General features: G+C 44.7%; 1 protein-coding gene across 4 annotated transcripts; it reads right to left on the reverse strand.

Annotated features, from left to right (window-relative positions):
- Positions 1-26,502: 26,502 nt before the first annotated feature.
- ERG (ETS transcription factor ERG) lies at positions 26,503-90,114 on the reverse strand. Of its 4 annotated transcripts, none has more exons than XM_084226011.1 (10): positions 89,990-90,114; positions 58,872-59,089; positions 46,211-46,362; positions 43,232-43,435; positions 42,261-42,341; positions 40,311-40,382; positions 34,306-34,374; positions 33,913-33,969; positions 32,283-32,330; positions 26,503-26,643 (listed from the first exon to the last, which is right to left on the reverse strand). In XM_084226011.1, the coding sequence occupies exons 1-10, from the start codon at positions 90,005-90,007 to the stop codon at positions 26,546-26,548; spliced, it is 1,017 nt and encodes a 338-aa protein (XP_084082137.1). In that variant the 5' UTR covers positions 90,008-90,114; the 3' UTR covers positions 26,503-26,545. The 4 variants fall into 4 exon arrangements, with proteins under 4 accessions (XP_084082137.1, XP_084082135.1, XP_084082134.1 ...); XM_084226009.1 differs by lacking the exon at positions 26,503-26,643 and adding an exon at positions 27,316-28,877 and having other exon boundaries at positions 40,311-40,379; XM_084226008.1 differs by lacking the exon at positions 26,503-26,643 and adding an exon at positions 27,316-28,877.
- Between the last annotated feature and the right edge of the window lie 54,065 nt (positions 90,115-144,179).

A 144,179-nucleotide genomic window follows, 5' to 3' on the forward strand; every position in this document is an offset into this window, starting at 1 on the left:
AGCTGCAGACACCCCTCTGAAATGGGTCTGTCTTGAGGTATTTATAACGTGTCTGTCACCAGGGGAGCTGAGCTCCACATGGAAAAGCAGCAGCCAGGTTTGCAGCTGATGCAGCTCGTCATCCTTTCGTGTCTCTCCCAGGTTCTGCACCCTTCTAACAACAAAAGGCTTGGTACAAAGGTTTGCCCCTCCAAAAGTTCCTCTGTGGGAACAGTGGGCGAGCCTGGTGTCTGCCTCCCTGCAGAGCAGCATCCCCTCCACAGAGTAAAGGGTTTTACAGCTTTGATTTTTCAGTTCAGGAGCTGGGGTGGCTTTGGATGCCACAGTGAGCAGGGACATTTAGCTCTCCAGACCCTTTCCAAATTAACTTTCAGGGTCTGAATCTACCAATCTTGGCAGGTGAGCACTTTGAAAGGCTCACAGGCCAGTGCAGAGCATTGCCCTTGGTCCTGCAAAGCCACGAACTGCTTTCCCCTCTCATCTCCTTTCTGACCAATTCCAAAGGTACTTCAACCTGAACTAACTCTCTAACAGCCTGATCAGCCATTTCCTTTCCATTTTGTCTGCAGTTTTCATCCCTTCCTTGTGTTCTGCCCAATATTTACTTGGAGGAGAGTAATCTTATCTGAAAGATGGAGTTTCTGCTCCTCAGAGTAAATATGCAGCTTGGACTGCTGGTAAATTACCTGTAAAGGAGCTGATAAAGGAAAATCACTCCCAAGCAGTTCTGGTCTGATCCAGATCTGAGGGCAGGTAAAGACCTGGGACTCCAGAAAGCAGCCAAGGAATTTGAACATTGGTGCTGTTTAATTGGAATATATGTCTGGGCAAAGTCACCCAGGGCTTCCCAAACCAACCCCACCACTGGGCTTTGTATGTGCTTGCACGTCTGAAGTCTGACAGTTTTGCAAAATATGTTCAGAAAAAAAAAAAACACTCCAAGGGGCATTTAGGTTACAAATAAAAAAAAAATTTTAAAAGGTGAGAAGTCATGGTAAAAGAGGCATTTCTGGTCACTCAGCCCACCTGGAAGGGCTCAGCCACAGGGATTTGCTGAGCTCCAGTAGCTGGGGGAAGCCTTTAGTGTGAGCTCTGAGCAGGGCTGAGTTTTCACACACTGGGGACACTTTGCTCCACTTAAAATGTCCACGGGGCAAACTCCCCCAGGAGGCAGACAATCCAAAGGATGGAAACATAGGCAGAAATTGCTGACTTTCCCTTTTCTTTTTCCTCCCTAAAGGTTTCCAACCTGCAGAAAACAGAACCTTCAGGGGGGTCTCAGCGCAGCCCCTCCGGTGCTCCCTTCCAGCTCTGCCTCACTTGCTGAACCCTGCCCTTGGAGAATGTTACAGACACAGATTCCACCACTGATTTCCCATCTTTTCCCTGGAGAGCAGCCTCGTGGACTTCCAAGGTATTACCCACAAAGCAAAACTATTGCTTCCACTCCCCTGGCCCTCCAGAGCCCCCGTTCTGTGCCTGCTCTGCCCACACTGCTGCTCCACAGAGACTCCCACAGACCATGGAAAATTCCAAAATTTGCCTGTAGAATTCCTGCGTGTTCCGAGCAGGGGAAGGGGCTGGGGCTGCATCCAGATTGAGTTTAGATTTGGTTTGTGGCTCAAAGCTGACCTGGGACTGGAGTTCATGGTCATAACTGAGGAGTGGAAAACTCAGGGATTTGCCTGATGGGGGATCTTAGTGGAAGAGCTGCCCTCATCAGATTTGGGGTATGTGGGAAGCAGGGCAGGACATGGAGTATCCCCTCAACAGCCATTAGTTCCCATGGGATCACCAGAAGAGTTTGCATTGAGCCCTAAAAACTGTCTGTGTGAGGCTTCTGATTTTCTAATTATGCTGAACAGGATCCACTGAGTGGTTTGCTTGTGGGGAGCAAAGCCCTGGATATTTAACACTTATTGTGACTTTTTGCCTCTTTGAGTTCCCTAAACTATGTCCTGGGCTGGGTTTTGTCCCTAAACTATGCCCTGGGCTGGGATTTGTCCCAGCCTAGCTGGGGGACAGTGATCTTCCACTGCTACACACTCTAAAAGAAGAGGAGGTCTTCAAAACTGGTGAGGGTGGCATCTCTTAGTTTAGGGAAGAAACACTTTTTGGCAAGGACAGCACAACCTGTCCCCAGGCCAGCAGGGTGAGATGAAATCTGCCTCAGGTCCTCCTGGCTGATGTTCTCCAGCACTGCAAGAAACAAATCTGTTTGCTCTTTTTATCAGTGCAGCACACAGCACCAGTTTTCCATTCATGCCATTGGTAATCCAAAAGGAAGAGAAGCCAAACCTTTCACTTTTCCACTGTTGTTAAAGCACAACCATTTTATTTGGAGACTCAGAACATAATTGTTTAGAGTCTTAAGTAAGATTCCTGTGCTGCCAAAGATATCCATTCAGAAACCACGGATCAGCCCACTGAAGTTCCTAGGGCTGGCATAAACATCATGAGACCTTAAACAAAACAAAAACAATTCTTTTCTTTCTTTCTTTCTTTCTTTCTTTCTTTCTTTCTTTCTTTCTTTCTTTCTTTCTTTCTTTCTTTCTTTCTTTCTTTCTTTCTTTCTTTCTTTCTTTCTTTCTTTCTTTCTCTCTTTCTCTCTTTCTCTCTTTCTCTCTTTCTCTCTTTCTCTCTTTCTCTCTCTCTTTCTCTCTTTCTCTCTTTCTCTCTTTCCTTCCTTCCTTCTTTCCTTCTTTCTTTCCTTCCTTCTTTCTTTCCTTCTTTCTTTCCTCTCTTTCTCTTCTCTCTCTCTCTTCCTCTCTCTCTTTCTTTCTTCCTCTTTTCCTCTCTCTTGCTCTGCCTTTCTCCTCTTTCCCTCTCAATCTCCACCTCTCTCCCTTCCTCCAGGAATAATATTCTCAAGCTTTTCTCTGGACCATTAAAAGCAGAAAAACTTGGTTTTCAATGGGAAGTGAGACTCAGCTATAACCACCTGACCCTGGGACATGAAGTTTTCCAAAAAACCCAAATATTAGTGAGACTTTTAGCACCATTACAAGAACCTGCCACACTTACCTACCATAAGAGCTCCACTAAACCTAGAGAACTAACAAAATTCAGCTTTATGCCATTTATTTCATTTCTTTTTGAGTCCTATCTGGTGATAGCAATTTCATGGCTACTTTCATTACTATTCATTGTCTATTTTAAAGTAAAATCAGGATACTCCTACACTGAGAGGCAACCATTAAGTCTTAAAGGATGAGATGAACAAAGGGAGGAAGAAATGAGAGATTCCCTCTCCCTCCCCATCCCAGCACGAGGGGATGGAGTGGCTTTCCCACGCTGTCTCAGGAAGTCTGTGGCAGAGCTCAGAACTGTTGGTGCCTATTTCCAGGCAGGTTTGCCTTATTTGCAAATCCTTCCTATCAGCCCAAAGCCTAAGACAGGAGATCAGCAACCTGAGGTGACCCAACACCACATGAGCCCTGCCAGGCCATGCCCTGCTCCCCGATGCCTCAGGTTTGAGCTTTTCTATGTTTCAGGTTCTGTGCTGCTTTAGTGTGTGGGTCTGGGTTCATATTATGGGATGGTGAGCTCTGTGCACAGAGCAGGGAGACAAAACAATTCCTGCTCCAGCTGGGCACCAAGGACAAATGAGCCAAATCTCAGGCCAGGAGCACAAACCCCGTGGGCTGGAGAGAGAAAAACAAGCAGGGTGGGACTGCAGGGGCTAAAGCTGGGATGGGACAATGAACTGCAAGGTGCAAATGGAGCAGAGCTGATCCCAGGGAGAGACCCCGTGCCCGGCCAGGCATTTTGGGGCCATTTTGGGTCATCTTGGGTGCAGCCCTGGCTGGGCTCTGGTGCTGCCCCAGGTGGGTCCATGGAGGAGATCCTTTGGATAAATCCCTGCTTTGTTCTGGAACTCTGCCCAGCCCCTGCTCTGGGTCAGCCTGCACAAGGCACCACCCCAGCCTGTGCAGGGGTGCTCAGGATGCCAGCTGGGACAAGGACAAGGTCAGGGTCCCTTTGGGTGTCCCTGGGTGCTGGAGGGCAGCACAGCCCCTGGCACATCACCTGAGACCTGAGGGTGACTTCTGGACTTGTGCTGAGCCCTTGGGACAGCACAACCAGCGCTGGTGTGACTGAGCTCAGTCACCCCCAGCCTCCCAAGGGCTCCCTCTGAGACCATGGCCAGGCTCAGGTGGCTCCTTCTGGCCCAAGGGGAAAGGAAACACGAAGGGCTTTGCTCACTGTGGCATGAAGGGAACAAAGGAACAAAGTACACTGCTCTTGGAAGTCAGCAAAGCACAGAGAAACATCCCAGACCTGGCAGGAATAGCACTTCATTAAACAAAATAAAAATTGGTGTGCCGATCAACTTCCTGAATCTGAAAGGATTTGTTTGATTATCAGCACTGAGCTGCTTTCCACATACCTGGAAAACTATCTAATGTAAATAAACTTTATGACTCCCAACTATATATTATTAGGCAATGATTTTGAAGGATATTTGGAGTAACTGTACAAACTGTATCTGGGTCCTGGGATAGGTATTGCATGTTTTAATTTAAATTATTCTGGGGAAAACAAAAAGAAGGGAAGTAACCCTCCAGTTTTCTGTTGATTTAAGGTTATATAATAAGATGTGCTCATGGGTTCAGAGGTCTTGCCTCCAATGCCTTGAAAATTGGACATCAGTGGAGTTGGGGAACAAAAAAATGATGGAACCAAAACTCATTTCAGGTGGGAGGTGAGGATGGGGAAGCACAAGCTGGAGATGGGTTTGCTTTTGCCAAGAGGATGGGATGGGCAGGGAAGGGCCAGGCCTGAAGAAAGGACCAGAATTAGGGTTTCTGCTGTTCCTTTCCCTGGCAGTGGGCTTGATTTCAGGAAAGGTTGGTGTCTCTGAGGACTCTGCCTGCTGGTGATGAGCTGGGACTGAAATCAGAGCACAGCTGGGCCCAGGGATGGGGGCAATGCAGAACGAGCCTGGGGCTGCAGCTGGAACTGCCTGGGAACTGGGGGGACTGGGGGGGACTGGGGGGGACTGGGGGACATGGGGGACATGGGTGGGAATGGGGGACATGGGGGGAATTGGGAGATGTAGGGGGACCTGGAGGGACCTGGGGGGAATTGGGGGGATCAGGGTGACATGGGGAGGACCTGGGGGGGACCTGGGGGGGACTGGGGGACATGGGGGGAACTGGGGGGGACTGGGGGACATGGGGGACATGGGTGGGAATGGGGGACATGGGGGGAATTGGGGGGAACTGGAAAGAATTGGGGACCTGGGGAGAATTGGGGGGAACTGGGGGACCTGGACAGAGCTGGAGGGACCTGGGGGGACCTGGGGGACCTAGGGGCACCTGGAGTACCTGGAGGGACCTGGGGGGAATTGGGGAGACCTGGGGGACCTGGGAGACCTGGGAGAACCTGGGGGGACCTGGAGGAACTTGGAGGGATCTGGAGGACCTGGGAGAACCTGGGGGTCCTGGAGGGATTTGGAGGGACCTGGAGGGACCTGGGGGGACCTGGAGGGACTTGGAGGCACTTGGGAACCTGTGAGATGCCTCCTCCCAGCACAGAGAGTGATGGAGACCAGAATAAAAGAGGTGTCCAGACAGGTTTTATATCTCCCTGGGCCAGAGAGGCTGTTCATTTGCCACTCTTCTGGAAAATATTCCTCTTCTGGGTGCTTCTCACGGGCCAAAGCATTGTCCCTGTCCCCCTGTGACCCAACAGGGCACTCTGGGGCTGTGCTGCTCCCAGCTGTGGCAGTCCCACCGCTTCCCCAGCGCCCCTCTCCTCACCAGGAGCTGCCTCTGAAAAAAAACACGAGATTTGTTGTTTATTTTGGATGTTGTTTATACCCCTTTTCAGTTATTTTGCATACACAGAGGACGGCCTTTGTCAGTTTTATTCTGGTCCCTGCTCATTTCCAGGGACAATGCCAATCTGGCTGGCTGCAAATGCAGGTGCCCTTTCCTTCCTGCTCTCCTTTCTGGTGGTTACACAAGTGAAATAAATTATTTACAACAGATTTTGCCACTCCAGCATCATTCAATTTACTGAGAGTGTTCCTGTTTAAAGGCCAAATCGTGCTGCTCTGTGGATGTGTTCCCTGGACTCTGAGAGCAGCTACAATTATGTAATTTGGTTTGATGTGTAAATGGGCAGATGCTTTGAAAGCCTGTTCAGTTCTCCTAGAAAGGCTCTGTAGGAGCTGGCAGAGCTGACAGAGGGCACAGCCCCTTGTGTGCACACACTTCTAGTCCAGGGTAGAGTCACAGCATCCCAGGATGGTTTGGGTGGGAAGGGGCCTTACAGACCATCCCATCCCACCCCCTGCCATGGGCAGGGTCCCCTTCCCTTGGACCAGGTTGTTCCAGGCCCCACGTGGGGCTGAACCCCTCCAGGTGCAGTCTGTGGGATTTGTGGGCATTTCAGACAAAGCTCCAGGTATTTGGAGGGACAGGACAAGGGGGAATGGCTTCAGACTGACCAAGGGCCAGGTTAGATCAGATCTAAGGTGAGAATTCTTCCTTGTGATGGCAGTGAGAGCCTGGCACAGGTGCCCAGAGCAGCTGTGGCTGCCCCTGGATCCCTGGCAGTGCCCAAAGCCAGGCTGGACACTGGGGCTGGAGCAGCCTGGGACAGTGGGAGGTGTCCCTGCCATGGCAGGGGTGGCTCTGGGTGGGCTCTGAGGTCCCTTCCAGCCCAAACCATTCTGGATGGGATCCTGTGAAAACCACCCAGCCCATGGGGACACCAGCTGCAAGGGAAAGCTGTGGCAGCTCTGCTTTGCAGTATTGGGGACCACTGGCTTGGCACAGGTCTTAGCCCAGCGTTTCTGAATTCTGCCTCAAGTTTTGAGGTGGAGAATGACCTCGCTGTTGCCAATGACTTCCCTTATAAATTTAATATTCTTCCATTCAGGAGAAAATGGAACTTTGTGAGCTGGCCCTGTACCATGAAATCATCTGGCCAAGGAGCTGTGAGCCCTTGTCACCCTCTAATATACACACCAAGAGAAATGAGGATATTAAAAAAAAACCCAAAGTGAATCCTGAAAACCCTGAAAGCACTAAATCAACGCACAGGAATGCCAAAGCACATGCCCCATATATGCACATATTATATATGATATAATACACTTCTGGAGTATGTTCTGGAGCCACAAAGGGCTCCTGAGGAGATAAAAGCAGGATAATAAGATTAAACCCCAAACTATGGATAATAGAGAAGACTGAACAGAACTGTTGACTAAATTAACCTGAAGTAGGAATGGGTGAGATACACAGGGAGCTGTTTCTGGGTTGGTGTTTTGGTTTGGTTGGGTTTTTGGTTTTTTTCATCCAGAGAGAAATCAAACCTTTGGTCGACAGGAAAAGCCGAATGAGGGGTCAGTGGAGGGCACGGCTGAGAAGCAAGTCACACACACAAACTCACAGTCAAACACATGGGCTTTGAAGCAGGGGTTAAAATAAAAGATCCCACGGGGTTTTTGACCTCCCAGAGGCTCGGTGCACCGTGGGCACCAGCAGGAGAGAGGACTCAGGGATGGAAGCTTCCTGCTCCTCCGAGGCAACAGGATGAGAGTCCCAGCACGGCCCCAGGCATGGCCCTCGCTGAGATAATGTCACTGTGCAGCCCCTGAGCCCTCCCACTTCCTCCAGAGGATAAACACCTCTGCTTCCTCTTGATTCTCCCAACAGACATTTGGCAATGGAGCTTCTCAGTTTCCTCAGGAGAGATGAAGGAAAGTCGAGGTTCTTCCCAGTTGCGCAAATCCTCCCCCCCGATTATAACCTTGGCGTGCAGCGGGAAATTATTTCCTCTTTCATCAGTGAAACCTTTGCACAAGCATCCCCTGGCTCCTCAGCAGGCAGGAAAGGCACAGGAGAGGGCACAGCATGCTCTGGGTCGGAGCAGCCTTATCAGTAACTAAATATAAGCAGCAGGAGATATTTCCTGGCGTTTACGCCATCCGCGCTCCCGATGACTCCGCAGCAATTTGTTGCAGCCCACCACCTCTGCCCCCTTCTCCAAAAGGGCTGGACACAGAGCCATTTCCAAGGCCTTTGCCACACCAAACCCCAAGCAGGATGCCAGTAGAGCCTGCACAGTGAAGAACAGGGTGACTGTGTTTTTTGGACGGTTGGCGGGGCTGGGAGGAGGCGCCATAAATCACCAGCATCTCTCTTCCCTTCAGCTCAGCAGGCGTTCTGCAAGGAGATCGCTCAACACCCCATCTCCCTCTTTTTCTGGGCAGGGAGGGAGGGACATTCCAGCCCAGTGAGCTGCTCTGCTTTCCAGGTGCTCCTCTCTGGTGCAGGATCATCCTCGGGGATGTGACTGCCGGCCGGCCCCGGCGCACCTCGCGGAGCGAGAGAAGGGCTCTGCTGCAGGAACAGCCAGGACAGGATGCTGTGCAGTTTTTAGCCTTTTGTGTATTGAATCCCTGCTCTGCACAATGGCCTGTCTGGGAGCTCACAGTCCCCCAGGAGGAAGTCACACCGGAGGAAGCATTTCCTGCCGCGGGCAGTTGACAGCTGGCATTGTCCCCAGCGGTGGCAGGAGGCTATTTTGGGGCGGTTTTGGGGACATTATTTTGCTCCTCTTGTCAACAGGGCTGGTGGTTGCCATGACACAAGTGCAGTGGCAGATCAAAGGGGGAAGGTGACAGCGGTGGAGGGCCTGGGGTCGGTGTGTGTGTCCCAGGCAAACAGAGTTATCCCCACTCAGCTCCTGGCATTGGGTTCTCCCGCACCTGGCAGTCATACCTGCTGAGCAAGGGTGGAGGTGACGAGCACAGAGGTGCCACAAATCCTCAGGTACAGAACACCATGCATGGATTGTGTCTCTGAAGAGCTGTGGTTGCTTGAGGGGGCTCACAGTGGCGATGCAGAAGAGCCTGGGGTGAATTCGAGGCATTTACACGGCCCTGGAAGGTCCCAGAGCAGGTGGGACAAGACCTTGAGCAGCCTGGTCTGGTGGGAGGTTGGGACTGGATGATCTCTAAGATCCCTTCCATTCCCTTCCAAAACTTTCTATGATTCTGTTTCTGTGGTTCAGTCAGCTCTTAGCAGAGAAGAGATTTCATGGGCCTTATTTTCTGCAACGAGACGAGGACAGGTTGGAACATGCGGGTCAGGATTGGGGTGATTTTGCTGAAGTCCTGAAAAAACATCACCATTTCAGTTGGTAGTGGGAGTATGAGAGGAAGAAACAAATGAGTGGGCAAAAAACCTTATCCTCTGAGCTCTGAGGGCAACAGGATTGCAGCAGCCAGAGCTGGGGGAGCTGGTCGGCTGGGAAACCTGAGAGATGTGAAAAGTAATGATAATTTCTATTAACTGGCAACAAAATGTTTTATGAGCAAACCAAGATTGCACATCTAGCACAATCACATATTTCTAGCCAGTAACAGCCTCCACAAAACCCATGGCACAGCTCAGCCGGGCAGTAACATCATTTATTTTTGGGAGAAGGAATTTGAAATAAAGATGATATAAATAAGGAAAAAAAAAATTGCTTTGGACTGTCATAGTTTCCATGAGTGGAAGAGCCTGAAACAATTTCTAACAAAAGGGTATAACTAAGAAAAATAGTTATTTTAATTGACCAAATATTTTGTTGAATTCCTATCAAATTCATTAAACTACTTGAACCAGAAAGGGCTGAGAAGACAAAATGTTAACCAACAAAATATTTAACTTCAAGATTCTCAAACAAAAATATTTGGTTTTCCACTTTGAATGTGAGGGTAGCTTTCCAAAATAAATCTTTGTATAAATATATCTCTAAGATTAAGGCAGGTGGGCGAGTGTTTGTCTCTGAAGTCATTTATTTGCAGTTTGGGGCAGCTTTACTGGAGATACAAAGGGACATGGCTCAAAAGGGCTCCTGCTCCAACCTCCTGGCATGTCACACACCACATTTTCCAGGACAGCTGCACAATCCTCTTTTGTCCATCCATCCCCTGGCATCGTGACTGTCATCACTTCTGGTGGCTTCAGCTGACAAAAGGAACTTCACAACACAGATGGGCTCGTCCTTCGTGCTGCTGATGGCCTCACCCACAGCCACCCCAGCGTGTCCCTTGTGTCCCCACCCCTGGAGGTGGCACTCACTGCTCTGGGCTGGGGACAAGGTGGGGATGGGTCACAGGTTGGACTTGATGACCTTGGAGGACTTTTCCAGCCTCAGTGATTCTGGGATTTGGGGATTCTGTCACCCCATGGCCACGTATCTCCTTTCCCTGCAGCCCTGTCAAAGCAAGGCTGGTTGCCTTTACTCCTTTTCTTCGTAACACTTCCTTTATTATTAAAAGAAATTTAAAATAATAGGCAGCAAGCTGAATGTTTACTTAATTATTGGTCAGGAGTTGGCTCCTGTGGAAATGTTGGCCAAAGGCACTGCTGTACAACACAGTCCCTTCCAGGAGAGTGCCAGAAAACCCAGGGGCAGGTGGCAGTTCTTGAACAATGGTTAATTAGACTTTTTAGGCAAATATTTGCTCATGTGTCCAGACAATAATGTCTTGTGGAAATGTGTTTGCACAATGTCCTTGACAAAGGCTCTTCTATTAACCTGCACACAATCAGCTGCAGCCCTGGAACAGCGTTTTAACACATGAACCTCTCAGCTCAAGCAACAACAAAACGTCATGGGTCCAGCCCTGGACAAAATAATCAGCCCCAATTGCCTTCATATAGGGGGAAAAAAAAGTCTTTTAAGGACTATTTACTTTTAACCTGTAAAAAAAAGCATCCAGTGTGTGCTGGGATCTGTGACTCAGTTCCCATAATTTCATGTGCTTCCAGTACAGCCTTGGCCAGGCTGCTCATGAATTGAGTTTCCAGAGGCTCTGCAGGGTACCTGTGTTGTGTTGTGCTGTCACAAAGGGATTTTTGGGTGGTCTGTGGGGTTTTACAGAATAATCCCTTATGGTCAGTGCTCACAGGATTAAACAAACAATATTCCAGCCCAGTAGTGCCCAGATTTGGAGTATGGACTGCTCAGGGGGGTCTCTGAACTAGAGCTAGACAAAGCCAAGCTGACTTTTCTACATTTCTCTGGGTTTGGGGGCACACAATATGAGCAGCCTCTTAGAGGGGTGACAGCCAGAAGCATTTGGGAATTGTTAGCTTAGCCCTTTGGGCTACAAATAATCCCTCACCAGCTGCTGCTCTTTGTGGGTTCCCTAATTTGTAGCAGCGCTTTCTGAGTGTTTTGGCTGAAAGCATTCCAGCCTCTGCTTTGCACACCACATGTTCACCTCGTCCCATGGTGATTCAGTACCCACGAGGTGTGTGAGTCACCTCAGGGATGTGGGATTGTTTCTTATTCCCTGACTGACGTGTGGGCACTTTCACAGGGCAGAGCACACCCGTTTGTGATAGACAGAAAACAAACAAACCAGCCAAACACCAACAAACACAGCAGGGCTGGGCTGAAGCTGATGAAAGTGACAGAATTCCTGTAGGGTTGGTTTTTTGGGATATTAATGAAGAAGTATGAACCTGTTCCCTTAGCTCATTGCAGGAATAACTGGATGAAATGGGGAGGTTTGTGTTGTTGAAGGAGGTCAGGCAAGGTGAGCAACTGGGCCCTGATGACCTCCAAGCTGAATGCAGGAGTCACAGCAAAATCAGCTTGCCTTGTTTGTTCCCAAAAAAATATTCCTGACCTGATTGTTTAGGCTTTGTCCCTCTTGATGGATGACAAAAACATCTCAAATTCCTACTGCAGCGTTCCTGATGGTGAAATCACACTCACAACCATTTTATTGTGATCATTATCTTATCCCTCTTTCCCTCCACAAGGTTGTTGTTTTCCTGTATTTTTTCTAAGCTTATTTTTCCATAGGCTTTAAAAGCTCAAGCTTTTAAAAACTCCTTCATGTGCTAAAAAGTAACTTTGTTCTTCTGGGAAGGTAAGCTCAGGTTTACATTGTGGACACCACAGGAGGAGGCACTTCATGAACAACAGTTATGATGGATTCAGTTCCTATAATGCATCACTTTTTCTTTCTTTTCATCTTTTCTTTTTCATCTTTTCTTTCTTTTCTTGGGAGTTATAAAGCAATGCCTCAACTGGAGGCACATTTGGGTCTCCTGTGGTGCCCCAGTTTTGGCCACTAATGCATATAATTGAAGAGGATCTAAGCAGATAAGTATCAAACACCAGGACTGGTTTCAGTTGCACTCAGAATATTTCTTGGGGTTTGTGGGAGAGTGGCCAAAACTGCTGAAGTGGCACAAAAACTGGAGTCAGGAGTGGTACAGGCTGGTAGGATTTCATGTGCCTTAATCCGTGGTGGCACAAAGGAAATCCTGCCAGGAGTTCTTGCTCTGCCTCCCAGTCTGCTGAGGGCACGTCATGAAAAGCAAATCATCTCTTCAGAAGAGGGAAAAATGCTTTGAACAACCACAGTTCATGGCTTATCACAGAATCCCAGGATCCCTGAGGCTGGCAAAGCCCTCCCAGCCCAGGCAGTGCCAGCTGTGCCCAGTGCCCACCGTGTCCCCAGCCCAGAGCACTCAGTGCCACCTCCAGGGCACACCTGCAGGGATGGGCACTGCAGAGCTCCCTGGGCAGTTCCAAGGCCTGAGCCCCCTTTCCATGGGCAAATTCCTGCTGCTGTCCCAGCTGAGCTTGTCTTTGGTGCTCCTTGTCCTGTCCCTGTTCCCTGGGAGCAGAGCCCGACCCCCACCTGGCTGCATTCTCCTGCCAGAGCGCTGTAGAGAGTGAGAATATCTTTCCTGAGCCCCCTTTTCTCCAGGCTGAGCCCCTTTCCCAGCCCCCCCAGCCCCTCCCTACATCATTTACTCTCTAGACCCTTCCCCAGCTCTGCTGTCCTCCTCTGCACCCACCCCAGCCCCTCAATGTCTTCCTTGAATTGAAATCCCCCCAGCCCTCGAGCTGGGACAATCACTTCCCTGCTCAGGCTGGCCACACTATTTCCAACACAGCTTTCCAAAGAAGCAGCTAAAACAGATCCTAAAATATTCCCTAAAACTCTCTGAAGCTAAAATAGATCCCCTGTTAATTCTAAAAAATTCCCGAAACTGAAATAATTTCCGCTCCCCAGAAGAGGAGTTTCACACCACCATGACAAAACACAGGGCACACACAAAGGCAGAAAACATCCATCCCCCTGGGCCAAAAGCTGCTTTCAGTTACACCCAAAACCCACATGAAAGGCTCCTGTTAGTGAGGTGCCAAGCCAGCACTGAGCCCCATTTGCTGCCGTTGACATCAGCGAGCGTGGCAGGCGCCCACAGCTCCCGGTGGCACCTCAGCCCTGGCCAGATGTGGCTCCAGCGCCCAGGAATGGCCACAGATGTGGAATTCGGGATTCCACAGATGTGGAATTCTGCTCCCCTGGCTGGTGGCAGAATGTGAGAGACAGATGCTCACTTTGAAAATGTAAAGAGGTTTATTAAAGCTTGACAGAAATACAACAAAGGACTAGAGAAGGAAAAAGCTGCAGTGCTGGGAGCTGCCCCTCGTGCACACCTCATGGCCAGTTCATCTTGAGGATGGAGGCTCAGGCTTTTATACCTTGGGGGCTGCATCAGCCAGCCCTGGCCTTCCCAGAGTCTGTCAGTCAGCTCTGCTGTGCCATTTATCAGTGCAAACTGCTCTCTTGGGGCTGGATTGGAGGGCAGGTGTTGCCATGCTCACCCCTAAGCACCCCCAAGCTTTTCCATGCCCAACTGCCCCAGGTAAGGGACACAGGTGCAGCTTCTTTGTACCTGTGCTAGGCAGCCCAGGCTGTCTGATGGTCACAGTGCAGGGGGGAAAGGGAACCATGGTCAGAACAGAGGGCATCCAAACCACAATAACACAACTGTACAGCACTAAAGCTTTTCTTAATATTCACACAATAGTTATCTTTTAATTGTGAGAGCCAATCATCTCATTACCCATCTGTAACACAGAACGAGCTGGACTTGGAGGCTGCAGGAAAACAGCCCCCACAGCAGAGCCAGACTCACCCAGGGCCTGTTTTGGCACTGGAGGTTGGCTGCTGTCCTCTGGGGATGATTAATTTTGGTAATTAGCACGGCTTTTCCGGGCAGTGATGCTGTTAATGGAAGCGGAGGAGCGGAGCTGGGGTGGGACCGGGCTGAGCACCTCCCTGAGCCCTGACCCGGGGCCACACGGCTCCTCCAGAGCCCGGTGCCCCTGGAGAGGAGCCTGACAAACCTGCTCCATCCTGCCAAAGCCCGGGCCGAGCCTGGGATGCGCTTCCAGCAGGATGCGCGGCGAGGAGGGATCGCGCTGACCCATCGCTCCATCTAGTGCCAGCGCCTCTCACAGCATCCCCTGCCCGCCGCTCCAGAACATCCCGGGCTGAGGCTCCTTCCACCCCCGGGGGCTGCCTGGGGTGGATTTCCTTGTTCTTGTCGGCTGGAGGGTTTTTTGGGGTTGGTTTTGTTTTGCCAGGGGTCCCTGAGTTTATAAAAGGCAGCAAACTGCTGCCCTGAGGAAGGGTCATGGGTGAATCCAGCCTTCCTGGAGGGATCTGGATGAATCCTGTCCTCTGGAAAGGGATGGATCCTGCCCCTAGGAAGGGTTATGGGTGAATCCAGCCTTCCTGGAGGGATCTGGATGAATCCTGTCCTCTGGAAGGGGTGAATCCTACCCTAAAGAAGGGCCATGGGTGAATCCAGACTTCCTGGAGGGATCTGGATGAATCCTGCCCTCTGGAAGGGGTGAATCCTGCTCTAAGAAAGGGTTATGGGTGAATCTGCTCTCCAGAAGGGGTGAATCCTGCCCTAAAGAAGGGCCATGGGTGAATCCAGACTTCCTGAAGGGCTCTGGATGAATCCTGTTCTCTGGAAGGGGTGAATCCTGCTCTGAGGAAGGGCCATGGGTGAATCCAGTCTTCCTGGAAGGATTTGGGTGAATCCTGCCCTCTAGAAGAGGTGAATCCTGCTCTGAGGAAGGGTTATGGGTGAATCCAGCCTTCCTGGAGGGATGTGGATGAATCCTGCCCTCTGGAAGGAGTGAATCCTGCCCTAAAGAAGGGTTATGGGTGAACCCAGCCTTTCTGGAGGAATCTGGATGAATCCTGCCCTCTGGAAGGGCCATGGGCAAATCCTGCCCCTCCAGAAGGGGTGAATCCTACCCTAAGGAAGGGTTATAGGTGAATCCAGCCTTCCTGAAAGGATCTGGATGAATCCTGTCACCCAGAAGGGGTGGATCCTGCTCTGAGGAAGGGTTATGAGTGAATCCAGCCTTCCTGGAAGGATTTGGGTGCATCCTGCCCTCCGGAAGCACCATGGGTGAATCCTGCCCTAAAGAAGAGTTCTGGGTGAATCCTGGCCTCCAAAATGTCCTGGGCTATCCAGAAATCCTGCCATCCAGAATGTCCATGTGTAAATCCAGCCCTCCAGAATGCCCTGTGTGAATCCAGAACATCCATGGGTGTCCAGAACATCCTTGGGTGAATCCAGCCCTCCAGAGTATCCTGGGTGAATCCAGCCCTCCAGAAGGGACAGGAGTGAATCCATCCTGGAGCAGTCCTCTCCCCCAAGCGTGTGCTACCACTCTACTGCTTAATTAGCAGCTGTGCTGCAATGCTGAGTGGCAATTTGTAAATCACTGGACAGCCCCCAAAGGCATGAGCAGCAAAAATGGGCTGCAAAGCACAAAAAATGCAAGAGTGGGATGTGCTAAAATGGGGAAATGGACAGTGCTGGACAGACAGCTCCAAGTTCAGGCGCTTGGAAGGAGCCAGAACATCACCTCCCCCAGCTCTGCCACGAGAGCTTTCACACCAGGGCTCAGCAGAGTCTTCAGCTGCCTCTCACACTCGTGTTTTTAATCCCTCTTCAGTGCTGGTAGCACACAGAGGAGAAAAAAGAACTTTTCTGGCTGCATGCTAAACTTTGGTCCCACTAAACATTGGAATCAGGCACCTGTCTTTCAGGAGGCACCAACATCTGCAAAAAAAAGAGCAAAAAAAGTGTCACTGCTGCAATTTTTATTGCTAATGAGCACAATTTCAGAGCAATTTTAGGATTCAGTGGTCCTTGGGTGCTGCTGAGCTGCCCAGGCAGGTGAATTGCTGGGACATGGTGCTCCCTTCATTATTAAATGCACTGAGACAGCACTTTCAGCCACGGAATTCTGCTGTCTTTGGAAATCCTTCATCTGCAGGCTTTAATTCTTTTCATTCATAGAGCTGTGATCCTGTCATTCTCTTTAATGAAAACTTCCACCTCTTCAGGTGATAGCTCCATCAGAGATGTTAATGAATAGAAAAAGTCCCTTATCTTGGAATGGGGGTTGTTTTTCAGGAAAAGAAATGATTGCTTCACTGACAGTTAAAAGTCTCTCTTCGATGGGTTATAGAGATTGTAAGGAAAAATAATCTCACCAAAAGTTACTTTCATTAGTTGTATCCTTTTAATCACGGAAATATTTCTATAATTATCTTTACATAGAAACATTCACATTTTAAAAAAACCCTTTAAAACGTGGTCTAAATTACCAGGCAGATTTTCTATTCATAATTTTATGGGCTATGTTGCTCATATGAAAAAAATAATGAACTTCTGAGTGAAACCCTTAATGTTGTCAATTTTGCTACGGCAGATAATGTCAGCGTGCAAGAATATTAATCCCAACATTCCATATTTGCTTTTCCCATTGCCTCAGAAATAAAAGTCAGGATGTAAAGGGAGGGAGTGGGGGGAGGAATATTTGCATCCTAGGAAAAGACAGCCCCTCCTGCTGCACACTCTGAGCAGGTGATAATTTGATTTTCCCCCTGCTGTTGTTGCCCTTAACCTTGAGGCCAGGTAGGGTCTGCCCAGGGAAGGATGCTCCAGAGGGTTGTGGGAGTGAGGGATGGGCACTGCCCCGAGGGTCCTGGGGGGAATTCTCACAAATATGAAATATCCAGGGCTGAGAGTTCAGTTTTGGTGAATCCTAGTGCCATCTTTTGGGAGAAATGGGAATATGCCTTGGGCAGCAAATGTGACCTGACACATCCGAGGAGAGGGAGCTCTGGCTCTGGGGTGGGTGAGCACACTGCCACCCTCCCCACAGGGAGCTGCTGAGGGGACAGGGAAAGGACAGGATCCTCACAAGGAGCTGAGGTTGTGCCTGCAGTGACCATAGCAGCAGCATAAAACCAGCCCAGGGCACTGACTGTGGCATTTCCAGCCCTTGCTGCCCTCCTGTCCCGCTCTCAGGCACCTCTGTCCCTCCTCCAGGTGCCCTGGGGGACCAGGCTGAGCACCACAGCCCAGCTGGGCACAGGGCACAGCCCAGACCTTCCCACAGAGAGTGCAGGGAGCATCCTGAAAAGTGCTGCACAGCCAGCTCTCACCAGCCCTGGCACTGCAGGGGGAGGGAGGTGAGGGGAGAGGGGATGAATGTGGGGTGCCAGTTGTTGGGGTACCAGTTGTGGGTGTCTCTGGGTCTGCATTGAAGGCACTCCAGATGGTGTTTCATGTTCACACTCAGGTGTTTATTATTTCTTATCAGTGAAACAGTCTCACTGCTGTGAGTTCTGCAGCTTTTCATTAGAAGGCACAAAATGCTCAACAATCTCTTGTTCCAAGGACTTTTAAGACTGAACTATCCAATGAAGAACTGACACCTGGATTATTTTCCCTTTTAACCCAATAACTGATCCCACAGAGCTGCAATGGGGACTTTTCTGCCCAGTTACAAAATGCCACCCAAACCCATGGAGAAGGAGGAAGAAGAAGGTGAAGAAGAAACCCAGGACCACACCCTGTGCCCTCCATCTTGCTTCCATCCACAACAGACTAAAAACCCCAAACCCTCAATTTCCCACCCAGTGACACACCCACACTGCTCTCTATAATCTATTTCACACCTTTGTGGATTCCAGTCTATTCTGGAGTTTAAGAAACTTTCTCCATGAATGAGGGTCAGAGTCAGTGCTGTCCTGGGGGTCAGGGCACCCCAGAGCAGACAGAGAAATAAATATTCCCAGTGTTATGGGTTTCCACAGCTGAATGAGGCCTGTGCAGCAAAACATGGCCCCAAAACACCTCTTAAAAACCACTTGGTGAAACCCTGCAGAGTGCTGGGAATGAGGAGATGATGGGGAGACTTCACCAAGGAGCACTGGGGGCATGGCAGCTCCACACGTGTGTGACTTGTGGGGGTTTTCCAGACCCTTCCCCAGCTCCATCCCCTCCTCTGGACATGCTGCAGCCTCTCAATCTCCTTTGGGAAGTGAGGAGTCCAAAACTGGACGGGGAGGTTGTGGTGTGGCCTCAGCAGCGCCCGGCACGGAGGGATCATCCCTGCCCTCTCCTGATGGCCACACAATTCCTGGATGCCACTGGGCTCCTTGGCCACCCAGGCACACACACTGGCTCCCATCCAGCCAGCTGCCAGCCCACCTTTACAATTCCACTCCTCTGCTTTTAAAACTGATTTTTTTTTTCCTTGTTGTTGTTGTTCTTGCTGAAGAGAGAAGCTCCTGGTGCCTTGCACAGCCACAGCTCCGTGAGAAACAGGGACTGATGAATCAGGAGCTGAGTGATCCCACCAACAGCACCAGAGGAGAGAGGCTCAAGCTGTTCCAGGGGAAGTTTAGGTTGGACATTAGGTGCCTGTCTGAGTTCAAGGAGGGTTTGGACAATACTCTCAGGCACATGGTGGGATTTCTGGGGTGTTCTGTGCAGGGCCAGGAGCTGGACTGGATGTTCCTGGTGGGTCCCTTCCAACTCAGCCAATTCTGTGACTTTTTACAGTGGCATTTTCCCCCCAGCCCCATGGCTGCCTTTGCTGGAGGGAGGGTCACCCCAGGGCTGTGCACTCAGCTTCAAGGCCTTCCAAAGGAATGTGACTTTGTTAAATGACAAAGCACCAGGGAGGGAATTCTGGAATGTCCCAGGAACATAAATCCCATCAGCCTATCACATTTGAGACCCTAAATTGCTTTTGGTCTTTTGGCAACTCAATCATCAGCAAGCTCACATTCCCTTCAGCACATTCTGCCAGGTATTCTGACTAAATACAGCTGCTTTGCTTCTTCCAATTTCTCTCCTTTTACATTGTGCCAAAACAGGGAGGAAATGCAAGGTACACTCAATGACTTTGTGTAACATAACTCTGTCCCTGTGCCCTGCTCAGGTGAGAGCCCACCTGCAGACCTGCCCCAGCCCTGGAGGAGCTGGAGCTGCTGCAGAGCCCAGAGGAGGCTCCAGGATGAGCAGAGGGCTGGAGCAGCTCTGCTGGCAGGAAAGGCTGGCACAGCTGGCATTGCTCACCTGCACAGGAGAAGCTTTGGGCTGAGCTCAGGGTGGCCTTGCAGGGCCTGCAGGAGCCCCAGGAAACCTGGAGAGAGACAATTTCCAGGGGATGCAGGGACAGCACCCAGGGAATGGCTGCCAGTGCCAGAGGGCAGGGCTGGGTGGGATCTTGGCAATGAGGAATTGTTCCCTGGCAGGGTGGGCAGGGCTGGGATGGAATTCCCAGAGAATCCCCTGGATCCCTGGCAGTGCCCAAGGCCAGGCTGGACACTGGGGCTGGAGCAGCCTGGGACAGTGGGAGGTGTCCCTGCCATGGCAGGGGGTGGAACAAGATGAACTTTAGGGTCCCTTCCGACCCAAACCATTCCATGGTTCTATTCTGAGTAAACCCCACCAGGTATTTTTGAGAAATAGATGACTGAGTCATAAACCAAACACCTCAGCTTTTGCCCAAGATAGAGAAACAGAAATCCAGCAGTGACTGGGAGCACCAACCTTGTCTCAGCTCAGGAGCTGTTCCAGTAGTGACAGTGGAACATCAAAAACATTAAAGCAGTGACTGGTTTCCCACCTCAAAGCCTGATGTGCTAAAACCTTCCTCTGTGATCTGCACTGAGTAGGAGAAGGAGAGAATATTGGATTTGGCACAGAGCAGGAGACACAGACACAGAGTATGAATGAAACTTTCCTTTTTTTTGGTGTACAATTAAAGTAACAAGAGCGAACAAAGCCGTTTGCAGAGTGCTAAGCCAGCGCTTCGTACAGCTCACGACAAAACAAGAGAGATGTATGGTCTGATGCTTTTACACAGTGACTGATTATACACTCCCCACTTAGCATTGCAATACATTTAATTGTTGAGGTAAGTGCTTAAAGAAATGAAAAATGCCAGTTAGCTCGTTCTGCACAGCACTCGTCAGCGACTGGAGCTGGATGTTACATTCCCAGTGCAAATTACCAGCATTGGCAGGGCTATTTTACAGCTGTTCCATCTGCAGCCTGCATTGTAATGCCGTCGTGACATGAAATGTTTGTGGAAATTGTAGTGAAATGTTAGCTGAAAATATATTAAGGTGGTGAGTGTAGAAAGAGAAATGAAGTACAACATTTACCCGCTCCGACGTCTCCTTGCTCAGGCTGCTGCTTCAGCCCAGATGTGCTGACCTCCCTCCTCCTACTGAACTGCACACCACAGCTGCTCTGCAGCCCATCCTTTGGGCTCAGTTTTTGAGCTAAACCTGACCTTATTTTATTTTTAAGCCTCCTTTTTCCTCCCCTGTGTCTCGGTTTGGAAAGCCAGGTGTCTGCTAAGGAAGGCAGGAGCCTCCCCTGAAATGGAGAATGTAAACCCTCCCCATCCCTCTGAATTGCTAACAATTTTAAATTTAGGGGCTCTCAGGCAAAAAATATGGGAGCAGGAATAACAGTTCTTAATTAGGGAAGAAAGTAAAAGGATAAAATAAACCATGCAGTGAACTAAACCAACACTGCCAGAGTCAGAGCACACCCTGACACCCTGTGGGTCAGGGTGTTGGCAGCAGGGCCATTGGAATTGTGGCTGCAGCCCTCCTGCAGTGCCAGGGGTGGTTCTGTTGGAGCAGGGATCCTGGAGAAAGGTGCATTCTGCCTCTGAAGGTGCAGTGGGAGAGGCAGCTGCTGTTCCTCTGGAAATCCAGTGGAGAAGCCGTGCTGGTGTATCAGAATCTCCAGATTATATCCAGGTAGGAATGCTTGGCTCCTCCCCCTGGGCTCACATCTCCCAATGGGATGCTGTAGTTCCTATCAGCCATGCAGGGACATTCAATAGCTGTTATCAGCAGATGCCTCCCCAGAGGGAGGAGTGGGTGTGGAAGAGATAAGGAAAACTGCCCACTGAACAAAAGACAACTGCCACACAGGTGATAATAGAATACATCTTGCTTTGCAGTCTGGAACACCCTGAACCCCTACATTCCCTCGGGCTCACAGCCATCATTCCTTCTGCTTTCCTCTCTCTTTCTGCAAACCTCCTGACATCCAGTTGCTGTTTCCTTCCCCACATCCCTCAGATCCATCTCACTTTCCATGGTTAGACAGGAAAATGAGCTGTTTGGTTTCCCTGGTGATTGGAGCCTCCCTGGCATCCCCTGTCCTGTGCAATTCCCCTTCTTCAAGGGGTGAAGGAATTTGAGCTAAGCCAACCCCTTTGTTTGCTGCCCTCATGTTCTCAGCCCATGTTTTGATGCTCTGGTTGTTTCCCTGTTTGCTGACAGCTCCAAGCTGACCTTGTGTCACCACCATCAAATCAGGCCCAACAGCACCAAGTAACCCCTGCAAGGATGTCTTAAACTCTACATCCATCCCCTTCCATAAATTGTCAATAAGGGTGTCAGTGTCACAGCATTTTGCTACTCCTCTGACAGCACTTCAGAACTAATTTTCTTCTTCTCTACATCTCCATTTTTGCCTCTTTCTCCTATTTTTCCTTCCTCTTCCCACGGCCTGCTGATAAAAGCTCTTTAATTTCTCTGCATCCTTGGCTGTGTGTCCCCTCCCCTGTCACCTCCTGGAACAGCCAAGGTAACTCTCACACCTGTTTTGAGACTCAAACCCTCCTCCAAAGGCTGTGTGCCACTTGCTGTAGTCTTAATTTTCTGTCTTTTCCTTGGAAACCTGTGGTGGGAGGTTTATAGCTTGCTTGCAGCCATGCAAAGGCACTTGGAATTTTTCCATAGTTGTAACCAGCAGCCATTCAGACACTCCAGTCCCTTGGGGAGCCAGGCTATGAGCTGTGCCTCTGTGCCAGGATATGAGCCCATCACAATGTCCAAGGACCTTGCACATATTTCCTGGATTTATCCTCAGCATATGCTGGAAGAAATAAAAAAAAAAAAAAAATTCCATCCCTCCCCCCCTCTTTGAAGAAAGAGTGGAAAATGTTCAGCCTAGTCTTGGTAGAAAATACAGAATTTTCCAGCATTTATTAGCCTTGTGTATTTAAAGATAGGAGCACTTCAAAGCAACATCTGTTAGTCATGATCTGTATTTACCCTCTCCAGCACAATGGGATCCGACTCATGGCTGGGTCATCATTCCCATCCCAGAAAAATGAAATGTGTGGATGTACCAGACCAGTTTCTGGGAACTAGACAGCATGAGGGCATTTTTCAACCATGAAACAATGAATATTTTGATTTTCCCCATTTTTTCACCTTGTATTTTGAGTACACTAATGCACACATACCCATCCCCAGCCCCGAGGGGAAAAGGGACATTATTTCTCAAATTGACCATTTCAGTGTCAGTGTGGTTGCAGAAATACTGAAGAACTTCACAAGTCCTCCAGCTCTTCTCCATGGGGTGAAGAAAGGTGGTCTTTGAAGCCCTCTCTCATCCCTGGCAGTCCTGTGCTCATGTGTCAGGTGGCCAAGGGATCTACAAGGCTGTTTTGTGACACAAACAGGGAATTTTGCAAAAATATATGAATGAATTGAGTAAAAGGTGTGCCTAAAACTTAAAACTTGCCTTTCACATCCTCTTAGAACTGCTTGCAAGCCTAAAAGTCTCATGGCAATCACTTAGTCCAAGTTCTTGTGCCTGTTTTAGAAGCCTGTTTGCTATCTGGATATGGAATTTGGGGACAAGGTTTTGGAGTGTAGCTGGTGGTGCTGGGTGTCAGTGGGACTGGATGAGCTTGAAGGTTTCTTCCAACCTTGATGATTCTGCAATCCTGTGATTCTCTGCAGAGCAGATTTCAAGTTTTCTGTGGAGAAAAATGACAGCTTCAGCACAAAGAAAATTGGAAAGGAAGAGGCACTTTTTTGGGGCAGGATGAGCTGGTGGAACCACTGCAGCAATTTCACTCCAAGAGTTTGGGAAAAGCTTCCCAGTGGTCTGCTGGTGGAGACACCTGAGAAAAAGAAGCTTTTCATCTCATGAGAAGGGAACTGCAAAGAAAGAACATGGAAATCCATCTCTCAGCTGCTCACCTTTCATCCAGGTGGGACTAAAAGTGCATCAGCTGCTTGATGGGAAGAATAGACCCCAGTGGGATGGAGGTGCAGTCAAAAAACTCCTGGATGGGAATGGTTTAGACAGGAGCAGTCATCAGGCCTGGCAATGTGCAGGGGAGGCAGGGGGAAAAAAGAAAAAAAAAAAAAAAAAAAAGAAAAAGAAGAAGGGCACATTAGCAATTGTCAGAGAAGAAGAGGAATAGGTTTGTGAAGTGGAATATGTCAAAGCTTGGCAAACACCCAGTCAAAGGGAGCGTGATAACAAACCACAAATATTTGGAAAGCTGTAAACACTGCGGCAGGCAAAGAACTCTGGAGGGTGATGCATGGGGAGTGCAATCACAAGGAATTGCAAAATACAGAAATGGCAGGAAAGCAAAAAAAAAAAAACCAGCCACCCACCTCCTTTTGACAATGAGATGTGTTGGGATCTGTGTAATGGGAATGGGTGGAAATACCCTGGAATTGAGACCATTTCAAAGGAGAAGGTTAAGGAAACATCAGTAAATGTACAGTAGAAAATAGTTTTGTTGTAATGAGTTTTGTTATAATAATATCATAATAATAATAGTTTTGTTATAATGTTGTAATGGAGGGATTTGGTTTCCCAAGCAGAATTCTTCACTGCTTCTAGGACTGGGCACAGAAAATTATTCTGCCCCTTAGGTTTTTACAAAATACATATGGACCAACATTCTGGCACACAACGCCAACATTTTCTGAGCCTGGTTTTGAGAAGTCCTCAATCCAGTGATTTAAAAGGACATCTCATCAATTCCAAGCCTAAGAACCCTGGATGTTTTGTTAGTTTTCTTGAAAATATGTGCCCTTTTAAAAAAAAAATGCTGGGGAGGGAGCTGACAAGAAAGATGGAGAGGGACTTTTTACAAGAGCCTGGAGTGCCAGGACAAGAAGAATGGCTTCAAACTGACAGAAAGGAGGGTTAAACGGGATATTAGGAAGAAATTCTTCCTTGTGAGGGTGGGGAGGCCCTGGCACAGGGTGCCCATGGATCCCTGGAAGTGTCCAAGGCCAGGCTGGACACTGGGGCTTGGAGCAACCTGGGATAGTTGAAGGGACCCTGTTCGAACCTTTATCTCCCTTCCAACCCAAACCACTCTGCGGTGCTATAAAATTAAATTTGGAAATAGTTTTCCGCATTCCATTTGGCCCAAATATCCTCATTAATCAGCTCAAAATATTCTCATTATCCTTTCTTCAAGCAGAGCTCGTGCTGGGTCATGCTCTGATGTCCCTGCAGCTGCCAGTGCCTCCAAGGAGAGGTCACAGCACCCAGGGGACAGCAGCAGAGCCACGACACTTTGCAGGATGCAGGCAGGACCTGCTGTGAAGATATCCAAGCTCTCCCACCACTGCCCAGAGAGGGAATGAAGGATTTGTGTTGCATCAGGAGGGAAAATTCAGGAATTAACCAAACCCTTTGGATGGATGAGGTGCCCTTCTGACTGACCAGCAAATTAGATCATCAGAGACCATTTTCCTAATGTGACCAAAACTTGAGAAGATGGCACAGAAAAATATAATGAGATGACTAATCATATGACATAGGTAAAATGGTTTCTTCTACCTTTAATGCACATGTAACGAGAAATTTATTTTAAAATTATATTTTAGCTGGGACAAGAAACAGTCTGAAGTAGAAAAACTTGCAGAAGGAAAGTCTGAATCCCTGATGATTTGTGGGCAATTTAAAAGGTTTGTGGAATTTGGGGTACCAAGTGCAGACTCTTTGGAATCTGGGTAAGGTTTGCAGCTCGGCTGACAATTGACTTTGAAAGAAACTTAAATAAATTTAAAGAAATTTAAATAAAGGGCTAAAGTTATGAATATTACCAGTTTCTGCAAATGTGGGCACATCAGGGCCATGCTGTCCAGGTGCTAAACGGCAAAGAGAAGATCCAGCCAAGGTTTTGGGGTCTGTCTGAGCCTCACTGAACGTCTCTCGTGGTGTGGACGTGGAGCTCCTCAGCTCTGCCTACCCTGGGCTCATCCCTTGCCATGGCCTCAGGGAGACCCTAAAATAACCTCAAGGCAGCAGTAGCAGGGTCTCTCCATCCTTCACCCCCCTCTTGCAAAATCTGTGTTTTCCAAGGCTTCTGGAAGGCAGGGAGCAGGTCCTGAAGGAAGGTGGTGCCCTGCAGTGGGTGACCAGTGAGCTTCCCATGGCCAGCTCGAGGATTTTGCTCTTCACACCACGGGGCTCCGTCTGCTCTGGCTCCATCCCTGTCCCAGCATCTGGATCCCAACGCCAGGATGTTGTTCCCATTGCCCAGGACAGCAGCCAGGCACCACAGTCTGGAAATCCTGCAGGCAGCCCCGTGAGCACTGGGGGTGTTTTGGAGGCCACCAGGCATGTCCTTGTCCATCTAAACAAAGACCTGCTTTAAATCTGGATTTTTAGTGTTTAATTAAAAGCTGGTTCAAAAACACACTTACCATTTCGGGTTGGAAGTACACATGAAGCAGATAGTGAGGATCTATGGATTTATTTCCATTGAGAGGCAAATTATTATCTTTATAGTCACACATAGGTGTGCTTGACTCCATAACTTTCTAAAATAGTGACTGACCTTTTCAAATAGTTCATGTTTTTCTTTTTTTTTTTTTTCAGAAATACAGCCTTACAGTGCTTATTTCCCTGCTCAGGTCTCACACATTGGTAACACAATCCTGTGCTTATAAACTGCCACCAAGACACTCCTAACACAAAGCCTGGTGAGTTGGCTCCCATTGCTCCCCAAAAAATGGATATGCAGAACATCTATAAAACCTGAAACCACACCCATTTTGTCTGAGAAAAAGGACACAGAAGAAGAGCAAAAAGGAGGGATACAGAGGGCTGAGCTGTCTGGGATTTCTGCAGCAAGTACTGTGGAGAGCCACTCATAAATGTCAGGGATGATTTTCCAGACCAGTTTTTCAGATGGTGTTGGGAAAGAATGGATTTATGCCAGTAGGCACCAGATGCAGTTTTGGGGCCCAGGGTACAGAGTGGGAAGCCTCTAAAGCTAGAAGAGAAAAATAAAAAACCCTGCCCATTGTAAACAGCCAGAACAAGGCTGCCATACACTCCATTCTAAAGTGGGGAGTAATGGAAATTACTCATTATTCACTTTATTTACTAATAATGATACAGAATGTATTAAGGGCAACGGGCAAAGCAATTCAACACACGGTTCAGGAGGAAGATACATCTCAGGCTGAGATTTTGCAGCATAACTTCATGACAACAAAAGATAATTTCTGAGCATGAATACTCTTCCTTAGAGGCCTCCCTTAGGCTTCATTTCCAGCCTTGGGCGTGGAGCTGTCAGTGAATTAATTGGGGATGGTTGCAATCTCTGGGCCAGAGAAGCTCAGCACAGGGATAGGAAGGCACTGTTGAAGAAGGGCTGGAAATCTTTCAGCAGAAGTGTCTGGAAAAGAAGATACACAGCATGTGTGTCCTTTAAATGCAGGCTGTTTGCTCCTACATTTTCACAGCCCAAAAAGCCTGGCCTATTTTAACCTGGTGAGTAGCAGATCTGGCATGGGTGTCACACACAAAAAATGCAAACACAAATGCAAAACCACAGTGTCAATCTGAAATTGCCATGCTAGGCCAAGCTTATTTTATTACATACATTCTGCAATCTAAGGACTAATATGTTCATAATGTAAACATTAAGCATACAGAGTTAAAATTCAAGGCCACAATAGTTTTTTTTTGGATTGTCCCTTTTTTTTTGTTTGTTCGTTTGGTTTTTTTTTTGTGTGTGTGTGTGTCTTTGGTTGGCCGAGATCAACTCGTAGTGTATAAATGCATAAGTTATATAATAATTATATAAAAAGGAAAAAAAAAACACAAACATTGAACTTGTATACTTCATTCTGACAAACGCACAGCGTTCGCGACTCGGTAAGAAAAACTGGCGCCCGCCTAACAAAAATACTCAGGTGATTTCTGATTCTGGCAGTCAGGGGTTGTCTCTTGCTCTAGCCAATAGATAACAAACTCCCTTAGTAATGATGAGGTTCCAACTGGTAATTTTTAAATATCAGACACAATTCCAGTTTTGCTTTTGTTTTTTTTTCCTAAAAAAAAAAAAAAAAAAAAAAAAAAAAAAAAAAAGAGAGAGATGCATATTCTGATTTCTCGCTCCTTCTGCCTTTTCCCTTTTCCCACTTTTTATTGCTACTAAATCAAGTCTGTTCCTCCTGAAATACTGGGAATGGTACAATACTGAGCAATATGTTTCACAAGTCCAAACAAGTGTTTCTTCATAGTCCCAACACTACAAAGTTTTCAGTCTTTTCAGTCTCTACTGGTCAAGAAGTTTCTTTCCTCCCCTTCTCACCACCTTCATCCTCCTCCTTCTCCTTCCTGCTTCCTCTGTCAGGTGCAGGCCTCTGGTCTACAATCATACACTTGCCCTCCAGCACATTCTCATTTCCCGCGTTTGGCTCAGGGTTCCTGTAAAACTGTCAAGGAATCTGAAAGTTTGGGTTGTCTTCACAGTTTGAGTAGCTGATTCGCTCTGATGAATGGATCTCGTTTGACTTTAACCACAACACTGCTGTTCTATTCCAAATCAGCTTCCACACTAACCAGTCTCTTCTGCTGATATGTTTCTATTTCTTAAATACAGATAGGCTTTTTTTTTTTCCTTTTTTTTTTTCCCTTTTCCCTCTCTTTTGTAATGATCCATATACTGTATGTTAGGTCACTATAGACTTATCCTTATATTGCTGTAGTATAGTCCCAGTTTTGCACTAGCATGATATCAAACTTTACACACAAGCTTATCAACTTTTTAAGACCACCAGCTTCCGTAGGTTTTCCTTATCATTTCATGCTTCTACCTACAATAGTCTATTGTTGTTTGGTCCACAGAGTCGATGCCCATATACATTACATTTTAGTATCTTAATACTTCTCGGATATTTCCTTTAAATCCCTACTACAAAAAGAAGTCTTTTTGACATCTATTTTTAACGTGGTTTAAGGGTTGTTTTTTTTTTTTTTCCCCAGCCAAACCCTCACTTGTCTCTTTAGGCACTTTTAATTCGAGTACTCCAACAGAGTTCACTGCGACTCCTCGGGGGCCAAACCCCTTTGCTTTGCCTGGCGTTCATCTCCCCCACCCCACTTAGTAGTAGGTGCCAAGATGAGAAGGCATATGAGCAGCCGGCAGCCTGGTGTTGGGGTAGATCCCTCCAGTCGGCGAATTCCAGTACGGATTGGGGGCAGCAAAAAAGCTGGAGGACGTCACGGGCAGGGCAGGGGGGTGGGGAGCCACAAAGTTCATCTTCTGCGGGTGCGCGTGGTACGAGCTCATGTAGGGCAGCTCCGAGGGGTACTTGTACATGGACGACTCCGGGGGGTGAGGCTGCAGGGCCTGGGCGATGCCGTGGAAGTCGAATTTGTAGGCGTAGCGCTTGCCGTGCACCTTGGTCATGATGTTCTTGTCGTAGTAGTAGCGCAGGGCGCGGCTGAGCTTGTCGTAGTTCATGTTGGGCTTGCTCTTGCGCTCGCCCCAGCGCCGCGCCACCTCGTCGGGGTCCGTCATCTTGAACTCGCCGTTGGTGCCCTCCCAGGTGATGCAGTTGGAGTTGGAGCTGTCGGACAGCAGCTCCAGCAGGAACTGCCACAGCTGGATCTGCCCGCTGCCTGCGGGGAGGAACAGAGCGGGAATGTCAGGGCTGGCGTGAGTAACGTCAGGGAATCGGCTGTGCGGGCTCTCCCTGACTGGCGGAAACAAACAAAACTTTTGGGAAAGTTGTAAAGCTGGTATGTTTATGACAGAGCTGGGCGCATGTGGGAATTGCTCTTCTAAAATGACATGTGTACCTCTGGGAACTCTGGATCTCTTTTTATCTTTTTCTTAAATATATATGCATGCAATTTCACAATAGGTTCGTACATATTTATTCCACTGGTTTCGCGTGACACTTGCTACAAATTCTTTTTTATCAGAAAGAACTCTTGGGTCAGGTTTCTACTTTGCTTCATCCCCAAGGACCCCATTAGGAAATGTTGTGATGTTGGCTCCTAATTCTTTCTATTAGCCAGTCCCCTATAGGAATGTGACAAAACTATGCAGTGACAAAACTCTCCTTTGTCCCCTCAAAAAGGAAAGAAGCCCAGAAGTTTCTCTCCTCGATTAGGTGAAAAAGACACCTCATAGGACCTTGGGGACTTCACCTCAAATTTAAGGATGGCCAATTGGACAGGAGCCAAAAAGTCCTGCCTGGGCAATTGACTAGAAAAAGAAGAGAACAAAGAAACCAATGGCTTTTGTGAAGTGTTTTACCAGGGCAAGAACCTCTTGCACTTGGATGGGTTTTTCTCTGTTTGTTATTTTGCCTTTTATTAAACCTTTTTGTTTCCAACAGAAGCCATCCTGCTGATTTTATGCCTCCAAAGGTAGCTGATCTATCTTGGGTGAGTAATAGACTTCCAAGAGATTATGAGACCTGGCTCAAGGAGGCAACTATTACTGTCCTCTTCTCCAAGGACTGTCTCACGAAACCCTAAAGAACAGGGATAATTGTAATGTGTCGTGTTTTCCCTCATGTGAGTGGCAGAATGCCATCCCATGGAGATTTAATTGTTACCTAATGTCATTCAGCGCAGACAATTGATGGGGAAATAATACAGCGCTCATTTAGGAAACTAATCTCCAAAGTTCAGCACAAACAGCTTTCACTTGCGTAACACTCGGCTTGTTCTCACAGCATTATGTTGCAACTAAATGTTCCCTGCTATGGAATGAGCCCACACAAAATGGAGAAGTTTAGAGCAAGCTGGGCCAGTGCCAAACCATATCATCCCTTTGCAGCATTTGGGGAAATGCACAACGGAAACTTATTAGCTTGCTGTTACACTGCATACAACCAGAGGGCAAAACAACTGCAAGAACAGTGAAAAGGTCCATAAAATACATCCTTGTCATCATTCTGCTTCAAATGAGTTAAAATGATTATTTTGTGTTAAGGCATAAAATGTTGCTGTCGTATTTTTCTCACTCTCTGCCAATTCCACCGCAAAAAGAAAACAGTCTGCTGTGAACTTTGCAAAAGTGAGGTAGGGCAACACAATTTGGGCATTTTAGACAAGTGAAAGTAGATTTCAAAGGGCCTTGCCACTGATAGCCATGTTAGAAGCTTAGCATTTCTTAACAAAGCAATGCTGAAATGATGCAAAATGCAGCTGAAGCAGCTTGCGATGCAATCTGTTTCACAAGCACGGTGTCAGCAGAATTTGCCAACCAGCCTGGATGTGCTAACTCTGAACTACGTCTCTGACCAGGAATAGGTTGGGTTTCTTTCTCTTTTTCTTATCCAAACCAGCTATGTGGGTATAATAAACAAGCTTTTCTTTAGAAAGCTTATAGTAGCAATTACAATATCAAGCTAGAGCAGCATCTGAAACCCATTAGCAGTTTATACTTCAGTGCAACTGAAACCCATATTCATTTAAATTGTATTTATCCAAACTGGCCTTAATGAATTTCTTCTGTTCCATTAACATGCATTAAATAAACAAACAAACAAAAGAATCCATGGTATGAGCAAGGCATGCAAGTTTTAATACACGAAACATAACAAGAGGATTAGGCTTTGAAAATCAATAAACAGTTCAGCACTGGACAAAACACAAATTTTTGAATAAGCAATCCAACATATGTTCTAACATAAACACTTGCCTTCCAAATGTAATATATAGTCCTATGAAAATAAATGGTTGCTGTCAATTTCCTTTTAATGAGAGAGTAATTCCACCGATTTATAAACACACAAAACATGTTAAAGCACAGGAATGATGGCGTGGAAGAATTCCATACCCAAATGTTAAAAAAGCATCCCAATCCAGATCGTGTTAATGTCATTCACAGTAATGAAATCAACCAAATGGACACTTGATAAAATTTGGCAAGCCACGATTTATGAGCAAATTAAAGAGATGTAGGCCCCCACTTCCAGTCAAGACCAGTGTTGCCTGGAAACCTCCACCACCTCAGGCCATTTGGAAAATCCTATTCTTAACACTTACTTAATTACTTTCCTCTGCCACACAAAACTGTTTAGAGAGCCAGCTAATCTAGAACTGTGCTTGATGTCACTTGGGAGAAAGTGAAAGGAAACTGATCAGCATTTTGGCAATTTCAGGCCTTGAAAAGCCACAAGATTGTTGTAAAAAGAGCCATTGTCACTGGGGGCTGAGGAAATCTGTGTGGAATGAGGAATGTTGTGCCCTAGGACAGTCCAGGCAAGGGACACAAGGGAACACACAGTGCCAGTCCATTGTGGTGGCTGTGCTGTTGATCATGGTGCTGGACAGCCACAGCGTGTCCTGCAGACTTGGAGCAGGGAAATCTGCACAATTCCCAAAACCAGCTACTAAATCACCCAGAAGATCCCTTGTCTTCAGCAAAAACATGCTGGTCCAAGGTTTCACTCAACAATCCTTGAGATGTTTTCCAACCTGAGTGATTCTGTGAGTCTGTGATTGTGTCCTAAGCTACACATCCCTATTCACAATGCACCCCACTGCCTTCTTGAGGTGGGAGAATACTTTTGAAGTATTTAACCCAGTTATTATGTGCAAATAGATTATACTTTCCTGTTTTTTGTTTTCTTTTTCCAATATATTTCATCCCAAAATTTTGTATTCATCAAGGCCAGTATGATACTGTGTTGTGGATTAACAGAATCTGGGACACAGCTGATGAAGAGTGGTTAAGAGATTTGTACCCTTCTGGAGGGGTAACTGGAGACCAGATGGGGTCTCTTACACCCCTTAACCAAATCCTGATATTCAGGAAACTGAAGTGAACTCCAGCTTCAAAGGTTGGACTCTTTAGAGGTCCTTTCCAGCCTTAATGATTCTAAATTCCCCAGGCCCACCCTGGTGTAATTGAGAAATTCTGCAACACACTGGGCATCATCAGCTCCCCCTGAGGAGTGGGAAAATCAGGGACATCCCCTTCCAGGTCTGGTCTTACAGCTGAAGTGGGGACACTCAGCAGTGAAAGAAAGGAAAGCCTCCTAAATCAGCAAAATCCCTTCTCACCTGGATTTGCAAGTCGGCTGCTGGTCGGTCCCAGAATCTGATATGGATCTGCAAAATTGTGAAAGAAAGATTTAAAATCACGCAACAGCATTGTCAAATATTTTAGGTACCATTTCTGAACCTTGTAAGGGGCGGTGTGCACTGCCTGATGGGACAGCAGGTCCAACACCTGAGCAATTCTCCCTTTCTCCCTCTGCATGGCAATATTTGCATGTTTTCCTTTCAAACTCGGTGTGCAAGGACATACATTTGCTTTTGGCACTGTAATAACGTGCAGATGTGTATATTCAGAATGTAAACTTTGATATGAAGCATTCTGGTGGTGGAATCCCCATCCCTGGAGGTGTCCAAGGAAGGCCTGGAGGTGGCACTCAGCTCTGGGCTGGGAACAAGGTGGGGATGGGTCACAGGTTGGACTCAATGACCCTGGAGGTCTTTTCCAGCCTCAGTGATTCTGTGATTCTCTTTTATCACTGGACTCCAGTGAAGGAACCCATGGATTAACCCTGCAACTGGTGTTTTCAGAAGAGCCTCTGTCAGCCTTACCATGACTGTAGCATCTCAGTATTTCCCTCTGGAAATGAAAACTTAGTTTGGCCTGAAGTCCAACAGTGAAAAAGGGAGGGCTGTGACAACAGGACCAAAGCCAAAGTGAGGGGCTGCAAGCACTGAGTGACCCTGTGGTTTTTACAGCCAACAGTCAGGTTACATTCCTTACACACTTAAATAATCTGTGCAGCTCACACACAGCCATTTAAAGGTCCTCAGGACTTACATAAATCACTAATATATTTCTAGGAAGATTCTCGTGGTTGGAAGGCAAGATTAGATAAAACACTGTTTTGGGCAAAATTCAGTGTAATACTTCCCAGGCAGTCTGTGCATGAGTTAATGAGACCTAGTCATGCACAGTCTTGTTTAGCTCTAACAAAAACCAGAATAATGATCTAAAATCCATGTGATAAAAACTGGCTCAGAGTCTTCTGAGCTAAGAATATCCTCTAAATCTCTTTTATTTCCTCCTTCTAACCTTTTGCTGTTAACAAAAGCCACGACTGACTCAGGACCTTTGGAGTGCTCTCCAGCTACCTGTCCAAAATACAGCTGAATTTGCAATAAGGGATTAGGCCCCACCCCATGGATTTGCTGCTCTAAAACCACAAAAGGCACCCATTTTGCTAAACCATGACTCTACAAACCCATAAACTTCTGCTCTCTCCTCAGTTTTCCAACAGACTGAGAATCCCTCTAATATTCCTGTTGTGTTTCAGGAGCCAAATTCAGATGGGTTTCTGTAGGCTGTAATCCATTCTTTTTTTTTTTTTTTTTTTGGCTCATGCACCTTTTCCAGCTGCTGGCATCTCAACCACTGGGGTCTTTTGACATCTCCACCTTCCACCTTTGTACCCATATTGTAGATGGATTGTTTTCAGAGCATTTTTGTTCTGGAAGGTTGTCACTGCCTTTAAACATTACACTCATCCCAAATCCGGCTGCAGAGCAAACCCCATTCACATCTGGGGTTTTGGTGGTCTCCAGCTGGAGTGGTCTGAATCAGACTGTTCAGTTTGGGTGCCCTTCTCATCATATCCAACAAACCCAGGCAGAATTCAAACCAAGTGACACCCACCTAACTGAGGACGCTGGTCTTCTGTTTTGGGAACTGTTGAGGATGATGGCTGAGTAGCTGAAAATAGAAAAAAAAAACCTCCATGTAGTTATTTTTCCAGTTAGTAAACTGCTCACCAAACCTATGAAAGGTACCCAGGCCTGGAGCTCCTGCTGCCCTCTGCTCCAGGATGGACACAACAGGATTGAAAGCTCATAAAAAGCTTTTTAAGGCTCTGTGGTGACGGACTTGATGAATTCTGAGTTTAAGGAAGGATGTGGCTGCCCAGTGACACCTCCCAGCATTGCCTATGAAATTGGCTTTCCAAAAAAGCACAGATAAAACCCCTCCAGAGCTCCTGTAATTCCTTTTGGAGTCTAATCCACGTTTCCCCAGCTGTGCAGATGCTCTTACCTTTTGACTGAGGGCTGGGGTGGCTGTGACTCGTCCATGCTGATCTCCTGGCTTGCTCATAAGGCAAATCTGTGAAAGAAAAAGACATTTATTCATGCAGATATAGCCTAAAGTGCTTATGTCCAAAAAGGGGAGTCAGGATTTGGAAAATTACTGAAATAGGCAGGGAATTCTTTGGTAAAACCTTTATAATCTTCATTGTCTCTATAAGCAACAGTAGAAACAACAGCTGTGCTCTGCAGAGGTGCCTGTTGTTGTCAGAAGTCTGAGCTGCACTGGAATAGGTGGTGCAAAGAATCTTTAGAGACAATAAAGAGTTCATCACTTCCAAAAGTTCAGGGTACCCCCTTGAGTCCCATTCCTCATCCCAGCACACCAAGGAATGGCACACACTGGCATCATTGATAATCTGGGCTAGAATCTTGCAGGAAAAGTCCCCCAAGAGCTCATTTTATGCACAAACCCTCCAAATTCAGCATCTAACAGTGTTTCCTTTCAAAAAGACAGGCCTTAGTTGATTTATTTCTTTCTGCTTCTTGGGACAAGCTCCTTAAATTTACACATCTAAATTTTCATTTCCCTTTCTTTCATTTACTCGTTACTTCTATTTTATTTCAGTGCTTTAGCATATTAAAAAAAGTGAAAAAACGAAACCATAAAAGCTTTCTTCATAAAGCAAATGTAGTAAATTCAAATGTTTGGTTTACCCTTAGAAATCTTTGGCAGTTTCCTGTGCTTTTCCATGGCTGACTTTAACACATTAGCTAAAATTCCTGCCAAAATCAGAGACTTCTGTAACTTCCAGGGCCTCAGGAAGGTAGCAGTGCCCACCTGGTGGAACTAAGTTGGTGCAGATGTCTTGACTCTCAACACTACTTGTGCTTTATTTCAGAATTCATGTTTGGAAATGAAACCAGAAAGCAAAGAAACAGCCCCAGCCTGGCTCTGAGCAAGGCAGATGTATCTGCCCACTTCCAAGCATTGCATGGAAATAAAGTGTAATTTAAAATGCACAACCAAATTGCCTTTAATTTATTTAGTCTGTTAGCTCTGCCACCTCCCAGAATCCTACACTTCAAAACCTTTGCTTTTACTGAGATTTGCAACTGATTTTTGTACTGCATTTTCATCATGAATAACCTTATATCCCTGATTTCTTGAGGACTATTCCATAGCTTCAGAGAAAATAATGTGAATTTTACAGGTGCTCATATCTGAGCACAAGATGAATCAGTGTGACCTGCAGATGTCCTGCCCAGGCTGAGACCAGCACTCCTGTTTATTAGAGACTTTACCATCTGCAAAAACAATCCAGAATTACTCTGGTTGTAATTCCAGTGGGTTCTGAGTTCTGTCTGTACAGAGGGGTTCAGCTGTTGGGGGCTGCAGGATATTTTGTGCCTTGCCTGCTCCATGGCAGCTTCTCTACCTCCTCTCCAGATTCCCTTGCCAGATTCTGGTGACATAAGGAACCTGTTTTTTTCCCTCCACTTTTTCCTCCCTGCCCAGAAAGATGTTGTCCCAACCACAATTCCACCATTCCACCTCTTTTCTTTTCTTTTCTTTTCTTTTCTTTTCTTTTCTTTTCTTTTCTTTTCTTTTCTTTTCTTTTCTTTTCTTTTCTTTTCTTTTCTTTTCTTTTCTTTTCTTTTCTTTTCTTTTCTTTTCTTTTCTTTTCTTTTCTTTTCTTTTTTTCTTTTCTTTTCTTTCTTTTTCTTTTCTTTTCTTCTTCTCTCTCTCTTCTCTCTCTTCTCTTCTCTTCTCTTCTCTTCTCTTCTCTTCACTTCTCTCTCTTCTCTTCTCTTCTCTTCTCTTCTCTTTCTCTTCTCTTTCTCTCTTCTCTCTTCTCTTCTTCTTCTTCTCTTCTTCTTCCTTCTTTCTTTCTTTCTTTCTTTCTTTCTTTCTTTCTTTCTTTCTTTCTTTCTATCTTCTTTCTTTCTTTCTTTCTTTCTTTCTTTCTTTCTTTCTTTCTTTCTTTCTTTCTTTCTTTCTTTCTTTCTTTCTTTCTTCTTTTCTTTCTTTCTTTCTTTCTTTCTTTCTTTCTTTCTTTCTTTCTTTCTTTCTTTCCTTCCTTCATCTTCCTTCCTTCCTTCCTCCTTCCTTCACTTCCTTCCTTCCTTCCTTCCTTCCTTCCTTCCTTCCTTCCTTCCTTCCTTCTTCCTTCCTTCCTTCCTTCCTTCCTTCCTTCCCTTCCTTCCTTCTTCCTTCCTTCCTTCCTTCCTTCCTCCTTCCTTCTTTCCTTCTTTCCTTTTTCTTTCTTTTCTTTCTCTCCTCTCTCTTTCTCTCTCTTTTCTCTCTTTTTTCCCTTCCTCCTTTCTCCCTTCTCCCCTTTCCTTTCCTTCTCCCTCTCCCTCTCCCTCTCCCTCTCCCCTCCTCTCCTCTGTCCTATTTTGGATTTCCAAACCATCAGACACCTGTGCCCTGAGAGCTCTGGCAGACGCTGGGTGTGCTTGTACTTGGTGGCACTTGAACCACACTTGGTACAAATTCAGCACTGTGAGAAAACTGTCTTGCCTTTTAACTCCTCACATCACAAGATGATCTTTTGACTACACCCTCTCCATGAAAAGAAAAATCACGTATCAGCTTTTTCCTGAAATAGAGCAAAGCTCCAGCTTCATGCTTGGTTCAGCCTTGATAAACACTGTTGTTATTGCAGATAAGCAGATCTGTTCTTGTCCATCAGATATCAGCACAACATGTCCTTATCTGGACAGCTCCCTGATGGAATGCTCCTGTTTGTGAGACAAACCCAGCCAGGTGTCCCAGAGCTCTGAGAGCCTCATTGTCACTGAAACCTCACGTTCTGCTGTAAAGGTGACTGCAGAAATCCTCCCTTGCACTGAAGCCCTGCTCATTTCCCATTTTCTATTGTAGTGCCTTAACAATGGCAGTGCTTAATTACTCTCTGCAGAACTGCACCCCAGGATTTGGCTGATTCCCACTGAACGTATTTATTCCCCCTGCTCCTCATTTTGACCTTTTTCATGCCAGCAAGTGGCTGTCCCCAGGGTCTGCTTTTGCTCTCACATGAACAGCGCTTTGTTATGGAAAGCTTCTTGCAGTCTGGTTGAAATGTGACATTTAACTCAAAGGAAAACCACAGAATAAGCCAAACAAAACAGTTTCCTGAAAGAAAACTGAATTTCTGCAAAAACCCCTTTTCTCTGAATAAAAATTCTGACTTTGAAGATGTCCATCAACTTGCAATTGTAAAAGATAATTTAAAACAATACTTCCAAAATCACTCCAGTTCTTTGTAGAAAATGTTTAGTTCTGCACAGAAGAACAGAGACACCCTAAAACTAAACTGCAATTCCACAAGTAATTGTGTCAATGCAGAAAGATGCTGACACAAAGCATTTTGTTAAGTGTCATTTTAAATGTGAGTTAGATTAAAATGATGAAATGAAGGAGCTCGCCATGTCTGATAGGTGGTTTAGAACCTTTTCCTCTAGAGAAAATTAACTTTTTTCTTTTTTTTTTCCATCACATATAGGATGAAACAAATATGGAAATCATAGACCTTGTGAGGAAACAAAAAAAAATCTCAATTTTTATTCAAGTCCAGTGGAAAACAGACTCATTCCAGCATTTGCCTGAAATCCTCTCTATTGGAACAGCTTTTCCTGCAGGACACCAGGTCCCTCTGGTCTTATGTTACGTGTTCATTTCTGATGGGAATTACTGAGAGTTTGTGGCCTCTGGATTTCTGTTTGCTGATTGTTTCCATAGTTCTGCTTTGTTTTCTCACCCCTATTTGTGCTGACATTCCCCAGTGTCCCTGAGAGCTCCTGGGTACCCCAGTCTGCTTTAATGCTCCATGAAAACGTTTAATTTATTTGGAATATCACTTCTTCTTATACTGACACTAAGCAGGTGCTCTGTCACTCTCTTTATTTTGATAATTACATCAAGTTTCCTCAACCCCAGACTGTGATTTGAACAATTTCAAACCTCTGTATCTCTCAACATGCTCCAAAGATTTTTTTTCCATACTCCCATGGCTTTCCCAGGCGTTTCTAAGCACCTCCAAACTCTGCAAAGAGCCTTTTTGATAAGGGATGATTGACACAGCTTTCCATGCAAGGCCACGCTGCTGGGGTGTTCAGTGGCACAGCCACATTTCCCACGGGATTCTCCACCATGGTTCTTCATTTGTTCACATCTTTCACTTTGGCTGCCACTGTGCCATAAATAAAGATGACTGTGTTAAGTTGTTCATGAGTGAAGGGGGCTAATTTGGAATCAGTCAGATATGTAAATCACTTGTGCCTTGGGCTGCATTTATCAGCTTGTGTTTTCAGTTGTTAATTGATTGCCAAGTTGTTTCTCCCTAATGAACTTCCTGGGTACCTGGACAGGAATCCTGCATAGGAATCTCTGGGTTTAAGTAACAACAAAATCATAGAATCATGGAATGTTTGGGTTGGAAGGGAGATTGAAGATCACCCAGTGCCACCCCTGCCATGGCAGGGACACCTCCCACTGCCCCAGGCTGCTCCAGCCCCAGTGTCCAGCCTGGCCTTGGGCACTGCCAGGGATCCAGGGATGGAATTCCATCCAGCCAGGGAACAATTCCTCATTCCCAATATGCCATCTAATCCCACTTTCTGTCAGTTGGAAGCCATTCCCTGTGTCCTGTCCCTTCTGCCCTTGGAAATTGTCTCTCTCCCTGTTTCCTGGGGCTCCTTCAGGCCACAATTCCATCACCCCAAAGCTTTTAATCCCCAGGCTGAACAATCCCAACCTAACTTAAGATGTCCATTAGTGATGACAGGATAATTAGCCAGTTCTTAATTTGTTTCTTATGATACACTGATTTAATTTCTATTGTAAATAGTTGTGGGGTGTTTTGGTGAATGCCTTATGAAAGCCAAATGTATGCATTGGATTAACAGTTCCCTTTCTAGCCATTAATATAAACAAACCTAGCAGAGTTTGATTTCCAAGGATCCAAACAAGTTAAATTTGTTGATGTAATGGCCTGGTAGTTTCCTTTTTTCTCTTTTCTAATTATCAATTACCAAATCTACAGACATGCATATATACATGTATACAAGGGTATATAAAATAATATCTGTATGAACCCTCCTGCACTCTACCCTAGAGCACAAATAAAATAATTCCTGCTCAAACTCCCTTTTTTTTAATGTGCCAATATCTCTTTTCACCAGAGCTCAGCCAATTCCAGTGCATGTCCCTTCTGAGCACTTGGATTTTTGCCTCTGGCTCAGTAATGGATTTCCTTTAAATTCAGTATTTGCTGCAACTCCTCTTCACGTCCCTTAGTACTCTGCTGTCATTACTGGAAAAGCAAATGTCCAGATTAGGCATTTTTCCAGCATTTTTTGTGGTGAAGGGTGATAAAAAGAAAATCTTTGGATTCATAGCCATGTCCTCACCTTCTTTAATTATTCCCATCAGCCTTTCACAAATCAGCACATCCACAAAACTTCCAGGTTTCAAAATTTTGAGCATTAAGAACTTCCTTATGTTTTGATTTTACTTAAGACTCCTAAACTCATAATCAGATTGTTGTGGGCTCTGCTTGCCTCAAACATAAACAGACAGCAGGAGCAGCATATATCCTGCATTTTTAGAGTATTTTTCCACAATAGACTTCAAATAAAAGGAAATTTTAAGCCTCATTTTAAAAACAGAGAGCTGAAGGGCATTGACAGGTGACTGTGCTGGGACAGTGCAACAGAACCAGTGAACAGAGCTCAGGTTTCTGATTCCCTGGTGCTTTAAAAAGTTGATACAATTTTTTTGCTTCAAAGTCAGAGATTTGTGGAAGAAATGGGCTTATTAAACTCTGCTTAATTATTTCACTTTAATTATTTCACTCTATACAATTATATAGACACATATATGTGTGATATAAGTATATAATATATGTTCAAAATAGAGCCCCATATTTATGAAAAGGGAAAAAGAATGAGATATTTCAGGAGATGAAATGAATAAAATCACAGCACACAAAAAGTGGTCACTGTTCATACCTGGCCTGGTTGCAATTCTTTGTGTTGCTTCTGGATAAACTGATGTGTTTGGGAATATAAAAGTGGCACCTCCTGAAGAGAAAGAAGAGGACATAACACCTAAAGATTCATTCCCACAGTCCCTAAATCCACCAATATTTTCCCCTCCTGTAGAATGAGTGAGTGAGGAATCTGAACAACTAATTTCTGCCTTTGGACTGTTAGATACAAAAGTTAATTCAAATAATCTTTACATCTATGTGAATCCATTCAAATTACTGGATAAAAGTCTGTGCAAAATCTGTTTTAAGAAGGAGACAATCAAGCCCAGGAAATCCCTTCTCCCACAACCACCTCCATCTGGGAAGGAGGCTTTGTATGCCCTGAAATAAAACCTCTTTGCCTTCATTACTGCATTCCCAGAAAAGTCCATATTTTCAACAGAGACTTTTGGGTCAGACCCTCAGATATCTCATTAATCTTCCCCAGAGTGAAAAAAATGAGAAATATTGAACTTGATGTAGGAAATGAAATCTCCTTTTTCTCAGGCATTGAAATTGCTCTGACTACACCAATGGACTTCTCATGACCCTCTCCAGGAACATCAAAAAAGTCAATTACTGCTGATTTCAAGAACTTTTTTTCTAACTCTTTTGTGGCCCACTGAAAATTGGACAACTGATTTCCCATATTCTGATGGTCAGCATGACATTATCCACACTCTCCAATGACAGATAATCTCATTTTGGTGAAATGAAGTTCAGAGTATCATTGTCAGTGCACACAGAGAGAAAAAGATAACACACAGAACTGCTGAACAACACTTGGATATCCACAAGTGGAAGCTGCTTGGCAAATGAGAATCTCTAAAGCCAGAGATGGAAAAGACCATCAAGTCCATTTATTTTTAAAAAGGATTTAAATTTTATCCAAACCACATCAAGGTGAATGGAATTTTATTTTTTTTGTTGCTTTTGGTGGGATTTGCAGCCTTGAGCCCACAGCAGGACTTGCCACTATGACCAGAGAGAGAAATTCTAATCCAGTGAATTTTGCTATGAAACTCACTCAAGAGTGAAAACAAAATAAAATATGAAAGAAACAGTGCTATCCAAGTTTTGTTTTCTTTTTCTTCTGCATTATCCTTTGTATTATCTTTTTCCTTTCTCATACAGAATTGTTATTTCTGGTCACTGTAGGTAACTAACACCCTCAGGCATGATCATGCAATATTCCAAACATCTTTTGTAGGGATATAAGCCACATTATTATTTGTACAATTCCATGCCATCCTCTGCTGCACAAATGTTACAGCGAGTTATAATAGGTTCTGAATTATTTTCATAAATACTTTAAGTTGCATCCTGAAAGACAGATGAGGCATGTGCCATTCTCCTGCCTACACTCAACACTTTTCTGGGCCAAATTAACAGAAGGGCGAATATCTACAAAAATAATTTTAAATTCAGAGCAGACTTAGTGGAATTCCCAGCTCAAGTCCCACAGCAGCTAGAAAATGAGAGGAGCTAACTCCCTAAAGAGGAATTTTATTGATTCCCACAACATTTAGCTCATGGGAGGGGGGACATCCCCATTTCCCAGAGCCCAAAGCACTTCTGAGCTCCAAGAAGCTTCTAGGGATCCATGGAGTAGATCTGACAGTAGAATGGACAGAGGGACCATAAAAATCCTCAGATAAAAGGCCCCAAACCTGCAGTTTTATGCTGTGTCAGGGACCCCATCCTCTTGCAGGACACCAAAAATTTTTGCACCATTTTTGCACCACCTGGCCCTGCGTGATCTCACCTTTTCTCTGTGTGCCTGTGCAGAAAACACACAGACAGCAGGGAGGGCATTCTCTTGCCTCCCTCCTGATTTACCACTTCCATTTTTTTAGCAAGCAGCCCATGGAAAGGAATCCTGTGCTTTTAGAAGATGACCTACAGCAGTGGGAGCAGTGCCAGCATTTACCTGTGTTTCTAGCATGCATTAACCGTGGAGAGTTTTGTAAGGCCTTATCAACATCATCTGAAGTCAAATGTGGAAGAGGAGCTACAAAACAAAACAAAAAGCAACACCAAAATGTAAAAAAAATCGTGAATTATCTTTTTAAACCATATTTTCCCCTGACAGGATTGCCTGAATGTGAATCTATCAACAGCCTGCAGTTTGGAGGGAGGTGTGTGGGGTAAATTAGGGCATTCATTTATCCAATATCATAATTTATTGTTATGAATGCACAAAATTTCTGGCTGGTTATTGACAGTGTGCGTGTGGAGGAGACTGCACCGCACTGGTGTTGCAATGCTTGGTGGTTTTTTCTCTAAAAACCATGTTCATTTTAACTTCTTTAAACTGAGGCAAATTTTCCTCAAGCTTAGGTAAAAGCCCTCAATCTAGGTAATCCCTAGTCCCTTTTTTCCCCTTGAAATTCTAGCCATGCACTACAGTTAATTTGCATTTGGACTTCAGAGACTGTTCCTTTTTTTCCATGAATTCAGAGAATTTTTTTTATTTGATTCAGTTGAATCTTACCGATCCTACCCAGAGTACAGCAAACTCCTGCCATTCCTTAGAATCATGCCTGGAATTCACTTTATGAATCAATGTTTGCACTCTTGTTTAGTTAAAACGGAAAGAAATGAGTATGTGACCAGAAAAAACATCAGCACTGAACCCCATGTGATTTTTTTCTTCCTGCTAAATATGCTTCAACTCAATTTTTCTCTGAGATGGATACCTAGAAAGAGTCCCTAATTCTTCTCTCTGATAAACATGAGTGAAATTAATGGGAATATTTCCATCAAACTCGACAGGACTTGGGCTGGCCTCCCTGTTATGCTCTTGGGAACAGCAACATTCGCAACAGACATTTGGAAAACCCAATTATTCACAGCGGTAAATCTGGGACCGACTGCAGGCACGACGCAGGGCTGGCTTACTCTCTCTGAGGTAGTGTAGGTGTGACAGGAGGATGTCTGCATTGTAGCTGGGGGTGAGCCTCTGGAAGTCGTCCTTGGTCATTTTGCAGAGCTCCTTGCCATCGATGTTCTGGAAGAGCAGGATGTCCACGTCCGGCAGCCCGTACTCCTTCACCGCCCACTCCAGCCACTGGCGCACGTGGTCAGTGCTCCACAGCGTGGGGTCTGCAGGGCCACACAGCAGAAAGTCAGGCAGGGAAGGGCAATTCTGAGGCACTGGACATGTGCACAATAATCCCCTCTTCACTGACTGCTGGAGGAGTTAATTTGGTGTGCTGAGTGCAAGGGAGAACAACTGGGGAGGGCTGAAAGCTCTGAGTGCTGACAACAAAGCCTGGGCTGTGTCAAGGGAAATACAGGTTGGATAGAAGGAAAAAGTTTATTCCAGAGAGGGTGAGAAAGTTCTGGAATGTTCTACCCGGGGAGGTGGTGGAGTGCCCATCCCTGGGTGTGTTTAACAAAGCCTGGATGTGGCACTGGGGGCCAGGGCTCAGCTGAGCTGGTGGGGCTGGGCTGGACTCGATGGTCCTGAAGGTCTCTTCCAACCCAGGGATTCTGGGATTCTGTGAGCGAGTTCCTTCTCTCACTCAATTCTTCTGCCTCACTGTTTTCAGGCCTTTTTAGCCATTGTTTTTAGCTCTTTCTAACAGAGTTTCTGGCCCACTGACACCACTGCGAGCTGGAGCTGAACAAGTTCCAAAACTCTCTGTTCAATCCTTATCTTTATTCAAGCGAGATTTCCACTCATGTCTAGAAGAATCTTTCTCAGGTACAGGCTAAATAAGCACTCACAGATTCAGGCATTTATTTCACAAACTAGAGTGGGTCTCTAGTTAATAATATTAGAATATTAAAATATTCTGCTTTTTTTTTTTCCAGACTGCTGTGTTGTACATAGCTACACCTGCATGGGTTTGTACTCAATACCTGAAGTATTGACAAAACCATCTGAGGAAAAAGAGCCCCAATCAGTTGAGATTTCAAGCAAAATGCTTTGAAGTGCATTCTTAATTTTAACTTAAGCTTTTTTTAATTTTCCCTCTAAACTCCTCATTTTCTATTTCCCTGCCATTCTATTTTTCCTTGTTCTTGAGTAAGGAACCAACACAATAGGCCTTCAACTCATACCACAAAGAATTTATACTTTTTGCTGAGAAAATATTAAATCCAAGGGGAAAAAATTCTTCAAGACTTTATGCCTTATCATCTTAATGACTCTGTGATTTTGTGATATCCTCACAGCTGAGAATGGAGCACGTGGAGGTCAACTGGCTCCAAGGATTCATCCCATGAAAATCTGGGATGTGAATGGCAGCCTAAATAGCTTTTCTATGGCTTAACTTCAGTGACATTCCCTCTATTTTCACTGCTGTTCAGGCTGGTCTGAAAGAGCTGGAGACCTCCTGAATTCCAAGAAAAAGCCACTTAAAATAATGCCTCCATCTGGTATGAAATAAGCAGGAATCTAAAGAGATGCAAGTCTGGTGGTAAATCTTAGATCTGGATAAGATTGTCTATACCTGCAGCAAAGAACTTTGAGAACTTCAGTTTGCTATGAAGTAAACGACCAAACACCAGCAAATTTACCGAAATATTTTCATTATGTCTGTAATTTTTAAATGTCCCTTAATTATGACAAATAGAAAGTTACCACAGCTGGAAATGTGAATTTTACTTCTAACTTTACCACATGAACTGCACACTGCCTATGCAATAACCAAAACCAACTGATTTTTGCCCATTAATTTCTTCAAATGACTTCAAAATGGCAAGGCTGTGACTGTGACCATCTTAGACCTTGATAGTCATTCAAACCCACCTCAAACACATCTCCAGGAACACACTAAATAAAAAAATCCCTTGCTGAGCTAACCATGCTAAGAATTACTAAATATCTTTTTTAAAAAAGCACCAAACACCAGGGAGAGAAATGTTTTGGAACATTCAAAAGCTCTGTGTTTCAGTGTTGGCAGGACATTTATTATTCAGAGCATCACCCTCCTGTCTCCAGAACAGAATTGACAATACCATTGCAGAGGACACTGCAACAGATTTGTCCACACCTTTCTTGACAAATAACTGAAATAATCACAGCTTGCAAAATTGGCCACAGTCAGTACTCTTGCACGCCTAAGCAACTGAAAAACTGTAATAATATTAAGCAACATGGCAGAGGCAGAAATATTTCACACAAGCACCTCTCTGCTGGAGAAGAACCAGCAGCAAAACATTCCCTCCTGGCTGCAGGTGTTGAGTTTACCCTGTGCACATCCTGTGGTTTAGGAACACCCACAGATGCCATGATGCTGTGACTTGGAGACAGGCATGTTAATTATTCTGCAAAATATTCCAGGCTTGTTTGGAGGACAAGGCAGCCAGAAGTGACAAGAAGGCAGCAGACTTCTTGTCCCATCAACTGCTGAATCCCACAGCCAAGGCTGACCAAGAATTTCTCAATTGTGCTCTTACATTGCAGTGGGAGTTGTCAGTTTGCTTATTAAAATGTTTTATGCTGCCCAGACTCAGGGGATAACCCACATAAAGGCTCTTCATGCCCTCTTTGATCCCACAGAAGCGACTTTTTGGTATTTTCAAAGATAACCTGTGCTACAGAGGGATCCTTTCTCTCTCTCTCCCACACACCCTGCAAAGGATAAGAAATGGAGGTGCTTCTTCCTTTTGCTCACTTTAGGGTGAAATCCTCCAAGAAGGAGCTACAAGAGTCAGATAAGATCTGAGTGCCTCTTATCAGCCCATTCTGCTGCTGAAATGAGAAGAACAGATTGAGGAGGTGTCTTAATGTTCTCTCAATAACCCCTACAAACTACTGCTCCTCTCCTCCTGATCAGTACTTTTCTCCAAACCCTCTCAAATAATCTTATTGGGCTTGAGGGAAATGCAGGCTTTTTCAGCTTGCACTTTTGGTGTAGAGGGTCTGACCTGCTGGCACAATGACTCTTCGTTCGTTGGTCGTCATGTTTGGGGGTGGAACGTGCTTCTCCTCCATGTAGCTTCCATAGTTCATCCCAACACTGTCTGAGCTGCTGACCATCTTCCCTCCCTTTGCCACGCTGCAGTCATCCGGAGAATTCCTAGGCAGACAAGAAAGGTGTGCTTCCATTATTATTCCAGTCCTTATTAATAGCACCAGAAGAGAATGAAAAGGAAAACTGGGAGTGGAGCACCTGGAAAACCCAGTACCCTCCACCCAGTGACTCTGCAGATTCCTTCAGTTGTCTAAAAACATCTACCACAGATTCAATGGACAATAGATTTATTTCTATTACCAAAGGATCAGGCTCTCATATCTCTCCAGAAATTATAAATATGATTAATTTAATTCCAGATGTGGAATGGAGGCTTGGTCATGAGCTTCTTCAGCCTGGTGACTGCAAGGAGCTGCATTTCCCTCTCCAAACATCTCACAGACAACTGAGAAACACAGAAATGCACTTATTGCATATTTTCTGGGGGGAAAACTATTCTTAGTTGCCATTGTCCAAGCAGTCCAAGGCTTGGAGAGCTGCCCACCTCCACTGCCACTGCTGTTCCACACTCAGTTGCACTTCATGTCATGCAATGTATTCACATTTCTATGTAAGGCTCATGAAAAAAGGGAACATTTGCCAAAGCCATGATCCAAAATACCACACGCATGACTGGAAAAACCTTTCAGCTCCTGACTAGCTCAGTCTCCATGGTACTGTAGTCAAGACAGGGAAATCTGCAGAGGATCTGCAACCAGACACCTCTTTAATTTTGGCTTTGCTTTCTGAATAGAGTCTTTAGGTTTAACATCCCACAGGGGGTTCCCTAATGGCATTTTAATTGCATCACAGTTTTCTTTCTGGCAGACACAGACATATTTGTCCCTTAATTTAATGTCTACAACGTGTTTCATCAGAGGGAGAAAAATTGTTACAAAAATCAAAATAAAGAACTCAGCCATGGGGAATACCTTTAAATGTAAAGAGTTTGTTTGGCAAGGGAAGAAGGGCGTTAGCTGGGGATTGCTTTCTTCAGCAATACCTCATTACTAACAAGCTTTCCTTTAGTCCTGCCATTTAACTCCTGAAATTGTGCTGTGGTCTCGCTAAACAAGAGGCAAGTCATAGATTCATGGAATCATGGAATTTCAGAATGGGTTGAGTGGGAAGGGAATTTAAAGATCACCCAGAGCCACCCCTGCCATGGCAGGGACACTTCCCACTGTCCCAGGCTGCTCCAGCCCCAGTGTCCAGCCTGGCCTTGGGCACTGCCAGGGATCCAGGGATGGAATTCCATCCCAGCCCTGCCCACCCTGCCAGGGAACAATTCTTCATTCCCAAGATCCATCTAACTCTGCCCTCCCTCAGTTTAAGGCCTTTCCCCCTTGTCCAGTCACTCCAGGCCCTTTCCAAAGTCCCTCTCCAGCTCTCTTGGAGCCCCTTCAAAGCCCTGTGACTCAGTTGTGTTGACTGCTCAGCACTGTCATGGTTCAGGAACTAATCCAGTTGTAATTCTCACATATTGTTTTAAAAAAGAACCAGCACTTGGAAAGCTGAAAAATTAGTGTACATCTTAAATACTAAAAGAAAATATAAAGTATAGCATTATTTTTTCTATGCAATGTTGCTACTAATTTTACCCTTCTGTGTTAAGGTAGATATTAAGGGAAAAAATCAACTGCTGCTGACTTCCAGTTAAAAATTAAAATATATCATAGAGACCATTCAATGGTTGGCAACATCATCTTTAGGAGAAGGAAGAGGGTCTCCAGTATTGCCTGGAAAATGTTGGCTTCACACACTTTTTCCAGGATGCCTCTAAAGACACCCCCTATGAAATGTGCCCTGTGTAAAAGCCCTGCAACTGCTGTCAGCCCCAGGACTGAAAAACAACCACGAGGGAAAGCACAGTCAGCACCTGCCACTGCATGGTGGTGAATTCAGCCCTTCCTCTCACAACCAGAGCACTTGGGCAATATTTTCTCAGGTTTAGTTTTGCTCTCCTACCACACACCACTAAATACAACCCTGGGATGCAGCCCATTTCTGTCCAAACAGAGCAAAACAAAGCTGCTTTTTGTTTCAGACAAATGAAGGAGAGCTTTTGTGATGATCCTTGTGAGTGAAATGTTGCCTTTTTCTCCTTCCCTTCCACAAATACAAATGGCATAAACGCACAAGTGAGCCTGCACTTTAAATTATGGACATTTGGAAACATCCTCCACCACCTGCCCTTATACCTGTGCAGATGTGGACCCCAACTCCCAAAAGAAATTATGTTACAAAGAACTATTTGGCTCATTTACTGAATTTTTAGGAAACAGAGAACTAGCAACATCCTTTAGTTTAACTGGCAGTTATTTAATTTTGGCTCTTTTTTTTCTGGGGGAAGAAACTTGGGATGAAGGGACTCCAAAGTGAAATATCCCATCAGTAGCAGCCTACAGCACTTCTTCAAGCAATGGTGCATTAAAAAACACTCTTGTAAACACTGAGCAGTAAATGATGTGGAAGATCCAGTAGCACAGAGCTTTTGGCAATCTGACAGGGCTTCTGAGATGGTTTTCTTGATCTGAATATAAACACACAGGGGTGGGGAAGAAGATCATAAATTAGTCATAACTTTTCATTAAAATCCAGAAGCAGATGGTCAAGAGTTTTGTCCCTTTAGCTCACTGGGTGGACAAGCAAATCCCCCATCCATCAAATCTCCTAAGGCCACGCTTAATTTCAGGCATGGAATCAACTCCATGGGATTTAACAGGACTACTCTGGTACTTCAAATTGAGTGTGTGCCCTAAACCACTGAGCCAGGGCTGAACTCAACTGCCTGGAACAAACTTCTACAGCCCAGAAAGCAAAACTGAAAATGCAAGCAGACGCTAGAAAATGGTGTTTCTAGTGCCCAGAACAACAAGAGAGTGACTGGCTACAAAGGGGGTTTTTTAGGACTTTCTGTGAGTCTGCTTTATTTCTGTACCACCAGGGTGGAAAAGCAGATTTTGGAAAGTGTGCCCAGAATGAAGGGTGCAGCTCTGCAGTGATTCATCCCCAGCTCCTGGTCTGAAATGAAACCAGAGATGTTTTTTCTTCACGGCTGCCTGTTATTTTTTGCCCTTTGTAAATATACTGTGCTACACCTGGAATTTACAAAAAAGAAAAAAAAAAAAAATTAAAAAGAGGTAAGGCTACACACAGTCCTGGTACCCAAGAACACTTTGTCCAGTCTTGAGATGATAAATGTCTGCTGAGAAAGTATTTTCTCCTTAGACCTGAAAGCCTCACCTTAAAGCAGGGTTACTTAAAATCAAGCTGATTTGATAGTTAAATTTATCACCCATTCCTACCAAAGCTGACTGGAGTTTTGCCAGTCATTGACTCTGATGAAAGCAGATGTAAGTTCATAAATAAGTGTATGAAGCACATTTTTTCCTTTTCACTATGCTACTATTTTCCCCAGGTGACATAAAACACCTGAGCTGGGCCAAAGTGCAAGGTGTCAGAGAAATTCAGATTAGGAATCAGCAAAACCCTACGTGTGTCATTCCCTTGATATGAACTCCTCTGTTCGATATTTCTGAGTTTCAGAGTGAAATAAATGAGAAAAAATGTATTCTGCAAATATCTACATGTCTTCACAAGTTTAATAAGCACAGCTTGGATTACAGAGGTTGCTCCAAGGTCAGCTCACAATGAGGGCAGTGCAGAGCTTCCTCAGCCTCATCCTCATTCACTGCAGCCACTCAGGTCGTGGTGAATTTGGTCAGTGCTTCCTCCCCAAGGAGTTTGTCACTGAAAAAGTGGCCCATGAAGAAAAAACCTGAAACTTTCCCAAAATTTATTACTTTGAAGCACAGTGGGGACAGCCAGATGCTCCTAGGTGAGAAGGAGCCTGTGCTGAGACTCTGAAAAGCATTTCCAGGGTGGTTTTGGACCTGGAAAGAGAATCTGTCAGAGAATCACAGAATCCCAGGATGGGTTAGAAGGGAATTAAAGATCACCAAGTGCCACCCCTGCCATGGCAGGGACACCTCCCACTGTCCCAGGCTGCTCCAGCCCCAGTGTCCAGCCTGGCCTTGGGCACTGCCAGGGATCCAGGGATGGAATTCCATCCCAGCCCTGCCCACCCTGCCAGGGAACAATTCCTCATTGCCAAGATCCCATCTAATCCTACTCCCTGTTAGTTTGAAGCCATTCCCTGTTGTCCTCTCACTCCAGGCCCTGGTGAATATTCTGTTTCCATCTTTCTTCCCAGCTCCTGCAGGCCCTGCAAGGCCACCCTGAGCTCAGCCCAAAGCTTCTCCTGTGCAGGTGAGCAATGCCAGCTGTGCCAGCCTTTCCTGCCAGCAGAGCTGCTCCAGCCCTCTGCTCATCCTGGAGCCTCCTCTGGATTCCCTTCCAAGGCTTCTTGTGAGAGCAAAATTTCCCACAGAGAACTCCAGCCCAACAGAAACATGAAAATGCCAGAAAAATCACACTGGTCAAAATATCTGCTCCCACAGGCTCTTGCCCAGCTGCTCAGTGACCTGAGCTGGGGAGCTGTGCATAAAAAAGTAAAAAAATGGGTGAGTAAGTAACTGGAAAAGGGATGGCCCGGGTGGGAACAAGCTGCCAGGTCTGTGGAAGGCAGGCAGCTCCCTCAGAAACACAGCACTGGCTAAAGCTGCTCAAACTGGTGCTGAGACCATGCTGACACTGCTAATCTTTGCTGTAAGGTGTCAAAAGCAGTCCTAAGATGACAGAAAAAAGAAGAAGAGCGCAGTCCCTCCACGGCCCCTGAGTCACGGCCCGGCCCTGCTCCATGGAGGGCTCTGCATGGCCCAGCAGCCCCGGCCGGCCATGGGAATGGAATGGGGCATCCCCTGCAAACAGAGCCCCCAAACCTGGGGCAAACCCCCCTGTAGGGGCTGCCCTGGGCTCAGGGTATGCTCAGGGCTACGTGGGGCTGGCCCAGGGTCACTCTGTCCCCTGGAGCCACCTCTGGCTCCACTCTCCAGTGACAGAGCTGCTGCCTTTCTGTGAACACCACAGAAGGTGCTTTTCGCTGGGCTGTACACACAGCAACCCTTCAGCAATCAAACAACAACTCTGGCCAACCCAATCTCTCCATTTTCTTTTTTATTTTCTTCCCCTCAGCTTTTCCCCAGCCATCCTGCAGCCCACAGCTGCTTCCAGCCTCAAGGCCATGGTGGCAAACAGAGGCAGGCAGGCAGAGTCTGGCTCGCTAGAGGCCAGTCAAGCTATAAATATTCCCAGCTTTGCTCTTTGTGCTCCCAGCGTGGGGAAACAGCTGGTTTAAGTTTGACTGCACGTTGTCATTTCTCCATTAGCGCAAACACTTCGATATTTCTTACGTGTCAGGTTGGAGTGAAGAAAGGGAAAGCGGGGAAGGGGGTCACGAAAAGCCAAAGCTAAGGAATGATGTTCTGTATATACATAATTTACAATTAGATTGCTGCCTGGGACAAGGCTGAGGTTTGACATGGTGATAGCTAGGCCAAAGCCACAACGACTTCCCAGTTGGCCTATAACTTTCAGGACCTATTTTCTCTTGTTTTTCTTTTATTATTTTTATAGAAATTCTATTATGATGGTAATGGATTACATTTCTCAAATTGTATTTCATTTCAAGAGCTTTTAAGGCCGTTGTATTTGTGGTTTTGTGAAATATGAAATACCAGGAGATGGGGCCCTTCCCAAACCACACGTGCCTTCTTTTGTGGGCAGGGATCATATAGAAAGTTAGGAAAATAGAGCATGCCAGGCATAAACAGAAGTGACATCTTGTATGGAAACCATAATCCCCCACGTCTGTGGAATGTCTGCTGATTTTCATGATTACCACTAAGGGGCTGTGAGGGTGCAAAATTATTTCTTTATTTCTTTTTAAGGACTTTTCCTTACCTTCTGTTTTGTCCTAAAGAGCTATTCCTCAACTTTAAATACTCAACAGCCCCACTGATGCTGCCCTGATCAAAATGAAACACCCACTAATGACAGGGCAGAGGAGAAAACTCACCACCAGCTCTAAGTGCTCTGGACACAGTAACCAGGAAAATAAAAAAAGCAAGGATGGCAATAGTCTTAAATAATGACAGTGATCACAACTCTTGTGGGGTCCTATGTCATTATTTGAAGATTATTTTTCTATTTCACTGCCCATCTGAAAAACCTTTGGTTGCTGGGAATTCAGTGGTCAATCCCAAATGTAGCAGTGATAATTATGAATGAGCCCATTATCCCAGACTGGAAAGCTTCTTATTTAGCACCTGCCAGCCCAACACCCCCCAAAAAGCTTCCAAAAAAACAAAATAGTTGTAGTATTAGTGAGCTGAGTTTGTTTTTCCCCTTGGCAACATGTTTGCCTCACGAACAGAGCCAAACCATGCCCACACACACACGCAAGTGCTTGTGTTAAGCTGGTGGATTTTCAGAGCAAAGAGGAGCTTCTTGAAGCAGTCACACATCCTGACTTTGCCATTTTTCCAGCTTGGTAGGCAGCCAGTCCACCAACCACCCAGTCAGTGGGAAAAAGGATTATCAACCTGAGATAATCAGTGTCTTCTTACCCAAAATTAATAATATTTTACACAGGCAGCTCCAACAAGGAGAATCATCCTCTTAGGATCCAGTAGGGCTGACTCTGCTGGTGATGCCTTTTCTTTGGTTTTAGTATTAAGAGTTAGATATGGTTAAGGGATAAAGGGTTTTTATTTTGGTATTTATCAAGGATTTTTATGGTGTAATAATTCGTTAAGATGGACTATGCTGAAATGTATATATATCGTAGATTGCACATACAATTTTATAGGTTTTGTAAATTAGCATATTTAATGAAGATGTTTTAATGGGAGGCTTAAATGGATATCATGACATTTTTCTATTTTAAAGTATTTTTTAAGATAGGCTGAATTTTCCTTTATATGATGTGTTTTAGAGGAGGCTTTGGTTTTTTAAGACAATGTAAGGTTTTTTGGTTTTTAATTGTGACGTTTTTAGGATGTTTGGTTTTTTGGCTTAGAATATTAGGATTATGTTAAGATGCTAGCTTTAAAGAATTACAAGGATGTATATTAAGGGTATCGAGAATATATAAAAGGTAGATAAAAAGAAAAGGTAACAAAAATCATCATGGCATCACTGGGGACAGAATCCCATGGCCTGCTGGGGGCTTTGGGCCAGGCTGATTGTTTGGTCTGAGCTGGGGTTCCCCAGGGATGCCAGGCTGGATGCCAGCGGTGTGCCACCAGATGTGGAGGGGACGTGGCACCGTGCCCCCACCGTGGGGTTGTGCTCCAGGGCTGGAAAAAGCCTTGGGCAGACAAGTGATGCCAGGGGGTGGATGCACATCAGCCCTGCCCCTCCACAGGCTGGATGCTCACCAGGTGGGGGTCAGGTAGATGGGGTCAGAATTTTCAGTGGGAGGATGAAGAGCAGTGGCCGTAAACGGAACCACAAGAAGTTCCACCTCCACAGGAGGAAGAATTTCTTTACTTTGTGGTGGCAGAGCACTGGAACTGCTGCACAGGGAAAACAAGGAGTCTCCCTCTCTGGGGAGGACACTCACCAGGTGGGGGCCAGGGGATGGGGACAGAATTTTCAGTGGGAGGATGAAGAGTGATGGCCACAAACGGAACCACAAGAAGTTCCACCCCAACAGGGGGAAGAATTTCTTTACTTTGTGGTGGCAGAACACTGGAACTGCTGTACAGAGAGAACAAGGAGTCTCCTTCTCTGGGGACATTCCAAACCCACCTGGATGTGTTCCTGAATGTCCTGATCCAGGTGACCTAGCCTTGTCAGCAAGAATGATCTCCAGAGGTGCCTTCCAAACCCCGCAATTCCACAATTCAGTGATTCTGTGGAGCTGCTTAAATGCTCTAATTAAATCCACCAGCATCACACCATGATGCAGAGGTGCTTCCTACAGCTTAAAGCCTGCCAGCTTGGATCCTGGGACAGGCTGGATCTGTTGGAATACAGAGCTGCACAAGGATGAATTCTCCCTCCCCAGTGCCTGGGCACAGCAGTTGTCACACATCCTGATGGTACAAGGTACCTCAAGGGCTCCCCTTTCCAATTTGCTGGCTCGTATAGCACAAAGAATCTACTCCTTAGGAGACTTTACATCAAGGGAAAAAGAAAAAAATTCACAGCAAAGAAACTCAAGTTCACCCTGGACTCTGAAAAGTCCTCCAGTGTGTCAGACATTCTGAACCTGGAGAGTACAGAGGCTCTTTGATGAAAATTCAGGCAGTTACACGCAAAGAAAAATGGTATTTCCCAAAAGAGCCAGCACAAAAGATGTATTAAGTGATAATTTCATTCTCAAATGGTTTTCAAGCAACAACTGGTAGCACTTAAATCAACATTTTGCACATGATTAAATCCTAAGGACAACTAATTATTTCTGGCATTTCTTTACAACTTCTCTATCAGCCAAGCTGATGTTGGAAAGCTTCTGCTGTGCTTTCACAGTGCAGTTAACTTTCAAAATTCTTCTTCAGTGAAATCATCACGCTGCTCGTGGCAAGAGAAATTTATCTGTGGCCTGAATAAGACTCTGTGTTCCACTTCAGCCTGCCTGAAAAAGATGGATTGCCTACAGTAAATGTCATTATTCCAAGCTACCTTTGTGCAGTCCCACCCATGGGCACGGCAAAGCCCCGTGGGTGAGTGTGTTCCAAGCCCACTGGGAAATCCATGGATTTATAAATGTTGTTTAAGCAGCACCTAGAGCCTCATGAGAGCATTTCCACACAGTGAATTTATCCCTGAATGCATGACATGAATTGCACTCATTGTGGTGGAATTGCTCATGCCTAATTTGGTGGAATACATGAAGAACAATAAACAGCAAAGTACCAGTGTGGCATATGCAACCTCCAGATTTATACTACAGGGTGAATCTTTTTGGCCTGACCCAGGAGCAATAAATAGCAGGAAACAGGATTGTTACATTCAGGTGAAAGATTGACTGTAGTGTAGCTCAAAAGGTCTCATTAGATTTATGTACCTGGAAGGAACAGAATTAATGGACTTGGAGAAACTCAATTTGATACCACCTGTATTATATATGCAACAACAGCCAGGTAAATGATAGCTTTAATTTAAACTTTTCTTGCTTTATTTAATTTAAGGTAAGCCCCCAGGCTGTATTTTGTGGTGCTGGGCTGCAGGGTTTATCTTGAAAAATACTGTTATTGTTAAAGAAAAGTGGGTAGCTAATCCCTGTGCAGCACACTGAAAATAACCCTTTAATTTCATCTAATGGCATTTCTCTGGCATTCACAGGAATGCCAGCTCTGAGACTGTTAACTTTTGGAATTTAATGCAGGGCAATTACAGCCAAAGTATGTCTGGGGAAAGTCCTAGCAGAGGGGGCACATTCCTTCTCTGAGTGAGTGCTTCACTGGGGATGTCTGAGGGGTTCAATATGCTGCCAAAATTTTATACCCCCTTCCAAAGAAAAGAATATATGGTCAGGAAGCTCTGACACAGGGAGAGCTGGACAGCAAAAAATGGCAAAGTGAACTTCTCCCTGTCCACCACTTTGTGGGATCTCATTCCCTGCTTTGCACCCTGAATTATTCAGATCCAGGTGCCCACATGAGAGGACAGAGGATACCCTGGAGATCCTCAGGGCAGCACTTGCACGGCTCTGCAGTGTGGGGTTGTATTTTAGACTCCTCTGGGATAACTCAGATTTTAAAATGGGTCTAAACTGAGCAGGTACAGTTTTAATAAAAAATGAAACGCAGCTCCAAGCACTCCAGGTACTGCTTGTGGTAATATTGAACATACAAAGCATTTTAAGAAGTGAGGAAATGCTATCATTTAATATTATCATTTAAGGAAATAAGTTTATGGATTGCAAAAGGAGAGAGTGGGGAAGGCTTCTGCAGAAAAGAAAATGCAAAGTAACTTACAGAAAGGCAGGGTAGCACAATCTGATTCACACTTTGTTTTCTCTAAAACTGGCAGGAAAACCACATTTCAATACCCAGAATGTACTAACACGACATATTACATACATGTATATGAGATGTAGAAATGCCTCAACATATTTATTTTTGTTGACTGGCAGTGTTAGTTCTCCATTAAAAGTGTATTATTAAGATCTATTTTTTTCAGGCCTGAGTTAGGCCCTATAAAATAAAACTTCTCTGACGAAATAAAGTGTTTTTTAATTACAATAATTTAAAAAAAAATTTTTGTGTATAGTATGAGCATGCAATTTTTTTTGTCCTTCTGCTAATCGTTTTTTTTTTTTTTTTTGGTAGCTTGTAAGCTATTTTTTTCTTTTTTTTTTTCTTTGGTAGCTTTTAAATTACTTTTTTTTCTTTTTTTTTTTTCTTTTTCAGCAAGTCATGCCTTAGGGAAATGTATAGAAGTACGAATTTTCCTTGCTGTCTCCATTTAGGAACACTGCACTGAACTTTCAACAGGGAAGGCTGTAAAAAAACTCAAGATTATTAAAGAAACACCTTCCACTGTCCCAGGCTGCTCCAGCCCCAGTGTCCAACCTGGCCTTGGGCACTGCCAGGGATCCAGGGATGGAATTCCATCCCAGCCCTGCCCACCCTGCCAGGGAACAATTCCTCATTCCTAAGATCCCATCTAATCCTACTCCCTGTTAGTTTGAAGCCATTCCCTGTGTGCTGTCCCTCCAGTTCCTGATGAAGGGTCCCTCCCCACAAGCACAAGCATTTCCTGAGGATAGTGCAGACAGCTCTGGAGGAAATGCAGGCACCTCTCTCCACAAAGGGGAATTTTGGCAGCTGAAACTGCAGCCACCTCCTGTGCAGGGAGCCACAGCATCACCCTGAGTGCTTCAGTCTTTGCACATGCTGATAGAAAACAGCAAAAAAGAAGGAGAAAATATAGAATCATGGAATGTCCTGAGTTGGAAGGGACCCACAGGGATCATCCAGTCCCAGCCCTGGCCCTGCCCAGACCCCCCAACCCCACCCTGGGCATCCCTGGCAGTGCCAAAGGAGCTCTGGCAGCCTCGGGGCCGTGCCCATTGCCTGGTCAGTGCCAGCACCCTCTGGGGGAAGAGCCTTTCCCCAAAATCCAACCTAAACCTCTCAGCAACAATTAACTCTGATTATCTACTCTAGTGCACTTTATGGAATTTACACTGAGGGAAACTGTGATCAGTTCTCTTACAGAAATGCCAGCACAAATATTTCAGAGGCCATTTTAGGAAGCAGGTAAGAGTGATTTTGAATCAATACAGCATTTATGATTATACCTGTGCATTTGCTTAGCACAAAAAAAAAAAAATAAAAAGACACTGGCATAGATTAAAGACACCTGAACTTGTGAATAAGCAGCCTTACAAGAAAACTTCCTCTAATTCTTGGTAACTTCAGCTCACCATTTATTTCTACGTATCTCAAATCTTTGACTGCTAACTGGAAATCCTGATTTGACTTCAGCACAATTCCCATCCTCACCACAGAACAGGGAAGGTGTGATAAGCTGGCAGACCACTTTGCCCTGCTTGTGGTGCTCATCACATCAGCAGAGCAAGTGTGAACAGCAACCACAGAGCCCAGGGCTGAGGTTTTCCTGAACAACTGACCCTGGGAGATGAGATTAAAACACAAAACAGGTGTTTGTGACAGGGAGATGTGAAGCACAGGCTCCACTGGTACATCACCAACAATTGTCAGCAGCTGATTCTTCTGGACCTTTGCCCTCCAGCAACACCAAAGGAAAACTGTTTTGACAGTCAGGCATTTTAAACAGGAAAGCACTTGTTTGGATAGCTTCCTTAAAAAAAATAAAAATAAAAAAATCTTCACTGTGCTTCTTCAGATGTCCCACAGGGTGCTCCTAAGCTTGGGAAAGCCACCAGTCAATATGCAAAAATCCACTGTAATATCTTTGCAGCCTGATTGACACAAGTCTTCTTTATAGTGACATCCCCCAAAAAATGTCCTGAGACAACAGTCAATACACAGACACTCTGTGGCTACTGCCTGTTGAGTTATTTATTTTTCTGTTCCTTTCTACTCCCCTGCCTGCCTCCATATTTATGTTGTTTTTTCAGCATGAGTTCTTAAATCCAGCTCCACTTTTTGGCATCATGTTTACAGTGACTACAAAAGGAAAGATCAGCAGTTCACCGTCTCTGCCATTACAAGATTTTACTTCCAGTGTTTCCCTGTTTGGTTATCTTTGGAGCAAAGAAAACTGCCCAAATTTCTGGATTTGACAGCTTCCATGGAGTGTTGGATCACAAACACCACACCCTTTGATGGATCAGTGGTGCTACAGCAAATCCCTGCTTTATTAACTTCAATGTGTGCTCTTTCACCTGGTGTGCAAAGCGAATTCACATCCAAAATTTATCAGCAGTCAGAGGAAAGGCATTGCACAAGCTCAGGAGAAGTCTGTGCCTGTAGCACCATTTCAGACCCTCTGTAACACCTGAACATGGCTGGCAGGTCAAGGTAGGGCAACCTGGAGCCTTCTGGGATGGCAGCAGCGGCCAGGTGGGATATCCTGAGGCACCTAAAATGGTGCTAAATACACAGATTTAGACAACTGAGCCACACCCATCACAAAAATCCCCATTCCTGAGCCTCCCCCAGCCTCCTTACCTTGACCCGTTGACCTGGTTGGGGTTACACTCCATCTTGATGGTGACTCTGGCCGGGGGCTGTGACAGCCAGTCCTGCTGTGGGACACGTGGGCTCATCTTGGAGGTCTGCCCATATTCACTGGAGGAGGAGGCTGTCATCTCTGTCTTGGTGAGGTGGGGTGATCCGTAGGCACACTCGAACAGGGACTGGTCTTCGCTCACCACCGATAACGCTTCCTGCAAAACAGAGACGGGTCAGGGCAGCCAGCACAGGGCTCCCCAGGGAAAAAGGGCCTGTCCATCTCACAGGGAGGGGAACAGTCTCATGAATCAAAGAAAAATACAGGTTGGATGTTAGGAAAAAGCTTCTTACAGAAAGGGTGAGAAAGTTCTGGAATGGAGGGGGTGGAGTCCCCATCCCTGGGTGTGTTTAACAAAGCCTGGATGTGGCACTGGGGGCCAGGGTTTAGTTGAGCTGTTGGGACATGGGCTAGACTTGATCTTAAAGGTCTCTTCCAACCTAATGGTTCTGTTCTATTAGTGTTTAGGCACAGCACTGTTGTCACTGAAGTGAGGACCCATGGGGACAGAGGTTGTCAGCAAATGACAGGAGGACAGGGGAACCTCTCCCTGGGGACACCCTCCCAGTGCAGCTGGGCAGAAGCACAAACACTACCAAACAGTGGGAACAGAAGCACAAACACGCTCCACCAAACATTGGGAACAGAGGAGAGGGCAGGGTGGGCAGCACAGCCCAGGTCTGCGGGGTCTCAGTAGAGATACAGAGGGTGAGATCTGCTGAATGCAGCAAAAATTGCTCCCCCTGTGAGGAGCAACCAAAAGCCACCAAAACCCTGCTGACCCCCTGGGATCCTCCTTTCCTTCCTCAGGGACCCAGCCAAGTCCTTTCTGGACCAGGAGCCAAGAGATCTGGGCACAACCTCTAATCCACAGGCACCATGCCCACCAGCCACTTCCCTCCCTCTCATGACAACTCTTCCTGGTGGAAACCCCACTCTGGAGCTGTGGGAAGGGCTTCCCACCTTCCTCATGGCAGCACAGGGGTTATGGTTGAGGGCAGCAGGGCCCAGCAGGTCCCTCAGTGCCATCACACCAGAGGGAGGGACAGTGACCCTCTATCCCCGCTGCCAAGCATTCCTGCTGGCACCAGTTCCTTCCCTGAGTTATCTGGAGCGTTGAGTCTTGTGAGTGAGGCAGTGCCTGTGGCTACCACATCCATCAGGAAGTGTGGGAAGAGCTGAAACTCCTGAAGGGACACATCCCACCCGAGATGAGGCTCCCCAGGCACAAGGGCAGGTCTAGGCTGCCACACTCCTGCTGTCCTCCAGCAGCGCCCAGGCTGAGGGGGCACCCTCCAAAAGCAGAATTCTGAGGAAATCCGCCTTCTCCAGGGCTAAAAGGTGCACAAGGGTGCAAATTCAAGCACTGGAAGGGGCTGCCCAGGGAGGTGCTGGAGTCCCCATCCCTGGAGGTGTCTCAGGAACACCTGGATGTGGCACTCAGGGATAGGGAGGGCACTGGGCACAGCTTGGGCTCGATGGGCTGGGAGGGCTTTTCCAGTCTTGGTGACTCTGAAAGGACAATCCCCACTCTGTGACTCCATGCTGGCATGGCATGGAGCAGGGGTGCAGCCCAGCACCTCCTCCCTGCCACTGTGGGGACAATCCCCACTGTGTGACTCCATCCTGGCCATGGAATGGAGCAGGGGTGCAGCCCAACACCTCCTCCCTGCCACTGTGGGGACAGTCCCCACTGTGTGACTCCATCCTGGCCATGTGGAATGGAGCAGGGGTGCAGCCCAGCACCTCCTCCCTGCCACTCTGGGGACAATCCCCAATGTGTGACTCCATCCTGGCCATGGAATGGAGCAGGGGTGCAGCCAACCCAGCACCTCCTCCCTGCCACTGTGGGGACAATCCCCACTGTGTGACTCCATCCTGCCATCCTGGCCATGTGGAATGGAGCAGGGGTGCAGCCCAGCACCTCCTCCCTGAAATGTGGGGACAATCCCCACTGTGTGACTCCATCCTGGGATGGAATGGAGCAGGGATGCAGCCCAGCACCTCCTCCCTGCCACTGTGGGGACAATCCCCATGTGTGACTCCATCCTGGCATGGAATGGAGCAGGGGTGCAGCCCAGCACCTCCTCCCTGCCACTGTGGGGACAGTCCCCATGTGTGACTCCATTCTTCCATGGAATGGAGCAGGGGTGCAGCCCAGCACCTCCTCCCTGGTTTGTGGGGACAGTCCCCACTGTGTGACTCCATCCTGGCCATGGCATGGAGCAGGGGTGCAGCCCAGCACCTCCTCCCTGGATTGTGGGGACAATCCCCATGTGTGACTCCATCCTGGGATGGAATGGAGCAGGGGTGCAGCCCAGCACCTCCTCCCTGGGTTGTGGGGACAATCCCCATGTGTGACTCCATCCTGCCATCCTGGCCATGTGGAATGGAGCAGAGGTGCAGCCCAGCACCTCCTTCCTGCCACTGTGGGGACAGTCCCCATGTGTGACTCCATCCTGCCATGGAATGGAGCAGAGGTGCAGCCCAGCACCTCCTTCCTGCCACTGTGGGGACAGTCCCCATGTGTGACTCCATCCTGCCATGGAATGGAGCAGGGGTGCAGCCCAGCACCTCCTCCCTGGATTGTGGGGACAATCCCCACTGTGTGACTCCATCCTGCCATCCTGGCCATGTGGAATGGAGCAGGGGTGCAGCCCAGCACCTCCTCCCTGCCACTCTGGGGACAATCCCCAGCCCTGGGCCAGCAAGGAGGCTCCGTGTGAGCCCGGGGCTGATGGAAGCTGAGGGGGAGGCTGGGCCAGCTGGACATGGCTGCGAGTTTGGGGGCCAAGGCTCAGGGAATGAGGGGAATGCTGAGCCAGACTCGGGGCAGGGAGCTCTGTGAGGCAGTGTGGGTGGGCTGTGCTCCTGCCAGATCTGCTGCTGACGGCCAGAAACGTGGTCCTGCCGGCAGAGGAGAAGGGAGAGGGAAAAGGGATGGGAGTTCCCCAGCTCTGGGAGGGTGGGTGGTTGTCTGCAGGCTCCCACCCTCCCTGGCTGCTGGAAGAGAGCTCCGCCGAGCTCCAGCAGTCACATGCTGCCCTAAAAATCAGTGTTTGCTCATTTGAAGGCCCATGCTGTGACCCTTGCAGATGTTCTATGCAGGGGGAAGAGCTGGACTTCATCCTTGTGGGTTTCTGTTCTGTGATTCTACATTCCTCCTTTCATCCCCCTGGTTTGTGAGCCCTTGGGGTGCACTCTGCTAATATTCATAGCTTGCTCTGCAGTTGCAAAGGTGAGGAGATCACTTCCAGCCTCTTCCTGCCTGTGAAAACTGAGACCACCCCTTAATCCCAGGGCCTGGGGAGTGGGATCTCAGGTCCCTCAAGTGCCTTGAGACTCATGACTGAATTCCTAACACTGAGTTCAGGCAGCGATCTGCACCTTTTACTGCTGATTTTCAGATGTCACCTGAGTGCAAAGGACACCACTAGGCTGCCACCAGTGACTTCTCAGTTACCATCCCTGCTCCCCTCCCACCAATTTGCAACCAGCTACCTCTGCCTCTCTGGTTCTGTGAGACAAAAAGGATGCCAGGATAACACCTCCCCTTTCTGTCACCTCAGAAATCTTTGCTGGTAGTGGGCTGAAGCTTTCTGAGGAGTCTTTTCTGAGACCAAGGAGGTATGGGGGGAGATGGCCATTGGTCCCTTGCTCCCCAAGGATTCTTCTTCCCTGGCTCTACTGAGAGACATCAGGGAAATTGATGTGCTTGGATAATGAAATAGCAGGGATTGCCTAGCAAGAACTAAAGGAAGAAGATGTTACACTGGAAGGAAAATAAAGAGTTCTTTCTCAGCAGGCCATGAGATTTTTTCATGAAATAACTCCCCAAAATTAAATATATGTGTGCACAAACAGAACCTGGCCAGATGATCACAGTGCATCCCATGCCTGACAGTACTGAATGCACAGCTCCCTCTCTTCTGCCCCAATCCATGAGACAAAAAACACAAAACAAGATGTTAATTTTGAAAGAGTTAGCTCCAGTAAATACACTAGAATATGAATTATTCAGGAGAAAGCTGATACAAATAAATTTGCAATTTATTTGTATCAGATTGCAAATAAAGCATAATTTAACTCTGTAAACCATTTACTAATGGACCTTTTCAAAACAGGTATCAAGCACTATATAATCAATTTACTTTTCATCCTCCCCCACAGAAGTGACACAAAGCAATTTTTTCTGGTTCCTATTAAAAATTACTCCACCTAATGTAAGTTAATTTATGGATATTTAGGGTAAGTATAAATATAAAGAACAACAAGAAAAAAAGGGGTTTCTATTTATTGGCATTACTAATGACAACAAACACTGCTTGTACTATGGGTGTCCATTATGTTGCCTGAAGAGGGAAAATGCAAACATTTAAACTTCCTGATGAGCATTGTAAAAGCTGGAAATGCAAACCAAATTACCTAGGGCTGTGTGAATATCTACAACTATGGACACAAAACAAGACAAACATGAATGAGCCCAAGAGACAGACTTCAACTTCACGTTTCAGAGGAAAATTCCTGGAGAAAGCAAGCTGAGCCTGAGTTTAGCTGTGGTTTAACAGCACCCATCTATATCCATCCTGCTGGTTATCAGTTTGTGCTTGCTGACAGGTCTGGGGAGGCTCTGCAGGAACCACTGAGCTCCTGCCAGCTTTGTGTGCTGTGGGTCAGGCCCTCTGTGGAGGCTCAGTGATGTGCACTCCACAACATCCCCTGACATTCACCCTGCCTGGTCTTGGTGGCCTGTCTGGAAGGACAGCAGGACGGGGATCTCCCCTCCCTGGGTGACAAAAGCTGCGCTGGCCATCAAAGCCTGTGCAAGATGTGAGGAGTCAGCACAACTAAGGGATGTGGCCTCAGGTCCTCTTCAGCCTCTTCTTCCTCTCACTGCTCTTAAATCAGAGAATCAAATAATGGTTTGGGTAGGAAGAACACTTCATTCCTGCCCTGCCATGGCAGGGACACCTCCCGCTGCCCCAGGCTGCTCCAGCCCCAGTGTCCAACCTGGCCTTGGGCACTGCCAGGGATCCAGGGATGGAATTCCATCCCAGCCCTGCCCACCCTGCCAGGGAACAATTCCTCATTGCCAAGATCCCACCCAGCCCTGCCCTCTGGCACTGGCAGCCATTCCCTGTGTCCTGTCCCTCCATCCTTGTCCCCAGTCTCTCTGCAGCTCTCCTGGATCCCTTCAGGCCCTGCCAGGGGCTCTGAGCTCTCCCTGGAGCTTCTCCTCTCCAGGTGAGCACCCCCAGCTCTCCCAGCCTGGCTCCAGCCCTGGCATCAACTTAAACCACTTAAAAGGTGAGGATTTCTGGCCCAGGCTTTTCAGAATCCACCAACCCTGCAAGACCCAGGGATGCTGAACAACCAGAACCCAACCTGACAGAACCAGTCCTGAATCTCATCCTGGGGAAAAGCACAGGAATAGCAGCTAACAATAGGAAGCATTTCTCAGTTCTACAGGAATTTCTGATCATGGGCATGAGTTGGTGTCCCCAAAGTGTGAGCTGTGAAAGGAAGGCTCCAACAGCAAGCTGCTGTCCTGGAACAGCCGACTGACAGAAAGCAGTGTGGGTTATTTCTTTCCTAAATACAGGGACTTCAAAATCTGTTTTGTGTTATAATTGCAAATGCAAGCTCCTGGACCAAATCTAATATAAAAATTGTCAGAACTCACCATCATGAAAAAAAAATAGCAGCATGGTCTGGCCACGTAGAAATGTAAACAAAGCTATTAATACTGACAATGTTTGGCAAGGTTTTATTACATATGGATGCCAGTTCTATTCCTAGTAAATGCTTTTCATTACTCATTTACATGTTAATCTCTTTTTCTCATCCATATTAATGCTGTCTCTGGAGAAGTTTGGCAACATCAAGCCATAAGTGGGATTAAGAAATGTAAACATTAATAATTATTACAAAATAGATGCATTACAGGCTTCTTTCAGTTTTGCAAAGGTTTGTAACTTTTTGACAATCATTTTAGCAATGAATGGGTCATCTTCCTGAATTTCACATGCAACATATTCTCATGACATCTCAGAAATGAAGCCTTCAATTTCTAGTAATTAATGTCTGGAGTAAAGGGAAATGAAGAAAAGAACACATGGAGCTTAAAGGAGAAGGTGGGAAGGGTCCTTCATGCAAATCTGTGAAGCAGAGCTGTTGGTATTTGAGGTCAATATTGAATACGAATATTCTTTATTTCATCTTCCTTTCTCCACACATTTCCTGTCATGACATCACAGAAAAAAAAAAAAAACAACCACAAAACCTAAACAAACTCGTGTTCCTTCATTATATTCTTTTTATATTTTAATTGCTTGTACTATGCCAAACCTGGCTTCTCCCTTGGACTTTCTGTACTGATGATTAAAGAACAAAATGATTTCTCTATTTGGTTTTGACTTACACTTCGCTGATAAGTTTAAAAAAAGAAAAAGAATAACAGACTGACAAATCTGTAGAACAATAGGTACAGCAACGCCTTTAAAGCAGGCATAAAGTCATTAGGACAAAGGTGTTTACTTAATCAAATGCAAGATTACTTGGCCTAGAAACATGAAGTTACAGGAAATGTGACTGAAGTAGTTCCCATCATGAGAAGCACATGCAAGCTGCCCCCTCCTTTAAATGCAATGTCAGGAACTAAGGACAAAGCCTTTTTTTTTTCCTCTAAAGTTTGATCAGACTTAAGGAATGGCTGCACAAGACAATAAGGTGTGTGGTTGTGCAGCAGAATTTGCTTGGGATGAGGGATATTGAGGAATAAACACAGCAGCAGGATTTTAAAGTGTTTTGGAGGCCACTCCAACCCAGGGGTTAGAATGGACAATGGTTTTAAACTGTGAACTGTTTGGGGTTTGGTTTTTGTTTTATTTTTTTTTAATGAGCGATGGTTTTAAACTGAAAGAGGGCAGGTGTGCACTATATTTTAGTAACCTGGTTCTATTTTGTAACCTGGCTGGGGTTACACTCTATTTGATGGTGACTCTGGCCGGGGGCTGTGACAGCCAGTCCTGCTGGGGGACACAGGCTCATCTTGGAGATCTGCCCATATTCCCTGGAGGAGGAGGCTGTCATTTTAGGGAGAAACCCCTGGCTGTGAGGGTGGTGAGGCCCTGGGACAGGCTGCCCAGATAAATTGTGCATTCTCCATCCCTGGAGTGTCCAAGGCCAGGCTGGATGGGGTCGAGCAAGAACGGCACCAAAGGGGGAGGATGAATGACACAAACACAGCAAAACCCCTCACTGTACACTGAGATGCTAGAGAAATAAAATGCATTTTTGCTTCTTCAGACAGCACTCCCAGACTCCTAAAAGGACCTGTTACCCTTGGCTTACAACAACACTGCAATAAAGAACTTTTAATTAACTTTGCCATATGCATTGCATTTATACAATCTATTTTTTGACACCAGTTTTATAGTGATTCTCCTCATCGATGTAAACACATTTTGCTATTCTAATCTGACTTCATGACAATACATAAGTAAGCACAAGCTTTGACCTCCCCACAGCCACAATCCATTCAGACACAGGCTGTTTCTTATCACTTCTCAGATATCTACAGTTGGGCAGAAAAAAAACCTCTCCATTCTAAAAAGAATTCTGACATACTGCAACTTATTTTCATTCTAAATTAGACCAAAAGCTGTTGTACGAAAACTTTCACCAAACTGTTTATTATGAGGATTAATTGTAACACACCAGTGTGTGTTTTGCAGATGTTAAAACTTTCTAATAAACAGCCACATTTGGAGAGGACCTGCGTTTTCTGAGGGAAGGTTGTTCACATCAAGGCCGTGCAATTAGCTCCTTAAGTGTTTCCACTTTCCTCAAGTTTCCTTAAGTGTTTCCATGCTTTAGTGCTCTTGGTATCCCTTGTATACCTGATAACATTGGTTGTTGAAGGTTTGTAAATTGAATTACTGAAAGAAAGGATGGGTGAGAGTGTGAAGAGTACACAGGGGACAAGATTGGAGCAAGTCATTCTTCTTGCTCGCTGCTCTCCTACCCTATCCTCCCTCAGACTGCATCTCCTGATGCTCTAGGAAGCTGCTCATCTGGAGTGAAAACCTAATTTCAAACAGGCCAGGAATGTCACTTCCAGGCTGGAGCAGGGAGCACAGGGAGGCTGGACAGCAGAACCTCCCCGAGCAGTGGGAACTCTTCCAGCCTGAGACTCTGCTCACGTCTGCAGCAGGCACCGCTGCACGAGGAAACGCTGAACTGCTTCAAGAGCCAAAATCTGCAGCCCTGCTCCAAAGCCAAGCCTTTGAGCCTTGGATTCATTGCATCCAGCAGCAGCAGGGTGAAACAAAAGGCGAATGATTGATGTTTTAGCCTTGCTGTAGCTTATTAATCACGATGCTGGTACAAGCCTCTCCTGACCGTTTGCAGGAGGAGGATATTCAATATGGTGTGGGGAACGTACTGGAAAAGGTTACTGCTTAAAATGCAGCCACCTGAGTCAGGAATCGCCACGCACATCTGGAATATGTTTTCCTTCTAAATCTCCGAGTCTTGGATTCATTAGATCAGACAAAAAACCCACATATTATATTCATGAGGAGAGTTCAGGAACAACAAAAAGCCTTGGCAAGTACAAGATAGGAAAGACAGATGTTGTCCTCACCTCCACCCATGAGAATCTGATTGCCAGCTCGGCCAACATCCTCCAGCTCCTTTCAGGGAGCACTTGGAGGCTCCGTGTTAATCCAAACACAAGCCCGGTGCTGCCACTTATCAGCTCTCCTCACCTCTTGCTGAGAAAAATACAAGGATGTTTGGAGGCCCACTTGAACATAGGAATAATCAAGCATCCATCAAAGTGATGTTATGGAATTGCAGGCTAGATTCATTTCTGGGAAACGGCAGCAGATGTTTGAGCCCTGATCCTGCAGCCCTCCCTGCGTAACTCTGACTTCACCGCCAATGTGGGCAGAGGCCTCGTGGCTAAGCCCAAAGGCTCAATATTTTTGTGTCTTAATGAACAAACTCTGAAATACTATAAATTCAAATGCAGGCCCTGGTGCCTTATCACAATTTCTAATAGACTGTCATTCCTGAAATGTCAGCAAAGCATAAGGTAATATTTGCAGCATGAGCCATTCAACTGCGAGGACTTCAGAAAATAAAAAAAAAAATCACCATTCCGTTACTGCAGATGGTGAAACTTTGATCAAAAATACTAAAAATCAGGGTCAGAAAACATATCTCCCTCATGCCAAGCTGTGTGCTGCATTTCACACATTGAAATTATCACACTGAGTAGAGCCCTTTCCAGAGAGCACGAGCACCTGAATTAAAGAGCTGCCGTTTCACAATCAATTATTTCACCTGCAGTTTTTCTCCATCAGCAAAGTGCAAATAAATAGCTTAACACCAAGCCAGTACTTAATATATAGAATAGAAAAGTCTTTTCTAGATGCCACAGAGATGAAAACTTCCACCCTGCACCTATTCAAGTCCATCTCAACACCTGAGTGGGCTTCAAGCTGCTTGGAAAGCTGCTCTGCCCATTCACAATGACCAGAGAAATGCAGCAGGCTCCTGAGTGAAAGTGGACGTCAAAAAGCTCCTCCTGCACGAGCAAAGTGCTGGAAAATTATTTAAAACACTGAGGCAGCAGCAGGTTTTATCAGCTGCACCATGAGCTGAAGGAAGAGGGTGCAGGGTTGCAGCAGCACAATGATCAGAATACATATTCCTGAATGGTTATGTCAACCTTAAATCACCAGGGCTGGAAACAATACAAATATATCCTGCAGATTGTATATTGCATACAATATATTGCATTTTTAAAGAAACTGCAGCTTTGTATGCTTATTTTAGCACTTCCATCCATGGAAAGAGCTCGAGCAGTGAAGTTTGAATGACTTTTTTTTCAGTCAATACAATAGACTTTTCTTTCTTTTCATCTTGAGAGAGTATTGTCAATTTTAAACTTTGAAAGCTGAAAGTTTTTTGCTCCTTCATGCTTGGCTGTTAATTTCTAGGCCTGCAAAATGCCTAGAAAACTGGGAAAACTTTGATGTAGAACCCTTTAATTTCTATCTCGGCCCAGGGTTAGCCTGTTGCTGCTGCTTTGCTTTTCAGATACAAGACTATATCAATCTGAAGGAGCTGCCAATATTCTACTTTGTTCAAAAATACAAATATCTTGAGCATTTTTTCAGCAACCTTTCCAGCAAAAATTTGTTTTGCAAAGGTGATTGCAGGTTTGTGAAGTGGCCTAGAGCCTGACAGGAAGGGAACTGAGGCTGCACACACCTGCTAGGAGCTAACAGATCAAAATGATACTGGGAAAAAACCTTGGGAGGGAGTCTTGGGACCAACCAGTGCCCAAAACAAGGCACTGATCCCATTCTAGACCATCATTTTCATCCATGTTTTATTCCTCTTAAAATCCTTTGCATCTTGGCCAGCCCCAGCAGTTCAGCTGGGCTTTCTTCAAGAATTACTGTGTGTTAATCAGTTATTCTCTGTCCAGAATGAAAGCTTTTCCTTGTGCACAGTAACTACCCTCAGTAAAGTTTGGAAACTTCACTAAGAAAATTTTTAACATGATTTTTATTCAAAAGACCTGCCCAGTGTTATGGCAACACTCACAACTCTTCTCTTCCCATCTAAAGAAAAATATGAGGTTATACATTACATTTATAACTTATTCTGCTACATTTAATATTTGTTCACTGTGGTGGGTTGACCCACCATAGATAAATTTTATGGATAATTACACACTCCTGTTTTATATATATATATATATATATATATATATATATATATATATATATATATATATACATACACACACACACACACACATGTATGAGTATATATATATGTTATATATCTATTACATACATATGTAATATATACATATATTATATACATATGTACACATGTACATATGTTATATACATATGTACATATTATATATATACATATGTAATATATACATATATACATATATGTAAGATATATATTACACATATCTACATGTGTTTATTTATTTATTTATTTGTTTGTTTACATACACACACTCAAGTATATGGACACATGAACATTTTTAGAGGATCCCACCCTCAATCTCTAAGGAAATTTTAAAGCAAAAATAACTCAGGCATTAAAATACATTTCCCTAAAGTAGAGCACGTAGCAAGGGCAAGCTCACCAGCAAAGTGATTAAAAATGTATGGGAAGGATTGAAGAGATCTTTACAGCAACTGCACTGAGGAAACCTGAAAAAAAAAAAGCATCCAAACGAGTTTCCTTTCCAGTGAAGCCTCGTTTTTTAGGAATGCCTGAGAGCATTTGGGAAATAACACTTGGATGGAGGCCAGGAGCTGAGCTCCTTGTGACCCATCACTTCCCTGCGGGGTCTGTGCGTGGTGTTTGTGCACGTGCACAGGCGAGGGTGAGCGTGGCTGTGTCACCAGGGGGGTCACTCATCTTCCTGCTGGAAAACCTGCCCTGACAGGGCAGCCCCAGCTTCAAGCATCCCCTACCCCAAGGAAGTCACAGGAAAACAAAAGGGTGTCTGCTGGCTGGGTGAGCAAGTCCAGCCAGCTGGAGAATCTCACAGGGCTCACAGAATTCACAGAATTCACAGAATGGCTGGGTTGGAAGGGACCTTAAAGATCATCGAGTCCAACCCAGCCCTAACACTTCAACTAAACCTGAGTTCACCTTCACATGTGTTTAAAACTTTTCACTTTGCTATTTAGAGAGCACTGACCACGTTCAACTCTTGTGAATCTCCTCGCTTGAAAGCTTCTGGAAATGCTGCTCAAGCCATCTTTTTTTTTCTATGGATGCTTTTATTCACTTCCAAGTGTATTTTGTCTTGATGTAATTCTTCCCTGGGAGGGTGGGGAGGCCTTGGTGTAGTTTCCCAGAGCAGTTGTGGCTGTCTCTGGATCCCTGGCAGTGTCCCAGTCCAAGTTGGACACTGGGGCTTGGAGCAGCCTGGCACAGTGGAAGGTGTCCCTGCCCATGGCAGAGGGTGGGAAAAAATTATTTTTAAGGTCCCTTCTAACTCAAACCATTCCATGATTCTATAATTCTGTATATTTTACCGACTTCTCCACATTACACAACTGGAACTAAACCAAAATCTATATTGCTTTTTAAAAATTTACTCTGTTAACAGTGCTCTCCATTTTTGCACCACATTGGAGCAGAAAATCTTTTGTCTATGTTTTTCTCCCTTCCTTTTCCTCAGACACCTTTTACTCTGGAGCTCCCATGTATACACTGGATAATTACATATGTACTACTGCATTCCTCTCCTAGTATTCCCCATTTCAAGAGCATATGGAATATTGCTCAGATGGGTAATCCTTCTAAATTCAGAATGAACTTTCCAAATATGCCCACTGTGTATGTAAAATATGACTTCCTGTCACGATAACCTTTGCAGTGTATAGCCCAGCATACCTTCCTATAATTGTTTATAATGAATATCTTGATTCATACTCCTGCACGCATTATTTTAGTCATCTGCCACAAAACATGACTAATGAAATGAAGACAGGGTTGAATGTCACAGCATTAAGTCGTTTCTTTGGGTGCAAACACAGGAGAGGGTTTAGTGAAACAGCCATAAAGTTAAGTGCCTGCTTTTCTTTGAGGATATTTAATTTACTCTGCTGAACCAGGACAAAGAAAGGATATTGTTGGTTTAGCTCAAACATTAGCTAAAATCAGTCCAAGAGACTGATATTGGTTTTGATATATGGCATTTAGAGAAGCAGTCAAACCAATGGATCAGAAGAAAATGTTGTTTCATACCTATGGCGGACAAAGTGAACATTCTTGGTTTGTCCCCAAATAAATCAAAACAGAACCATCCCCAAAAGAAACTCTCACACACACAAAAACCAAATTGCTTTGGGACAGTATAAAAAAATCTAATCCCATTTACACCTGTTCTTTTGCTTCTAAGCAAACTACTAAGTTCTTACAACTTTATTCAAGCAATGCCTTTCTAAATAAAATCTTCAAAATCACAAAATACAAACAATTACTTCAGAAAATCTTCAACTATTTCATTCTTTCCCCCCTTATTTTTTAGGGATCTGCCTCACAAATTTAACCTTTACCTTCCAACTCAAGCAGTTTTATGACTGTAGGAGCTTGTGCTCTCTGGTGAATCTTATATGCAGCAGGTTGTGGCTCATTTTTAATTTTACATGTGAAGAAGAAAAGGAAAAGGCACGTGGCAATATCTTTGATGTGGTGGCAAGAAAAATCCTGCAGCTTTTCCCTGTGCCAATATTTCTTCCAAACTAGTGATTACCAAAGTTATCAGTCAAAATCCATACCCTGCAGCTCTGACATTGGCTGGTTTTTGCACCAACAGCAGCTCCAGAAAGACAAAATTATCAGCTGCTGCCATTGGTGGAAAAGTGAGCTGAGAACATCAATGCAAATGAAGAGAATCTCCTGTCCAGAACTGTGAGATTGCATTTATCACAGCTATAGAAACCTTTAAAATGTTTTTTTAAGATGTTTTTTTCCCCCACACCTCACTAACAAGTGTTTAATACACATTGCTACAAGAAATGAAGCTGGGTGGATGTAAAGCTTAAGACACACTAAAAATATTTTTTTTATTTGCTTTTCTTTGGGCTGTATTAAAAAATGACCCCAAAAACGTCTTTACATACTGTAATCCAGGCCTTCCAACATCCAGGAGAAGTAGAGAGGTATGCAGGCTGTTTCTCTTTTATTGTTTCCCCAAACAAACCCATTTCCTACAAGCTGTTCCCATATCTTTCGTGCCACGTCTAGCTTCCCAGAAAAACAGCAGGAAAACAAAGTGTGAACTCCAAACAAGCCATTTCCCCAGAACAATGTGCCACACTAAGGAGAGAGAGAGAGAGAGAGAGAGAAAGGGGAGGAGGGCTGGGGGAAGAGCTGGAGGGAGGCAGAGGAGCTGCTGTGATGCTGCCAGGGGACCTAGAGAAAAAAAGGAAGGAGAAACTTTTAGAAGTCACAGAGGGGAAGAGTTGTGAGTTGTGTAACTGTAAATACGCAAGAGGCAGGCTGCCAAGTATTTCAAAGGATTTGAGGTTTCAAAATCGTCGAGGAGGCTTAACTGATTTGCACTCTGGGTCTGGAGCTTCCAGGAACACCTTTACATGTCTGAGAGGCAGAAACTAACCCATCTTTTTATAGACTCCTCAAGCCATACTTGGTCAGCATTTCAAGCTGAATCAGTGAGGAATGTAAACAGACACCATTGATGCTTCTCTGCAATCTAATAAAACAAAAGCATGGACTAAATAAAGAGAAATGATAGATATTGTTCAGTAAAAGGGGAAAACCAGATGAGCTTGTTTATTTAGTTCCTGGCTGACCTGAGCAATCTTCAATGCTCCTGCTGTTCAGAACACCAAGAAAACCTATGGGCTGAGCTCCCACAGGAATAAAAACCATTCATTGAGACACGTGTGATAAAAGAAAATGATAAATGCTACCATGACATTTTAAAATCCAGTTTCTGTATTTGAAGGAATAAAAGTAAGGAAGAAACAAATCATTTCAGCCTTCCTGGCTGTGAGGATTATTCAAGTAAGGTAAAAAAACTAGTTAGAATCAACACAATTGGAATGATCTTCCCCAGACTGTGGCGTGGGCTGATCTCACAGCCTGGGCAGCAGGAAAGGGGGAATTCTGTCCCTGTGCCCTGCTCAGGTGAGAGCCCACCTGCAGAGCTGCCCCAGAGGAATTCATGGAGTTGATCCCAGGGCTGGAGCCCATCTGCTCTGGAGCCAGGCTGGGAGAGCTGGGTGTTCAGCTGGAAAAGAGACGGCTCCAGGGAGAGCTCAGTAGTGATAGGACAAGGGGGAATGGCTTCAAAAAGCAGGAATGGCTTCTTTACCCTGAAAGAGGGTAAAGTTAGGTTAGATTGGGAGGGAATTGTTCCCTTTGAGGGTGGGCAGGCCCTGGCACAGGCTGCCCCTGGATCCCTGGCAGTGCCCAAGGCCCGGTTGGACACTGGGGCTTGGAGCAGCCATGGGGAGGTGTCCCTGCCCATGGCAGGGAGCTGGAACTGGGAGATCTTTAAGGTTCCTTCCATCCCAAACTATTCTATGAATCTGTGACATCAAGAATCTGACCAGCTTTGAAATCTTTGGGTAGGAGTGACCCAAAGGTTTCATCTTCTGTAATGAAAGAGAAAAGTGTGATTCCTTTCTTTTCTTCTGCTGATAAAAGATGCAAACCCAGAGATGCTGCAGTCAGTGGAATGACAACCCAAACACAAGCATTTGTCAGAGGGACCTGGCATGACCATGAAAGGTGCACTCTGCAGAGAGGGAGATGTGGGGCAACACCCATGTCACAATGTGCTGACTTCCTACTGTGCACTTTTACTTAAACCTGCTGTAATTCTGCAGCAAAAACGACATTTCCAGGGCCTCAAAAGTATTTACTAACCATGAATTTTATGCAGTGCTAAATGCAAGAAATAAATGGATTCTGCTGTCTTGGGCACAGAAACAGGGCAAAGGATTAGACAGACCTTGTCACAAAATGCTTACAGCTAACACAGAAGAGACACAAGTTGAGGGAAATAGATAGAAAGCAGAAGTTAAAGTGTGAGCAGTGTGACTGTCACAGCTGTGCCAGAGGTTATTTTTTCAATTTGAATGAGCAGAAAATAATAAATAATGAAAGGCTACTACACGTGCAGGCGAGATGTGGAATGAAGGTAAAGAGAAAAGCTGATAAAAGAGGAAAGAAAAGCAAAGTTTCAGGTTGGAAAGGATCTTAAAGAACATCTAATTCCAACTCCCTGATGTGGGCTGGGACACCTACCACTGCCCCAGGCTGTTCCAGCCCCAGTGTCCAGCCTGGCTTTGGGCACTGCCAGGGATCCAGGGGCAGCCCCAGCTGCTCTGGGCACCTTTGACATGACAGCAGGAAGGGGGGCTTTTTGTGTTTTATTTTCCTTCTGAGAGCTTGGCAGCCTAAAGATTGGACTTTGACCAAGAAAAGACTTATTCTTTCATCAATGCATCATTCAGCTCACCTGGAACACGTGCAGGTAATGAGGCTCATTGGGTGTGACTGATACACTGGCAAGGCAAGGAGTTAATGGTGATGCACATGGAGATGTCCAGCCTTGGGTATCAGAGAATCCCAGAATGGTTTGGGTTGAAAAGGACCTTAAAGTTCATCTCATTCCAACCCCCTGTCATGGCAGGGACACCTCCCACTGTCCCAGGCTGCTCCAGCCCCAGTGTCCAGCCTGGCCTTGGGCACTGCCAGGGATCCAGGGGCAGCCCCAGCTGCTCTGGGAACAATTCCTCCCCAAAATCTCATCCATCCCTGCCCTCTGGCAGTTTGAAGCCATTCCCTGTCACTCCAGGCCTTACCAGAGTCCCTCTCCCTCCTTCTTGTTGGTATCTGTGTCTGAACTGAGCATCTGTTCAAAGCATCCATTTCTCAAGGCCATAATTTTTTCAGCCAGCCAAACACAGATTGTTGAGGATTTCACACACCAATTTTACCTAAACAATTAGCAAATTCATTTTGCTCCATCAGAGTTAACAGAAACACTTCACTGCTGTAATCAGGGGAACTCTGACTCTTCAGAACATCTTTGAAGTATACAAAAGCTTTCTTGTAAGGTACTTCCAGTGAGACTTAAATCTAAAACAGATCTTTAGAAACCAACTCTTTTGTAAGAATATGGAAAACAGATCTAAAGCTTCAGTAAAATTTTTTGTTTCCTCATGTGGAGTATTTCATCACTGACCACGCGTGTTTTAAAGCTGTTTATGACCCTCTGAAGCTTCAGGCTTCAGACACAACTGTGGAGAAAACATTTTCTAGAAACATTTAAAATTCCTGCCACATCTTATATTCTACTTTTTGCACAGATAGGTTTTGTATGCTGAGTACCTTAAATATTATATTGGTGACTGTGCCAATATATAACAAAAAACCACTACAGTAACATGTACAAAGAATATTTTTAAGTCAGTTATTTGAAAAATTAGTTCTTATTTATATCAAAGTCCAGAGTTCCTGATTCTGTATTTCTAGGAAGTACTCTCAGGATATTTTTCTAATTCTTACAGAATTTTTGGAGTGTCAGTGTAATCATTATTCCTTGCAACAAAAACCACACTGCTCATTTTAAAACTTGGTAGCTAAAAAATCTGCATTCAAAATTTATCTTTTATATGAGCCATAAATAGAACTATTTGCAAATAAGAGCTAAGAACACCTAATTAATAGATATTTCTCAGAGCACTAGAACAACTTCAGCATTAACTGAGCTTGGTGGCAGCCCATGCAATTTTAGCAGCTGAGCAGAATAAAGTCCCATTTCAAGTCAGATGAAAAGCTCTTGAAGGCTATTACTGAAAATTCTGTGGGAAACAGAAAAGCTCTGAATAATCACAATTAAAGTGTCCCAGGTGGAGACATGAAAATACACCAGCTGTTTCTTAAAATACAGAGTGATTTTTTTAACGTCATGGTGAGGATCTGTGGATTTAACTGAAAATTCTCTCTCCCAGTGCTCTGCCAGAGCCAGCACCCATCACATGGAATTCAAAAAGCCAAAATGTCCCATCCAGCAACAACAGGATTGAACAAGAGGCTGCTGATGATACATTTGAGACTCTCTCCCTCCCTTATTTTCATTTCTCAGAGGGAAAGGTTTTCCCACATGAGCAAACTGCTGTTAGAATATTTCAACAAGACCTGGATTTGATGAGTTGGGTGAACTGTGTTTCTGCTGGAAAGGGGTGTAAGATGGTTGTGTGAAGATCACAGAATTATGGAATGGTTTGGGTAGGAAGGGATCTTAAAGATCACCCAGTGCCACCCCTACCATGGCAGGGACACCTCCCACTGTGCCAGGCTGCTCCAGCCCCAGTGTCCAGCCTGGCCTTGGGCACTGCCAGGGATCCAGGGATGGAATTCCATCCCAGCCCTGCCCACCCTGCCAGGGAACAATTCCTCATTCCCAATGTCCCATCCAGCCCTGCCCTGTGTCAGTCTGAAGCCATTCCCTGTGTCCTGTCCCTCCATCCCTCCAAGAGAGACAAACAGCGTCAAACCAGCTCTGTCCTTCAGAAATGTGTGTTTAGAAGTTGAGGGCAACTGAGGATTCAACAAAGCAAAATAATTGCAATCTGAGTGAAAAAGAACACAGAGGAAGAGGCAAAGTAGTGCAAAATGAGACTGAAAAACCTGGTGAAGGAAAGACCATGAATGATGAACACCAGGCTGAAGTCTGTGATGCCAGAGGGTCCTGCTGGTGGCTGGAGCACAGGGAAGGTGTGGAACACCTGGGAATGGGACTTGGGAATCTGGGAAAGCCAGGGCTAACTGAGGCTGTATTTTGCATAGCACTCCTCTGTTTGCAAATCCAGACTTTTTTGGAAGTTTGCGCCTTTGTTCTCCTTTTCTTGGCCAACTTCTCATTCATTTAAACAAACCTGGTGATTGTAAATGGTCTCTGGAACACTGGGGATTACAGATTTATACTCACTGCCATGAAAATTCACAGTATAATGACTTTGTTTTCTCTCTCCAATACAAAGCTGACATCTTCAAAAAAAAAACCATTGAAAACTTTGTCCTCCTTAGGACACTTCATGACTCAAAGAACTTCCTCAACAGATTTTGTTTTCCCACCTTCCACTTTGGTTTGGTTTTTTTTTAGCAGCACTGACTGGCACTGATAATTATTGCTTCAATTGTTCATGGAGTAGTGGGAAAATTATTTAAAACAAAATTTAAATCACGTTTCTCCTTCTGAGAGTCCAGTTTTAGTGTCCTTGCAAAGCTTAGAAATTTTATTTTCAGCATCATCCCAATCCTATTTAAGTAGGATTTCAAAAGAGTTAATGCTGAGGATTTATCAAGCTTCCTTTTTAACAATGGTGGCTGCCAACTTTTATGATCTTACTGAACCTTAGGTTCCTCTGAACCTAAATTCTGGAGTCAGCTAAAAACACTGTTGGTTTTTATTTTCAGTAAAATATTTGTGAATTAGAAGGCAGATAAGCAATAAACATATTTTTCCATTATTTTAAAATTCCATTATTTTTAAGGTCATGTCATGGTGAATTCAGAGTATTTTTAGTGACAGAAAATTTAACTTTTTTTTCCTGTCACCTTAATTTCAATATCACATCCCCCTGCTTTCTACCTCTACCATGAGATTTACATGTAAAACTTTTTGTAACATTTTAACTCAGCTTCTCATTCAACCTTCTGAATTTCTCTTCACTAAGGAAAGAGAGAATTAGGAGGGCAACAAAGCAAAGCAATTCCTTGAGGCTCACAGACACCCCACACAATGCTGACCTTTCTCAAGCAACCTAGAGCATCTTTAGTTGATCCTCTGCAGTGTACTAAAAGCCTTGAAGCCCCCTAAATTGCAATATTTGGAGAGAACATTTCTATGAATATATAAATAGAAATGCATTTTCTTTACTTGTGATTATATAATCACAATTTTGTGATGTGACATTTGAGTATTTTCAGGTTTTTTTAAAAATATAAGCAGAAGCTTTTGGCAGTTACTACACAGCAAACACATTTCTCCAAGAGGCTGAACTGCCAGCTTTATTTCTTGACACCTTCAGGAATAAGATTTAACCTGATGACAAGAAAATATCTGAATCCCAGCTTACAAACCAGAAACATGACCAGAGTTTTGGATCAGGCCTTGGAAAAAAAAAAGTACTTAAACCCAGTGTGGTTTGGGTCTGTATCTTGGCTTTAAAGGTAACATTTTTAGAACTAGAGCCTTTAGTCAGTGAACACTGAAGGTTTCAAATGTTCACATAATTCAAGAAAGTGACCCTTGGTTGCTAAATATCACAAGATTCCCAATAAAAATGCTGAGAGCTGGTGAGAATTGCATCTTCCAGGAAGCACACAAGATGGACAGAGGCCGAATAAAAATTCTACAGAAGAGGAAAACAGTTTTATGAAGACCAAAGCTCAGAAGATAAACATATTTGAAACAGAATTTGGTCTGGTCTGAGTCCTAAAAGGTTACATTAAGGATGTGATGAAGGTGTGGAGAAAAAGAAGTCAATTTGAAGAGAGCAAATGAGGGGGCCCTTGTGGCTCTGCACAAGTCCCTGCCAGGAGGGGACAGCCGGGGGGGTCGGGCTCTGCTCCCAGGGAACAGGGACAGGAGCAGAGGGAACGGCCTCAGGCTGGGCCAGGGCAGGCTCAGCTGGGACAGCAGCAGGAATTTGCCCATGGAAAGGGGGCTCAGGCCTTGGCAGGGGCTGCCCAGGGAGCTCTGCAGTGCCCATCCCCGAGTTTAAAGTCAGTAATTTACTTAATGCTCGTTTCACAGATTGTGCTTGTTCATCAAAGTATTTCCAACATCTGTTTAAATGAATTTTTTTTTTTTAAGATGTTGCAGTTGTCAAATCTGCAACCTGCTTGCCCGACAAACAGCTTTGGAATTCATAGTTCATTCCAAATGCCAGGATCTGAAGCTTCCCATTCTAAGTGAGAAAACCAAATAATCTCAGAATCATGGAATGGTTGGGACTGGTTAAAGATCATCTCATCCCATCCCTGCCATGGGCAGGGACACCTCCCACTGTCCCAGGCTGCTCCAGCCCCAGTGTCCAACCTGGCCTTGGGATCCAGGGGCAGCCCCAGCTGCTCTGGGCACCTGTGCCAGAGTCTGCCCACCCTCACAGTAAAGATTCCATTATTTTGCTAAAAAAACACCTTGGAAAATCCACTTTCCATTTCCTTTTTCTAGACAGGTGGTATTGAGAAGGAGGGATTTCCTCACATCAGGTAAGTGGCATAACCACAATTCCTAAGTGTGTAAGCTTCCCTCTTCAAAACCATCCCAATTCCCACTGAGCACAGGCAGCAGGAACACTCAGCTCCATCAGCATCTTGAAAAACAAGATCCTCATCCAGGGCTCTAAGCAGAGATTTAACAACCTCTTGGGACTCTCTTCTTTTAAAAATAATTCAACCTGGCCCATTAAAAAACTTTCTACTAAACTTGCCTCCTTTGGCATAAAGCACCAGTGATTTAGTTGGCATTGTAAAGATTTACTATGCACTTTTCCTATCTTATTAGAACCAGTAATGGAATTCACTCTCTTGAATTGCTTTGGCTCTGATTGCACAGTGCTGAAGAGGATGACATCCAGAGGTTACATTCCTGTCTACCTTTCATTTCAGCTTTATAACTGGAGCAAGTAAATTTCCCTAAACCCTGTGGATTCTAAATCATAGGAAAATGCATTTTTAATCTTGCTAGCATGAGAAACCCTAAGAATTCAGCAGTAACGTTATTAAACTACTTGATGATCAACAGAAAACTTAAAAAATAAAGATTAAGAAACTGTCAGAAACTTGCAGATTGATTTTTTTTAAAAAAAACTTATTTTTTAATAAAATTTATTAGTTTTGTTGCACGTTTATAAAACAAACTGAAAATAAATCATCCAGTGAATGCCAGGCAGCCCAGGACCCTCCACAGAGCTGGATTTCTTGGCTGGGACAACCCAGCCTGACTCAAAGTTCACAGAAGTCAATGAAGAGACTCAGCACCATCGACAGGATGGAGCTGATCCCAAGCCAGGACAGGAAACTCGAAGGAAACATCAGAGCCGCCCTGTTTGTTGCCTTGAATATTTGTTTAGCGTTTTGGAATTTACTGACTAAAGCTGCGTGGCAGAAAGCTGGCAAGCCAGAGCCTTCTGCCAAGTTGTTTTATTTTGGTTCTATCAGATCTCCTGAAATAAACCCAAAAACTCCAGCCTGACTTTTGCGTTCGTGCCGCAGCCTCCTTGAACTCGGTCCATCCAACAGCTCAGGATGAGCCTGGACTGGCAGAGCTGCTGCAGCCTTGGCTGGAAAGGCAATACTCTGCTAAGAACATGATGTGCCTGGTCCTCCTCACACTTTACATCCATCTGGTACCTCTGCAGCCCAGTGGACCCATCTCTGAATGACTCCAGCTTGGAAAAAGAGGCAAATTCAACAGGCTTAATGGTTTAATTGATGGACCCAGCTTAGGTTCATTAATTAATAGCCTCTATTTCCCAATGTTACATCTATGGAGAAAAATAAATGCCTCCAGAGAGCATCTGAAAAAGGCTGGTAAAACCTTGACATGCAGGAGTCCTGAGTCATCCTACAGACACCCTTTTCCTCTCCACTGAACACGACTCAAGCAAGGCTCCTAAGTTACATAGCTAAGTATAGACAGATTCTAATGAAGGTTGTACTCTCTTTCCTCCCCCTTTCAACTCCCAAAATTTGAGTCTTTTTGAGGGGCCACCATGGTTTATTGCCTCTCATTTAAGCCCAAACTGAAGACCTTGTCCATCAATCGACTGCATGGAAGCATCTTGGGCTCCACATCTCACCAGGGGTGCTTTGCTGGCTAAAATTTTCACCAAAAACACACCCTGGGACCTAAAAAAAAACAAGTCCAACGAGATGAGGAGGGACACAAAAAAAGGAGCCTAGGAGATTGTGTCCACGAGGAGGGTTAACACAAACACTCCTGATTGTTTCTGTTGTTTATGAATCTCGACCTTCAGAAGAGCTCTGAAATGTGCTGTCTCCCAAAGATGTTCCCCGCCGATATGACACACGCTCTGCATTGTTTGGCTGCTCGCAGGCATTAATATCCCAGAGGTAACCCACCCTTCTCCTAACGGCTGCTGACAGGTCCAATGGCTGAGCAAAAATCAGTTGGAGGAAAGGGAAGTCTTGTCGGAAACGAGATTAATCTTGTAACGAGTGTTCAGCCCTGATAACCCATCTGCGCAGAGAACTGCTTTAACTGGAGAGCAATTAACCTTCACCTGACAAGCTCTGTCCAACCGTTATAAACAACATTAAAGGCACAGGACCCCCCTCGTTTTCCCCCCCTTTACGTAGACTAAACAATCGGATTCTGAATTCCATGAAAACAGCAGAGGGAACGATGCCTCGATGACAAATCGCAGGGAAATATTTAAAAAGGTAATGCCTGCCTGGAAATAATGTGAAAAATGTCTCTGGCCACCACTTTAGTGAGTTGATGTGATTAGTTAAAAGCAACAGTTTTGAGCACTTCCAAGGGAATACCTGACGCATGAGGAAAGCTGCTGTGAGTACGCCAAAGATTAACAATAATAAAAATTTATGAGAGCAGATAAGAGTTGACTAAACCACATCTGAGGAACATTGCTTTCAGGACAAAGTGTGCATTTCTCCAGCGAGCCCAAAGCAAAGGGGCAACTTCCTAAAGCTTCTTCACCCACGGCCTTGGGAAAGCCACTTGTCATAATTAACCTCCAGCTTGCAGAACCCTCTGTAGTATCTGGGGTTTTGGGTCAGGGGACCACAGGAGCAGCTCCCCTGTCCCACAGCCAAGAAATCTGCAAGGGATGTGTTCACCATGGTGTCTGGAAAAGCTGTGAATCCAGCCTCAGATTCCCAGCCTCAGCAAACCCAACCAGAGTCTCAGATGCCAGGTATAGGAACACAACACGAATGTAGCAACCTGAGGAGATGACTGAATGTGGGACTGCTCGTCCCAGATGAAAAGGTGGGATATAAATGAGGCCACAGCAGCAAAGGACTTCTCAATTCTGCAGAGAAAGGCCAAAATACCCATCTCAGTCACAGTGGCAGAAACCTGGAATGACTCCAGCAGAATCACTGGCAAAACAACACAGAAATTTTGGGCTGAACTCCTGAATAACTTGAGTGAAAGCCTGGCTCCAGTCAAATCATACTGTTGACTTCATTTTGGCCAATTTCACTCCAGGTTTCATAAATCCTCATTCATCCTGCTGTTCATGGGCCTGAAACAAATTACCCTGAAGTTATGATTAGCAATGGAGGTTTTCTGTCTTTATTTCCTTTCCCTCTGCTTTTTTCTCTTTTCCTTAGCAGAGGTTCAAACACACAGGTTAGTCGTGGTCTTACTTCCCAGCACAGTGAGGCAAAATTAGTGTTTCAGTCATTTGGGTTGAATATGCAGAGCACTGTAGATTGCAAAAAAAAAAAAAAAATCTCCACAATCTCCAGAACATGTTCCTAACTATTTGTTGGAGATGTCCACCTCAAGTGCTACTGAAAGGTGTATTTTACTTGGAGATCTACAGAAATGAGCAAAGGATTCAGGCAACAAAGAGTTTGAGGGAGGATTGTTTTTCAGCTGACAGAATGACAGTGGATTTTGAAGCATCCTGATTCCCAATTATTATAAAATGCAGGGGCACTTTTCCTACCCCTGCAGAGAAAAATGCTGATATTTCACAGTCCAGGATAACTGCATTGGTTTGAAATTTATTACAGCAACAGATGCATTGTACTGGGGCTTGAGTGTTTAAAAAGCATCAGGTAGAGCATTACCTTTATATGAAACAAGAAGGACTCAGATCTTTTCAGTGAATTAGATATTAACAGATAGGAAGTTCCTATTGAAAGCATTTCCTGTATTGGTAGTCCCTGATTTTGGCAGCTTATCTGGGTAGGAAATGAATGCAGGAAGTATCTGTCTACAGACCCTTTATCATCAAGGTAATTGCTGTGGCAGCATTTTGCTGTTTATCAAGGTAATAAACAGAGAGTCTAAAAAAAGATGTTTTTCAGCTCTGAAGAATGAGGTTTAAAAAAACCTCCTGCAGTTATGCAAAACCTTCCACGTAGAATTGCTCCTTGCTGCAATGAGGGATTTGTCAAACAAAGCATTTCCAGTCTCCTGGGGGGTTTTTCTCCCCTTGTGGCCCCGTGTCTGGGTCTGCCACTCTGTCAAATCAGGCAGGTAGCTTTAAAGAGTCCTGCCACTTCCCGAAAACTGGGACCCACCCCTTCCTGCAGGTATTTGCATAAAGCCAGTCCCTGTCATCTGTTGGCAGCACACACCTTTGACTAAGCAAGTCAGCTCCTCTCTCAGGGTGACAGGGTCACGCCAGCCTGGTGACACCACTTCCCACCCGCGGCTGGAGATCCACACCGCAAACAGACAGCCCTGCAAGGGGAACACATCACATCCTAGGCATTCCTTCCACTCACTTCTCCCAAAACACCATTTCCCTTGTCCACTCTGAGTCCCTCAGCCCAGCCCTTAAAAAAATTAATTATTACTCATAATTCTTTTTTAACTTTTCATGTTCGATGACATTCTTGTGACGAATAATTGTCAATTCATTCATTTTACTTTGAAACAAGTTTGATAATGATAATTACCAGAAGAGGTAATTGCTGGTTCATACACAGCAGTTATTAAAAACCATAGTGAATTTTATTTATTAACCACCAATAACCCTTTCCTGAAAGAAAGGTCCAATCTTCCTCTGTGCATAGTAAAAATTGGTAACCCGGTGCCTACAGATGCATTTCAAGAGAAAGGTAATATTTGCAAGCCAAATCTCATCAGATTTCCTAAAATCCCTCTGTTCATAGTTATAAATTATTTATAGGATTGTACAGTCCTTCTAAGGGAGCAGGAATAAATTGAGGGACACAGCATTCTCCAGCCTCAGGCAGGCTTGGTTACAACATTTAAAACAACCCCTCCAACCACAAAGGCACATCCATTCCTTAAGCAAAGGACTGATGCCTTTTTCACTTCAGTGCTTCAAAGTTCTCCTATTTTTGTTGATATTTTCAATGCAAAAATTTCTTCTGTAATACACAAATATATATCTCATATATATATATGTGTGTGTGTGTGTGTGTCTGTGTATATGTGTATATATGTATGTATGTATGCATGTATGCATGCATGTCAAGGACAGCAGGGTGGCTCTATAATTACCTATCCAAAGAAATTAATTTTTCAAAGATAGGTATGATAAAAATCACATTGCAGTCAATGAATTAGTTACCCTGACAAAGTTTGGCACTATGATATTTTCTACTGTATCACCCTTGTTTTGTTAAAATTTATAATACAAGTGATACAAACCAAATTTTTTTTTCTTTTTTTTTTTCCCAATTTTCCAAGTAATTCTCTTGGCTTGATTTAGAAACTTGCATTACAAAGGCTACTTCTTCCTGGGTAAACAGCATTATATATTTTTATTGAATTATAAAGCATTGCTTGGAAAATAAATATCTTTTTTTTGGCATTCATATTTTGCAAAACTGCTTCTGTGTTTATCTTCCAGCAAGTCATTCTCTAAGAGCACTTGTTTCTTTGAACATTATTTCTGAAAGGCCTTTTGTAACACGGGGAAACTTGCTGAAAAACATTTTGTTAAGGGATAATGTAGTTCTTGTTCAGGAAAAACAAACAAACCAACAAGCTCAGACAGTCAAACATATGCATTTTCCAGCTGTTGTTCCTTGCCCGGGGACTTAATTCTAGAAAGCAAAATCCTTATATTTCACTTGGTTTTGGCATATGAAGACACAAACCAAATTGAGTTAAATGACTGCTGATTAAAAGCAAAAGAAAACAACACAAAAATCCCCCCAGAATAACTTCTGTTCATTTCTGCCTTGAAATTGCACATTTGTATTTGAGTCAGAAATAGTGCTTTACCTGGAAATGATTATAGCTCTGATTCTGCTGCCTTTATTGGGATAAAACCTTCATGAAATTGGTGGAAGTTTGGATTGAGGAGTGGAGGATCAGGGTAAGTGCTTTAAGGCTCTGTTGTTGCCTCTGGTTCACCAGAGCACTCAGGTGTGTGCTCAGCAAAATTTAAATGTTTAAATGTTCAACATCACCAAAGCCAACAGAAGGATTTACAGGCTTTGATAAAGTTAACAAAGTTAAATATGTTAAAAAGTTAAACAAGTTAAATATGCCATTGGATCAGCTCCTAACTGAGATGAGGGGGGGGAAATAAAAAGATAATAATCTTTATAATTGTTGTAATGCAAGGAACAAAAGTACAAATTACTGTGTCAGCTCTGCTGGACTCAGTGCAGATGCAATCCTCCAAACAAAGCCTTAAACATTTCCAGACGCCAAGAACAGATTTATTTCTTAACTGTCTCCAGCTTTTCAGAAGCATATAGAAACTTGGAGTTTCTATAAGAAAGTGAGAGAAAACTAATGCTATAGAGACAAGCACAGAATAAGATTCCTCAAAAAAAAATTAATCTTGCCTCCTATATTCTGCTTTAATCAGTGCATCCACACCCTCAAGCCTCAGAAACCACAAAGATTCTCCTGTCCTTTATCAAACACACAGACTTTTTCTCCCTGAAATCACGGATTCCATACCAACATCACTTCAGCAAATAATAATGAACAGTGCATGCCAACATATTTAGGTGTAAGTTAAAGAAATATCCACAATTATAACCAATAAATTATTATAAAGGCAACTTACTGAAGAGCTTTTCTAAGAATAAGAATAATGGCACTGGCAGGCAAAGAGGGAAACAGGGCAAGGCTTGAACATGACAAGGAATTAGAATTCTAGTTGTGCTTTTCTATCTAATGGGAAAAACCACCAAAATGACCTCCAGGATAACTATTTTTACTGCACCCCAAGGTAACTCTTAAATAATTTTTGCTCTGTTCTATTAAAAAAAGGCAAAACGTAAACAAAAGACTGATGCCCAATTCAGATATGTTCTAAAATTGTATTTACAGTAATTAGTGTGACTAATAAATATAAATAATTGCATTTATTTGATAATGTTCAGCATCAGTGCTCTGCACTGTTGTGCCACCGCAGAGCTGTCAGACACCACCTGAGCCAGAGGGAAACCTGTCAGCACTGAAATCTTCACTCTAAGGAGACTTTTTCCACTTGAAAAACCACATTTCATCCTTCAAAATGCCAAAGAAACATAACAGAGAGCTCAGCTGAGTGTGCTCAAGGCATTGGGATATGAAATATCAACCCAAAATCCTGGCTGGACAGGCACCTTCCTGCACCACCTTCCTCTCTACAGCTTCTTGCACTGACCTCTCCCCATCCACGGGAGAGATCCCTGGCCTGGGCAAGGATGGTCCAGTGGGGAAGTCAGGATTAATATCATTTATCCATGTCAGAGCTTGGGGGAAAGCTGCTGCTTCATCCTCCTCCTCCTCCTCCTCTTCAGAACAAACCTCCCACCACGGCGCTTTCCCCTTCCTTCCCAGGGAAAAAGGAGGAGGGCACGGGGTGAGGAGAGAGTGATCCCCTGGGAAAACCGTGCTCAGGATGTCAAACCCAGCACCCAAACACTCACTGACAGCACCCAAACACTCACTGACAGCACCCAAAATCTCACTGACAGCACCCAAAAACTCACTGACAGTACCCAAAATCTCACAGCCCCCAAAATCTCACAGCCTCCAACAACTCACAGCCCCCAAAATCTCACAGCACCCAAAATCTCACAGCCCCCAACAACTCACAGCCCCCAAAATCTCACAGCCCCCAAAATCTCACAACACCCAATAACTCACAGCCCCCAAAATCTCACAGCACCCAAAATCTCACAGCCCCCAAAATGTCACAGCCCCCAATAACTCACAGCCCCCAAAATGTCACAGCCCCCAACAACTCACAGCCCCCAAAATCTCACAGCCCCCAATAACTCACAGCCCCCAAAATCTCACAGCCCCCAAAATCTCACAGTCCCCAAAATCTCACAGCCCCTAACAACTCAGAGCCCCCAGGATCTCACAGCCCCCAATAACTCACAGCCCCCAATAACTCACAGCCCCCAAAATCTCACAGCACCCAAAATCTCACAGCCCCCAAAATCTCACAGCCCCCCAAATCTCACAGCCCCCAAGATCTCCCAGCAGGGTTTGCCTGCCCAGAGCCCAGTGAGCCCCAGTGAAACCAGCAGGGTCTGTCTGCAGGGTGGTGAGAGGGAAAGGATGAATCAGACACCCTGACTGGAAGGTCACCTTTGCAGGTTCCGAGAAGTCTCTGCCCCGTTGTGAACAAACACAGAACCATTCACGTCCTAATTCTGAAATTTAGGGACTCCACAGCTTCCCCAAAGAAGTCAGAGAATTCCCAGATGAGGCTCTCCACCTTCCTCAAGCACACTGGGAGAGCTGGGCAACCTGCTGCCAGCAGACAACACAAGCCATTATATTCAATATTTATATGATTAAATATATATATGTGTGTAACAGTTTAGCAAAAGCTAAACACCTGCCTGGCCTTCAAAGGGAATGTCTTTATTTCAGAAACCCTTCAGTTAAAAGGCTTCTTTATCCACTCCCCATAGAAGAGGAATTGAAAATCTTTGGACCGTCTCAGCCTCATGTCAGAGCACATTTCCTGCACCTCGAATACAAAGCACCTGTCATTTCTTTCCAGTCATTTCACATTTTGCACTTGCATAAATGAAATTTTAATTCTTGCTACAGCATGTAAGGCCTTCCCAGCAGCCTGGGCAGCAAAATCCTCCACATTTTGGGTTGTCTGCAACCTCCTGCAAGATTCACTCTCCGGACGAGGAGAGAGAATTGTACATTTTTCCATTTTGCTGAGTACATTGCAGTACAAGGTTGCATAAAACAGTTCTCTAAGCGTAAGGTGAAAGTCAAATAATAACAATTAGGTATCACTTAACAATCTTCTAGCCTATTAAAATTCAGTCAATATGAAACATAAAAGAAATAAATAATAGGAGTTACCTAAAATGCGAACGGCATCCGATCTCGTGGGTGCCATTATTTTTTAAAATAAATTTTGCATCGATATTCTGATTCATAGAAGCAAACCATCATTAAAACCTCAGTACACAGCCCTTCTTTCAGCCAAAACTTGACTCCCTGAAACTCAGGATTTTCATTAAGTGCCTGTCATGTCCTGCATGCTCTGAAATGCACGGCAAAACCAAAGGGAATTCAGTTTCAGGAGCTACTTAGCATTTAACAGATGCTGGCCAGCAGTGCAGAGGAGAGTCAGATCTATGTCTCTGTTGATAGCCCCATGAAAACATCAGTGATTACAAACACAAAAGGTTCATCGACTTTTTAATCACACTGCCCTCGGGCACTACTCTCAGCTTCCCAAAACCGTAACAAAAAGCATCAAATGATCTCTGAAATATAAACACTGGAAATATAAATACTGAAAAATGCAACTGCAGCCCTACTTATCCAACAGCCAGGCTTGTCCATACCCCTCATTAAATCTCTGACATAATTAGAAAAGTACAGAAACAGACAATGCCACGAAGAAAACAAATACCTCAGTCCTGAATCTGACAATACCTTGATCCCAAACCGGATAAAACAACACAGCAGAGTCCTCCCTGTCCGTGCTCTTTATGTAAAATTAGTTTCACTATCACAAATTGCTTAATTACCGTTACATTCTGCAATTAATTACAGCTATTGCCCTATTGGCAACTGCTGTCCAGAGAAACAAAAACTAGATAGACAGACAGATTTATTCAACTTTCTAAGTGACACAGCCCAAAAAACTCAGCAAAGCCATTCTTATAAAAAAAACCCCAAAGCCAACAAACCATGCACCGAGATCAAGATATGCACCAAGAGGAGATTTTTATTGTCCAAAAAATTAAAACAATAAAAAAAGAACACGCCCGTGAGATCTGCCCACCACCATTAAAATAACATTCAGAAAGGTGCCCAGTTTAAAGAGTTTCTAGAAAAGCACATAATTACACCTGCATGAGAGAGAGAAAGAAGAGCTGGTGCCTCTCCTTCCCATTTGTGTCCCCATCCGCAAGAGAAACATTTCAAAGTATCCAGAAGTTTAGTGCCCTTAGGAGCCCGGTTTTTCCTTCCCTCTCCCCTCATGGCAGTCCACAAACACATCCAAGTTGTCCGAGGGATACCTACAAGAAATTTCAGAAGCTCTCACAAAAGGGCTTCGTCTATGCAATCCACACCACTGAACAGTGAATTTAAAAAACCCAATTTTTTTTCCGAGTTTGAAGTTTTTAAGCCTTGCGGATGGTTGGAGTAGGAAAAAGGAAATTTACTAGGCAGTACAAAGGAAATCTTGTTGTCCTCTATTGTGGCAGTGGGGGTGTTGCCCAATTCTAACTTATCTAGGTTGATAAAGGAAACCAAAGAACACGCCAGTGAGAAAAAAATTCCAACCAAAAAAAGGTACCCCCTCCTTACCTTAATAGTGCTTGCCATAATGTGATCAAGATTATTGATCGCTAATAATTGCTAATAATAATTATTGCTTCGCTCTGACCAGAAAGAAGTTTTGATGAGGTTGTTTAGAGCGGATGAGATTGTGCTAACTCTGGGAAATGAAGTCAGCCAATGGCAGGAAGAGGTTTCTATTGGTCCTGGCCACCGCAGCTCGAAGAAACAGGATATTTGGGAGTGAAGAGATAAGAGTCCTAAAACAATGTTGTTTTTCTTGATGATATGTGACTGAATTTTTTAAAAAAAAATTTTGTTGTGTTTTTTTTTTTTTTTTTGGTTGTTTTTTTAAACAAAAAAGTCAATTGCCCGTGGCCGCCCGGGCAGGTGTGATGTGATGTGCAGTAAGTGTGACAGGCCACTTCGAGGCAGGATGCAGATGTCAGATGAAATGGGCCAAATTCAGCAGTGGTTTGATGCAGGCTGGTCACCGGGGAATTGCTGATCCAGGGCCAAAGCCAGGCTGGGTATAAATGGGTGTAACTCCAAATATGTTAATGAGGTCTGGCCCTGCTTACACCACGTCTATATTTGTCCATAACCTCATTCCTGCATTCCTGAGCTATTGACACTTTCCAGCCTATCTGATTGAGCACTTTTTTTTTTCCTTAGAGAAGAAGCAGATAGGTTGGGGACAATGATTTCTTTTTGATGTCTCTTTCTTACTGAGGAGAGGAAGTCACAAAATGACATAAAACTTCAAAAGCAGATGCCTGAATGCCATAAACAATCTTAAATCCTCCATGTTCTTCCCTTAATTCACAGCTCTATCCATGAATGGAAATGAGATGGTTTCACTGGCAGGTCCCTTCCTGGTTAGAGTGTGATGGCCATTTTTTATTCAGTGTTATATTTTTATTTGTCCTTTTGGAGCACTTGGCAGTCATGGGGCACCCCAGAATTCCCAGCTGTGCAAACAAAACACTGTCCCCATCCCAGGCCTTTGTATAAGAGACCTGAACTTTAAGAAAAAAATATGCAAGAAAGGCAAAGTGCTTCCACAGTACCAGCCAGGGTATTCCAATCAGGATCCACAACCCTTTCACACTTAGGACCCTCACAGTTTTCTGTATTTTCATAAAAGATACAATTCCTGGTGTCAAGAGATTCTGAGCTTTCAGCCTGAAGAGAAAAGCTTGAAAATGCAACCCATAAAAATGGAAGGAAAAATTAGAACGAGTCAGAATTCATTCATTAAAAAAAACCCCTAAAAAAACAAAACAAAAAAAATTTTAAAAAGCTGGTCCTGCTCTAACAGGTTTATAATTTCTCATTGCTCCCTATGACAACACCCAACCATGCACAGGTTGCCTGGAAGATAATTCCAGCTGTAGTAAGGTCCTGCCCTCTGACCAGGCACTCTGGTACAATAAAAAGAACAAGAAATAGTGAATGGCTCATTGCAGCATTATTTAGTGGAAGCAGATGACCTCATCCTCTTTCAATGCCACCTTCTCCCAGCCTTAGGAAAAAAAAAAAAAAGGAAATGGGAGGTTTGTTCTGTAGCTGGTGATGACTGCTGGCATTCAACACACAGTTTTTCCACACAAAGCCAGCAGAAAGTCCCAGTTTACTTCTCCCCTCCTATCCCAACCCAAGAATGGTGAAATGCATTTTTCCAGAGGTGCATACAGAGTCCCTCACTGGTTTGTCCTGCAGGTGCTGCTCCAGCTCCCCCAAAGCAGGACAGAGCAAAGGCTCCTCCACCCTCCCCTGCTCGTGGGAATGGCCCTGCCACATCCAGGAAATTCTCATTTCCAGGTGTCCCTCAGAGCTGGGAATCCCTGGGTGCAGCAGTGACAAACAGAGGCGGGAAAGAGCTCCAAGATGGTCAAATCCAATCTTTGGGACTCAGGATCAACTCCCTGCACAAGATCAGCTCCGCTTTAGAGCTCACTTTAAGGAGCTCTGGATTCTTCCACGGTAAAGATTATTTTTTGTGGCTTCAGAGCAATCTGGAATCAGCACTGCTATACAATATTTTATATTCTCCATTGGTTGGTTCAGGTAGAAATGCAGTGTTGCACTGCTGAATGTGCTCTTGCAGTCTACATCCACCAAATTACAGTGCTCCTGCAGAGTAGGTAACTTTCCTATTTTCATTATGAACAGTATGAAAAGAAAGCAATTTATAGTAATTGTATTTCATGGGGATGTTGATTTCCTCCCTTTTCATCTCCAAACAATGAGCAAGACAGCCAAAAGATTAGAACCTTTCTCTTGAAATTTCAAAGCATTGTATAATGTTTCAGTTGGGTGACTTCCACTCCAGTTAAGCCCCTGATATTTTGGTTTTTCCTCCAGTATATCAAGAGGTTGCAAGTATCAGTTCCAGCTCCCCAGTGGAGAGGATCTAACAAATTCATTCACAAGCAGTTTTTAGGAATGATTCTTCTCCATCCCGCCTCCATATACACAAACCTCCTCTTGGTTTACACAAGGATTTTGGAAGCATAAGGAGCACTGCTGAGCTCTATTATTATTGTATAAGTTTTACAGAGCCCACAGCCCAGTAAGGATTTTGCCATTTTAAGCTGGCACACATCCTGTGCCAAAGAATCCAGTGAAGTTTATTTGACTTTCAAACTAATACCCACGGGCAGATTTCTGAGTGCTTACGCTGAGGCCGATCCAATTGCAAGCAGAGCTTTGGTACTGTGAGGCAAGGAAAATATTGGGTTATCAAATCACCATCATCCAGTTGCAAAAGAAAAAGAGCACAAACACTTCTGTAATTTTTCTCTTTTCTGATTTTTTTTTAAAGGTTAAATAGAAAGAAAAAATGCTTTTGTTATGTTAGGCAACTCTGTGTTATTGTCTGAAACAACAGTCGGTGAGTTTGAAAAACTTGGTCAACAAACAGAATAAAAACAGGAAAAACAATCCACACAAGTCACCTAATGCTCCCCTCTAATTTCTCTCTGAAGCTTGTCAGCCTAATTTGTCCTGGCTCCTTTCAGCTGGAATATTCTCCTACCTTCAGCCTGCATCTGGGAACTACAGAGCAGCAAAACTCCCCAGCATGTGTTAACACTGAACATGTGCTGAAGTGTCTTGATCAAAGCAGGGCACTTGCACATGCTTTAGAGTTACAGCTGGGCTTAAACTCTTTCCTGAACACCCTTAAAATGTGCTTGAAGTGCTTTCTACCTTTAGGACTCAAGAGTTCCCTCTTTAGAGAAGATCTTTCCAAACTGGAGATGGAGGTGGAGGATCCGATTTATGCTGATCTAAGCCTGCTTAAAACAACAGGGCCCTGGACAGACCTGAAGATTTGGTTTGATCATGCAAAAAAAGATGAAATTCCAAATAGAAAAGTTGTTTTGCACGTTGCATCCTTTCTAGAATGCACTAGAAATATGCTCAGAATGTGTGGACTTACCTGAACACCCAAAATGCATTTTACATGGGTTCAGCTGAGAGTGACTTGTCACACGGGCATGGAGTGACAGGACAAGGGGGAATGGCTTCAAACTGAGAGCAGGTTTAGATAGGATATTGGGAATTAGGAACTGAGGTATTAGGAATTAGATACTGGGGATTAGGAATTGTTCCCTGGCAGTGTGGGCAGGCCCTGGCACAGGTGCCCAGAGCAGCTGTGGCTGCCCCTGCATCCCTGGCAGTGCCCAAGGCCAGGCTGGACACTGGGGCTGGAGCAGCCTGGGACAGTGGGAGGTGTCCCTGCCCACAGCAGGGGTTTGGAATTAGAAGATCTTTAAGATCCCTTCCAATCCAAACCATTCCACGATTCTATGAAATATGAAGGAAATACACTGCAGTACTCCCTGTGTAAATAGAACTGCAATCCTTCTTGCTGTGTGGGAGGTAAAGCAAGAACTCTGCCCTGGGCTGACCAAGAGATTAGAGACACACTCTGCTGTGGTAATAAGGTGACCTTCATCCTTTGAACTGTACAAAAATCTCTGGGTCAATCACTGGAAAACTGGAGATCCATTCACCTTTCTGTTGTGCTCAGTATGGGTAGATACAGTGCCTGCAGATGTGGGTATTAAAAGAAAAGGCAGCAGAGAAAATAAATTCGTTTTGTTCTTCTCACAACCTTCCAGGTAAAAAGGAGACTCTCCTCTAGGCAGAACCAGGCTACAAATCAAAAAAACTGGAGCACAACAAAAGAATCTGCACTGCAGTTTTTGGAAGCAGGTTTTAAGAAGTCCAAGAAAATCAGTGCTACTTCATGGCCCATGAAGACACATTTGTAAAGGTCTCAATCCTGTCAAAAGAATTCAGCATTTTGCCAAAATGCAGCTCCCAACATCAGTTTGGCCATGCCCAGTTTGGTGTGTGAGGATCAAGTACACTCTTACCAAGCCCTTCAGCTGGATTGTCTCCCCTTAATTCCCAGTTTTCCATGAGCTCTGATGAAAAAAAAAAAAAATCAGTGAATCTGTTTACAGAGGGCTAAAATCTCCCCTCACCACAAAGAAAGGTCTCACAATCAGGGTTTTAACAGTGAAACAAACAAGTGCCCAGGAGAGAAAGGAATTCCAGGATGGGGCTGCAGGAGCAGCAGCTATGGGGTGATGGGCTGTGCTCCCCAGACCCCTGGTGCCCTGACCCTGGGAATGTTGTGCCCTTGGGGCTGCTGCAGGGACCTCTTCCTTCCATGCCTGAGTGGCTCTGATGCAGCACCAGGTCTGAGGGACCAGGACAAACTCCATCCTGGGAAAGATGGGATCCAGCTCTGTGGTGGTGTTCACAGGGGTCCAAGGATGAGGGAAGAGATGAGAGCCTTGACTCCGTGTTTCAAAAGGCTGATTTATTATTTTATGATATATATTAAATTAAAAGAAAATTATATACTAAAATTATACCAAAAGAATTGAAGAAAGGATTTCATCAGAAGGATGAAGAAAGGAATGGAATGGTAATAAAATCTTGTGAGTGACCAGACAGTCTGAGACAGCCAGAGTGTGATTGGTGATCAAGTAGAAACAACCTACATGAGACCAGTCAAAGATGCCCCTGTTGCACTCCACAGCAGCAGATAATTATTGTTTACATTTCATTTCTGAGGCCTCTCAGCTTCTCAGGAGAAAAATCCCAGCAAAAGCATTTCTCAGAAAAGATGTCTGTGCCCCAGCTCTGGGATGGGCTCACACCCACTGACCCACGGTGGGAAACATGGAAGGCAGCTCCAGAATCCAAACACCACGTGCACACCAGCAGCCCATAAAGGCATGTAATCAAAATAATTATCACTACCTGATCACAGGGGTGACACAACTTGCATCCCACAAAAAGCATCCTCTCCTCCAGCACTGCTTCCAAGCTTTTGTGCCTCTCCATTCCCTCCCTGCCAGCACAGAGGAGGAGCAGGGAATGTCCCCGTGCCTTTCCCTGTTCCCTGCCCTGTGGGCAGCCCTGTGGTCACTAGATGGTGCTCCCTGCCCCTGGAAAGGAACTTCCTCCTCTCCAGGCACCGAACAGCTCTTTCCCAAGCCAGCACTGATGCCTTTCAGTAAAGGGAATACTTTCAAAAAGGATTTTTCCTGCTGCCCTGGCACCCCCTATCACTCTGCACCCTGCACTCAGGGCTGGTTGTCCTTAGTGCATTCCCACTTTTGCTTCCCTTCAGCTGCTCCAGACCATCAATTCCTTCATAACTTTTCCCCCATCCCCACCTTCCTTCCCCTCACAATGAATTCACTCACTGGAAAAACTGAAAACATGAGAGAGACCCTGATTTGGGGACACCTTTTTTATTTAACATGACTTCATGAACTAACAGCAGTCAAGAATTGGTTGTTTTCCCATGGAAAAAAAACTTTACAGAAAAGAAACCCTGGAAGCTTTCAGAGTGAAAATCAAAGTACTTCATTTACCAACTCTTTATCTGTGACCCAAGCTACCTAAGATTTTACAAAATAATTTTGGGGGCTACAGCACTTCTTGCCCACCTTTTTGGGAGACCAGCTTTAGTGGCTACATGAAACAAACACCATGGACCTGGGAAATAATAAATAATTAATAAATAACATTTTAATAATAAAAGAGCCATATAAAATAATATTTTATAATAAATAAATAATAAATAAAATTTAAATAAATAAAAATAAAAAATAAACAGAAGTTCTATTTAGATGACACTGGAATTATTTTCACCAATCAATTCATGTCCTTCATAACAGGGAAGTGCTGACACTCATTGCAGACAGGGAACTGAACTCATCTCCTCAAGTTGGATTCACTTCATCAGACTTGAAGGATTTTAAGTGCAGGTGTCAGAACTATCCTAGTTCTCCAAGATTTCTGCAATTCCCAACACAACCACCTTCATCATTTTATTCAAGCTCACCTACAACTGCTACTTGAAAAAGATGAGAAGAATTGTACCTTTAAAGTATTTCTCTTCTCTTCTCTAGAAAGGGAGCATCTGCTATTCCCACCTTTTGGATAACTCTTCTTATAGGGAATGAATCTCACTTAAACTTTCCTTCCTTTCTTCCTTAATTTCCCACCTCTGAAATATCAAGCTGTACCACCAAATGCCAAAGGGGTGCTTGTGTGGATTGATTAATTAATTGAGAAATTAGAGTGTACTGAAATTTTCAGCTCAAAGTTGCCACTGATATGAAAACCTTTCTATTTGATTAAAAACCTTTATGAAATATATTTGAAAACCTTTATGTTTGATGCTAATTTAAAGCTGGTTAAGTGACAATGCTAACGTAGGGCACACAAAAAAATCCCCAAAACAAGACAAAGCACCAAAATATTTTTTAAAAAAAGCAACTTCTCTGCATGGAAAAAAGAAGCAACCTCTAGGGCAAAGGCCAACATTTTTCCTCACTTTCTTCCAAATGTTTTAGGTAATTTTAACTGAACTACACAATGGTTTGAAGTGGTTATTTGTCAGTGTCCTTCAAAGTCCTCCCATCCCTGGATTGATGGCCACTTCACACAGCAAGTATGTCTGAAATATTGGATTTCTACCCTGTATTAGTGAGGCTGCTCCAAGATTTTCATCAAGAATGGAACCTATTAAAGTGTCTCTCACACTCTGCTGTTTGGGTCTCTCTTGATATTGTACTTCTTTGTTAGTGGCTGTGAACAAGAAACAGATGTGGAATATCTGTGTTTGAAACTCAGTGACCCCGAAAGACCAGGGCTAATCCAGATCATTCTTAAAAACTGAAATCTGCCACTCTTGGAGCACCTTGAGGTCCATGCGCACACTCAGGGATGGGCCCATCCCCACTCCAGCAGGCACAAGCAGAAACCCTCAGGACTGTGAAATACTAATTATTAATTCAGGTGTAGTTTAAATATTTGAAAAACAGAAAAAAAAAATTGATTTCCCATCAATCTTTTTCCTTTGTGTCAATCAGCCTTTTTCCACTTACCTAGCCTCCAAGAAAGTGAAATTCTCTATTTTGCCATAAGATTCAATAAACTCATTAGAAATTAAGCATTTGGGAAGTGTGATGTTACATCTTCTAGGAATATTCCCAAGACCAGGCTGTGTGATTTAAAAAGGATAAAATTCACACATTTCTGTAATTGTCTGATATTTCTGTCTCTTGCTAAGACCCACTAATACCATATGCCTGTGAGGTAAAAAAAAAGTTTAAAATCCACTTTTAACTAACACTGCTTAGCTACATGGTTTTATAGCAGTTGCAAAATTAAATTAAAAATACTGATCACATTGGATCTGTAAGGCCTGGTGTCAAATACCAACTATTCCAAACACACAAGAAATTCCACTTTAAGTCCTACCTGATCTGATTTCTGTATTCTCAAACCTCAGTACGTCTAAAGAAAGACATTTCCAACAGCATATAAGAAAATGAGATTATTATCTTTCAAGTACTACAGTGAAATCAAAGGACTTGGCAATGATAAACCAAAATATTTTCTCCTGGGGACTATTCATTTACTTTAATGGATAAAAATTGTGGGCATTTAGAAGAAGAACACTGAATATAGCTCATTACCAAGAGAAATCTAACTCAGAGCTTTTACAGACCTGGGATTTGTCATGATCATCACAACCTTTTTACCCATATCTAAAGCACTTTGCAGGTCACACAGTGTTTAAAGAAATAAAAATAGAATAAGAACATAGTATCAGGAAATAAATACATATAAATGAAAATAAAGACAATGTCCTGCTTCCACCAATATGAATGGCAAACCTCCTTTTGAGATAAAGTGGGAGTAAAGTTTCAACCCACTGGGAATTCAACCAAATGACACAATATGACAGTTTTCTGCAAACTGGAAATTCTGATTTTCAGAGGGCTCTAAGTTAATCGTGTTACAAGGCACAAAAAGTGCTGCCCAATTACAAAAAATGAGCAGAAGGACAAACAGGGAGGGAACCAATAATTGATAGGATTTAATGCACGATTTAAGGCTGGGGAAAGAATCCCTAAAGCCTTCTCCTACTGTGAGAGGCTTGCCAGACATGTCTGAAAAGCTTGCTATAACACGTGGGCTGAATTACCCTGGTAGCCTGTGACTCTCCCAACAACCACTGACAATTAGCTGGGATCCAGCAGAAAAGAAATTAAATTCTGTATGCAGCATCACTCCATGGAATGGGGCACTTACTCTGACAGGATCTGTGTTTTAGGCCTGGCCCCAGAAAATGCCAAACTTTTCATGGCAGTGGCCTGCATGCTGTGTCTGCATCTCTAGTTTCAACTGAAAGGCGGATGTTCAAATGATCCTGTTTGGATCTGACTGTGAATCCCTTCTGAATTCCCACAACTTCTCACACTGCAGGATGGTGACAGGTCTACAGAAGAGACTAGTGAAAACATTTGGATTTAAATTCCTACTGCAATTCCCCAAGAGGAGCAGTGGAAATCTGGACAGGATGTCCTTGAGGAAGGTCTGTCCCAGACTGTCCCTCCAGCAAGATCTGAGGATCTTGATGGAGGGGTGATCCTCTTTTGCCCCATCAAATTGTAACCAGAATCCTACACAATTCCATTTTAACAACCAAGACATGAGGAAAAGCTGGGAGAATTTGGATTGCTCAGCCTGAAGAGGAGAAGCTTTGGGCTGAGCTCAGGGTGGCCTTGCAGGTCCTGAAGGAGCCCCAGGAAACCTGGAGAGAGACAATTTCCAGGGGATGGAGGGACAGCAGACAGGGAATGGTGGGGATAGATGGGATATTGGGAAGGAATTCTTGGCTGTGATGTTGGTGAAACACTGGCAGAGGTTTCCCAAAGCAGCTGTGGCTGTCTCTGGATCCCTGGAAGTGCCCAAAGCCAGGCTGGACATTGGGGCTTGGAGCAGTCTGAGACAGTGTAAGGTGTCCCTGCCATGGCTACGTGGTTTTATAGCAGTTACAAAATTAAATTAAAAATACTGATCACACTGGATGGGCTTTAAGGTCCCTTCCAACCCAACCCATTTTGGTTTGTAAGTGGCAAATAGGTTATGGTAGGAAGGCTGAAATAATGTTATTCATGCCATCATAATTTTATTTTTATGATCTGGCATTTAAAAAAAAGGAAAAAGAGAACAGGAGAGAAAAAGTAGAAAAATTTTCCTTAGACTTTAAAGCAACTAAGATTTATGTTTTAGTTGAGTGGTAATATTTCATAGCTTTTCAGTTCCTAGGTTCAACAAAGGACACTGCTGGTACCTGTGATGTGTCACTTGGTGACTGTAACTGCTGGATTTCTTCTTAATGATCTCATTTTGGGTTTGAAAATAACACCACAGACATGAACTCCAGTCCTGCAAAGACTCACAGCTGGCTTATCTTTACACAACGCTACGTTCTCACTGAGTTCAGTGCAGACTACATAAAATGTAAGGAACAAATTTATGGATGTGGTTTCACAGGTTTGGGGTGTTATTTTTTTTAAATTTTCACTTTTCATGAGATGTTTCATTGTAGCTGTTATTAAGCCTGGTTAGGTTCCTTCACACCCCACATGCACAAATGATTGAAGCCACTGGTTTGTATGTCCAGTGTCAGTCAGTCACCTGTGGGATTTATCACTGTCATAACAGCTTCAGGTGATTTAAACAGCAGGTGAAAAAAATGCAGAAAAATTCCAGAAAACCTGGACTTTCCTTCCTGCTGTGGAATATCCTTCCACCCTGAGCTGCTGACAGTACTGACAGAGCCAGGGCAGCCTCAGGAGATTCTCAGCAGGTCAGTCTATTTTGCCAAATAAACACAGGTATTTGTGGGGGGCAGGTGGTTTAACACCTGAACACTCCAACACAGAGCTCCTTCCCCTCCAAGGTTCCAGACTTTCCAGGACCTCTCACCACTCTGCATCTCTTCCATCACAGCTCACTGAAATCATATTTATTTATGGACAATGAAGTTATTTGCCAGAGAATGTGGTTTTGGGGACAGCTGAAGACATTTCTTAGCTCAGGACTTGCTGGATCTGGAAAAAAATAACACAGGCTTCAAAAACACCAACATTCCCTTGAGCTGGTATTTTTAAGTGGTTTCCACACTTGGTTTTCAGGACACTTGTGAAAGCAAAGGAAGGGAAGAGGATGATTCTCAAAGAGATAAGGAGATAACTTCCCATCCTTTGCCCACAGTAGCCCAGGACCAGCTCAGCTCAGCACTGGGATCATCTGCATCCCCAAACTCCCAACCCAGCAGTGCCAGGAGAAGGTTCACCACTCAGTACCTCCCTCCAGAGCTCAATCTCTCACTCACTCCTCAATTCTCCTGTGGGAGGTGGGACAGAAGGAACTGCAAACACCAGAAGGACAATTTGACACTTTCTCAGACACTTTCCTGAGTCAGAACCCTCAATCCCAAACTTCCCCCAGGTCCTGCACACTGGCAGCCCCAGGGAAGCTTTGTCTCCACTGGAATATCAACAGCACACGGGGATAAAGTGATGGAGGAGTGCATTTCTCTGCAAGCTGAGCTTGTGCAGGCTTTGCTCAAGCCAAGCATGTGCAGAACCAAAGCATCTCTCAACATCACAGGCAGGATCCAAGCAAGTCCATGGAGACACTGCCAGCCACACAGCTCTCTCCACGAGGAAAGAATTTGGAATGCCTTACTTGACACAGAACCATAGAATTGCAGAGTCAAAAATCAGAGTCAGTGGTTCTAATCAACTGCCAAAATCTGGGGTATTTTTTCTGGCTTGAGCATCTAATAGGAATATTAAAAAATGCAAAAAAGTTACAGCAAGGCTGATGTTACTCAGCTGTCATTCCAGAAATTGTCCTTTAAAAAAAGCATTGCAGGGGATAACAAATAAGATGATACGAGTTAGTTCAAGTAAGGTACTGGTAAACATTGCTTTTTTCAAGCTTCCTATACCAAACCACAGAACTTTGTGCACCATGAATATCCAAAATCATATCTGGTGATTTATGCTATTAATCTAAATACTGTCCAAAAGAACTCAAAACAATGGACTCTTCAATTCCAAAGATGATTTTCGTGTGTTCAGCTCTTAATAAAATGTTCAGCTTCTACAGGTGAAGGTTCATTTGGAGGGATTTTCTCCCTCAGGTTAATTTTTTTATTAAGTGGGGTGCCTTTTTCCCTACACTTAAAAAAAAAAAATTATTTATTTATTTATTTATTTAGTTACTCAACCATTTATAAATTGGATCACCACAGAACTATGTGAACCATGAATATCCAAAAATTTATGCGTTGATTTATGTTGTTAATATAAATGCTGCACAAAAGAACTGAAAACAATTGATTCTTCAATTACAAATGTGTGTTCAGCTCTTAAGAAAATGTTCAGCTGCTACAGGTGAAGGTTCATTTGGAGGGATTTTCTCCCTCAGGTTAATTTTTTCATTTGGTGGGGAGCATTTTTTCCTACACTTAAAAAATTTCTTTATTTATTTAAGTTACTCAACCATTTTTAAATTTGAACACCACCGAACTTTGTGCACCATGAATATCCAAAATTTTATGTGTTGATTTATGTTATTAATATAAATGCTGCACAAAAGAACTCAAAACAATTGACTCTTCAATGGCAAAGATGATTTGCATGTGTCCAGCTCTTGACAAAATGTTCAGCTGCTGCCAGTGAAAGTTTATTCTGAGGGATTCTCTCCCTCAGGTTGATTTTCTTACTGAGTGGGGGTGCCTTTTTTCCTGCACTTAAAAGAATGATTTATTTATTTATTTATTTACTTTTTATTTATTTACTTTTTATTTATTTATTTATTGTTATTTATTTATTTATTGCTATTCAATTTATTATTGTTATTCAATTGTTTCTAAATTGGAACACCTCCAGATTAAAATTAATCTCATGCATTAAAGTACCTCATGGAAATGATGCACATAAATTCATGCTCTAATCACTGTGCTATTTCAGGCTTCAGTCACATGGAGATTCCCTGGGCAGGACATGGGAAGAGCCTCCTTCCCCAAGTATTTAGAATATCTAAGGAAGGGAATGCAGAGGATGCAGCAGGGTGACAAACATCTTCATGCCCTGGGTAAATCAGGCTGAATAAACCAGATCCTTAGGGATGGGACTTCACTGGGGGATGGTTTTTGAGGAGAACTGCTGACCAAGGATATCAAAGCAGCAAACTGAAAGTGAAGGAAACTTGTGGTTTCTTTATGACTCGGAGATGAATTCTTTCATCAGATTAACCACTTCTGAGAGCATCCGGCGTGTCTGACACACTCGGGGGACAGGCAGGGCCCAGGCTGGGGCTCTGCAAGCAGGGGCTGACTCAGGAGAACATCCTTATTCAGGAAGGACATTTAATTTTAGATTTCACTCCAAGCAGATGCTCAAACCCCATTACACTTGGTGTCTTAGGATGGAAATGGGGCTGTGTGTTCTGTCACCGTCTGTCAGAGCTGGGCAGTTCTCTGCTGTTCCCTGGGCAGTTTTTCCTTTCTCTCTCCCACAGCCCATCCTCCCTGCAGGAGATCTCTGCTGTCCATGGCCAGTGAGTGTCCCTGCAGGGCTGATCAAATTCCATCATCCCATGGGGAGATGCTGCGCCCAGGGCAGGAGCCAAGCATTCCTACCTGGATACAATCTGAGATTTCACACATTCCTACCTGGATACAATCTGAGGTTTCACACATTCCTACCTGGATACAATCTGCCCTGGAACAGCACAGCAGCCTTTGCCCCCTGCATTCCCAGAGGAGCAGCTTTCTCCTGCCCTGCATTCCCAGAGGGAGAGCAGGCCCATCTCCAGCAGCCCTGGAGCTGCAGAGGAAAACTCCCCCCTTGTGCAGGATCCTGCTGCAGCAGAGCCACAGCTGGCACTGCAGGAGGGCTGAGCCCCCATGGGATGGGGCTGTGCCCCCACCCTGACACACAGGGGACAGCGACTGCTCTCACTCTGGCAGTTTTTTTTCTTTTTTTGTGCCATTGCATTTGTATTTTTAATTTTCCTAATACAGAACTGTTATTCCTACTCCCATATTTTTGCCTGAGAGCCCCTTAATTCCAAAATTATAATAATTCACAGGGAGGGGGTTTACATTCTCCATTTCAGGGGATGCTCCTGCCTTCCTTAGCAGACACCTGTCTTTTCAAACCAAGACACTTGGTGAATTTTAAGCTGTGCTTTGGATGCTTCCTGAATCCAAGCTTGGTAGGTAAATACAGGTAGAATTATGTGGAACTGCAGGGATCGGTGGAAGAAATAAAAATCTCAGATGGGGAGCTGATCAAATGTTAAATATTATACAGAAAGTTTCCAGAAAACGAGGATCAGGACTAGCAGAAAAGTAGTCTCCCCCCCAAAGTCCTGGGGAACCAGCACCTCTCCAGGTCCAGTCCTGGGAGAATTACAGCTGGGGGAACAGATAAAAGAAAAATCCATCTCTGTTTCCTAAGAGCCAGGCTTATAAATTAGAATTATTTTTCTGGGAAATGCTCAAATTCAATGCAGGCTTGGACGTGGAATCAAAGAATCATTAAGGCTGGGAAAAATCTCCATGATAAAGTCCAAACTTTGACTGAACACCACCTTGTCAGTTGAGCCACAGCACTGAGTCCTCCAAAACTCTGAACTTCAAGTAATTCAAGTGTATGTATTCAGAAGAAAAACTTCAAACACTCCAGTGGTGGAGTTGGAAATTCAGCCAAACATTAAGGTAAGTAGATAAATTCATCAAAAATTGGATATGGAAACAGGAAATAGTCATTAGGGAATTGGTAATTAGAGAACAGCCTTAAGATGAAGGAGGGCAGGGTTAGATGGGATCTTGGGAATGAGGAATTGTTCCCTGGCAGGGTGGGCAGGGCTGGGATGGAATTCCATCCCTGGATCCCTGGCAGTGCCCAAGGCCAGGCTGGACACTGGGGCTGGAGCAGCCTGGGACAGTGGGAGGTGTCCCTGCCATGGCAGGGGTGGCACTGGATGATCTTTAATTTCCCTTCTAACCCAAAACATTTTGGGATTCTATGATTTATGGTATATCAAACATGCACAAGCCAAAATAAAAACAAACAAACAAACAAACAAACAAACAAAAACTAAACCAGAAGTGTGCTCCCTAAAAAAGGGTCAGTTCAGGTTTCTTTTGCTCTAGAAGACAACTTGGGCTGCAGAGAACCAAAATCCCCTGCTGACAGTGTGAGAAGAAACACTGAGAGGCTCTTCTGAGCTGGCTCAGGGCTCTCTGTGGGTTGTCCCAACCCAAGTGAAAATTAAGCCACCCAGGTGAGCAGAAAAGAGAAGTTTATCCTCCAGCAGCTCCACACAGGAGATGTTATGGAGCCTCTGTCTTTTGGTGAAATTTGTGACGGTTTTGCTGTCTAATCTAATAAGAGCAAACCTAATATTCTACAAGGTATTGTTCTCCTTGTGAGACTCAATTTTCATGAACATCAACCTCTGGGGAAGGATGTTCCACATTCTTCTCAGCTTTGGTGGCTTCCCAGAGCTTTGCTTCATGGAATAATTACAAAGTGCAAAGATATTTGCCGGGATGAGTCAATGCTATTTTTTATCAAGTGAAATCAATCTGGAAAATAATTAAGAAATGATCACACTTTTCATCTCCAAGCAAGCAGGAAAATGTCTTTAGTTTGCCAAGACATCCAATTAGCTGAGGGAAACCAGTTTTGCCAGGTTTTGGAGGAACGCACCAGGATTCTCTGGCAAAGAATGGAAACTGGTGGTCAGGAAATTATTTGGGGAAATAATCACGGAAATGACTGAAATTTATTTTAAAGGACTTGCTGGTGGGAAAGAATATTTCTGTGCTGGCACAAGGACACAAACATTTGTGAAAAACTTAGGGCAAGGTTAATGGAGGAGAGCTCAGAGCAAATGTTTTGAAGAAAACACTGTTGGAGGAGGCAGCATTTTGTATTACAATCTCCATTTCTTTCAACCTCCAGGAAAGGTCATTGATTTAATCAAAAGTTTTTTTTTTTCCCCTTTGGTCAGACTCCCAAATGCACATACCATCAAGATCTGGTGCACAGAAATAATTTGAAGCAAATCTTCTAAAAAAGGTTTTGAAGATGCCTGCCAGTAGAACATTGTGCCTCACAGCTATAATATCAGAAAAAGCCATTCAATTTAAATTAATATATTTGGCCAGACAGCTATATTAAAATTCTTGTTGTTTTTTCAGTTATAATGGTAGCCTGTGGTATGACTAGCCCCCCTCAAAAATCTGCGTAGTTATTGCCTTTCTCTTGCCTAGGGTGCATCACATGTTTTTGATTTGGACGATCCGCATCGCGCTACCTCATTAAAACAAACATTTATGCAAAACAAAGGCTGTGTATCACGGGGCAGGGCTCAGGAGCCAGCTTTGAAGGCTGCAGCCCTTCCAAGAGCATCTCCCAAAGCAGAGCTCCGCCGGCCCAGCCCCGCTTGCGCTGAGCGTTTGCGGATGGTGTCAGCCGCGCGCGGCGCCCCCCGAGCCCCACAACAGGGAGGCTGCAAAAGCCATGCTGGGAGCAGCTGTGGAGCAGGGCACTGGTGAAGAATAGTGAAGGAGAATGGTGAGAGGAGAACGGTGAAGGTTTCTCCTGTTTCTCCTTCCCCTCTCGGAGCAGCAGCCCTGCCCTGAGGAGCTGGAGGTGCTGGACAGCTCCGCTTCTCCAGGGCCACTGCCCCGGGACAACCTTGCCCTCCTCCCAGAGGCCTCCCAGCCCTGCAGGTGGGAAAAACCAGGGAAAAAGCAATGCCAGAGCATCTGTGCAGGGAATCAGGAGGCTGTGTGCTGTAGGAATTGTGTTTCCTGGGTCGTCTGCAGCAACTGCTTTCAGCTGAGGTTATTTTTGCCCTTAAGAAAGTCAAGTTCCCTCCCACTGGAGGAGGAAAGTCTCTCACTTCAAAATAAAGGACATTGACTCCCTCAATTAAAAAAAAAAAAAAAAGGACATGGAGATGTTGGAGTATGTCCAGAGAAGGGAATGGAGCTGGGGAAGGGGCTGGAATTTGTGAGTTATGAGGAATGGCTGAGGGAGCTGGGAAAGGGGCTCAGCCTGGAGAAAGGGGGCTCAGGGGGGACCTCACTGCTCTGCACAGCTCCTGACAGGAGGGGCAGGGAAAAAATGAGAAGAAATGGCCTAAAATTGCACAGGTTGGAGATTGGGAAAGAAAATGTCCCTGGCAGAGTGGTCAGGCCTTGGGCTGAGCTGCCCAGGGAGGTTTGGAGTCCCTGGAATTGTCCCAGAGCAGTCTGGATGTGGCCTTGGGGACAGGGACAGGGTTTGGGGTGATGCTGGTGGGGCTGGGGTAGCACTGGGTGTCCTGGAGGGCTCTTCCCACCTCGATGATTCTATGATTCTCCAAAAAGAGCTTCAGATAAATAGTTTAAATGCAGACATTACAGATGTCTGAAGGCAGGTGAAATGAAAGCTAACAAAACCCCCCTAACATCTATTAATTTGTGTATACATTTTCTTTTAAAAAGCAAACAAAAAACCCCTCAAAAACAAACAAGCAAAAAAACCTCAAGTGCCAGGGTTAATGCTCTTCATCCAAATCTGCCAAGCTTCCCATGTGTCAAACTGCATCACTACTAATTTAACAAAGTTTACACAAGCTGGATTTTGGAAGGCCATAAAGACGTTACAGAACCCTGGTGATTACTGTGGTTGTGTATAATGTATTCCTCACATTAATCCTTTATCACTATGTGTCACAGACATATTTTATGAAAAATCCTTTTGCTAGGATTTTATCTCCTGAGAAGCTGAGAGGCCTCAGAAATGAAATGTAAACAATACTTGTCTGCTGCTGTGGAATGCAACAGGTGCATCTTTGATTTGTCTCATGTGGTTGATTTTAATTAATGGCCAATCACAGTCCAGCTGTCTCGGACTCTCTGGTCACTCACAAGATTTTATCATCATTCCATTCCCTTCTATTCCTTTCTTCATCCTTCTGATTAAATCCTTTCTTCAATTCTTTTAGTATAGTTTTAGTATATAATTTTCTTTTAATATAATATACATCATAAAATAATAAATCAGCCTTTTGAAACATGGAGTCAAGGCTCTCATCTCTTCCTTGTCCTGGGACCCCTGTGAACACCACCACATTTATGTGTCAAAATACAGTAATCAATGCAGGCAGTATTTGCATACTGAAAAAAAATATTTACTGTTTGGCATTTCTGACACTTCACAAGCTCATTTTTAATCACTTATTTTCAAGATAAATAAACACTGCTAGTAAAAATTCAGGAGAATTTTCTACAAACTCCCTTAAAATGTGGCACAATGGGTGACTGTATTTATAACTCCACACAGAAAAGGAATTACCAGCCTGTGTGCTACCTCAGCCTTCCAAAATAAGTACGGCCAATCCATACATTCTGCTGTTGTAAAAAAAGTAAATGTTTTTAGTTTTTGGTGTGGCCTATTTTAAAGTGACTGATGTGAAATTATGGCAAGGCTGTGATGTTTTGGAGGCTGAGCATACAAGCGACTTTTCACTGAGTATTTCTTTGTGGGAGTTCTGCACAGAATGATTCCAAATGAGCCCTGCTGGATTTGTTTCTGGCCCATAGCTTGGACAATTTCAATCATCCATTAACAAATTCTCCTACAGGAAAGGCAGGGAGCTCACCAGTCCCACAGTCTGAGAACAGGTTTTTAAATCAACCTAGTGAATTCAGGCTGGGGCTTGCTCAAGCTATGAATGGACTGATGCAATGTGTGAATTATTTCAAAATAGTATCTGTACATATTTTTACAAATATGCAGAAAATAACTCCACATCCATGGATAACTATGGAGGAAAAAACCAGTATTTAGAACTTAAACAGTTTGTTAAAATGTACTCAAACACTTGGCCTTAAGAGCTCTACTCACCAGTTTATCTTGTCATCTCCTCTGGATGACTCCACTATCTCTCTTTTTTTTTTTTAATAGACTAATTATGCTTAGAAGTGAGTATTTCATTTCCTTTTACAAAGCTAGCAACTTGACTTTTAAAAACACATGCTATTATCTTGCATTGAAGCCTGCCAAAATAAAATAGCAAGGAGTGATACAGTCCATCACCAACAGAAGTATATACAGAGAGCTAAAAAAAAAAAAGAGTGAGGGTTAAATCCTGTCTCTGTTAAAGCCAGGGGAGTTTTATCACTGTCTTCCTCAGAGCCTGCACTTCATCCCAGCTACTCATAACACTTTTCATATTTGAGAGGGGACAATTTAAAGTGATAAATAGCAGCCAAACTGCACGTGTGTGTGAGGAGGGGAAGATTGCAAAACAGCCTCAGTGTCAAAACTAAATTACTTCTGTGAGTTTGGAGATACTTTGGCCTACCAGGCTAAAGCTGAGTAAAGCTGAGTTTAGGGGAAATATTTCTGCTTGTGCTGGTTATCTGAAAGCTCCAGGCTGGTCAGACTGGCTCGTTCTGGAGCCACCTACTCAGATGTGAAGTTCAGGCTAGCCCAGATTTCAAAAGGGGCAACCAACCTTCACTCAGAAAATGAAGTTATTTCTATTCATGTGGCTATATATCAGTTTAAGATCTAGTTTCAGGCAGAAAAAAAGAGCTGTCTCACACAGCTCAAAAAAAATTATGCTTTTTCCTCATTTCTTGTTTATTGCCAAGTCCTGAATCAGAAGCCACATTCACAAGGTCTGCAGCTCTGTCCATCTGGAACGTGCTGCAAAATTTCACCTTTGAGACCTGGTACCCATGGATGCTGAATCAACCATCATCATCATCATCATCATCACCAGAAGAGGCTTTCAGAATCATCCACTCCCAGCTTTCAAGGTAATTCTCCTACATTATTTCAATTTTATTCCCTTCAGAGAGCAGAACTCTTCAAAGCAGGGAAGTTTAATATCTTGCATTGCTTTCCTGACAGTGGGTTCATTAATGTCTACCTTTGAAACAGCAATTTCATCTCCTCAGTCTCTTTAAAGGATTTATAATTTTTTGCTTATTAGGAAATAAACAAAAACAAAACTTTAAAGATACTCTTTGGAGAGTTTTGCTCTCAAATATAAATGTACAGAATGGATAAGAAAACATGTTTATGCTTTGGAGTAAAGCAGCCAACAGACTATTTGAGGGTGGATTTCTACTGATTTGCTACCTGAAAATCAAAGTCATTAAAATGCAGGCTGACAGCAATGAAAGTGATGTAATTACAGATTCCTTCCTTTCTTTAAAGCACCTTTTCCTTCAAAAAACGTTTCCTCTGCTCCATCAAGTGAAATATTTCAGGAAACTCCCTCACAGCTTGTCTCTGGAAGAGGGAGGAATGAGATGTGTGGGTTCTGCCCACACGTGTGAAGCTGATCCTTGTCTCCCACATCCAAGGCAATTTTTAGCCAAAATTGTTTGCTGGCCCAGAGGGAATAATGGTTTCAAGTTAAAGCCACATGCAGAGCAAGACAGAGAGAAGAGATGCTACCCCCTGGCAAGCCTCTCAGATGTCTGGCTCTAAAAATACTTTTCTCATGTCTGCCATGCCAAAACCAGTAATATTAACAGTGCTGCTATCACAGCCAGCACTTCCAAAACTGCCATCTCATTAAAGTCTCTCATCCAAAACACTTAAAATGCTCTATATCTAAACCACATGAAAGTCTGTAACAGTGGGGACAGGCATTATCTGAGCCTCACCCAGCCTGGTTTGCTCATCAGGAACCAGTAAAGCATCTGAAATCATGAGCCCACTGTCCAGTTTCCTGGAAAAATGCTGTCAGCCACACACTCTGTCTCACACTGCTCCACCCAGGCTCTCACAGCCCTCATTTTTATCATATTTTTTCAGAAAAGCCCAGCTGACGCTGTGGGAAGTCCTGCACTACCAGATCCCAGTGTTCCCATTAAACCTGTCTTGGAAGAGCCTCTACTTCAGGCATGTACTTATAGGATCAGGAGAATTTGCACCCTTTAAAGGCAAAATCCATCATTTTGGAGCTGCTGCTGTGGTGGTGCAAGCAGGACGAGGGAGGAGATGAAAATCTTGACTCCATGTTTCAGAAGGCTGATTTGTTGTTTTATGATATATATTATATTAAAAGAAAATGATATACTAAAAGTATAGTAAAGAATAGAAGAAAAGGATTTCATCAGAAGGCTTGAAAGGAATAGAAAGGAACGATAATAAAATCTTGTGACTGCTCACAGCCTTGACATAGGTGGCTGTCAATGGTCATCAAGTAAAAACAATTTCACATGCTGGGTCAACAATTCTCATCAACAAATCACATTCCAAAGCAGCAAAACATGGAGAAGGTGAAGCTTCTCAGCTGAAAAGATTGTAACAAAAGGATTTTTCAGAAAATATGTCTGTGACATGTTGGTTCATTTCTTCAGTTTGAGATTTCCCTCTGCTGTGAAGGGCTAAGGGTGCCAGGCCTGACCCTACAGCTCTGACTCAAAACATGCCATAGATTTAAAGAGGGGCATGAGAAAAGAAATTCCTTTCAGAAACTTTCACAAAGGAAAATGATTAACTTGATTATCTTATTATGTCAGGAAGCTTTGATCTCTAGCACTGGGCAGCCAACAGGGTGCCAAGAGGATGCCCCAGGCTGTTCTTAGTGGTGCCAAGCAATGGGACAAGAGGAACAGGCAGGGGCTGAGCCCAGCAATTCCCCTGCACAGGAGGCACAACTTCTGCCCTGGGCAGTGCCCATTCCTGAGCAGAGCCCAGAGGGTCTCTGGGGGCTCCTCTCTGGAATATTCCAGAGCCACCTGGACCCAGCCCTGTGCCCTGTGCCCTGGGATGGCCCTGCTGGAGCAGGGAGGTGGCACCAGGGACCCTCTGTGGGCCTTCCCCACCTCCCCATCCAGTGATTTTTTTATTGTTTACCTCAGAAAATTATCTGGTGTTTCTTTGTTTTTAACTTCTACATCTACACTCCCTGATTAATTCATCCTCCTGAAGGATGCATGAAGTGGGAAAATCCTTCTGCCTCCTTTGCTGGCCAGGTGCCATCTCCTCAGTGCACAGCAGGTGACTGAAGCAGAGGGACACCTCAGGATGGAGCAGGCAAGTGGCAGAGGTGTGTGTCTGGCTGAAGATCAAAACTGAGGAGAGGAGAGGGGCTGAGGTCATTCGGTCTGCCCAGCTGGAGCAGAGGACACTGAGGGCAGAACTCAGGGATCTGCAGCTCTGAGCTCTGGGACAGGGACAGCACCCAGGGAGGGCTGGAGCTGGGCAGGAGAGGTTTAGGTTGGATTTTAGGGCAAGTTTCTTCCCCAGAGGGTGCTGGCACTGCCCAGGCTGCCCAGGCAATGGGCACGGCCCCGAGGCTGCCAGAGCTCCAGGAGCCTTTGGCCAGCGCTGCCAGGGATGCCCAGGCTGGGCTTGGTGGGCTCTGGGCAGGGCAGGGGTGGGATTGATGATCCTGTGGGTCCCTTCCCACTCAGAATATTCCTTATTTCTATAGAACAGACACCACCTGGGTGTTACCTCCCCCTGATAAGCCGAAACCAAACTTGTTTTGTCCTCATCCTGAAGAGGGAAGGGTGAGCAGCCTGCCCAAGCTGCAGTTTATTCATACCTGGTTTATTCACAGCGAGGGCCTGGCCTCTCATGACCAACCATCACAATTACCAACAATTTGCAGAGTGATCCCAGTTTTCCAGACCTTTCCAGAGGCTGCAGGAACATGGCAACCATGTCCTCTGAGTGGTTGCCACATCTTCCCCCAGCACTGGCGCTGCTTCAGCCAGGAGTGAAGGGACTCCTATAAAAATTGTCTGAAAAGCACTCAGGGTTTGCTTCAGGATAAAAGCTGCAGCTCCTCACCAGATGGTGCAAATGGCCAGGAATAAAGTACCTCCTTGTCAGGAAAAGCTAAAACCTGCCAGAGGCACAGGGATCCTAGCTAGGAATGACACCATCAGCCTTGGTTGGAGGGTTGTGCACCTGGACCTATTTTAAAGGACATTTTCTGCCACAGAGAAAAAAATAAACATAAAATTATTTAATTTTTAGGAAGATCCAAGCAGACACAAAGTGTTAAAACATTTCATTGAGCTCCTAAAGAGACAGGATTAAATATATTTTTTTAATTATATGTAATTCTACAAGTACTGATGAAAGAAAAATTACCAAACAGAAAGGAATTGAAACTTTAAAAAATCAGAGTCCCATGAGAGACTTTTTCCCTCTATCTCACACAGAAAACATTTTTTAAAAAGTAGCAATTTGTAAATCCAAATTGCTAATCCCTGTACCTCTGACACCTTTAACTGGGTACTAAAACTACCCAAAACAGCCATTTGAAACATATTTGGAAGAACTTTTATTCCATCTGATCCATGGTTATAAAGTTGGCATACAGATTTTATTTTAAGTTTAAGGGAACTCTTCAAGGCTGTGAATGCCCCTTTCCACTAGAGAATCAAGAAGCAAAATGTATGCAAATCATTTAGATATTATGTTTACCTTAGCTGCCCAAAAATTTAACATCTAGATTAAAATTATTGCCTAAGATCTTTTGAAATGTATTTTAAAATGGGATTAAATAGCCTCAAGATATGCCAATATTTCCATGAGCTCTCAAGACAGGTTTAGCTCTCAGAGTTAGGGGAGATGGATCTAAACTAAAATTGAAGAAGTTCCTCCTTGGCATGGGGAAGGATTTCTTTCCATGGAGGGGGCAGAGTCTCCCTCTGGAGACATTCCAAACCCACCTGGACACCTTCCTGTGTCACCAGCTCCAGGTGACCCTGCCTTGGCAGGGGGCTGGAGTGGATGTGATGGTGCCTCAGGTTTGAGCTTTTCTATTTTCACGTTCTGTGCTGCTTTAGTGTGTGGGTCTGGGTTCATATTATGGGATGGTGAGCTCTGTGCACAGAGCAGGGAGACAAAACAATTCCTGCTCCAGCTGGGCACCAAGGACAAATGAGCCAAATCTCAGCCAGGAGCACAAACCCCGTGGGCTGGAGAGAGAAAAACAAGCAGGGTGGGACTGCAGGGGCTGAAGCTGGGATGGGACAATGAACTGCAAGGTGCAAATGGAGCAGAGCTGATCCCAGGGAGAGACCCCGTGCCCGGCCGGGCATTTTGGGGCCATTTTGGGTCATCTTGGGTGCAGCCCTGGCTGGGCTCTGGTGCTGCCCCAGGTGGGTCCATGCAGGAGATCCTTTGGATAAATCCCTGCTTTATTCTGGAGCTCTGCCCAGCCTCTGCTCCAGCTCAGCCTGCACAAGGCATCAGTTGATCTCCAGAGATCCCATCCAACCTCAAGTAATTTGGGATTCTGTGACAGCCATGGCATGGAATTCAGAGCAGAGTCTCATCTGCAGGACATCAGGAAGCAGAAATAATCAGAGATGGGAAGGCAGAAAACATAAAAAAATCCTGCAAAGCACACAGCCCTGGGCAGGGAGTGCAGCTCCTATCTGGATGAACTCACAGCACCCTGGGATCTCACTGACATAACTGAGAAATCAGCTTGGCTCCCTCTGCTCCAACTGGTACTGATGGAAACTCCGAACGAAGCATGTGGCCACTGCTTTCTGCAGCTCCCCAAGTGCTGATACATCTGAGAGCTGAGGAAGCTGTGAACAGGAATTGGGACATCCACATCACCAGCTCAAATCCAGCTCAGCAGACAGGTGAGCTTATTTAGTGCTGGGTTTAGGCCAGGCCCCAGAAAACAAGGGCTTGTCCACACCTCGGGTCACAGCCATGTCTTGGCAGTCTCCTCTGGAAAGGAAAAGGCTTCCTTGAGGGACAGGGGCCAAACCACTCTCTCGTTCTGCAGTGAATGTCTGAGGCTGTGCCTGAAGGCACTGGTGTGATGGAAGTGATGCTCACACGGATCCCTCCTGCTCCACACTGTTCTCCCAGGCCAGACAAGTCCCTTTTCAGTGCCCAGTCCAGAAGCAAACACAGGCATGGAACCTGGGTAGAAATTTCACTACCCAACACAACAGCCTGCAGAGGCCACAGCTAACCCCGAGGCTCCCTCTAAGCATTTTTCCAAGGACACCACTTGATGGTAGGGCCAGAGACCTTTATTGTCACAGTCACTGAACAAGGGACATTTCCTTGGCCAGGAGAGACTGATAAAATGGATTTCTAATACACCACTGACCACCTACTCTTCTGTGCTTCCTTTTTATATTTCATTTATTTCTTTCTGGAATCTGTTCAGTCTAGAGAGAAGCCCCAGCTGAGAGGGGCCCTCAGCCCTGGCTGTCCCTGGCTGTCCCTGGCTGTCCATGTGTCTGTCCCTGCCCCAGCCCCAGAGCCACGGGCAGGGGCTGAGCCCAGAGGGGCTCTGGGGGCTCCTCTCTGGAATATTCCAGAGCCACCTGGACCCAGCCCTGTGCCCTGTGCCCTGGGATGGCCCTGCTGGAGCAGGGAGGTGGCACCAGGGACCCTCGGTGGTCCCTTTACCCATTCTGTGTGATTCTAACACAAATCAAACCGCCCAAGCATTTTTACTCCATGACTCCAAAAGCTGATTATGGTATTAATTACCATCCCTGCCATTTGTCAGCCACTGCACCACATGGATCACTGCCTGGCCCAGACAGAATACAAGTGTACCACACTTTGTGCACAAAAACTTTTAAGAAGGTTATCAAAGAGAAATGGTTGTCATAGGATGCAGGTTCATATTTCACTATAAATTAGAACGTGATAAGCAGAGAGCCAGAGATCAGTTTTCAGCATGGGAGAAGATTAATGCAGTGTCTGAAAAGTGCTTTTCAGTGATTTTTAATTGCAGTGATAGTTATTCAATGGCACAGATTTTTTTTACAGTACTTTCTCAGATGGATTTGTCAGAGCACGGCGCTTTCTGCTTGGCTTGGTGAAACATTCTGTGTTTCCTTCAGTTTGTCCTGGATAACCTAAAAAATACATGGATATAATATCCAATCTGATTGGGGTCTTGCTTCCTATTTTCCAGCTCATTACCAAGTGGATTAAACAACCAGATTCAGGGTGTGATTTGAGGCACCCAGCTACTGATCCTGAGTGACAGCCTGATTAAAAATTAGTTCAGACCTTTTTTTTCATTGTTTTTCCTTGTTATTTTTTCTTGTTCTTTTCCTATCCATTTTTAATGGCTGACCAAATGTCACTTCTTCTTTTGATAAGAAAGCTTGTTGAGCTGATTTTTTTTAAAAACAAACCCATTCTTTTAAATCTGCATTTTTTTTTGTGTGACCTAAAAAATGTGCTACAACAAAGACTTCCAATTCTCCTTTAGAAAATACATCCCACTTCACATGGTTGATGGAGGAGGTGTATTTATAACTTTGCCATTGTTTATTATTACGACTGGTTAGGTGTTATTCTTGCCCTGCAGTAAGGCTTGGAGGTGCTTCCCAGCTCTGCTCTCGTGTTTGTTTTTAGAAGTAAGTACAAAGACTGTCACTCTTAAGTTCCCCACTTCCCTGAATCCATACATTTGTGTTGTGAGCAGCTCAGGCACTTCATTCTTCAGGCCTTTCAAAACTCCTGGATTAATACCATTAGGTCTGGGTAACTTGTTGCTATTTAATTTATCAGTGTGTTCCAGCACCTCGTCTGTTGATCCTGGCAACAGAAGCAAAATGCTTTAAGGGCGCCTCCAGAGCAGATATCTAAAGAAAGTCACACACACATCCCTAAAAAAACTCCTCCCTCCAGCAGCCAGAATTGGAGATTAGAGCCTGGTTCATGGATGTGAGCCACACCAAACCAAAAGGGGGATCCAAGTAACTGGGGCCTTTCTGCTGCCGAATGCACGGTACCACGTCAAGGCTCTTTATAATTAGCACAATTCATAACAGATTTGTTTTTTCTCCCAAGTAGTAAACATTCTCATGCTTTATGCAGCTGAGGTGGCTGCTGCTCTGCTCCCAGCTGTGTGTGTGTGTGCAGGCACACGTACCCCAGAGGCTGAGCACAACGTGCTACAGCTGAGAGACAAACCTGAGCCACAGCGTGGAATCACAGAATCATTCACAGGGGAAACACCTCCAAAATCATGGAGCCAAACCTGGGACCATCCCCAGCTTGGGAAACAGAGCCCTCAGTGCCATGTCTAGGTGTTCCCTCCAAAGCTCCCTGGGCAGTTCCAAGGCCTGAGCCCCCTTTCCATGGGCAAATTCCTGCTGCTGTCCCAGCTGAGCCTGCCCTGGCCCAGCCTGAGGCCGTTCCCTCTGCTCCTGTCCCTGTTCCCTGGCAGCAGAGCCCGACCCCCCCGGCTGTCCCCTCCTGGCAGGGACTTGTGCAGAGCCACAAGGGCCCCCTGAGCCTCCTTTGCTCCAGGCTCAGCCCCTGCCCAGCTCCCTCAGGAATTCTCCAGCCCCTTCCCAGCTCCGTTCCCTGCCCTGGACACGCTCCAGCCCCTCCAGGGCTCTCCTGCAGGAGCAGAACTGGACCCAGCACAGAGGGACCCCAGCACAGAGGGACAATCCCTGCCCTGCTCCTGCTGCACACACAATTCCTCACCCAGCCCAGCTGCCAGTGCCCTCCTGCCCCCCTGGGCACCCCTGGGCTCGTGTCCCGCCCCTGTCAGCAGCACCTCCAGATCCAAACCATGTTCCAGAAGGACTCTTGGGGACACAATCACCATCACTCAGGGGGTGTCATCCCAAAAGCTCCTCTTCAACCTTCACTCAACCCCAAAGAGCAGGTTCAGCACTCACTGCTGGCCACATCTGCCACTTCCCTGCCCCAAAACTGTGCCAGCAAGAACAAACTGAGGAGCTGGCAGGCCTGGACACCTCTGTTGACACAAAGCAGCCTGCAGACAGACAAAGCAGGGAGGGAGCTGACCTGGCAGCAGCCCCTGAGCCCTCTCCCCCATCCCAGCGCTATCAGGGCTGCAATGGGATCCATGTGTGACCGCCCCACATGTGCACGGCGCTTCCTGCGCTCCCAGCCCTGCCGGGGCTGGGCTGAAATGACAGCATTTTATTTATAAATCTGCTGCCAGGGGCCTGCAAAGGCCGGGCTAATTCTGGACACCTGCAGGGTCCATTTAGGGAGCAGCCAGTCAGGAAAAGCAGGAAAAGCGCTGGGAAGGAGAAGAGCAGCACCAGCCCCAAAGATGGGAGTGCTGGCAGCAAGGAGAGCTGCTCCCTACATTTGCTTTGGAGCAGGTTTTTTGATTCCAAACAAAAACCCCATGAAATGTGGGGTTGGTTTGAGCTGTATGAGCACGTGCCATGGTGAAGGGGCTGCAGGTCACACTGCCCAGGTGGGGAGCAGTGATCAACCCCCAGGCTCCACACAAACTCTGGGATTTGGTTCCTTTCTACCTTGAGCGCAGCACATTAAACCAAGCACAGCCCAAAAACAAAGGTGGGGGAGGATCAAATCTGGGCTACAGCAAACCAACAGAAATGCTTTCTCCAAAGCTTGCCTGGTAGATTTAATACAACTGGTTTTTGGAGGCTATCTATCATTTTCGTTTGGCATGAATATAAATCCAAAAAATCCCTTGATCCCAAGAATGCACTGAGGAGCCTCAGTCAGGATTTCAGAAGGGATGTCCTCCTCGACTTGGAAAGTTGGCAGATGATTTAATTTTGTTAGCAAATTTGACAGTGCCGTAGGAATTTTCCTAAATCAAAGAGCCCTTTCATAGGCTTCCCTACCCAATACTCCATCCAGTGTCTAAGAATAACATCCAGCCCTCATTAATTAATGATATCAGTCCGAATAATGTCAGATTGCCTCAGAGGCCTTGCCGGGAGGGATGAATCACACCCGGCCGGCTCCAAGGCTCTCCCTCTGACAGACTGCAGCGTGTGATGATGGAAAGCTCAGCCTGGAAAGCTCTCACCCACGGAGCCCCAGCAGCCCTCACCCTGTCTGAGGTGTGTGGGGCACACCTGGAGATGCCACCTGGCTGTATCAGGAAGGAAAAGATTATTTTCGTCCTGGTTAAATAGTGCTGCACCTCCCCATGCACTTTGTGGGGTGGATGGAAGAAAGGACTGCAGAGCCCACTCATTTTTGGGATTTCCAGAAGAGTCAAGATTGTATCCAACAGCAAAATACCACTAAAAAAATCTCTATCTGTGATTCTGGCTTTTACCAAAACTACAAACTGAGATTTCTCACAAGCCCTATTCAGCTGATCCTATTCCAACTCGAGAAAAGGCACACCAGCTGTCTCTGTAAATGTACAATTTTACTGAAGCCATGATTATGTATGAAAACATCCAGACTGCTTCCAGAGTGCTCTGTCCTAATATTGACATAAAATTGCCTCATTCCTATTTGCAACGTGATTGCAAATCCACGATTGGAGTTTCCATGTATCCACACTCCTGCAACAGCTGAAAGCAGTGACTCCAGATCAGTCATGAACGTGAAATTTGATAATATTTGTGTATCACCATCTTTCCACGTCAGTGTTGCATCCCTGTGCCTCATGAAAGATCTTCAGGCAAGAACAATCACATTGTTTTACACATTCACATAAATATTTATCCACAGATATTCTCCCTTTCCCTTCACAATGGCCACGGCTGGCCAGGCACAAACCTCATCCCCGGTGTCCCACGGAACACCCCAGTCCTGCCACAAGGACCAGCCCAGGGTTGAGCCTGGCTCAACCTAAACACCAGCTCAGCAGAAAGGCACATGTGGCCCTGGTTGTGGGATGCTGGTCACAGAGGTGAAGTGTCAGGCAGACAAAGCTGGGACTTGTCTTTTTTTTTTTGTGCAGTGTTTGTTTATCTGCCGCACACGTCGTGCCCGGTAACACGAAGCCACCAGTTTCGGATTACAAATATACCATAAATGCCATAAGTGATTTATTTTTCTGCCACGCCTGGGAAAGCAAATTTGGCATTTTTTAAAAAAAAATCTTAACTTGACGCTGATGTATGCTGATTGCCACTGCAAATATAGATGTTTTTGTTATGCACAAGCACTGTTTTGATGTGATGGCCAAAGCTCTCAGAGGGTTGGATTCGGAGAGATTGAGCATTGAGAAAGATCCATCAGATTTTGGGACCCCCGCCACAAACAATTTTCAGTTCAGTAGGACTGGTCTGAGAACAACTTTAATGTGCTTTTTACTCTGAGGCATGTTGGTTCTAAAAGCCACTGACAAGTTTCGCACACAAACATTTATGTTTGGAGGAGGTGCTGCCAAGCGAGCCTGTAAAAACCATTAAATCTAGAATTTGTTATTTCACTAAAGCGTTCTGAAAAATCACACAGAGGGGCTGCATTTTGCAAAACCTGGAGAGGTTAATTTCACCCCTGAAATGTGATTTCTTTTTAAATCCTTTTTTCCTCCGCAGTCCTGCCATAGGATCCACCCCAACATCTGGAGAGCAGAATCCAGGCTGACAGACTAATGCACATGTGGAGCAGTGTGTTTGCTCCTTTGCTGCTTCTCAGGACAGACACATTGTCTCCCTCTCCTCCTGTCTGTCCCCTCCTTTTCTTTTCCTCGTTTTTATTTTTTTTTTCACCCTTCCTTTAATAAGGCTCCACATGTCTTGCAGCTCTCTGCTGCGAATGTGACCAGGATGTGATATTGCCTTGCACCAACACACAACGTCTGGCTTAGGTGATACCAAGTTACTGCCCTGGCTTTGAATGCCTGCAAGGTTATTAACCAGCACATCTGGCTCTCTCCCTAGGAGGGTGAGTTCTGCAGTGCCCCAGGAATTTCTTTCATACACCACTTTTATTAGCTTTTCAAAAGAATACGGATTACCACTGGAAGGGAAAACTTAGGTCGTTTGCAAACATATTGGTCGCCAACCTGCTTGCCATGTTTGAAAAGCAACAATAACCACAACTCGTTATTTGATTTTCAGAAGTAATCCTCCTTCATTTTAGCAAACTATTACTGCTCTTGGTCTGCATTAATGAAAAAATGGCTGGTGATTTGTGATAATTAAAAAAAAAAAAAAAGGAGATTACAGAAAGCCACAAGGATAACTTAGTTTGGAAATACAGCCCCCAAAACATTAATTTCTAATCCTATTTTTCCTGCAGACCTCACTCCATGATCACAGAAAGGGAAGAGAAATGTGTTTCAGGCTTAATCAAAAGAGAGACGCGCACGTGTAGCTCCAGAGAGCAAATTTATCTCCTTTGCCCACACATGGAAGTTGCACAGGACGTGAAGTCTGAATGCACAAGTGATATTACTGTAATTTCCCATCTGGACATCCCTATTTCAGTAATGCCAGAGAGGCCTTTTCTGGTTTCATTTATTTCACTTCCGAAGCAGTTTAAGACAAACGGGAAAACTACAAAAAAACCCAATCCATGTGGGGTTGTTACAGAGGGAGCTCCCCAGGGCTTTCCTTCTACCTGCCCAGCAAAGTTCAATGCTCCTGGCCAAAGTTCTCCTGAAAAAAAAACTCTCTAAACACCTGCCTGCCTCCCAACCCACCTGGAACTCCACCTTCCCACCACCTGCCACTGCTGAGCACACTTCAAAGAGCAATATTCACCATGCAGAATAAAGCAAGACCAGAAAAAAAAAATTAAAAATTGCTGGACTTGCTAACGAATCTCCTTTTGAAGCCACGTGAAGCCAGATTTTCAGAAGCTGTCGGCACTCAGCAGCTCCCATTGTTCCAAGTGGGAGTTGTTTGGCACTCCCAGCTTTTGAAGGGCTGCTCCTCCACGTAGGTGTTTAAATGGGAGCCCTGCTCTCCACTAACCTTTCACAATTGCTTTTGGCCAGGCTGATCCTCCAGAAATATCCCAAAGAGCAGTGCAAGCACTCACAGAAAAGTCTATTTTAAAACCAAGCATAAATAGCCCACGCTCCTCCAGCCAGGGAAAAGAAACAACACTCTGTGATTTCCCCAACCAAGGGAGACAGCCAGGCAAAAAGTTCACCAACTCCACTAAATTCATACAATGAAAACAAAACAAAGATTCCTAATTATGCAAATGAAAACAGTGAATGTTTTCAAGAATGTCACAACCTAACGTGGGGATTTCTGCCAAACGGAGCAAGAATTTAAATCCACCAGATAAAATCCTGATTTCTTTAGATTAATATCCAAACAAAAGGCATGCCTGGTTGAAACTCTAACCATAAATTCTAGTATCAGATAAATTACAGCCAACAGAACATAAAGATCTTCTCACCTCCTCAGGTTTGAATCTTCTGAAAAGCCCACCTTGGCAGCCTTAGACTTGGCATTATTCACTCAGCTCCAGCCTTCAAAGGAGCCACGACTCGTTTGGTCCACTAAGACTCATGGAAATCCTTACAGGGATTTTTGTTGTGCCTGCCTATAAATTGCATTGTCTTCTAAAGGCTTCCTGTCCTGCAAACTGAGGCACCAGCACAGAGATTCAACTGAGATTGTTTTCCCCTTCTTCTGCTGCTTTTATTTAACACAAAAAAAAAAAAAAAAAAAAAAAAAAAAAAAAGGGGGGGGGGTGAGAGAGAGAGAACTGGTAGAAGTTCCTTACAGGAGTTGGAAGAGGACATCTGCAGGCAATTTAACATGAGGGTTTGTTTCTGTGTCAGCTGGCAACCCCTGGATAACTCTGTCATGTAACTTATATGCTAAAACATGATGTAGGACAACCAGTGAGACTGGGTAAATATGGCAGCACATCAGTTTTATTTGATTAAGATTTATACTTTTTCGAAGGGAGCAGCCCTGCCGTAAACTCTGAAAACAAACACAACCCTGGAGCTGTGAGAGTGTCCCACCCTGATCTTCAAACCCACCTTCTGCTGCAGCCCAAAAACAGAAAACAAAAAAAGGCTTTTTTTCAGGTGAAGATGGGAAGTTTTCCATTCCCTCCCAGTTCAGGAGTGATCCAGCTCATCCTCCTCTGCAGGTGACAGCAGCAGAATGTGGAAGGGCTCAGGCAAACACGAGGCTGAGCTCACAGATTGTGCCTCAGTTCTCTGCTCCCTGCCCATTCCAAAGGAACACAAACCAGCATCCAAAGGCAGCTCTGGAGATAACCCAGCTCCCCAAGTTTCCCCACCCCATGTGTTGAACTTCCTCCCAGCCAGAAGAATCTGGTCAAGTGAGGAAAGCTCATCCATCCTGCTTCCACTTCTGCTCTTGCATCAGATCTTACGTATTCTGACATTTATAGCCATGCATTTGAACTGAGGCCCTGATTGGATTCAATTGGTAAAATTACCTTCCTCCCCCCTCCTCTTTGTGTGTGTGCACACTTTGGTTTAGATTATTAGTCATTTAAAAATCAATCTTGCAGTTAAATGTTTAATGGCATAATTGCTCCTGTTGCCTAAATTTGTTTAGCTTGTGCTTTATTAGCATGTAATAACTGAAAGTATATTTTCCTCTGTCTCAGTTAATAACATCTCTGCCATGGCTGAGGTGCTGTGAGCTCGCTGCCTGCAGTTCTGGGACAGCTCTGGGGGAACTGGAGAGATTTTCTGAAGCTTTAACTTAGGAGTCAGTGGCTCCCCTTAACTCAGCCCTCAGCTGGCCTCCACTTGGGTTTTTAAACAATTTCTTTGTTCATTCTGAGTTCATTTTGAGGGCCTTTTAGTGCAACTGTTGGGCAGGGAAGCTCTGTTGTCCCAGACCTGGACACGTGTGCCAGCTGTGTCACACAGGATGGGTGAGGATGGCAGGGACCACAGAGGGTCCCTGGTGCCACCTCCCTGCTCCAGCAGGGCCATCCCAGGGCACAGGGCACAGGGCTGGGTCCAGGTGGCTCTGGAATATTCCAGGGAGGAGCCCCCAGAGCCCCTCTGGGCTCTGCTCAGGGCTGGGCACTGCCCAGGGCAGAAGTTGTGCCTCCTGTGCAGGGGAAGACACAGGGACAGACAGGGACAGACACAGGGACAGACACAGGGACATCCAGGGAAGGACATCCAGGGCTGAGGCTCCTCTCCAGGCTGAACACTCAATTTAACAAAGAGCTAACTAAACACAAGCTCTCCTGCGCTTAATGTAACTACACCAAGTCCCCATGGAAAGAGGGGAAGGACAAAGGTGCTTCCCAGGGAAAATTAACCCCTTCCTAATACAGGTCTTCCCCTTTCCTTATAAAGGGACACAGATACTGCTCAAAGTAATTGAATGATTTGGGAAGGAAGGGACCTTGAAGCCCATCCAGCTCCAACCACCCCTGCCATGGGCAGGGACACTTTTCACTATCCCAGCTGCTCCAAGCCCCATCTAACCAGGCCTTGAACACTTCCAAGAACTGGGCAGCCACAGCTTCTCTGGGTAACCTGTGCCAGGGTTTCTGCCCTACTATTCACAGTCCTGACATGCCAGCTTTCTGGGATCTTGGAAAATTTCTATGTGACCAACGGAGAAACCTGTGTCAGCCCGCCCTGGAAGGCTCACAGCACACCTCAGATTTACCTCCCTCCTTCCCAGTGTAATTTGAATTTGCAATAGCAGGTTACAGCGTCCTACCAAACATTTACTGCTGTTCAAGGAGGCGATAATGACTGCCAGCAAGTTTATCTCTTTGATCCAAGGCAATCACAGATGATATGGAATATACAACACACATGCCAAACACTCTTTTAAGCCTCAGCAGCAGAAGAAATTGATCCCTTCCATGTCACCAAAAAAAAAAAAAACCACCAAAAAAACCCAAAAAAACAAAACAAAAACCCAAAACACTGGAAGCATGAGCCTAGAGATGTAGAAGAGTAGGGTTAGATGGGATATTAGGAAAAAATTCTTCCCTGTGAGGATGGGGAGGCCCTGGCCCAGGGTGCCCAGAGCAGCTGGGGCTGCCCCTGGATCCCTGGCAGTGCCCAAGGCCAGGTTGGACACTGGGGCTTGGAGCACCTGGGACAGTGGGAGGTGTCCCTGCCATGGCAGGGGGTGGAACTGGATGATTTTTAAGGTCCTTTCCAACCCAAAACATTCTGGGATTTTATATCTCACAGTAAAAGTCACCCATATTAGTTGAATTTAAATATTGCTGGAAATTTGGAGGGCAATATTTGGGGTTTATAGGTTATTAGGCAGCAAAAAAGCTGAATTTCTGAGGAGGAGGTGGTAGTGAAGAAAGCACTACAGAGCCTCTGGGGAACAGAACTTACTGGCCACACAGACATGGGATTTTAGGGGCACAGCAGTTACCCTTCATGTTCTTCTAGGTGAGGAAAATATATACTTTTTTGATTAATAAACAAATTGCACCAGGAAAACACATATTGCACAGAATCAGTTTCTCTTTCTAATTAAACATGTATGGCAATATCCAAATATTCCCTACCGACTTGAGCCAAGGAAGATTTTCCACTACAAGAATTTGAATTGTCTTGGGAAAGAACGCTGGGAGTCTAAAAATATCCTACAGAACAAGAAGGAAAGACTTATGGCAAATGATAAAATAGCAACTTGGTGAAAGGTATCTAATCAAATGCCCATAACTGTTTATGAGGTAATGTCTGTATGAACAATCTAAAGAAGAGGATAAAAAACCACATCAGCCAAAGATATTGCACCCCAAAGTCAACTTTGGGACACCAGCAGGATTGGGGAAATAATCCAAAAGGGTCTTGAGGAGATAAGAACAAGGGTAGGAAATAATGAAGTAAATATTCAGATTTGAAGAGGATGAGGCTTAGAACAAGTTGAAATATGAGATTGTCTAAAAGGGGAGGGAAGGGAGAGAAGAGGAGCAGGGAGAGTGAGAGAGAGAAGAAATTAATTTTTGAACAGATGAAGCACATCACCAAGTCCAAGAGAATCATTTATCCCTGTCTGGGCTGCTGGAGCAGCAGCTCCTGGAAAATGCCTTTCATCCCTACAAGGCATTACCAGAAGTGTAACAAAGTGGTTCAATTATGACCCCATTTGTGACCAAACGAGCAGGACAGCTGAAAGAAGGGCTGGTGAAGCTGCCTGATCCCCACCACCCAAAACAGACCCTGAGCAGAACTGATGCACTTGGCAACCCCCCCTCAGCTCCCCATATACATCTCCCTCTTTAGGAAGGTGAGGAAGAGCAAAGGCAGTGTGAAATTAAGGAGTTTGAATCCCTACAGAGTAGCTGAACATGAGCAAATGCATCACAGTAACGAGTCAACCCTCAGAAAAGGTGAAAAATGACCCATTGCTTGGGATATGTGTGGCCAGATGAAGGCAAAATACAAATGCAGTGTATATTAAACATACAGTAAGTATGCAATCTCTGTAAGTAAGTAAGTAAGTAAGTAAGTAAGCAATCTCTGTAAGTAAGTAAGTAAGCAATCTCTGACTTGCTCAGAGATAATCCCCAGACATCTTTAGCATTTGCTCTGCAGATCTGTGTGAGGACAGTCCAGGGCAGGTTTCTGTAAGCAGTTTTCAAAGAAGGGGACAGTCCTTAAGAGAGTCCCAAGGCTGCTCCAGAGCCAGACTTCCTTGCATCCCTTCCCTTCAGTGATCTTAATGAAGCCACACACAAAAACAACAGCCTTGGAGGCACAAAACAGCACTGGACACTTGGGTTTGTGGATTTGCTGACCTCACATGCCAGGGAGGGCAGGACCTGAGGAAGTGGGGATAAGTGGGCTTGAGAAACCTTTACAGGCTGAGATTTGGGAACCCTCAGTCCCACTTCAGATCCAGATCCAGGAGGATCTTCTTTCTCAGGGTCCCCAAAGTAGAACCGGGTTTGTTCCTGTTCCAGTTTGTCTTGTCCATCTTTCCCAACTTCTCCTCGTAGCTTCTCCCCACCCTCAGCTTCCCACCCTGGCTCTGCTTTCCAAGACCATCCATTTTATGATTTCTACCCATCACCAGTGGAAATGTCCAGACTTTTAAGTGTCTGGCAGACTGCAGAAATGAGATTTAAACACGTCTGACTCCATGTAACAAAGGGTTCATGTAAAGCACATCTATCAGCCAGAGCTCTGAAAATGCATTTGGTGCTCTTTAGTTTGCTCTTTCCTGCTTATGAAGAAGATAATTTTTGTTTAAAAATGGCCCCACTTAAGGAATTATCCATGCCATTAGTCCCTATAACAATAGAGATTAAAGTCTCTAGACCATCCCTATCAAAATAACATACTCTTCTTTGAACATGTCATTAACACTGTTTTCCATCTGGTTGTTGGCAGCAATCTTGGATTTGCTCCGAATTGCTGAAAGTTCATCAATTATAGCACACAGAAGCCATTATCTCTCTTTTCCTTTAGCAAGGAGGTATTTGCTCAGGCAGACAGAAGAGGCAGGGGTTCAAGAGCAAAGAAAAAAAAAATAAAAAGCAGGAAGAATTTACTCACTGGAACTCTATGGCAATCATTTGGTCACCATCCAGAATTTTAAGCTGCTGAGAAGTGAATCACAATTTCTGCCTAGGAGGGGATCCTAGAGTTCAAATCCAGTAGTGATTCTGGCATTATTACAGGTAACTGATGTGTGCTGACACAGGAGGGAAATGGAACAGCAAATCTGAATCCTGGCAGTGTGGGAGCTCTGAATGAGCACGGGAGAGGAGGGAGGAGTGCCACCCACATCCACGGTAAACTCTGTTTATAAACTCATCCATGGCAAACTTTATTTCCTGAGGACACAGAGTAAGCTGTGATCATCATTAAAGCAAGATTTAGGGGCTCTGATCCAGCACAATGAGAACGAAGAACAGCGAAACTCAAACCGCGGCTTTACCCTGTCAGTACTAAAACAAGGGGAGAGCTTTTGAAGTTTCACCAGAATAATGAATGAGAGTGAGAGGCAAGAAAAGGGGATGGAGCTACAACTGTGCAGCTCTGGGGGCTGCTGAGACTAAAACCTTTTCACATCTCTCATGATGCAGGCAGCAGTTATCCCTGAGCTGCCAGGCACCAGTTTGCAGCCCAGGAAATGTCCAGGAGCTTGTCCACCTCCATGCCCTGGGGCTAAAGGCACCTTCTCCCAGGGAGAGGCCACTGCAGGACTTCTGCCCATGGGCTCAGCACTGATTCATACCTGGAGCAGGGCTGGCTCCTTGGTCAGGAGCAGATATTCCATATTTTCTGGAAGGGATAGGAGCATGTTATCACCTGGTGGCAGCTGTGATCCAGCAGAACTCCGTGCTCCTCATGGATCACCTCCTCATCCAGGCTGCAGTGGGTCTCAGTAACTCACGTGGGGCTTTGGGCCAAGCTCTTTGTATCCTTGGCTCGGATTTCCATGCTCTCACTCCCAGCTGAGCTGCCCAAATATCACTTCATAAGCAGTGAAAGAAGTGCTTTAGCCATGCAAAGAATCCACAAGGACCAGGCTTCTGGCTCAGGCAAGACCCCAAAAAGAGGTGGGGGTAAAAGCCAGGCTTTATCCTCCTTATCCTGGAGGATGATAATAATAACAATAATAATAATTATTATTATTCTGTTTTCCTTCCTTTCTTATTCCCCTGCCTGCTCAGGCAGAGACTGTATTGTGCATACAAAACTCCCAGCATAACAAAGTCTTGGATCCTATTTAGAGACTCTACAATTCCAGGAAAAATAACAGATTATATCAGACCCAGAATATACTCATTAACAAATAATACCACTTCAAAAAAAAAAAAAAAATCAGATTTAACCATAACACAACAGATTAGGTACATCCAGCAGCATCTCTACACTGGCACCATTTGAAATCCAATATTCTTTGCCCAAAAAAGGAGTTCTGAGGTCAGGTTTTGTGATACTTCCAGCAACAATATGGGATGCTGTGCATGGAAATGTGGGTTTGCCACCACAACCCAGGCAGAGAAGTGCTAAATTCAGGAGTGGTTTTCAGAAACTGCTATGGAATAATGATTTTATTTCTTCTAAGAAACCAGGTTTTCATTCATTGTAGTATCAGGAACAGCTTCCAGATTTGATAACCAAAATTGACAGATTCAGAGGCAACAACCTCGGTTACATCCACAGAACAAATGGGGTTGTACAGACACAGACAGACCAGCTGAGCTTGCCTAGAAATGTTTGATGTCCTTGGAGAATTTTTTATCAATAATGTCCCCTTTGATTAAGCTGTCTGGGGTGTAAATTGTTCCCATTCTTCACCTTCTGCAATGAAAAACCAGTGTGCCACCCACAAGCTGCTGCCCACCTCTTCAGCCATCCCACATCTCAAAATCATCACCAACCAACAGAAAAATCAGACCAGCTAAATGTGAACTGGCCAAATCTTCCAGTAGCCTTGATCCAATGAATATCACACTCATTATCCCAGGATACACACCATTACTGATAAACACAATCTCTTTTTTTACCTACACCATCCTTGGATTCTCCTCTCCCAGTAAGGCCCAAAGGAACAGCAGTAAATTGGTTTTTTTTAGAGTTGACTCCACAAAATCCCCTCACAGTGATGGCACAAGCTAACTAGAGTCAAACATTTGACCTCTTTCAAAAGCAGAATTTAACCCTTAAAAAAACACAAGGTTTATTTAAAGGTCAGTATTTAGAAAGCATAAATCCCTAAAAACAAAGTATGCAAATGTTGGGCAGCATTTTGGAGATTTTCTGTGACTGTGGTTGTAAGAACTGCAGTTTAATGGTAACAGAACAACAAAAATATCACATGGAAGTGTGTGTAAATGACAGTCTTGCCTATACAAAGCCACAATTTTATCATTGTGAGGAGGTTTATTTATTTAACTTCTCTTACAGGCACTCAATGTCTGAAGCTGCTCAAAAATCAGGGCCAGAATTCCCCATATTTTGCTGAACTGGAAATGAAAATCTGAAAACATCCATCCTTTTTTCTTGTCCACATCAAATGTTTCTTTCCTTTGTGCTTGGACCAAACACAAGGTCATGACTCAGGTGAAATGACACACGAGGGAGCCACAGGGTCACCAGATCAATGTCAGATGCCTCATTCAAGCTGAAAAATGTAAAGCTTAATCTTTAGTATCTCTGGAATGAAGCTGCCCAAACAGAAGGAGGATACGCGCTTTGAGGCTTTCCAAACATTCCCAAAATTGGACAGGATCTGCCTGGGTGCAGAATCCTGGGTAAGAATTCAGGGATGGAGCACAAGAGCACAAGAACATTGAGATTTGTTACCATTTCCTTCTGGTACCAAAAAAGGCTGATTTCAAAACAGGACACACAAAACTCACGTGATGCACATGAAATACCCATTTCTGAAAATAAAAAAATCCCTGAGTTTTCATCTTGCCATATTCTTGTCTATTTTGCATTATTTTTCTGCACATGTTCAGGCAGAAAAGTTCAATCTTGCAATCTGCCAAATCTTAAGAATCCAGACACTTCCCAGAAGGTGAATTTTCAAAGTTCCAGCTCTAAATGGGCACGGATGAGGCTGGGTAAAGGAACACCACCATGTGACAGAACACAGTTAATTAAACAAAACCTTAGCAAGGATGATTGTAATGAACCCAGATTGTCTCTTCTGCATCACAACAGCAATGAGAGATCACAGAATCATGAAATCATGGAATGGTTTGGGTTGGAAGGGACCTCAAAGCCCATCCAGTGCCACCCCTGCCATGGCAGGGACACCTCCCACTGTCCCAGGCTGCTCCAGCCCCAGTGTCCAGCCTGCCAGGGATCCAGGGGCAGCCACAGCTGCTCTGGAATTCCATCCCAGCCCTGCCCACCCTCTCAGGGATGAATTTTTTTCTTAATATCTTCCCCTAAATTTCCTCTGGTCCAGTCTGGAGCCGCTCCCCTTGCCCTGTCACTACTGTCCCTCTCTGGATTCCTGTAGCCCCTTCAGACACTGGAGGGTGCTCTGAAGGCTCCACAAAACCATTTTCTATCCCAAGCTAAAAAATCCCAACCCTCTCATCCTGTCTCCATAGGTGCTCCTGTCTCTCTTATCAACCTTGTGTCCTTCTCTGGACTTGTCTCCATGTCCCTCTCAAGCTGGGGGCACCAGAGCTGTGACCAGCGCAGACAGAAAAGCCCAGCACACTCAGAGGCATTCCCACATCCCCTGCACCACTTTAATCCCTTTTTTATTTAAAAGAATGCAGCTATGTCCACTTTTAAAGCCGGAATGACCCGAGCATCCATGGCTGCCTTCCAAAGAATGTGTTTAGACCACAGCAGGCCCTAATGACATAAACAGAAATCAGAAGGATTTGAAGTGGAGTTGGCCAGCTCTCCTACACCAAACACAGCATTAAAGTAATTGCCTTCCTCACACCCTTTTTCAATAAAACAGCAGCTTTGGGGTGATGCTCTGCTGAGAACAGGCTCCTACAATTCCCTTGAAGACACCATTACAGAGATTTTTATGCAGCTCTCTTGCTGTAATAAGATACTTTCATTCCCAGCCTTGCCCTCTCCCACTAACTCCTGTGGTTACAAAAACCTTCTTTGGGCACCAGTTTTGGCAGAAATCATGGAACTGAGTTATTCTTGATGTTATTTCTGCTGCTGTGGGCATTTAAACAGCATGAAGAGCTACTAAATCCCCTTCAATGTTTTCAAGTCTTACTGGTTGTAACCAATATTGAGGCAAAAACTCAATTTTTTGAGGGGAGGAGGATTTGTTTTTCTTCTCTTTCCATAAAAAGGACCAGAAGTCTGTGGAAGTGCTGGGTCTGGAAAACCTGGAGAGGGGGAAAGAACGAGCTCTCCCACTACTGCAACTCATCCTAGTAACTAAACACGACCCAAAAACAACACAGAGGGATAGAGAGAGAGAGAGATTCTTTCATTCACTGAGTTTTACAGAAAAAGGGAGTTGTTTAAAATAATATTTCATTTTTATTCTATGCTTCAGTTAAAAATAAGTTGTACAGGGGAGCTTTTTCTAGAGAGAGCTGCTGACTGGTAGATGGCAGCCAGCTGAGGAGAAACTCCATGAATGAAGTTGCAGAAAATAAAATTAAAAAAATAAATAAATAAAACAGACAGAAAGGCAGTCAGAAAGAATGAAAGAGTCCTTAAAAGTCATCCAGTGCCACCCCCTGCCATGGCAGGGACACCTTCCACTGTCCCAGTGTCCAACCTGGCCTTGGGCACTGCCAGGGATCCAGGGGCAGCCACAGCTGCTCTGCCTGCCCACCCTCACAGAGATCAATTTCTTCCTTGTATCCAACCTAAATTTCCTCTCTTTCAGTCTGAATTAATTGCTACTTGTCCTATCACTCCAGTTCCTGATGAAATTTGTGTGCAATTCCCCAAAATTACTTGTTCTCTGCAACAGCTGCATCTGCCAGGTCCCACAGGTTCCACAAAGAAGGATAAGAAAACCACAGTAACAATATTCATAATAATAGTCACAATACAGTAAATACAAACACTTCCTTCTGAAACACAGCAAACCAATGCTGGTTTTAAGGTGTTTTAAATGTTACAATGAATATATGTAAGAGATGCTTGTTTGGATCTGAATTTTGCATAATGCTCATTTTCCTTCTGCAGTTGAATTCAGTGTTTGCCACTGGATGTCGTGGAGCAGAATCAGGGACACAGAAATCCAGTGTTTTTCAAGGAGGTACATTTCATCAAACACACCAAATATTAAAGGATGATCAAGGAGGGTTAATTTTAGGAAAAGTTATCTTTAAAATATCCACGTGCTTCAGAGCAGATCACACAGGTGTCAGCAACAAAGACTGCAGGGCTGACTCAGACAACAGCACGTAAATATTGAGGAATAAAAAAGCCCATGTTGGGCAGTAGCACAATTTATAAACATGCAAGAAAAGCTGTGGTATGTGTACATATTCTCTAATTTTATGGCTCTCCAAACATCTGAGGACTCAGAATAAACAGGAAACTAACCTTGATGTGAGCTGCTGGATCGGGGACAGTCTGAATCATGTCCTTTAACAGGCCAACGTGTTTACCAGGAGCTCAGATCCCAAGGCAGCTGCATAACCAGAGAAACAAAAGGCATATCATTATACTTGAAATGTTTATTTTCAATAGAAATCTCTTTTTATAGACTGATAAGCATCTTTCCTTCCCCAGACCTCCTCGAGGCTCAGCACAGCTGAAGCTCTAAGACACTTCTGCCTCCATAGGGTCTGTTGAGGATTTATTTCATGCAGGAGAAAACACTCAGCCCTGAAATTTTTTCATGGAAAAAATGGTCTTTATTTGTAATGTACAGTTTTCCCAAAACAAGAACTTGGGACATGCTCTGCCCTGCCCAGCCCCATTATTCACCCAAGATATCAGAGATTTCCACAAGCCATTCTTCCCAATTTAGAGACAGACAGCAGGACTGGGACAGATCTGCAGCTGACAGAAAAAAGCACCATTTCACTGAAGCTGTGCCCGTTTACAAGAGCTGCAAATCTGGTCCAGACCCTCAATTAACAGCACTTCAGAGCAGGGATGTTCTGGAATCCCTTATCCATGTCCAGTAATGGAGTGCAGAGGGGCTGGGGCAGGTGGGGTGCATTTGTCTGCATGTGTAGGGGGTGGAAAACCATTAAAGCTCTTTAAAATAACAACAGTTTTTAATGCAAGTAATGTGGAGTACTACTCAGTAACTTGAACACCAAATAACTGCTAATAAATTGGGATAAATCCAACAAAAAATTAGAAAATGTGGAAAAATGGGGGAACGTGGACATGATTTAAAGTAATCTTGTCTTTTTCTCTGTTCTCCCTGAAAAAACTGGAAATTCCCATTTTTCACACAAGAGGTTTCCTTCTGTCTATGATCTTGAACTCAACTTTTAAAGCAGCAAGGCACTATCAGGGAAACAGTCATTTTCCTCAGCATCAGCTTTTCTAAAAATTTCATTATCTGCTCTCAAATTTACACTAACTTGAAAATCAAATTGCATTTTTACCTATTGATTTAGGCAAATACTGCCTGGCTAACACTGAGCTGCAGCTTGCCCCAGAGGCAGCAAGGTGAGGGGACCATCTATGAACTGTTCAAGCCAAATTTGCATAAATTGCACTAAACAGAGCAATTAAAGATATCACCATTTAGATCTTTGCACACCTCCTCCTTACTACTTAAAACAGCCAATCTTCCCCCTTCAAATCCATGAAAATAAAGTAATTCATTTGAAGGCCTATTAAAGAAATCCCTAAACAAGCCAAATTCCCATTTTGTCCACTTTTCCCAGCTATCTGTGGATGATCAAATGGCACACTGATGTAACGGTTTTAAAAGAAGATTTTTCTTTCCACAGAACTTCAAAAGCAAGAGATGCTTTTTCAGTAAAAGCAAAATTTCACCAGCAACTTCGTTCAGATTGAAGTCAGACAGAAACACCAACAGCACTGATGTGCTTTTAATTCCCTCCCTCCCTTCCCCAGTAAATCCATGCCTGCCACATCCTCACTGGATTTATGGGATTCATATTTTAAGCTTTTGAAGCATCACACACAGGATCTGGAAACTGCAAAGTTTCACATAAAGTGGACAGAAAAGTATTTTGAATCCAGTGTTAGATCATGTTCTCAGTGTTTTCATACTCCCAGCACTGCACCTCGCCCCCAGTTACAGAAGCCCACCCAGGAAAGGGGATTTGTGATTTGTGCCACACCCAGATTTATTTTGGTCTTTCTAAAGCCTTTGCTCAACTTCCAACAGCACCTAAGCTTAGAAAATACGTCCTGAGCTCCATCTCCAAAAATGCCCTGAGTCCCTCAAGCCAGATCTTTCTCTCAGAGCTCAGTCTTGAAGCTCTCAGGGTTAAAGAGAAGTTGTTTGAGCTATTCCAGGCCACTCATTTCACATCTTTTCCCCCCAAAAGATGGATCCTTTATGGAAGAGAAGATGACAGACAACATTTGCAAACCAGTTGGCAACTCTGCACCACAAGGAATGGGAATCAAAGACAAGCAAATGTTGTCCAATATGAGTTGGAAAAATGAGTATGCAGCTGTTCTGGACATTTGACTTTTCCCTTGTACTGTTATGAACTTAAAAGTGGGAATTCTGCTTTAAACTCAGCCTTTGGCAGTGCATTCTTCTTTGTCACCTGGATATTCCAGTCTTGCTATTCTAAACTGAGACAAGTCCTTGTCTGCAAAATTAAACAATTTTTATCTCTTCACCTCTGGAAATCATGGCTAGGAAAAAAAAAAAGCTGTGACAGCTTTCCTTGCTTGTTCCAAACAGAAATACAATTTTCATTATTTCAGCTCCACCTTTACAGGCTGGAATTGGAAGCTTCCAGACATTTGGTACTAACTTGCTGAAGCAGATGGTATCTATTGCCAGACCCTCCTCCACACCCAACCCAAATTTCATGCTGGTCATGTCTGTGCTTGATGGTCTGTGACAGGCTCTGCTCGTGGCTGTAGGGTTTGCCCTGCATCCCCTAAATTATCAGCTCTCTAAGGAAGAGCCAAAACTGACACTAAAACCTGGTTTAGCAAGACAACTCTCTCCAGGAAACTGAAACAAGGTTATTACAACACAAACTGAAAGTTAAACACTTGCTTAACAGCCTGCCTGATTTAGGGTTATCCTGGAAGAATACCCTGGATATTCTGGTTATCCTGGATAACCCTCTGAGCAACCTGGGATAGTGGAAGGTGTTCCTGCACATGACAGGGTTGCTGAGTTGATCCCTTCCAACCCAAACCATTCTGTGATTCTATAAAAGGATAGATTTGTAGCCACAGAGCAGGTTTTCTTCCTGGCATCCTGAATCAAAACTAGCATTTACTAATCCAGCTTTAGCAGCACAGGTTTTTGGGACTCGTTTCCATCCTCTGTCACATCCAAAGTGTCACACAGAAGGATGCCAGTAGCGAGAAGCAGCAATACTTGAGGCAGGAGATGTGAATTCCCCTCTGATGCTCAGGAGAGATTAAAATATCAAGACAGAAACAAGTTCTTGTACAAAACCAGCCAGAGCTGGGTGTGCCAGTGCTACCCCATGCAGGAGGAGACAGATAAGCTCTGGAACCTGTTGTCGTTCTGTGCACACACTTGGGGAGTTATGTAAATACATCAAAGGGTGGGGAATCATTTACACATCCAGAGCTCACCAGTGTGATTGCTTTGTTCTTTCTTTTCTATAGATGTATCAAGATCAAACGTTTAATAGACACATTTTGCCAACTTACTGAGCCTGAACACACAAACCTCTCCCACATTTTCTCACCTGAGGTGCATTTTCAGTAACTTGGCATGCTGTCCTCACCTAAAACCCCCAGCAGGTTCCTCCTGATGTGTCGCAGACCCTGCAGCAAAGGGCTGCAGTGCAGCACGACCTGCAGGGAGCGAGGCTGACACCAAAGGGCTCCAGGCAGACTCAGCAGCGCGATGCCCACGGGGAGGAGCAGAGGGGGCTGCAGCAAACAGAACCCCGGGCTGTGCTGCTCTGTGCCAGGAATGAGCAGGGCCCAAATCACAATTATCAGGGTCACTGAGGCTGGAAAAGCCCTGCAAGGTCATTGAGACCAAGCTGTGCCCCCTGCCCACCTTGTCACCAGTGCAGAGCACTCAGTGCCACCTCTAGGTGACACCTGCAGGGATGGGCACTCCAAACCTCCCTAGGCAGGTCTTTCCAAGGTTTGAGCACCCCTCCCATGGGCAAATTCCTGCTGCTATCCAAGCTGAGCCTCCCTGAGTCCAGCCTGAGGCTGTTCCCTCTTGTCCTGTCCCTGTTCCCTGGGAACAGAGCCCGACCCTGCTCTGGCTGTACCCTCCTGGCAGGGAGTTGTAGAGGCTCCCAGGAGCCTCTTTTACCTTCTTTAGCCTTTTTTTCTCCAGGCTAAAAGTACTTGTCTGCACAGGTGTCCTGGGTTGCAAGATATGGCTGGGGTTGTGTGTTCCATTTCCATCTGTCAGAGCTGGGGCAGTTCTCTGCTGTTCCCTGGGCAGTTTTTTCTTTCTCTCTCCCACAGCCCATCCTCCCTGCAGGAGATCTCTGCTGTCCATGGCCAGTGAGTGTCCCTGCAGGGCTGATCAAATTCCATCATCCCATGGGGAGATGCTGCGCCCAGGGCAGGAGCCAAGCATTCCTACCTGGATACAATCTGAGATTTCACACATTCCTACCTGGATACAATCTGAGGTTTCACACATTCCTGCCTGGATACAATCTGAGATTTCACACATTCCTACCTGGATACAATCTGCCCTGGAACAGCACAGCAGCCTTTGCCCCCTGCATTCCCAGAGGAGCAGCTTTCTCCTGCCCTGCATTCCCAGAGGGAGAGCGGGCCCATCTCCAGCAGCCCTGGAGCTGCAGAGGAAAACTCCCCCCTTGTGCAGGATCCTGCTGCAGCAGAACCACAGCTGGCACTGCAGGAGGGCTGAGCCCCCCTGGGATGGGGCTGTGCCCCCACCCTGACACACAGGGGACAGCGACTGCTCTCACTCTGGCAGTGCTGTTTTGTATCACTGCATTTTTAGATTTTATTTTTATTTTCTTCCCTAATAAATAACTGTCATTCCTACTCCCAAATCTTTGCCTCAGAGCCTCTTAATTTCAAAATTATAATAATTCAGAGGAAGAGGGGGTTTACATCTTCATTTCAAGGGAGGCTCCTGCCTTCCTTAGCAGACACCTGTCTGTTCAAACCAAGACAACAGGAAATAATATTCAGAATACAGCCACAGTTGTAGCCAATTCTGGCTGATGTTTAATCAACAGCAAGCGAGGTGCCAGAGTGGCTGGGTCTGCCTCCAGGTGCTCTGAAAACAAGGGCAATATGAAATGGTGATCCAAGCCCAGGCTGCCTGGGAGACACAGCTCTGCCTGCAGACTCTCTCCAAGAAATCCTGTGTCCCTGCTGCCTGAGGTGTGGATATCACACAGGAGAACAGCTCTGAATGGCACTGACAGAATAATCAAACACAAAAGACCTTTCCTGTGACAGGCCCCCAGCACTGGCACACACACACACACACTCTCTGGTGTGCTGGATAACCACACTGGCATCACACCAAATTTCTACCAGCATGACTCGGGATGTTTACCATTACTCACAGGAGGTGAATCCCTGAGCAGCTATGCAGAATATCCCAACTCAGTGCCAGCAGGACTTTCAGACCTCCTCACTGTCATGCAACTGGACTGGTCACATATTTTTAAAGAACTGATGTTTTTCAGCTGTTGGAAAACAATTTTGAGATGTCCCTTGCTGGATTGTTTTGTCAGGAAATCTCTTTTTGTGTGCCTGGGTCCCACCAGCACTGGTCAAACAGTGTGTGCCAGAGGGAGAGGCTGGGATATTCCAAAGGCAGAGCACGATAAACCTGCTCTCAGTGAAACAGCACAAGCTCCTGTTGCTGCAGGTTAGAGCTGCACTTTTTAGGTATATAAATATGCTACATGTGATTTTCAGCCTTTCTGGACCCCTAAAATAATTCCAGTTTTGATAGGAGCCCTCATGTTGTGAATTTAAGCCAAATTTAGGCTTGCTGCACTTTAGAAGCAGCCTACACATCCAAGGATGCACTGAGAGAAAACCAGAGTGCACTTATCCCCTTGTGCTGCTGCTTTATTCATACCACGGGGCTTTACTGAAATTATTACATTGTTATTAATTTTTTTTCATGAAGTCCTTAACAGGAATAAGAAATAAGAGGTGAAATCCTCATCTACTGAAATAAAGTTTGAACCAGCCCAGAAACTCACCCACCCTGCCTTTCTTGATGTGGGCAAAACTCAGGAGCAGAAGATCCTTACGAGCCTGCAATTTGGGAACTGCTAAGCAAACAAAATCCCTTTCCTGCCCAGCATGGTACTGCAAGTTTGTGCCTTCCCTTCTCTAATATTTCCAGGTTTAGAAGAAGGTGCTGCAGCTCCTGCTGGCACCTGGGGCTCACCAAGAAGCCAAGGGGTGCCCCAGCCCCTGGGTGCCTGCAGGATTCCATGGATTTCTGGAGAAAATGGCACCAAGTGCAAACTCCATCAGTGTCCAGTGAAGAAAAGCCACAGAAATGTTTATAATTCACATTTGTAAACCAGGTAAGTGTGAAACACCACAACTCTTCTGCTGGCAGGGAGCTACGACACAGCAGAGCTGCATGACACGAGCTCAAAGCTTTTATGTTTAACTTGTGGTTGGGTATAACCACTTCAATTTTTGGGTTTGTTTTTTTTTTTATTTCTTGTTTCTCTGTAACCTCTTAACAGCCTCAACAATAAAACCTTGAGGAAAGAAATTCACCCTCAAGAAATGCTGCTGCCAAGGTTGTTCAGGTGCAGTTAGTATTTGCTGTTAGGGTAAGATCTGATTGCAGGGGAATACCACAAATAAAACAATAAAGGACAAGAAAACAAAAAATACAAAAAGATGTGCCAAGCCAGGAAGCTTCTTTGACTTTCCACAACTTTTCCATAACTTTTTGTACTCACCCTGACCTCGCAGGACAGAACCCACTGATTGTGTTGTGCACTGTCTGATGTGCTTAGTTCTTTCAGAGCAATTTAAACAGAAGTATAACTCATGGACAATTTTCTAACGACATCTCCTGATAGTTTGGATGAGGAGATTTATTTTTTTTTTAATTATATGGCATTATTTGTTTAAAAAAATACAGTGGGAGAAATAAAAGCTGAGTGGGGCTGGTCTCAATTCCGGCACCAAAAAAAATTGCCGGATTTTTCACTTGCAAGAAACACTTCCAGTTGGAAGGAACCTTAAAATAGAACCTTAAAACCATCCAGTGCCACACTTGGCCATAGGCAGGGACACCTCCCACTGTCCCAGGTGCTCCAGCCCCAGTGTCCAGCCTGGACTTGGGCACTGCCAGGGATCCAGGGGCAGCCCCAGCTGCTCTGGGAATCCCATCCCAGCCCCTGCCCACCCTCAAGGGAATAATTTTTTCCTGATATCCCATCTAACCCTGCTCTCTGGCTCTCTGGCAGTGGGAGGCCATTCCCTGTGTCCTGTCCCCCAGTGCCCTTGTGAGAAGTCCCTCTGCAGCTTTCCTGGAGCTCCTTTAGGCACTGGAAGGCGTTCTCAAGGTTGCCCAAGAGTTTTCCCTTCTCCAGGCTGAACAACCCCAACTCCCTCAGTGTGTCTTCACAGATACTGGTCTAACTGGCAGCAAACCTCCTTTCTGATGGCATTCCCTTCCAGCTGGAATGCAGAGATTCCTGGTGGCCCTGGAGACCTCAGGACAAGGCAGGAGGGAGCAGTCCCAGCTCAGGGCTGCAGGTAAGACCTGCCCCTGTTGAAGCAGCTGTGGGTTCAGGCTGACCCACAACTGGACACCACAACTGGAATATCACCCTAAGCAGGTCAGTAACTGAGGGGGGACTGCTGGAAAAGCACAGAGGGTGTTTCTCCAGGGTTTAGCTGGCTCTGGACTCCCAGCACTACTTCATGTCCCCTAAATCTGTGGGGACAAAGGGATGCAGCAATCCCAGAACATGTCTCTGCCAGCTGTGTCTGTGTCTGGCCCTCCTGGAGTTCATCAACACTGAACATGGATTTTCTCCTGAGTACATTTTCCTTGTAAGGGTCAGTTCTCCTACAGAAATTCCCTCTCCTCCCATTTGAAGGATGGAGAGGACACATTTCTGTGCTGCCACCCAAAAGTGTCTGTGCAGCTACTGCTTATCTCACATTCCAGCCCATGATCTCAGGGGAGGATATGGCCCTAAATTAGCTCATTTACAGTAGGAACTTTAAACTACAGCCAAAAATCTCTGGTTTTATTAGCACTCCCTATATAGTACGCCTCTGACCAATAACTTGTTTTATTTATTTTTCTGGCGAATTACCATGTTCTTATTCAAAGCCATAATGAGGATTATATATCAATGTGGAATGCAGAGCAGCCATTCCTGAAACTCCCAACTGCATATAAAAGAGGTTGGAATTCCCCAAACACTATCTCTTCAGCCCAGGCCACTTACAAATGTGGTTAACATGAATGAAGTAATATCTTCAGAAAGGAAGGAGACTTTTGAGTCACGTCTGACACATTTAACTGCACCAAGCACTTTCCACAGCTCAAGGTTTTGACTTTGTGTCTTAATTCCAGGCAGGGATGTTTGATAATGATTACTCCCTGATGCTTATCCTGTTGCAGGATATTTGGACACACACATGGGATGCCAAGGGAAGAGCTAAGGCAGGAATCCAAGTCTTTGTGCCCTTCCACGTGCAAAATCACAGAGGTCACCAGCAAAGTTCTGAGATCCAGTCCAATTTCCCACCTTTCTGTCCCATGCTAGAGCTGCCCTGGCAGATTTCTGTGTTTAATTATTCAAACTCAGCTCAAATCCCAGTTTAGCTGAAGGTGTGCACCAGTCAGACCATGGAGTAACCACCACGTTACTCCTGACTGCAGGCTGTAATTATGGACCTTGGTTCTCTACAGAAATATGACTTTCCAAAGAAAAATATTGCATTGTGGAAAAGCAGGATGACATCAGGAGAGATATATATAGTGACAAAGAGCAGTTTCTAACTTACATTCATTCCACTGGTTAAAGCCCAAGCCTGTTTCAGACAGTTTAACTGGTGCTGCACTTAAAATCACATCTGACGAAAGATACACAAACTGTTTGCAAAATAATGAATGACTAATGACCTCGAGGTAAGGAAAACTCATACCTCCTTTTGAAAGATAAAAGCAAATAAACACGTTTTAGAAACTGAAACAACAAGATCCAATTCAATAATAACAAATTACATATAGACTCATGGAATCACAGAATGGTTGGGGTTAGAAGGGATCTGAAAAATCATCCAGTTCCAACTCCCACCCCTGCCATGGCAGGGACACCTCCCACTGTCCCAGGCTGCTCCAGCCCCAGTGTCCAACCTGGCCTTGGGCACTGCCAGGGATGCAGGGATGGAATTCCATCCCAGCCCTGCCCACCCTGCCAGGGAACAATTCCTCATTGCCAAGATCCCACCCAGCCCTGCCCTCTGGCACTGGCAGCCATTCCCTGTGTGCTGTCCCTGCATCCCCTGGAAATTGTCTCTCTCCAGCTTTCCTGGGGCTCCTGCAGGCCCTGCAAGGCCACCCTGAGCTCAGCCCAAAGCTTCTCCTGTGCAGGTGAGCAATGCCAGCTGTGCCAGCCTTTCCTGCCAGCAGAGCTGCTCCAGCCCTCTGCTCATCCTGGAGCCTCCTCTGGGCTCCGCAGCAGCTCCAGCTCCTCCAGGGCTGGGAGGTTCTCTTATCTCCATTCCCTGCTGGGTGTTATCAGCTCCTTCAACCTTCCCTGGCTTGTGCTTCTTGGACTTTAGGACCATTTTTTAAAGAAAGATTGCTGGATTGGCCAACACAGCCATTGTGCACTCACTTCTGATTCCTGAATTTTCCAGACCAGGAAGGTTTCTCTGTGAACCTGAAACAGCTGATGTACAGAAGATTGACTGGATCCTCCAGGGGCTCTCTAGCTGTCAGATACCTCTGCCTCTAGTTTTAATTTTGCTCACAGAAGATCTGTTTCTAATAACCCCATGGAAAATGGGAGTACAGAATCAGGACAAATTTCTCAGCCCACGCAGCAATTCATATTTTCAACCACATTTATGCATGGAGTACAAATTGATGGCACAGACTTTATAAACAAACAGTAGTAATTATAAAAAGTCATGAATAACTGTGTGAACACCTCACAGCTTTTTCAAGGATAATTACTTGACTAAATCTGCATAATCAGAAATTACATACACCATGCACTTTCAGTGATTGCTGAGCACATTAGACCTGTACATTATTTACTGCAGATCATCCAACAGTTCTGTCAAACCCAGAAAAGTCCTGAACTGTTACAATATCTAAAAAAACAATATCTAAAACCTGGAGAATCTTCAATTCATTTTAGGGAAATCTAAAGAAAAATGACAGTTTAGATATACATGGGCAAGAAAAAAAAATAGTTAACATTTTCTCTGCTTTCAATAAATTTCTTCAGTTGTCATATTCTAGAAACGTATATGTTGTTCAGGAACAGAATGTACTGGCACTGAATCTGTTGCATGCAAGCACTCACTTTTAGGGATGCAACAAATGTTTCTGTAATCTGCCCTGGAAAGTTATCCTCCTTTTTCTCCCCCCTAGTTTCTGGGGATGCTTCTCAGTCTGATGAGGAAAATCACTGTTTTAATAAAAAGAAAAAATATATGTAGATAACTTTTTTTTTCCCCCTGTGCTTATGGAGTCACTTTTGTTGGTCCAGGGGCTGCAAAGAGCAGAGCCTGTCCTGGGGGAGTTACCCATCAGGCAGCTCCAGTGAACACCTTGGAATCTATCCCAAGAAAAGTCAATTTCTGGAAGTGTTCATTGGAGAAATCGGGTCTATAGAAAATGTCCCTGCCTGTGAAGAGGTTGGAACTGGGTGATCTTTAAGGTCCCTTCCAACCCACACCTTTCCAAGGTTCCATGAGAAACTGATGTAGTTTCCCAGCCTCAACCTGCACACCCCAGCCATGAGCTAAAAGAAAAGAAATTAATCTGGACCTAAGGTGCTCCAGGGAGTGTGAAAATTGTCCCATATGAGGAAACCTTCCCAAAAAGAATTCTGGCACCAATGCCTTGTGCAGGCTGCTCTAGAGCAGAGGCTGGACAGAGCTAAAGAATAATGCCGGGATTTATCCAAAGGATCTCCTGCATGGACCCACCTGGGGCAGCACCAGAGCCCAGCCAGGGCTGCACCCAAGATGACCCAAAACGGCCCCAAAATGCCCGGCCGGGCACGGGGTCTCTCCCTGGGATCAGCTCTGCTCCATTTGCACCTTGCAGTTCATTGTCCCATCCCAGCTTTAGCCCCTGCAGTCCCACCCTGCTTGTTTTTCTCTCTCCAGCCCACGGGGTTTGTGCTCCTGGCTGAGATTTGGCTCATTTGTCCTTGGTGCCCAGCTGGAGCAGGAATTGTTTTGTCTCCCTGCTCTGTGCACAGAGCTCACCATCCCATAATATGAACCCAGACCCACACACTAAAGAGCACAGAACCTGAAAAATAGAAAAGCTCAGACCTGAGGCACCAGCCCAGCTGAGGACACTCAGTGAACAGCCCTGGGCTCAGGTGTCCTCCAGCACAGCTTTGTGTCCAAGGGCATTTGTGGCACCTGTCCCCTCCTGCAGGCAGGTCTGGGTGTCCCCTGCAGGGGCAGAAGGACAGGGATGGTTTGTGGGGTACCAGGAGGGATGAAAACCCCTCTGTGGAAGGATTAACAAGACAGAAGCCTGGAAGGTCCTTCCCAATCCCTCTGCAGGGTCCTTCTGTTGTTTTGGAGCTCCACCCTTCACAGGGAGCATTAACACAAACATGACTGGCAACAGCATTTTTTTCCCTTAGAGTATTCTTAAGACAAAGTGTAAATACTTGTGGTGATCCTTCTTCAGAACATTAGAAAATACAGCCAGCTTCCAGTGGAAATAATCATCTGACCACAGAACAAAACTGAACACCCTCTGAAGTTCTTCAGACTAATCTTCCTTTCTGTTACTAAATGCTTTTTTACTCCTTTTGTACATCTTTGGCACAAAATCCTTTTTTTTTTTTTTTTTTAATTTATCTTTTTACTTGTGGCACTTCCAGTTCTGATGTTGGAAAGCAGAAGGAAAAAAAAAACTAGAACAGCTGTATAAACACAAGGTATTTAAGAAATGAGTGACTTCCATTAAGTGTTGACCTGCACTGCAAAAACTGTTAAAATATACAGATCAGAAAGACTGGCACCTCCACTGCAGCTCGATTCTCACTTTATCAATAAAAATATTAATGCATTACAAAAACAGAAATATGCCACATCCTTAGCAAGAAAGTACCTTGGAAGGATATAAGTCATCCCCAAAAATGCTTTGATTTGTGACCTTCACAGATTTGTTTTTATTCTTTTTTATTTCAAATGCATTTGAAGAATGTCTATAAATAGCTTATACTGACTGAATGCATAATTTTAGGCTCATTTTTTCAGCATCTGGATTTTGAAGTACTTTGCTAGATGAAACATGGACCTGTCATCTGTGAAACTGCAAAGTCTAGTGTTTAGAAAAATAATATTTTAAGGATCTAAATAT

Source organism: Fringilla coelebs, assembly GCF_963513975.1.
Source record: "Fringilla coelebs genome assembly, chromosome: 2".
Lineage (NCBI taxonomy): Eukaryota > Metazoa > Chordata > Aves > Passeriformes > Fringillidae > Fringilla > Fringilla coelebs.

What these genes read in the sequence shown, in the direction of transcription:
- ERG (XM_084226008.1), bottom strand. An exon ending in CCTACACTACCTCAGAGAGA is followed by an intron (nt 42,342 to 43,231) that starts GTAAGCCAGCCC and finishes TTTGTTTTGTAG; the next exon opens with CTCCTCTTCCACATTTGACT. An exon ending in AAGAATTGCAACCAGGCCAG is followed by an intron (nt 34,375 to 40,310) that starts GTATGAACAGTG and finishes TTTCTTTCACAG; the next exon opens with ATTTGCCTTATGAGCAAGCC.